Below are 139,905 nucleotides of genomic sequence, written 5' to 3' on the forward strand. Positions count from 1 at the left end.
CGGCTTGCTTTCCAGCCCAAGTCACCGAGAGGTCATCTTGGTGCTTAACACAACACATGGCGCTAAACTCATGATATTGCAGGAATCGCCAGAATAGACCTACATCTACAGTCGTCTGCGATATCAAGAGTTTGGCGCTAGGCGTTCTCTTAAGCACTACATTCACAGCGTCCAGCCCCTGAATCCTTACCCAAAGTCCCATGTCGCAAACGTCGACGCTTTCGTCACAACACGGTGCACGATTGAACTCTTCGAGTACGAATTGTAGATCTAGAGTGAATCTATCAGCCTATTGAGTATCGAGATTTCGGCGCCAGGTTTGGTCTTATGCACTAACGTGCCAGTAAGGTCTTTTCGCCGCCTGGCCTTTGGGCTTTCTGCCAAACTTCACCGCACCCAACTCCGACTTCAACTTCACGTTCAACGCGACGGTCCAGCACAACATTCCGACAGTGCATCGATGCAGTCGACCCTTAACAAGACAGCGACATTACACATTAACTAACAACAAGGCTGCTACTCACCGCGCGCGGCCACGATGCATAATTAAAGCGACCTCAAATGCGATAGACAGCCTTCGCATCTTACCGGACTTCGACCTGACGGATCTGCGACCAGAGTGGTCAATATGAGATGTCATCAATGAGGCGTCATCAATGAATCCTTAATATGACGGGCCTTCGATGACATATGACGGGGTTGCTGATGATATGAGAAGTCATTAATAAGGGCGAAGTTATTAATAAGGGCGGACATAGTTAGTAATATTGTCGGTGACCATCCCTATTAGGAAGGAGGTGTTATTAATAGTGCGTATATAGATGCCAAGCCGTCATATATGAGGACTCATCAATGAATTATGACGACCCCTTGCTACTAATAATATAAATTATGACGACCTATTTACTGATGAGTCGTTATATTGACCACTCTGTCTGCGACTTTGTTGAGGCGTAGGACGAGAAGCGCGCAATGGGCGTGGTCTGAGAGAAGCGCCGTGCCTCACGAGAACATTTGGGACGGGAGAGACGGGACAGGTTGGGATAGGAGAGGTTAGTTAAGACAAGCATAATTGTGACAACAAGAACAAGAATTGGAAGACGTGGACTGGGATGCGGAGGACTGGGACAATGGGGATTGGGTTAAGGAGATGGTGGAGCAGGAGGAAGGACCATGGCAGCCCGCGAGTTGGATGGATTGCGGACAGCACCGGAAGTGAAAGAAGTGCGGACGACAGCATGAGGAGCGGAAGAAGAGTTGTCGGTTGAAGGGCTCCCTGGCTTAGCGAGAACGACCGTGAGGGAAAGCTCATTCGCATCCTCTGTTCCGCTACTATGCTAACAGTCTGCGACTAAGCCACAGGATCTAGTATACTAGGAGGAAGCGACCTTGCAATAATACACAAAAGCCTCCCTCTAGGCCAGGACTTTACAGATAACACCTCTTGTTATGCGCCGACCGAGTTTTTAGACCTCCTGAGCAATTAGGCCACTTGTTAAGATCGAATCGTCCACGGCCTCATTCAAATGCCAGAATTCAACTTCAGTCATCTACGAGATTGCCAGCGGAAACCATTTTGAAGACAGGAGAAGGTCGCTCCTCTGCCTCGCTTAACGAACGCCGACGCCAGGGGCATGCTTAGAGGGCATGCTTGGAGCCGCCGCTTGTCACTTACTCGGAGCTGCTACTTGTAACTTACGGCAAGCGATTGCAGCCGCTTAAGTACAAAGATCACACTCCCAGCGATTCGAGCAACCACAACTGCAAGGAACACACTTCCCGTCCGATCGATGATCCACTATTCCGCGCCTGGAAGAAGATCCATTCCGTCTTCCACGAAGAAGGCATCAGGACCTCGGCACGTACAAGCTGTTTATAATCTCAATAATCTCACCGAGCATGCTACGACACGACAAGCAGCGACATGCTGTACGCAATAAACGCAAAGGTGGCACGCCGAATGCAAAGACCTTTGCCGCTCCGCCTCTTAAGTTCGGAGCATCAATTAAGCTGTTTATGATTGCAATCTGCAGGACCGAAAGTAGCGCGACGAATGCAGAAGATGGCTGCCGACGAAAGAGCAGTCGACATTTCGAACAGAAGGCACCGGCTGCTGTTCGATTAAACAGGTCGTAGTCTCCGATCAAAGGATTCCACGACTGCGATGATCGATTAACTTCGATGGTTGGACAGAATCGTGCCAGGCATGCCACGACATGACAAGCAGCGACATGCTGTACGCAATGAACGCGATGGTGGCACGACGAATGCACAAACTTGGCACGGCGGTGCTCGTCGTCTTGAAGGATCGCGTTATGGGCATTTTGGAGAGCAAATATCGTGTCCTGTTCCGTTGATGGTCCACTATCAAGCGCCTGGGGCAATACGCTGCAGAGATTCGACTACGATACCGGTCTCAGCTTACCTCTGCCCGAGCAATTCATCACCTTAATCGACTTGCGGCCGCCACCGAAAGTAGCGGATGCTTTTATGCCCTCTTACGGTCTCCCACGGTTTGCGTCAGAAGCAATCTATCTGCTAACACCAACGGACTGCGAACATTGCGAACTAGCTGTTCTGCAAGGTTTCGAGGAACGGGTTGACCTGCAATGCTGCCGTGTCTTCGAAAAGAGCGGATGTCGATGAGGCGAGCCTGGCCAGCCATTCACGATTTGATTAAAGGATACGACGAGACGTGCTCCGCCGGCCATTCACGATCTGATCAAAGGATACTACAATCAGGCGTCGGATGTGTACAGAGACAATCCCGAAGGCATGCCGATCATGCTTCTTATAGTCCTTAAACTGGGATCATTAGTAGCGGGCTCACTGGTGGCCTTGGTATGATAGTTTCATGCCTTCCTGTCATAGCAATGCCGCCTGCTCCGATTTGAACGAGGACGAACTTCCAGACCTCGCCGGAGACAATGGCCACATTCAGCCAGCGAAAGGTCAAAGCCGAGTGAGCCTTCACGAGGAATGACAACCACCGAAGCTTCTTCCTATCGAGATTCGTCACCGATCAACACGCCCACCTTTAGCCAGCGAAAGGTGCAAGCCGCGAGAGAGACCCTCTAATGCAGCGGATAATCGGACTATCACGATCTCCTCTCCAGACTTGGCGAGCTGATGACTGCTCAAGCTGGCGGCGGAACTCCTTGACGACATTTACGGAAGGAGGGAGTAGAATGGAGGAGGACCAGGAGAATAAGCATGCCGTCGGTTGGGTGTCCTTAATTCTAGCACTCGCATTGATAGCTTAGCAACGTTGCCGTTCTTCTTAAATTATTACTGTAGACTCATGGGAAAGGACACGATATTGTGAGCTGTATCAATGTCTGGCGGTTTAGACCATGTATCCGATTCAACCGTGAAGCGCACATCATTGTGATATTCACGAACTCGCGAATAACATCGAATCTACGAAACGTCTTCTTCCTCCTCTCCATTGATAGGGATTGAATACAGAGCTCAGAGCTCAGAGCTCGATCATTCGCGCAAGCTTGTCAATATGAACACTTCAAAACTTACCCCTTTATTATTCAGTACGCCGGCGTGGCCAAGTTAAGGCGCAGCCATCATATCTAATCCCCCACCTACCACTCGTAGGTTCTCTGCCACTCGCAGCCATCTGTTACTCACAGATTTGGGATCGTGGGAAATGGATGAGATCGCGGGTTCGGTTCCTGCCGCTGACAATTCTTTTTTGCAATTCCTTACCCTTCCGCGCGTGACGATTGCTGGCCAAATCATCGTCCTCGACAGAGCACGATTCTCGTCAAAGCGGCGCTGGTGTTTTTGCTTCATCCGTTGCTGGCAGGAGATTTAATACGTCGAGACTCTGATACCAGTATACCGTTTGAGCGCTGGTCCTCCAGCGAGCGGGCCGTGGTACCATGAAGAGTTTGTACGTGTCGAGGAGGTGCTGGTCAGGGTCAAGGAGAGATTGTACATGTCATCGTGACAGTCTTGTACCTTGGGAAATCGCATGACAAGATATTGGAGCGGACGATGTGGGAGACAGGATGTGCATGAGTCTATGATGGTCAGTGTTGACAGTCTCAGAATGACAAAGGCTTACTGCGTGTTAAAACAAGTATTGGCTGTCGTTCGTCTGCTGTGCATATGTAGCTGGCCATGAATATGCGCTGGCCGGCAATGATGTCTATGGTGGTGGTGATGGTTGGTCATATCGTGGCCCTCATATCGATACCCTTGTCTTTGGTCAGGAGCGGCTTCTCCCTTTCAGCGGCTTCTTCCAGTCAGCGGCTTCTTCCTTCAGCGGCTTCACCCTTCAGCTTTGCAATTTCTGCTTGCTGCTTGATGAGCACCTCGGCTACTCTTGGAGGCAGCGGCGGTGATGGCGTCGGTGAACAAAGTATCATGAATCATTGACACATCGCTGGCCGCTTCCATTCAGCGGTTTGTTCCTTCAGGTTTGTAATCTTAACTTGCTTCTTGATGAGCATCTCGGCTGCTGTTAGAGGTGGCGGTGCCGGGAGCGGTGGCGGCGGCATGGTGGCGGCGGCTGGCCATAGCTATGTTGTGGAGTGGCCCAAGGCTGCTGACCCTGTCCGTACTGCTGATGAGCCCACAGTGGTGGCGTGTGCGGAGGAGGGCCATTCCCACGACCATATCGCTGCTAAGCCGGTGGCGGCGGCGGTGCTTGTCCGTAGCCATATCGCGGTGCTCCTACATAGCCAGGTGCGGTAGCATGTGGAAGGTATGCGCTGCCTGGCGATGGTCTATGAGCCAGTGGCAGTGGGCGCGTTAGTGCGGGTCGACGATTGCCGATTTGCTGCGCTCTGAGCGGCTGCTGCGGTTGGGGTGCAGGAGGTGGTCTGGTATCGACGATGACCTTACCGACATTGCCGATACCACGCCCAGTACTGTCCAGATTCCTCATCATGCGCCTCTCCATCTGTCTGACCTGCCACTTGGTTGGATGTGGCCAGGCCCTACCCGTATCAACACGTACCATGGCCAGATGCATTTGCAGCAGGTGATAGGTAAGGGCTCCCTGGCGATAATCTCTAAAGAAAAGCCCCTGCGGGCGCCTGCTCTGGTCGATGGGTGTTGGTTGTTGGTTTGCTGCGCCCTGAGCGGCTGTTGGACTCTCAGTGGCTGTTGGATTCTCAGTGGCTGTTGGATTCTCAGTGGCTGTTGGATTCTCAGCGGCTGTTGCACTCTTTCCGACGGCGTCGAGGTTCCTCATCATGCGCTTCTCCATCTCCCTGCCGTGCCATTGGGGGTTGTCAGTGTGATCGGGCCGTACTTATCGCCGTGCTGCTGTCGAGTAGAGGTCGGCGGCGGCGGAGCATGGTCATGGCCGTAGCTAAAGCGAGGTCCAGCAAATGCGGTTGCAGCAGGCGGCGGCTCTGTGCTATTCATTCTCCGGGCAGATTCTCGTACGTGGGCCTATGGTTGTGGACGGTTGTCGGTCTGCTGCACCTTCAGCGGCTGCTGTATTCTCGATGGCTGCTGTGCCATGGATCAATGCTGGCGACGGTGGCATTCGGCGCCTTTGGGCTGCTGCGCCATGAGCGGCCGTGGGGCGTCCTCGATGCACGCGGAGATCGGGGTGCAGAAGGCAGTCTCCTGCCCGCGATGACTTTGCCGACGTTGCCGTTAACACACTCATTGTTTTCAAAATTCCTCATCATGCGCTTCTTCATAGCTTTCTTTCGCCGGAGGGCGGCCAGGCTTGGGAATGCGCTTGAGTGCATACGCGAGGTACGCCGCTTCTTCGTCGTGCTCTGTACATTGTGTGCATGGTTTGTTGATTTGTCTATCATAGACCCTACGCCTTGCTGGGTGAAGTGAAGTTGGTACACTACGACATCGGTCGTGCGCCTGGATCATGAAGCCAACGCGGTTGACAAGAAACGTCGGATCATTCGTTTCCAATCAACAGTTCGCTGAGTCCTTCCAATCTCGTCCTGGGTTTGGTAGGGTCGGGGAGCGCTGTATTGGCAAAGCGACAGTACGTAGACCTCGTAGCGACTGACTCAGATCCATGTGAGCTGTGATGGGTATTGATCCAGCATGAATACGAGTCCCGGGAAGTGGTTCTTCGTCAGTCTGTGTCCTGAATTTTCGTGGAGCTGCTGAGGTAGTGCTTGAGATGGCAGGACTGTAGCGGTACTTCGCGGATGACGAAGAACGAGATACAGCTGGTCCGGCCGCACTCCTTAGTTCCGTCCCTTTTCCCACGAGGAGACTACAACAACAAACGTACAAAGGCGGTCACCCGGCTGCCGTTTCAGAGAGGTCCGCTGAGGAGCTCGCCAGGGAAGATGACGAAGTTGTGCCCGACAATTGCTCTTGGAGTAGGCATCGGCCGCATCAGCGAAAGTCTCCGCAGACCCCTGTCCTTGCTCTGATCTCTCGGACGCGAGATAGTATGCATCGTGCGTGGAGCTATCGCCCGGTCAGGATGACAGGTATCGTATTGTCACCACGTCTCAAGTTGGTAGATAGCTGTGACATCGGGTTGGGTAGTGACTGCTTAACGGAAGTCTCACCACTCGCTGGCTGATGTGGCGCACGGGTGACGTTCGTGGTGGGAGTCGTGGTGGAACTGTTTTTGCATTACCATAGCGAAAAGGCCCTTCTCTTCTTCCCTCTGTGCGCTGATTGAATGCTGGCACCCAATTCTTGGCCTCGTTCCGTCCACGTGGTGTGAACTGTGTGGATGGTGATCACCGTGGAATCGTCCCGTTTGATGCTGGCGAAGATGGCTACGATGTCGTCGGGCGTAATAGCTGCGGAGCTGAAGGTGGCTTTTAGGAGGAGGCAAGAAAGAAAGAGAAGAGAGGAGGTCGTAGCTCACGGCAGACGCTCCAGACTCGCAGGTAGCAACGGTGCCACTCGAGAGGCGGATGGTGGGATAAAGAGCTGCGATAACCACAAGGTAATGATTCAAGTCGACGGTCCGAGTGGCGATGATGTCCGGATGTTCTAGTCTGGATTTCATGGAGAGAGACATGACTGCGGTCAGATTCTGTGTCGAGCGATCATTGAGCTGAAAGCAAACGCAAGAAAGCGAGGAAAGAAGGTCACAGCTTAGGACAGCAGCTTCATTTCATGAGGCGATCAACGGACCGATGCTCAGAAGAGTCCTTTACAAGACCAAGTCCGGAATGCGGCTTCCATGGAGGATGCTAGAAGCATGCATCGCACTTTCTCCGTCGTCACGGCTCTTCGTTCCACACGAGCTCATATCCTGGCGACCTGGGGCTCCAGTTGAGAGATCCCGGCAAATTCGAGGCCGACTTGAGTAATTGCGGAACACCATTCTCCTGAATGGCAGCACTCGTATCAGGAGACGCATCCTCTGCCGAACCTTCCCAGAAAAACCAGTAGAGAACATCTCTGCGGGAGTGCCGTTCTAGCTTCCCAGATGGAAGACGACTGGGAGAGCAGAAGCTTGCATGCAGCTTGAGAGGTGAGAGCACTGATGTCGGAAATTGGAGACCAGCGGCGGGGTTTCCACAATATGAAGGAGATTGCAAGACGTCTCGTCATTCCAGGCCCTCACGGCCTTTGATGACATGGCGGCGACGGCGGGGGAAGAGACGGAGGGAGAGGCCAGCGGGAGCTTGACGAAGATCTTGGGGAGGGCCGAAACGAACTCCGCGGCGGTCTGCGCCCGGAGGCAGCAGCGGGAGGATGGAGGGCGAGGTTCTGTCGGGTATGAAGGGTGAGAGTAGTGGTGAGGTGAATCGGGTAGCGACGCTCCTCGTATCTGTATCCTGCTTCAGCTTGAAGATCTGCTACTCTCGCTCTTGGATGTCTTCCTCCTGATCGGCGAACCTTTTCCAAGAAGCTTGGATGCTTTGCTTCTTCTTGTCGCGCCTGCAGCTCGTCGATGTGTTCCAATTCATCGTCCAGGTGACATGCAATGTCCCGGTGCTGCTCATTCGGTGAGCACAGGCTCCTTATCGGTGCGAGCCTATCGTTCATTGATGAATCGCATCCGCGCGTCCATTCAGGCTGTACTCTGCACTGTTCGAAGTCCAGAGTGGGTTCGGGGTTTCTGTTGCGAGTGCCAACTCCAGGTTCTCGTTCGAGAGGACCGCGAAATTCTCGGTACTTGTGTCATCCGCGTCCTCGCGCGGAAGTTGGGAGCTTGTGATATTCCACATGCTGTGTGCATGTTCCTGGACATCATTGTGACGTGCTGTACACGGCATGAGACACACCGGCGTAGCTGTGCAATGTCACTAATCAGTGAGTCATTGTTCATGAGTGTGTTGAGGGTGAAAGGTCCCGGAGATTGAGCAGGTAACTGTACCACCGCAAGGCATTTTTCTGCGCCATCGAGAAGCTCAAGACCGCGCTCCCGTGGAGATACTCTTTGCTCTGCAAGATGCAGAAAACACTGCATTCTTGGGAGGTCCGGCAGGTGATGCTTCAGCAAGAGTCTGCATGTATGCAGCTTGTGAGACAACGGTTCGCGTTCCTAAGAACAGTTGTATTCCACAGGTGGTGAAGTCGGCCATCATTTGGACAAGATCCTCCAGGTCATCGTCAGAGAACCGTTTCTGAACCGGCCATGATCTCGATCTCGATCTTGCTGTCGATGTTGGAGTGATGAAGCTGGAATGCCAAGTTGGCAACGTAGGAACGCTCGAAGAATTTAGCCTGACTCTTTCGTGCGAAATTTCGAAAGGGAATGGTCTTGGGATTCGATCAGGCATCGGAGGAGGGAGGAACAGAGAGGAGTCGTGAGCGACAGAAGAGAGATCAGCCGGTTGCTTTGTCCAGAGGTCAAAAGAAGCTTGATGGTTTTGAAGAACGTGATCGGAACAGCTTCCATGGTACTCCATTCCCGTACCAATACTCTATCAATGCTGCGACGTTGATGGTGCTGCAGAGACTAACTTTGTCGAGGCAAAATCGTGCAAAGACATCATCTGGTCAAGGAAATGACTGCGACATCATGCGACACATCTTGGTGGTGTTGTCATTTGATCGGACACCGCCTTCTTGGCCGTCTCCAAGGTTGAAGGCAAACTTGAACCTACTGCTACCGCTTCGACGCCAGCGTTAGTCGCAGGGCCGAGTTCGGACGTGGGCGTTGCAAGACATGTTGTTTCACGCATCGTGCAGTGGTGAGAGTCAGTATGAGCGCTTCATGACGTCCGTGCCGTGCTCGATGGCGCGGTCGTATTGAGGGTGCTTCGCATCAGTGAAGGTGCAGAGGGACGATCCCATGAGTGAAGATGATGTGTGCCCGGTCTTTAACGGGTCCAGAGAGTGAAACTGTTGAGGCCGGACGTTCCATTGATCAAAAGCACGTTGAGGGACACCAGACGACGTTGCTCTTTCCTCCATCGATCTTGCCCCGCAACCCTGACGCTCGACATTCGCGTGCCCCTTTGCTGGATGCCTTGGCATTGACGATCCTCAATCCATCACGACCTTCTCTGCCAGGTGCTCCCAACACGCCTCGAATGAGATCCACGGCTCCCGTGTTCTCGAATAGTTCGCGCTGTCCAGCATTCTCCTCGAACACTCCGCTGTCCAGCATTCTCCTCGAACACTCTCGTAAATGCGAATCTCTCAACTGCTCTCTTTCTTGTATCGCCCGTCGGAGACTTGATCGTGATGTGGGTTGGGGCTGAGAGGCCACCCGGCTCGACGTCCAGAAATCGCTCCTTGTCGATGGCAGCGGAAGGGCGGAGTCTTAAGAAGACATCAAACAGCGCGGTCGAGGGCTTGGGTTGCTCCATGGTTGCTGATGATCTGAGATGTGTTGCAAGGGAGCTGGTTCTCGAAATATACTACGCGGTCCGAAACCCATTTTCAAAAAAAAAAAAAAAGCGAGCCGGATTTGCCAAGACAGCAAGAACTTTCATTGGCCGCCTGCCGCCTGAAAGACGTGAAGCCTTGGAGTTGTCCTTCCAGGTGAAGGACGCTCGCAGTCTCCTCGTTCTCAAAGTGTAGCCATAATTGTGAGAATGGTCGCAACCATGCAACCCTGACCTTGCGCCGAGAGATGTGGCGCACCGGACACGGCCACCACCCTGCTTCGTGAGGCACCGGGAGCGATGTCTCGTCGGCGTCTCGTTGCGCGTGGGCGTTATTGAGGATGATGTGTGCTGTCCACTCAATGACCGCGAAGTAGATACCGCGACGGCTTATTGCAGGGAGGTGAGGTAAGTCACGCGTTGAAACAAGTCGCCCGTGGACTTTTCGCGTTCCTTAGTCGCACCGACGCGGTCGTATGGCACCGGAAGCTCAGCGGTGCCGTTGGGAGGTGCCTTTCAAGAACTCGCTGGGAAGACGACTTGTAATACCCCATTGTCAGCCGGGTCCATGCCGTCGTATGGCACCGGAAGCTCAAAGGTGCCCTCTGGGATGAACACAAAAAGACAGCGTATAAGAAACGGCGACTCCGACGTTGAGGTCGACACCTCTTCTCATCGGCGGCGACATGCGGTGTGGTATGCAATAAGTGAGCATTGCTTGTGGACGAAAAAGGAAACGACGGAAGGGAGTCTCTTGTCCGGGGGTGAAGACTGACGACGGACTGGATCCTTGTAGTCGTTGAGGAAGATGTCTCTCCACGACTAGAACAAGAACCATGCCATTGCTCAACTTTACCGCCATCCTGCATCACGCTGGGCGGTGGTATCTCTGAGCAGCTGGATGCGTGCTTGTTACCGCGGATTCCTGTCCGGAGCAGAAAGGAGCAGACAAGGGCAGACAAGAATCCGAATATGGAAGTTGTGATTTGATGTCCAAGAAATGCGCTGGCGAACCGTGCCTCGATAGTACATTTGAGATACTTCGGCCTTGTGATGTACCGTGGTCAGCAACGATTGACGCTGCTCGAATTGTATTGCAGTCGGCTTTAGTAGAAAATCTCGAGAAGCACGAGGTCGACGACAAAGGCTTGAGATTGTCATCGAGCAAAGTCCTGGGCCAGTGTTGAACTTGACGTCCAGCATTCGCTTTCGAGATAATCCTCGTATCTGACATATCCTTCAACGGATTGCAAGCCTGCCTCTCAAGTCCAACCTTTTTCATAGAGTAATTGGCTGCTGCTGCGATCAAGCGGCTTGGTCGACTTCGCACGATGGATAAACATTGCGGCAACAACACCTGTTTCGGCGATAAATGGAACGTGACGATAGTTGAGAATTGTGAACCCCAAATATACCAACGGATCGAGTGAAAGGATCACCGGAGGAGGCGTTCACGGGATGAAAGAAGTTTCGCACTGCACCAGAAATCAGATCGGATGTAATCGAGAGCTTCGAGAGGCCATCATGTCGAGTAAAGCAGCGCGACAACAGGAGTGACTTTGCAGAAAGATGAGACTCGTACCAATTTATCGCGCCAGAAGTTCTCCAAATTCTCCAAATTCTCCAAATGTACCACCAGGATCGCGATGCAATTCTCCTGTTCTTCGGACCAGTCGAGCGTTTTTATTCTTTCTCTTCATCACCGCACTTCAGTGGCTGCAGGATTGTGAACCAGTGGAATGTTGTGTTTGTCGGTCGATGCTGCCTTGACTTTCGTGACTGCGAGATTCTGCAGCGGGATGTTGTACTTTTCGGCGAGTACCGCGAGGTGGACGTGGATTGCGGGCGTGGATGAGGATGCAGACTCGTAGTCATTGCTCTCGTGGTCGAAGTTGTACGTGTATTCGACCAAGGCGATGATGACATCCTCGTGGTACTCGGACGGCTCGAGCGTCATTTCCGTCGCTTCCTGCACAGGGTATCAGCATAAGTACTCACGCCTGATCGGTTGTGATGCTCACCTTGGGATCTCTCGGGCACATTGCCTCGAGCATGTTCGGCCATCGGAGGTGATGGCGAAGTCACTTGTCATGTTGCTGTACCGCTGTTCGAGCGTGGACCATTCTTGGAGCGCGCCGAGCGTGAGAAATGCATGTCGACCGCTGAACAAGTTTGGTGGGCTGAAATGTCCGAGATGGTGAAGTTGTCTGTCAGGTGAAGTTGTCTGTCAGGGCCTCGGAAGTTTCGTTGTCAAATGGCGGTAGGACTTCGGCTTTGCCAAAATCGGGGAGTTTTTCTCCCTGATTTTGGCAAAGCCGACGAAGCGCCCCCAAAAACGCGGGCAAGTCCGGCTTAAGCCGAGCTTCAACTTCGCTGTCCGATTCCAGTCCATGTTGCCCGCGATCCGATCATTCTGTCAGTCATCATTCCGCCGGACCACAGTCGAGAAGCTACTACCTCAGCATAGCGCGATCATGCCCATCGAAGACGACCTTCCTCTCCAATCTTTTGGACACCTGCCACTGCTCCATCCACTCGCCATCTCGATACCAACTGCTCCTCCGCCAGCGTCCCAAGTCTCCGCAATCGAAAAACCATCGCTATGAAGCCACACTCCCACGAATTGACGACGAACTTCTCAGCTGGTCCGCGCTGGCAGAATCGTGAGTCTCTTACGGAGCGGGTGGAAGATTCTTTGCAGCAAAAGGAGGACACATCGCAGGAGCTGACGGCGAAGGAACTTGTCTCGCATCGCATCTATGCCCGGCCGACTGGTGCGACGCAAGGGATGTGAGGACGAAGTCCGGTCAGAGGAAACTGGAGCCGTCCATTGGACGAGTACACCAACACACTACCGGCAGTGCACCCGAGCTGAATCACACATGCCTCGCACTTCACCCATCTACGAATCTTTGGAATGCACCTAGATGGCGGCTCGGCGGGTTACACCCACGACCTGGACAAGTCTCTCCTGGCAGCTGCTTCGTCTTTACCTTCGATCCACATGCCCTCGAGGGTGCTGGAAACCACCTCATCACCAGCCTTCGGTGAAGGTCTCTGTGCATCGGCCGCTGCGGCATCTGAGTCTGCTTGCCAAACGAACTCTACGGTTCGGGAGCTCGAGTCGCCGTTGCTGTTGCAGCTCTTGCCAGGAGCGGAGCGGAGCGGAGATGGACCAAGGGATGATCAAGCCAGGTCGTCGCACAGACCGAGGAGGGTGTCTTGAAATCGCGTGCAGGCGGACGGTATAGTAAGGTGAGATTGACGGTGGAATTGACGGTGGGATGGACGGCGGGATGGAGCAGGAGGAGGGAGGGCTTGCCACTCGTATTCCACTGTGAGAGAACGACGATGTGATTGCCTCACACCATTCGTTGCTATGAGTGACCTTGATCAAGTCTCATGCAAATGTCTGCATCAGCGCATTCACTGCGTGGCATAACGGATCCACCTGCACGATCACATGGCCACCATCCTCAGCACTTGACTCGCATGGCGAACCCTAGCCAAGCATTTCCCGCAAAGGTACCGGATCAATCTCCCAGGCTGGAATCCATCAACCTCACAACACCTTTCCTTGTCCTGCACGCACTACACAACATCGACTCGGATCCACCACGGACGACGATGCCATGCCGCCGCCGTGATCGTGCACACTCAAAAGCGACTTACTCTTCACCGTGCCTTCATCGCCGACATCCAAACCCCGCACGTTTCAAGGCGACACGCAGATCAGCTTGAGGCTCTTGATGGTTTTCGGTCATCTCGTCGCGATGCAGCTCTTTGATGCATAGCGTTATCGCAACGGCACTCGCATGTGGCACTCGCTGCTCTCGCTCATCCCCCAATTTCTTCGGGAGTGGCTGCAAACGTCTGTCGATGTTCAAGCCTTCAACCACCTCACTGGACAGCTAGACCTCGCGCCAATCGCATGAGGCTCGACAGGAGCGCAGTTCGCGCGCAGCGAGCCCTGGCGGATGGTATCGGCGCCAGCAAGATCTGCTGAGCCAATGTCGGAGAAGGATGTTTGCTGCTGCTCGTTCGGCATGGGGAAAGATGCACAGAGTGGAAATCGGGATTCAGTGCAGGTCACGCACGATGTTGGTATGTTACTGGCAGCATCTACTGGACGAGCTACCATGGTCTGTCTATACCTCGCTCTCCGCCTCCATCCTCGCCCACCGTGACATACCACCGCGGTCTTTGCACCTTTCATCGCGCACAATCTGGTCAGGCAAGCGGTAAAATTCGAGACAGCATTTGTTGCAGGTAGGCACCCCACCGTTTACCGCTGCATTGTTTGCTGATCGACCCTCCGACCGTGACAAAACAGTGCCCCCCCTTTAAGCTCTCCGTGTGGATCGATCGTCCTTATCCGCCGAAGGGTAGACGGTGCATGGACGAATTGCAGCACGACTCGTTTCAGATCCTTCGGCCGCTCATTACCGCCGCATTGTTCTCTGATCGAGGCTTAAACACGAGAGCGGAGACCACCACCGAAGGCTTGCCCTTTTCAATTTCCCGACCTTGGTTGACTGTCCACATTTGCTAACGTGGGAGACGGTGCATTCTCGACAGGTGTCGGTCCGGTTCATCGGTGTCGCCACCACATTCTGCCGCTTGCAATCTCGTTGTCGGTCTACCACATGTGGATATTGGCAGGAATGATTGGTTTCAGCCAGTGGACTGGAATATAAACCCTCAGCAATTCCCATCATCCGCTTCCATCATCCCATCATCCCATCATCCCATCATCCCATCATCCCATCATCCCATCATCCCATCATCCCAGCATCCCGTCAACCTATCAACTCACTACTCCGTTCTCGCATCCTCCCAGCATTTTCCTGCTCCAGCCGGACGAAGCCATTCGAGCGTCAGTGCGTCTACAGCAATACCGACATCGTTGCCGTCATTGGTATTCCACTTCCTCGAAATCCTCTCTTCCTCGTACTTTGCTCTGACCTGCCTCCATTCGTAGGACTACAGTTCTGCACACTCTCCACGAAATCCTCCACCAGTGCTACTACGGTTTCCGCTCTTTCCCTCCGGAGGTCCTCCGAGCTACCTACCAGTTTCATCGGTTAGCCTCCTCCTTCAAACCTTCAATCGTGCTCGCCGCTAACCTTTCATTCCACAGAACTCCACGGCAGAACATTTGGATCCACCACTCCCCCTCTACGCCATATTCCACAGCTGTCGTCCATCAATTTGCCTTGACAAGCCCCAACCCTGTCTATCATACCTTCTCAGATTCCTCGCTCCTCCTGCGCCGCTTCAATCACTCCCTGCACGTTCGCATTACCTCCCACGACCTTTTGCCTCTCGCCTGAACCCTTTGGACTTCTATTAAGCTAGTCACTTACCATGTCGAGCTCCTTCGGATTTCCATCGACCAAGCTAGTCACCAACCCCGACGACAACGTCCATTGCGACAACGGAACCAACCCCAGCACCTATGCTGGCGCGGATTCCGGAGGCTCCTCGTTCTCGTTCTGCGGACCCAACCAGAACAACGCCGACAACCCGGTCCACCCGCCAGACCAAGTCGCTCCCGTGTCCCAGCTCACCATCCAGCGGTATCTTGGGCGATTTTTCCCCGATTCCGCGTCTCTCCTCGCCGGTATGGCCAAGGCAGGCCTTATTCTTTCGGGCTCCCGTGCCCTCGAGGTCTTCTTTCCGGGCTCTTGCGAGCTAGGCTCCGACTTGGACTTCTACACCGATCCCTCTGCACGCTGTGTTGGTGAAGCTATAAGAGTCCTTGAGGCTGCCGGCGTTGTCTTCGACCCCCCCTACCAGCCAGCGCTCGACATCGCGAACATGATTACCTTTCCTCCGATGGTCGACTACCGCTACACGGACAAAGAACAGCTTCGCCGGATCATCGCTCTTCCGCAGTGCCCTCACGTTGCGGTCGACGTCCTCGAGCAATTGCTCACCCACCTCGACGACGGGGATGAGTTTGGCACACTTTGTGTGCTAGACAGCGGTGTTCGGGTGCACCTAGTCAAGACCGAGGGATCTTCAGACTACGGCCACACCCCGTCGATGCAGATCATTACCGGTCACACGACCTTCGGCGGCACGGAGATCAAGACTCAGCTCATCTTCGCCGCGGGCAAGTCGGCTCTCAGCAACATCTTCTCGTTCTATGCAACCTGCGTCCAGGTGGCGATTACTGGAGTCGGCGCTGCCCATTTCTATTCGGGTCTGGGTCGCCGTGCGCTGTACTGGTCGAACAACACCCAGCACCAGAAGAGCGCCCAAGCCGCTATGCTGAAGTATGCACGCCGTGGATACACCTTTGAGTCCTCCCTTGGCCACGCGATGAGGGTCCAGCAACTCCACTCCTCTTCCGCCTCGACCCTCTTCAAGAGAACCCCTGACAGTACGCTGGTGCTCTTCAAGAGACTGCCGCTGTCCATCTCGCCGGAGTTGTATGCCGCTCGTCAAGCGTTCTTCAAGAGCATTACGTGGATGGAGCATAATGGCGAGACGATGTTGCTGTCGCAGCCGACCAAGGCCATGCGCGACGTCATGGCCGACGAGCGCCGCAAGAGAGTGGTGCTCCGCGCCAACGGCATTCGGGACGACAGCAACGTCCACATCGCATGCCTCCACTCTGTCTTTTTCAAGGCGCCCACCAACAACCACGAGCACGGTCCCAACCATCGCTACCCGGATGAGATCATCGGTTTCTAGAGCAGTCGGTGAGGAGGGCAGTCGGTGAGGAGGGCAGTCGGTGGAGAGGGCAATTCTCGCCGTGCTGGGCCGCGGTGTGGTTTCCATTTGTGCCAGGATATCTTCCTCTCTGATTCTTCTGGAGGGTTTCGCCGTGCTGGGGTAGTTTCCGATTGCGAGGTAGATCATTTGTGCAAGGCAGACCTTGGCAAGGACTGGCATATAGTGAATTTGTACTGATAGGACTGAATTTGATAGATGTTGGATGGAGACTTCATTTGGTCGACGAGCCTGAACACCCGTTGCTACCTTCTAGATGAATGTGTCCTCTTTGTTCTTTCCTGCTACGATTAGCGATCGCACCTTTGAAGTTAGACTCCGCCTCCTGCACGACTTTGACCTTCTTGATAATCTCCACCATTGCAATCGCTGCCATGTTCGAACACCTCCACTGCTTCGGCTATACATCATCGGTGCCTGGGATGGAATACTCGCCTTCTTCCCCCCCAAACCCCTCAAGTTCAGCCAACCTCCCAACCAACAGCCATCGCTTCGTTCTCGCCCATCACATCCTACCAGCCGTTCTCAAGCGTCCTCTCGCAAGTGCGCAAGAAAGATCCGGGCAGCGAACGCAAGGGTGGAACTTAAGCGCACAAGCAGAGGTATCGAGGGAACGACCTTGCCACGAGACGGAAGGCGAATGGCGAATGGTGAGGACATCAAGGTCACCATAGGTACCGGATCGCTCGTCATCACCACGAACACTTGGCCACCCGCTGCGCCAAACTCTCCACCGACATCATGGACGACCGGGAATATCTCGACCCGGATATCGACCCATTATCGGTGATCATACCGCGTCTGGGGGTCTATCCTCGTCGCACACAACGTCAGCTATCCGTCCCCAGCCAGGAAGCAACAGCTGGATGAGCTGTTCAGCTCGAGTGTCCCACCACAAGTTTACAATGATCCGGGCAGCAAATGCAAGGGTGAAGCGTAGAAGCAGAGGTATTGAGGACATCACGACGGGAAGAAAAGGTACTGGTGCACGCGACGAGTCTGACGACGATGGAATGGTCCACCCACGCCAGCGACCGGCCGGAACAGTCGCCAATCCACCGGGTCGCCAACAACTCATGAGCCCCAAGAATACGAGCCCGATCCTCGCAACAACCGACACAACACAGCTCGCGCCTCATTCGGTACCATGCATCCATCGGCGGAGTCTGGAAGGCAGGAGGATGAGCAGACATCATGCCACGAGACGACAATAGCTCCTTCTCCGAGAACGGTATGAAACTCCATCATCCGATACAGCATCCGATGCGGCCCTTCGATATGACACTGACGGTCCGCATAGGCAATGCTGAGTATCATCTACGCCGCTCTCGAGCCCAACGTTACCGACGACGCCCTCCCCAGGACGCCAAGGCGACGGCTGCGGTCCCCAGATGTCTCGGGGGAGTACAGTCGGAAAGAACACTCGGATACTGGGTGACTAAGCGAAATTTCACGCTAAGCCAAAAAAGGAAGTTTTCCGACCAAAAAGCAACACTAAAAAGATAAAGTCTTACTAACGCTAGTGGCCTTAGTAAAAGGGCTCTCCGGATCGCCTCGAACTAAGGACGCTAAAGGAGGTAGTTAATAGAAGGAGAAACGAACACTCGAGCCCCTTTACTAATCTACCCTTTCTACTACTAATAAATAAAGCAAAAGATAAAGTGTTAATATAGCTCTACTTCCGGGCTTTACGCTAAGCCCGATCGGGAACTTTTCTATAACTTCCTAACTAGGTAGGAGTAAAAAATTCGTCGCCGGAGCGGAAGAGTCCCCTACCCCTTAGGCGATAGCTACTAGCTCTCGAACTAAACGTTACTATAAGGGCTAGTAAATAGAGAAGTAGCCTTTGCTACTACTTAACTAAGAGGTATAGCTATATAATTAAAAGGAACGAAATAGTAATACTATATATAGCTATACTACTACTAAAAACCCTCTAACAATAATAATACTACGACAACCCGCCTCCTTAAGGGGCGGGGGCCGGCTCCTTACCCTTACTATACTAGTAGTAGTGCCGCCGACGACGAGAACAACGATAAGGAGTAGAATCGCTTAATTATAGGTCTACGGTAGACGGTAGGGCTCCTAGCTATATATATATTATTACTACTACTACTACTATACTCTAATAACAATAATACTATAATAACCCGCCTCCTTAAGGGGCGGGTACTAGCTCCTTACCCTTACTATACCGGTAGTAGTACCGCCGCCCCTTCGACGAGAACGACGAGAAAGTTAAAGGAGTTCTTAGCGCTCTAATTAGCCGAGCGTTTAACCCCGGATTTAGCGTTTCTAGCTTCCGTACGAGTCGTTTACGCGAGTAATAGATCTATAGCCTCGTACTAGTAGCTACGCTTAAGATATATACCGTCTTCCGAGGGCGACGGATTAGTCTACCTCTACTAGTTACTAGGGGGGTCGACGATATAGGGGTAGTCTTAATAGGAGCCGGTGTAGATTCCTTACTAAGATTAGTAGTAGCTACGCCCTTACCGCCTACCGGCGCTATACTAATGCTACCCTACCCTCTACCCCTCGCTCTACTAGCCCTTCTACTAGCCCTTCTACCGGCTCTCGCTCTACGAGCCCTTCTACCCCTTATTGTTACCGTTGCCGTTACTATTACTACCGCTACTAACGCTTTAGGCTCCCTTGCCCTCTACTCTACGGCTAGTATTACTTCCTACGTTTAAGCCGCCGTTCGCTCTACTTATTAAGTAGTAGTCGCCGTTATCTCGGCGCTCGTTTAAAGCCGGCTACTAGCGTTATTGTTACCCTTACGAGCCTTACGGACGTTATATTTATTCCTTAGAGCCTCGAATAGACGAGCTTACGGTAGGCTAGTAACGTTCGCTCTAAACTAAGTAGTAGGTAATCGACTTACTATAAACGCCTCGACATCGTCTATAAAGTAAGAGCCGTCTAATTTATACGCACCCTCGGTAAAGGCTAGTATACGTATAAACGCTACTTTAACTCGGTCTACGGCATTAATACGCTCTAGTAGCTATAGACTCTTAAACTCTATATTATATATAGGGAGCTACTCCGGCTTCTATTTAATGCGGCCGAGAGCTCTATTACGAGCAAACTAGCGTAAATAGTAGATACTAGTAGGAATAGTAATCCTCTTAATAGTAGCCTTTAGTAATATATAACTATAAGGGGTACTAAACTACTCGACTTTACTATAGTCCGTATAGTAATTACGGATCGGATATAGCACCTTATTATCCTCGCTACGGCTAAGGTTTATATAGTCGACATTGCGCTTAATCTTAAGGGCGGTATACTAGCTCTTAAGGAGTTGCTCTACTAGCTATACCGTTACCTCCCCTATAAGCTCTACGAAGTAGCCTTAGTTATTAGCGGCAATAGCTTAAAGGGGTGTACCGGCGAGCGTATTAAATTCTAGTAGCTCTAGCTCGTTAAACACCTTATTAATATAGATAGTAATGCCCTTAACGTACTACTTTAGGTTAAACGTTAGATTCGTATAGCCCTTTATACTACGATTGCTAACCTCTATACGCTACGTTAAGCTAGTACCGAGGTTTAGTAGATGCTTAATATAGTACGTTAATAGCCGCTCCTTTACGTCTAACGATATAGTCTAGAAGTAGATCTTGTCGTCGATCGTAAATAGTACGAGCATCTGCTCTACGATCTCGTTAGCACCTTCTATAGTCTCTAACTTTAGCTATAGCTAGACGAGCCTAGTAAGGGTCTCCTTCTCCTCTCTTATATAGCTAGGCTTACGCGCACGGGCTAGTAGTAGTGCTGTTTCTGCTGCTTCTAGCACTTCTGCGGCTTAAGTAGAGGATTCGGTAGTATTAGCTAGGCCGGCGTAGCCTAGTTGTAAGTCTATAGCTATAGTTACTATTACTTAGAGTCGAGCCTTCGTAGCTACCGCTACGGCGGTAGCTCTACGTTTAGTACTAAGGTTAATGCGCTCGGTAATATTAGCGGCGGCGTACTATTAGTAATATTGCTAGATTACTATACTAAATAGTATATCCGGAATAGCGGCGGTTAGCCCCTTACCGTAGTTAGAGATAATAACCTTTAGCATTCGTACACCCTTAAGGTAGTTGTTAGCAACAATAGTAAGCATAAAGTGCTAGCTCTCGGCGCTTTCGCTCTTTATTAAACTATATACTATAGGAAACCCCCTTCTAGTATTAGCAACGCTAGTTATTATACTAAGGAGCAGATTACTACGCTCTATATTAAAGGTAGCGTCTACTTATATAGAGAAGTCTAGTAAGAAGCGCCTTACGAATACCTCTTACCTTAGTATCTAATATACTACTTGCTCGAGTAACGCCCTTAACGCTATACTAGTCTATAGCTTATGTTTATATAACTAGCGGGCTTTATAGTAGAAGCCTAGCTCGACTAGTATACTAAGTAGGGTGTTAATAACCGTCTCTAAATCGCTGCTGCCCTACTTCGTAACTCTGTTCGTAAGGTTGTAATACTTCTTATAATTAAGCTATAGATCCTTCGTAGAGAGCTAGCGATAAGCGGTCTTATAGGACTCGCCGGTAAGTCGTAGTTAAGCGGCTAATACGAGGCCCTCGTAGTAGCTAGGCAATCGCCCTTAGTATACTATATAGACTATTAGTAAGGGGGCGACTTTATAGTAATAGCTAAGGTAGTAGATAGTAAGAATCTACCTCTTAACTTCCGCGTCTTACCTTATATGCTTAAAGGATAACCGATAAGACTACTTATAATAGCGAGCGCGAATATACTTCGTAGCGCGAGCTCGTAGGTAGCGGTATTCGTCGTCGCTATCGTTTATAGCTTCCTTAAACTCCCTATTATTACGTATAGCGTCGCCGTAGTAGATATAGTAATATAGCTTACGTTACGCTATACTTAAGGTATAGACGACTACGAAGCCTATTATAAAGGCATAGTCTTAGAGGCGTAAGTAGTAGTGTTCGGCATCCTTATATATCTTACCGTTACGTAGATACTCGAAGTAGCTAGGGTCTATAGCCTATACGAACGACTCGACCCTCTTACGCTACTCTTAAGTAAGTAATATTGTTTGTTTGTTTGTTTGTTCCATTTACGTCCTATAGGAGTCTATGACTATGTAGGACGGCTGTCTCGCGACAGCAGTCTATCTATGTACAATCGTTGTTCTCTCGTATCTCTTGACCTTAGGGAAAGACCCGTGCCTAGGATAGTAGCCAGCTAGTATCGAAGGACTTTAAAGAAAGACAAATAAGGAAAAGTGAAAGGGGTGTAGGCTAGACGGTCTCGTCTTCGCCTCTTGCTAGGTGCTAGGACCTAGAAGCAATCTTTGTATCCGAGAGAAAGGTAGTAAGGTGTTTCCGGAGTTCCTTATCTTCTACTATTTCTAGTAGAGATTGTGCTTGTCGTAGCGGTAGTAGCCTAAATACATCGTAGATAGGGCAGCTACATACGAGGTATTCTGCTGTTTCTCGTCGTCCGCAAGGGCAGTCTAGCGACGGCCGAACAGACTGCACCTTCACGCGGTGGCCGTCGTAAGTACCTTCCTCGGAAGGGAAACTAAGACAGTCTGGAAGAAACCTCCTCGAAAACCTCTCGAAATCCGCCCGAAATCCTTCTCGAAATCCGCCTCGAAATCTTTCTCGAAATCCTTCTCGAAATCCTCCTCGAAATCTACCTCGAAACTTAAGCTACAGAACAACAGCATGATTCGAACGCCCTCTACGCTACAAACGCTACAAACAAGAAGAAGAAGAAGAAGAAGAAGTAGTCCACTCTGCCCTATACGTGTACCTCCTCGAAATCCGAACCGAAATCGCATGTCCCTTCTCTAGAGACTTCGTCGCCCTCGAAGGAAGCATACATGCACTTTAAAGAGCTGGAATAGTCGGTAGAATCCACAACTCTGCGATCAACCTGCGTAGCTGTATGCGTTTAGAAGCGATGCAGTTCCACAAAGGCATATTGAGGACAAGAGAAGACAGCGAGTTAGACAGCTGCTTTACATTCGAATTTTGCATTCGAATTTGCAGCGTATGTGTGTGCGAAGCGGAAGGATCCGCTGAAAATTCTGCAAAAAGCTTAGCGCGAAAATTCTACAGCCCCGGCTGCAGACAACGACATAGCGGAAGGATCCGCTGAAAATTCTACAAAAGCTTGGCGCGAAAATTCTGCAGCCCTGGCTGTAGATAACGACACTCGTTTGATTTCCTTTGTCTTGCGCTGTTTTGAAGTCCTTCGGCAGATTCTGCTTATAGGTCCTGCCTTAGGCACGGGGTTTTCCCTAAGGTCAAAGAATACCGAAAGAATTTGATTGTAAATAGATCTACTGCCTTGCTTGCAAGGCCGTCCTACATAGTCTTAGACTCCGAAAGGACGTAAATGGAACAAACAAACAAACAACAAACAAACAAACAAACAAGGGCAGTCTAGCGTCGTTACGTGTCTAAAGCGATAGAGATAGGACTTTAGGTATCCGTGTCCTACTAGGATAGTATAGAAGGCACTAGTTAAAGCGCGTCTTCCTCCTATTCTATGTTTTCCTAGCGAGCTCTATAGAAATCGACTAAGGTAGCTATTTGTATTCCTAGGTACCTTATTAATCTCCCGTTGTCTTGCTATTTCGTATCGGGTTTTCTAGACGCTAAAGAGATCGTCTTTTGCGTAGTTAGCCCTCTTGTGTTCTACGAAATGCTTGTATTGTCGGAGTCGATAATAGAGTAGTTGTATCTATGTTCTCTGTCGTTTTTGCGGAAGTATCTCTCTCGAGTCCTCGTGTCGGACTTCTCGCGTATCCGAAGGCGCGCTTTAGATAGCGAGTCTTACGGGGTGGTTTTCGGGTAGCTTTGCTACGCGTAGAGAGTATAAAATTGACTGTCTCTCTAGGCGTAGATCCGGGGGGAAGAGATTTGACTCTACTTTAGACGGGACGTTTAGGGCGGTACGGAAAACGCCTAGGATCTTTCTACAAGCTTTACTTTATAGAGATACTAGAGGTTTTATGCTCTTTTTCGACCTCTACTAAACCAGGGCCCCGTAGTCTGCTATTGTAGTAACGTAGGCTAGGTAGATCTTTCTTAACGATATAGAAGATAGACCGCGTTCGGTATTTGCTAGTCTTTCTAATCGATAGAATGCCGCTTGTGCTTGTGCCGATCTTATTGTAATATGCTCCTTAAAGGTAAGACCGGCGTCTAGCCAAATCCTAAGCTACCTTATCGCTTTCTTTACTAGGCGAATAATATCGCCGTTTGGAAGAATTACCGGGCAATCGGACCCTTTCCCTTTCGAGAAGTGTACTAGGTCTGTCTTTGCTAGGTCGAAAGCAATCGAGTTCTTCTTTCCTAGGTCTATTAGCCTTCTTGCCTTACGTTCTAGTACCTTAGAGTTCTTCTTAAGGGACGTAGACGAGGTAGATAGTCTAATATCGTCGACGTAGGAACTAGGAGTAACTCCTTATAGCGAGAAGAATATGTCGCGCGTATAGATAAGAAAGAGGATAGGAGACATCGGGCTGCCTTACGGAACGCCGATCTCTACGTCCTGGAATTCCTATATCTGTCCGTCGAATGCTATTCGTAGGCGTCTATTGCTTATAAACGACTAAACCTAACGTATAAGGCTATGCGGAAGCCTTAACTAGATTATTATTCTTAATAGTCGGTTCTTTGCAACGTAGTCGTATACTCCTCTTACGTCGAGGAAGATAACCGAAGTCTTCTTTTTCTTTCTTCGATTCTCCTCGATTTCGTTCGTTAAGAGAAGTACCGTATCGATAGCCGATTTCTTCTTCCGCCCTCCTAACTGCGAGTTATGTAGAAGGGGCTTCGTCTCTGCAATAATCCCTAGGCGTTTTGCGAGTATTCTCTCGCTAATCTTGCCGAGACAGTTTAGGAGAGAGATAACTTGGTAGGCCTTAGGGACCGAATAGTCTAGTTTTCCCGGCTTTGCTAGAACTACGCCTGTCGCAACTTTCTAGCATTGGGGGTAGTGTCCTTCGTCGAGTAGCCTACCGTATATACGTAGAAAGGTAATAGGGATAGCGCCGTACGCTTTACTAATAATAGCTTGCGTAATACCGTCTAGGCCCGGCGTTTTTCCTTTTACTATCTTCGTACTATAGGCGGCAGCGAGTTCCTCTTCGGTTAGCGTAGTCCAGCCCTAATCCCCGGCTGTATACGCTTCCTAACGGCTAGGTAGAGGTTCCTCGGCAGGAGGGCGCGGAAATAAGGCTTCGGAGAAGGCCTTACATTTCCCCTCGAAAGAATCTTCGTTGTTTATCGTAGGTATCTGTCTTCGGCTGCTATTCCTAGTATAGGACATAGCTTTAAAGATAGATTTCGAGTCTTCTTTTTCGAGGAAAGCGTTCTAGTAGTTCTTCTTAGCTGTTTTGATAGCTTGGAAGTACTCGTTTCTCGCTTTCGTATACGCCTCTTTCTCGTCTAGCGTCGGTGTACGTCCGTAGGTAAAGGTCTGTCTATATGTTCTAGACATTGTACGGCGTAGCGTGCGTAGCTCTCTATTCCACTAAGGTTTTGCGTAGGCGTGTACTACTTTCTCTGGGATTGCTCCCCGCATCGATTCGGTAATATACGAGGTAAAGGAGTCTACGATGTCGTCGAGGGAGTTCGTATAGTTAATAGACGTCGCCTTGCTTATTAGGAGATCTGTAAACAGTTCCTAATCCGCGGAAGCTATATCTAGAACTACTTTCTTCTGTTAGGCTCGATCTTGCGCGCTAATAAGGTCTATAGATATAGCCTTATAGTCTGAGCCTGTCGGAATCGTTCTCTAGTCGATTTCTTTCGTAGATAAGGATCCTCTTGTAAACGTAAGGTCTAGGACCGACTCTGCGTCTAGGTGCGGCCTATAGAAGGTCCCGATACCTATCGTATTACGTAGAGTAAAGCCCTAGTCTTCTATCTACTCTATAAATTCGCGGGCACTAGTAGTATCCTTTCCCCTCGGATCCTAGGACGGGTGTCTAAGGTTAAAGTCTCCTACTAGTAGAGTGTTTAGAAGGAACATATTGCGTAGAGAGTAGAGGCTTCTCTCTGTCGTTCGTCGGTTTTGCGGGTTCTCGGTATCCCGAAGGTCCTTCTCGTTATAGAGATTAACTATCTAGATCTTGTTGCCCTTCTTGTCTAAAATAACAAAGGAAAGTATGTCGCTGTCGTCTAATAAAATAGGAGAGATATTAACGTTAAGTCTTATGCTAATATATAGCATTGTTCTTAGCCGGATCGTCGAATCCGTAGTCGTTAGGAATAGCTGGTTATACTCCCGGTGTGCGATAGATCTTGTCTCTTTGTAGCCTGTTATCGGGTCTTCTATAGTCTACGGTTCCTAGACTAGTAGAAGGTCGGCTTTCTGCTTAACCGCGACGTCTAAGGTAGACTCTGTAGCCTCGATAGATCGGTTAAGATTAACATAGAAAATCCGTAGAGAGTGTTCTAACATGTAGAACGTTCTAGGGGCCTCCCTTTCTGTTATATACGATCCTTCGCCTTCTCGACTCTTAGGCTGTCCGCGCCTACGTATAGACGGTTTTAAATAGCCCTTTTTGCCTCCTCCTCGGTAGCAAAACCTATTAGAACTGTCGCCCTAGTAAGAGTCCTTCTTCTCTCTTCGTTTATTAGCCAAATCGGGGTGCCTGCGAGTTTAAGACCTCTATTAAAGGTCTTAATTTCTCGTTAAATGTCCTGTAGGCCTGTTAGCGTGTTAAAGTTCGCGGTCGAGACGCCGTAGACTACGACCTTGTGCTAGAGAGAGTCCTCTATTACCTGTGCCCCGCCTACGATATTAGTAACCTTAGTAAGGCTATCGATCGTTCGTTAGCGGGCTTTCTCTGTTGCAAAGTTTAGGACAATGTTACCCCGAACTAATTTCTTTATCGCAAGGACAGCTAGCTCTTAGTCTTCGCCTTTAAGAGCATCGTTAATTTTGTCTCGGGTTGCGATCTAGTCGAGTTCCTTCTCTTTATCCTTTAGTACAAGGATAAGAGGCATCGGTTCTGCTTGTTCTTTCGGCTTGCTAGCCCTCCGGGAGACGGTCGTCTAACGTTGTTGTTGTTGTTGTTGTTGTTATTATGTTGTCTTTGTTGTCGAGGAGGTAGAGGTAGAGGTATCGGATCCGCTATCTCCCTTAATAACGTCTGCGAAAGTAGGCTTCTTCGCCTGTGCTGCTAGTTTCTTTATTGTCGTTTCTAGGTTCGAGACTTGCTTTGCGAGGATTTGGGACGTTATCCTAAAGTCTGTACGCTCGGTAAAGTGCCGAAAGACTTTAAGAAGGTCGAGAACCTAGGTTTGTTCTTCTAGAAACCCGCCTAGATCCCCCGCCGCTTCGACTAGTAGCTGTCGGGCTTGTAGGATCTTCTCGTTCGCGGGCGTGCGAGAGAGTGTTTGTTTCTTTCCAAGAGAAGGGCTACGAGTCGGGGAGCTACTAAATTCGAAGGGGTTTTGCCTTTTCCTAGGTAGGAAAGGAATGCCGGTTCTGTTTAGTAGTTCCTTTAGCAACGGCAGGGTTTTAAGAGACTTAAACGTAACTTCCTCGTCCCCTCTAGCTGTAGCTTTTAGAGTCTAAGGGGCTGAGCTTGCGTCTGTTATTTCCGTCTCGGTAGACATTGTCTTGTTGTTGTTTGTTATTTAAAAAGAGGCTTAGCAGTCTTACGCCGAGAGGGCTGCTTATTCGTCTCTATTTCCAATCGCGTTCGGGTCCTAGCCTACTTGCGACACTAGGGCACTCTTCTCCCTACTATATAAGAGTATAGGAGAAGGTATACTTTAAAGAGGAGAGAAGAGATATATAAATATACCTCTGCTTCTAGGAAGTACTCTAGCCTGCAGTAACGTGCGTCTTTATAGCAGGCTTTAGAGGCGTTCTGCGGGTAGCCGTAGTAGGTTCGGGACAACCTTTGTCTCTAGGGAAAGGTAGGCCTATACTCTATATAGAGTATCTAGCTATATAGCTAGTACTACTACTCTAATCCCTAGAGGTGCAAATTCGTCCTTACTAAACTACACTGCTCCTTTAGCTTCCTCTCTCGGCGGCGTAGGACAACAGGTAACTCTAGTGTGGAGAGAACTAAGTGTATGTGTATGTTTGTGTTTGTGTATCCTAGGAACACTGCTCTTGTTTAGCCTTTGGCTCTTTCAAAATTCGACCAAATCAGGCGTTTGATAGCTAGAATAAAAGCTCTCGTCGAGGGCTTTTAAACGGGCTACACGGCGTCCGAATCGGCGGCGTATTGGTTTTGTTGTGGTGTGTTGAAGTGTTGTAGTGTGGTACAGGTTGTGAACCTTCCTTGTGCAATGCCCTAAACAGGGAATATTTCGAGTGTGGGGGAGGTGAGGTCGGAATAAGGTTTCGGAGGTCGGGGCCAAATCCCGGAGTTTAGGGTCAAAATTTGCACCCTAAAGGGGGCAACAAGGTGAATCTTTAAACTCTAGTAGCGGCGTAGGTTTTAAGGGCAGCGGGGTGAATGCGGGTTCGTTGGAACGGCCTTGATAAGGGCTTTCGAATGGTGCGTGTTTGGTGATAATCGGGTTAATATTGGGTGTGCAATGGAAGTGCGGATGTCGATGATTGTAAGTAAGTAATAGATAAGGTTGCTAAGTAGCCCTTAGAAATAGAGGTAGCTATAGTATAGTTATAACGTCCGGTATAAACACCTTACTCGTCTTATTGCTCTTATAGATTGCTTACTATAGAGCCTATACTATAGATACTAGATGCTCCGGTAGTCGTAAGGGCGGTAGTAGAGCTAGTAAGTCGCTTAGTAAGTTAATAGCATTAGAGGCTCTACTACCGTAATTACGTAGAGCCGGTAGAGCGCTCGGTAGTAGACCTATAAGGACGCTAGTAGATAGCGTATCGCCGAGGAAGTCCTTACTAAGTAAGTCGTTAAGGTAGTCGTCCTAAGTAGTACGTAGTATACTATAGTTACGGTAGAAGTCCGATAGGGAAGGTAAATCTACTATAGATAAGTCGCTAATATCGTCTATTTTAGTAGTTAAGGGCTAAAAACTAGCGGTAAATTTAGTAGAGTTATAGTAGGCTTAAAATACGGCCGATTTAGATAATTCCTTTTTTAACGTAAAGCTCGTAATACGCTCTATAGGTCCTAATATCGCTTTGCTTAATGTCGATAGTGTAGTAATGCATTAAGTAGTGTGCAAAGGTAGAAGAGCGGTAAGATAAAGTCGGATTTCCAAGTCTTGGCATGTATACGAGCTATACGAGTTTATCCGAGTGTTCTTTCCGACTGTACTCCCCCGAGACATTTGGCTGCGGTCCCTTGCTCGTCCTCCAACAGCGATAGCATTACGCCCTTGACTTCCGACGTTTGCATCTCAGGGAGGCCTCTTTCCAGCGGGATGCTGCCGGTCGACCAAAAGAGGGTCAGGGAGAGAAAGATACGCTCCCAAGACGGTGAAGAACATACCTTGTACTAAGTCATTGATCAAAATCAAAAAACCAAAGTTGACGGCGTCTGTAGCTACATCTCGCTTGCAGCGACACCCGCACTCGCAGCATAGTCTAATCGCAGACTCGTCTACGCCTACTGACCACTTCGAGAAGCTGTCGCCGCGCGATACCTTCTTGCGACGCTTTCCAGAGCAACAACCAGAGCTGGCAAGAGTGTAGTCTGGAGGTCGAGGGTCGAGAGGTACATTGTCGCCAAGGTGCGTTGAGGCACGACCAAGAGCGAACGGAAGAGCCGCTGACAGGATGACAGCTTGGGCATCCCATTCCTCGAGACATCCGCCAAGAACGCTAACAACGTTGAGCGGGCTTCCTTCACCATGGCTCGCCAAACCAAGGAGCGCATGGGCAACACCACGGTCAACAACAAGCCCACAGTCCAGGTCGGTCAGGGATCGAACGTGCAGTTCGGAAGCGCCGGCGGCATCTGTCAAGCGGGAATTTCGAGCAACGTTATCAGGTCCTGGTTGGGTTGGATCGGTACGGCGTTTGCCAGAGCTTGAGGACAAGAAAGCTCTCCGAGAGCGTACATGAGTCCAATCTGCTGTTTCCTGTGGGTATACTACAATGCATCGTGACGCAACGGATTTCAGCTATCTCATCTCCCCGTCAACTTCTAAATATCATCACCACCGCCATAGCCTTCAGTGCCATCAGACTCCTCAGCCTCCACCATCCAACTCAACTTCGTTGCGGAATACTTCGACGCTTGTCAGCCATCGTCAGCGCAGTCGATCCATTGCTGCAGCGTGTCCTTCCTTGACGCTCTCCATCACATCATCCACCTCTTGTCCACAATTCTCTTCATCCCGGTCGGTGGACTCGCGTCCAATTGTGCTCTTTCCGCAGCGGTTCTTGTCCCGGCTCTGCGCTCCGAGCGGCCGATCATGGGCGCTGGGGCAGTGGCTCATGGCGAATCTTCACCCTCAATGGCATGCATGTCGGCAATATGGCAACGGGTGATGTATCCAGTCCCGGTCGATCGCGCGGCGTCGTAGTCGGGAGATATCACCGTCAAGGTGTATATTGTAGCGGGACGGGACATTCACTCCGACGACTGAGGTGAGGTTCAAGACTCAAGACCCCTCTTTGCTGCATTGCCGAGGCTGAAGGGAAGCCCAAGCCAAGCCACGCCGCGTGAGTGGAGATCAGCACCCCGGGCACGCTTGCTTTGCATCCACTGCCACCACCACCACACCACCCCCTTTACATCCCATTCACCGACACACCTCTCTCAACCAACCCCCCCGCTTCCCGCTTCCGGACAACAACATCAACAACACCACTCCCTCCCCACCAACAACCGTCATGCTCCGATCCTCTTCGCCTGCACAGAAAACAGGTCTACCTACACTCCCCTTCCGCAACATGTCTCACTCCTATACTCACTCCGGCGGGATCCCTCTTCGCCAGCCATGAGCGGGCGACTCTCCCTTTTCCTTCGTCTTCTTCCTCCTCCTCCACCTCCTCCTCCTACCATCATGGCACCCGTTCCTCCGCGACCGTCAACGCCGACAACTCCCTCCGCCCACCGCCGCGTCGCTATCTGGTCACCCGGTCGCATTACAAAGCGCCAGCATCAAACCCCCGTCTCCGCCGTGGCCTTCCACATGGCATCGCCTGGATCTCCACCCCGCCCGCGCGGTGGCCACCACCGAATCCCTCCCCCGTGTCCATCACCCCTCGTCGAAGCGGTCATGAAACGCCTGGACCTCCACTACGGAAAATGCGTCTCCAAATCCACGACCAAGCAAGAGACGAGATGCACGCGACTGTTGGGCACCCGACCCAATACCCACTACCTCGTCAGTGCCCTGGTCGCCGTCATGCAGCAGCCGACTATCATTCCCGCCCATGTCGTCCACGCATATCTAATGTTGCTGGGCGTCGCGAGCTGCAAGGACCACGCCCTCGGGCAACACGTCGATCACGGGTGGTTCATGTCCCATCTGCTGCAGGACATCTGGGCCATTCATGAGTGTATTCGTTTGTGTGGGGTGAGTAATTGCATTTTTGCGACTGCCTCTCATGGTGGACACCCGTGGCTGACTTTTCCCAGATCGATGCGCCGGAGGAAAATCCCAGCTCCCTTCTCCGTCCGATGGAACCCCTGCCTGCTGTGACTATCGATTTACTCCCCATTCATGAAATTATGGTGCAGCATTGGCTGGCACTGGCTCAGATCATGCCGAAACCATTACCCTACTTCTCGTCCGCCGCCGAGCAGCATGAGCAAGAGCATGAGCATGAGCAAGAGCAAGAGCAAGAGTACAAACAATCGCCAAAAACGGGCATTCTCACAGACATTCTCAAGAATGGGGAGGTCGCGCTGCCCGCTACGCCTGCAAACCATGGCCATCTGGAGGAGCCACTCTGGACCGGTGTCGTGCAGAGTCATCATGCAGCTGCTCCATCCAACCTCAATTCAACCCTCAGCCTCGACTTTGATGACTGGGAGAGCTTCCTCGGTCCCGCGCCACCACCGACTCCGATGCAGGAACTCAATGCCCTTTACGAGGCGTGGAAGTAGAGGATAGGTGTGAGAAAAGAGGGTATTGGGGTGGTCTTGTTGGCGAGGACGATAACTCCGGGCGTGGGCAGGACGATGCAGAATTGCATGGCGAGGCGCATCACTTGACAGTGTTCGGCGAGGTTGGTCGGGAATGTGGAAAAGGTAATTTCAGTCGTCGGACAGTTAGGTCAAGGACATGTCCAGATCGTCGAGTTCGGGGAGGCTGCTGGCTCGCACAAAGTACTCCTTGAGACTGGCAAGAAAGGGGGCGCCATGGACATATATTACGCAGAGACGGGAATGCAAAAAGACCAGTTGGAAAAAAGCAAGGCATCACTGTCGACTCCTTTCCGGCTACCTAGCTGCCATCTTTTTTCTCTTCCCGCAAAGACTCATAAAGACTCCGATCACACCCGCTTCATCGTGACATGAGCGCGGTATCAACGTCTGTTCTTCGAGCAAGTTGAACCATCATCTCTGCCTTGTTTCTCTGGCCACTCGAGCAAGTGACCGCTTGCCGGATCCTCCCCAAAAACCCCGACAATCCTCTCCATCAATCCTCTTCATCAATCCTCTCCATCAATCCTCTTTATCAATCCTCTCCATCAATCCTCTTCATCAATCCTCTCCATCAATCCTCTTCATCAATCCTCTCCATTAATCCTCTCCATCAATCCTCTCCATTAATCCTCTCCATCAATCCTCTCCATTAATCCTCTCCATCAATCCTCTCCATCAATCCTCTCCATCAATCCTCTCCATCAATCCTCTCCATCAATCCTCCCCATCAATCCTCTCCATCAATCCTCCCCATCAATCCTCTCCATCAATCCTCTCCATCAATCCTCTCCATCAATCCTCTCCATTAATCCTCCCCATCAATCCTCTCCATCAATCCTCCCCATCACTCCTCCGCTTCCTCCTCCTCCTCCTCCTCCTCCTCCACCTCCAGCAGCGACTGATCCGCCACGCTCTTCCTCCTCATCCGCGGACTGAACGAACAAGGCCCCTTCCCGGGCTTATGGCGACACCTGGCGCACGTATCGCCGGGGTGAAAGATCTGCGCCTTGCCCTCGGCGCTGTACACCCAGCATTCCCACCCGTCCCTCTGGCAGCGCGTGCACCTCTCCCCGTCGCCCTTTTGCTCGCCGAGCGTCGTCTCCATGATGCGGCCGATGTGCGAGGCGGTCGTGCTGCCTTCGGGAGGGCCGCTACGACTGGCGAGTCTGTTGCTCGAGTCTGCGGTGGGGGTGGTTAGTATACATTTGGGACTGAAGAAAAAGAGAGAGAGAGAGAGAGAGAGAGAGAGAGAGAGAGAGAGAGAGAGAGGGCGGGGGGCAATAGAAGGAATGCTTGCTTCCTTGCTTACCAGGTAGGGTCGACCACCATTTCCCTGAGATTTGACACGTGTAGTCGGAGTGTGCGCCTCCGGCGAGCGTCCACCTGTGGCGAATGCGCTCGAATCCGGTGGCTTTCTGAGCGTTGAGAAATGTCTGTCTGCCGTCGGAGGTGTCACTGTTATTGTCGGATAGCGATTCTGGAGGATGTAACTCGTCGGTGGGGAACATGGTTGATTGTGACTTTGTGCCTGGCGACGGTTTAGTTCGGCGAGATGCACGGCGACCGTCGTCGGCTGGAGTGTGCGATGAGGAGCGGTCAGGCCGGTGCCGATCAGTTATGCGTGGTCGTTTGATCGGGAGAGATGAGGGTAAGTCGACCGACTGCGACGGCGACGGTGAGAAGCGGTGACGCCGGTGCCGCTCAGTCATGCGTGGTCGGTTGATCGAGAGAGATGAGGGTAAGTCGACCGACTGCGACGGCGACGGTGAGAAGCGGTGACGCCGGTGCCGCTCAGTCATGCGTGGTCGGTTGATCGAGAGAGACGAGGGTGATTCGACCGACTGTTCGTCTGCGTTGACAGCTTCGTCATCGTCGAGCAATACCGGACTTTGGCCAAAACCCCCACCCGAATCGACTGATGGCGCGCGAACAGGCGGAACAATCTGCGCTTCACGCCCGCGCGCAGAGATGTTCCTTGTGGAGGGTTGTAGGATGGGGTTGGCGATGTGAGGGGGGCGAACCCGTTGACTGGGACCCTCGTCGTCGTCGTCGTCGTCGTGGATGCTACATTGCTGTTAACAAGGTTCTAGAGTTGGAGGCTGGAGCACGCACTTCTCGTTCAACTCGACCGATGTCGCCCGATGACCACGTGGCAGGGGAGCGTCTTGGATCTCGTCAACACTCGAGAGACGTTCATCCGCGTCACCAACGGTGATGGCAGAGCGCGAAGAGTAAGCCGTCCCAGCACGGAGCGCTTGGCTACGAGGATGAAGGTTAGCAATGGTGAATGAGGACAAGCTCATCTCCAAGACTCATACCTGGAGCTGCCATCGGAGCTGGATTCCCATGCTCCAGGCATACGACTGCCACGCGGGCGTCGTTGCGCGTCCGGGTATGATGGAGGGAGACCGGAGGAGGTGCTCCGAATTAGCTCGGTCTCGATGTGGGAAGTGCTGGACGTTCTTCTCTTTCGCTTCTTTCGGGTTGCTCGGTCTTCTCGTTGGTGGGGTTCGGTCATGGCTCGCTCGGGCGGGATATTTCGTAGGACTTTCAGATTCCTGGGTCTGCGTCGTGGGATGGCTTGCGGGCCAGAAAGGAGGTGACGAAAGGAGGTGTTTTGTAGGCGAGTGATGAATGTAAGATTGCTTGATCGTTTGCACGCACCTTGACCGGCATGTCTCCGAAGTATCTTACCAGGTCTCTGCATCTGTTTGCCGCACAGACTTGCTTGAAACACACAAACGGCAAGCGTCGTAAAGACTTGCAGCTTCCCGAAGATTGCTCCGAATTGACTCGGTCCTGGTTTGATATTGCAATTTGGGTAAAGCTCACGTTGGTCTGATTTGATTCAATCGACTTTGGGAAAGCCATTCCTGTCTCGGGTGGTGAGGGCATTGATGTGGCTTGGCTTCGGTTCTCCGGAGAATTTGATTCGGTTGGGTGAGGTGGTAGGAAGTGAAGGTTTGGAAATCGTCATGTTACCCAGTGACTATGGAACTACCTCATCCTCTCGAGTTCATTCATGTGGTAAGAATGCCTCACCCATGCCATGCCATCCACTATGCTCCTCCTCCCTTGAATCATTCACATGGTGAGAAAGTCGTCGTGACTGGCAGCGCAGCGGTCATGCCGAAGAAACGGTCCAAATCCAGCTGGGCCTAGGTCTGATAATTGTGCGGGTCGGAGATTGATTCGAGATGAGTGGCCGCAGTGAGGTATGGTGAGCGTGGTGAGTGTTGGTGAGTATGGTGAGTGTTGGTGAGCGTGGTGAGCGTGGTGAGTGTGGTGAGTATGGTGAGTGTGGTGAGTGTTGGTGAGTGTTGGTGAGTGTGGGTGAGTGTGGCGTGGTGAGTGTGGTGAGCGTGGTGAGGGTCAGTAAGGTGTAAGATCGTGAAGGTGTGAGATCGTGAAAGTGTGAGATCGTGAAGGTGTGAGATCGTGAAAGTGTGAGATCGTGAAGGTGTGAGATCATGAAGGTGTGAGATCATGAAGGTGTGAGATCATGAAGGCGTAAGATCGTGAAGGTGTGAGATCATGAAGGCGTAAGATCATGAAGGTGTGAGATCGTGAAGGGTGAGATCGTGAAGGTGTGAGATGGTGAAGGTGTGAGATCGAAAGGCGTTCGGCTTCAGAAAAAAGTTCGGCTTCAAAGTTCAAGGTACGAGGGTGATAACCTCAAGGGTCCGCAAGCCGAACAAGCACGGCCGGCAGCAAGAGGGAGACGCAAGAGGTTTAGGTATGGTCAGTAGTGGTGGGTGAGCGGGATGTGAAGTGTTCGTGTTGAAGTGTTCCTGTTGAAGTGTTCCTGTTGAAATGGCGGTGTCGAAGTGTTCATGTCGAAGTGTCGGGTGTGAAGTGTCGGTTGTCAAGTGTCGGTTGTCAAGTGTCGGTTGTCAAGTGTCGGTTGTCAAGTGTCGGTTGTCGCTTTCCAGACCAAGCTCTTTGCATGCCTCAGGCACAATAGACCATGTTCCGCTTTCATCCGACTCTGCTGTTTCAACCTTCAACCTCTCTTCTGCTGTCACCCGGTTCTTCCCTTCCCTTCCCGTCGAGTCCTTTTCCTTGCTCGACGCCTCCTCACAATACCAGAGGTACTACCTTACATCTCGGTCGCTTCCTTTCTTTGCTCCTGCATCTTCTCTGCAATGCACGCTTAGATTGACGGAATATCACCTACCTCATCCTCCATCTTGTTACAGTACCGAACAACGCAAATGATCGCACACACGTCGTCCTCACCCTACCCCGCATTACAAGAGCCTAAAGGTATCTTATTCATCAACCATTACCGAGAGTCCTCCAACTCCGAGACACCATCCTCCTCGTCGAAAAAATCCCTCGACACCATCACCACCGCTCTCATCAAGCTCTGCAACGACCACGAAACCACCCCAATGGCCACCCGCAGCAACCTCCAACAAGCGGTCCCCATCTCCTTCGGCTTCAAAATGTATCTTCCGAGCCACGATTTCTTCCATTTCCAACTTGCGCGCGGTGGAATGTTGGACTGTACGGCACGGGCGTCAGAGGGCAGGTGTGCATGAAGAGGAGGCGGAGGGGCAGCAAGCAATGGTCGACGACAAGCTTTGGTCGGCGATACGAGGCGGAAGACTGAAAGCAGGATAATGCTGTGGACTGCATCGTGGATTGGTCCGGTGCAAGCAATGGCAACACCGATGCGATTCAGGTATGTGGAGAGCATGCGGACAAGGCCAAGGGTGTTACCCGACTGACGAGGTCATCGCCTGACCAGGAACTTTCCAGGTACGACGCATTCGAGTCGGCTTTCCTTTGACTCGGACTGAACATGCAGGTCAGATTGTCATACGTCGACGACGAAGAATCCCGGAGCTACTGCAATCGTTCTCCCTCGGCTACACCCACCCTGGCAACTATATCCTCTCACTTATCAAGGACCCCTTCACCTCCAACTCTGTCCTCCCTCGTCTTCCGCACACGATTGCAGGAATGCACCGCCTCCCAAGCGAGCAGCGCACCCCATGGCATCCCATACCGCCTCAAAGCGCAGCGACCTCGGGTTGTGCCACCGTCCACGCAAGCTCCTGCTTCCCAACGGCAAGTGATCCCTCGAGGACGTCAAGATGCTCCCCCGCTGCGAAACTGAGCGCGGACGTACGCCTCCAAGGAGCGCAGGGAGACGTAACAAGGGTTGGATGAGGAGGACCTGTCATGTGCAGCTCGCAAGACTGCGTGGACCCGGGAGCGACGAGGAGCGCAAGGCCGCCGAGGACGACCACGGCTTCTCCACCTCCCTCTCCGAGACCGGTACGAATGCGCATCACCCAGCGTCACCACCTTGATCAGACACTCCCGAGGTCACATCTCACGCAGGCAATGGCAAGTACGTGCCGCGCACCATCTACGCCGATCTCGAGCCCCAACGTCGATGAGGTCTGCACTTACCGCAACCTGTTCTATCCCGGATTGATCATCACTACCGACCGGCAAGGAGGAATGTCTTGCGGACATCACACCGTCGGCAATATAGCGATTGATCACTCGGCCCCCATCGAATTCAGCTGGCTCGCAACTTCCGGCCGATCAGGTGCTGCAGGATGGAGAAGGGTCGATTAACATCCGGGAACGCATATCTATACTGATTCCGAGCAGGCGGTTTGGTTGGGGAGAGCCATGACCTCGATGAAATGGCAAAGACATGGTGGTTTGGAGCGGATCATTCCCAGGTCAGAATGTCCTGGATTTTGGCGGGCTGCAGGGTGAGACTGGAACCGTAAGGTCCATGTTGTCCAATACCACCACCGCCATGGCCGAGGCGTGGTCCGCTCTGTCCTACGAGTTCGACCTCGTGTGTAATGCAAGCGCTGATTGTGTACACTCGTGCGTCGGTGAGGTCATGGAGGATGGTGGAGTTCTCCGCGGCTCGCGAGGACTTGGGCTACGCTCGAGCACGATTGCGCAGCCGCCGCTGACGAGGGTGGTGAGACTGAAGCTCTCGAAGAAGCCTTCCTACCACCGCGAGGTCAAGGATACCCCCGCTAGAAAAGTGGTTGGAGCAACAAACGCATCACTCGCCGAGAGAGATGGTACGCGAGCGGTGTCCTAGTAGGACGTCATCTGGACAGTATCATCTCTCTCCACGGAAACGCGACGCAGATCGGGCGCCCGTTGGCAAAGTGAGGCATAATGTAGAGCATCTCAAGTGAGCATGGTGATACTGACAATCTTCACGGCATTCTCCGCCAAAATCCAGTCACAATTCACCTCCCCAAGACGCGAATCGAACGACACGATGGGACCTGCCTGCAGACGACAAGGTCGAGTTTTGGCACGGCGAGTCCGCTTGCGTCATCCGCTGCGCAACCCGCAACGGAACCCTACAAAAAGGTCACCTGCCAGCATATCTATACCCAGACGGACAATCAGCACTCCAGACGATCAGAACTCCACTCCAGACCGAGTACATGAGCGATCGACACTCTTTACTTACACACCAACCGAACTATCCACCACTACTCCATACTCACCACGACTCCCTCGATCCTCGAGATAACTTCTCCGCCCCTGAGCCACCGACCAGACTTATCGCCTCGACGCCTCTCTCACAGCCGAAGATTGGTCTCGACTTCTCTGGCCTCAACAAGCTAGAGCATATCTGGCACTGCCAACAAGTCCCTCGCCGCCCACTTCCAGCTCTTCTTCGAATCCAGAGAGGACAGACTCTACCTCTAGGAGAATTACTGTACTATCCAACTGCAAAGCGCAGCCGGGGATCGACTCTCCAAATACGAGACCGAGCGCTTCCGCGACGGCAAGGATCAAGCGGCCACAAAGACCACCGTGAGCGTTAGCCGTCAATTTCGCCCGACAAACCTTCAATCAAGATACCAAACACCTCACACTTCCCCAAGATGCAGTCTCGAGCTGCGGCGCACAAGCACTGGGGAGAGACAGCCGAAGCAACAATAGCCAGCAGCGAGTGCGCAGCGGGTAGGACAGAGGTCAAGCGGGTTCCGACCACCAGGCCAGCCTTCACTGTCCACCTGTTTGGCAATGCGGCACTCAAGATCATTCATCCTCCTGCGAAGCCGACTTTCTCTTCCATGAATGCCGGCCCGCAATATCAGGCCTTCGTCCCTCCACGGAATGCCGTTGATCGCCAGCTCCGCCAGCTTGCGCACCTCGCTCGGCTTGAGAGCGTGCGGCTGGGTGCGGAGGAGGTGGTCCGCCGGGAAGCGCGCAAAGTCTTGTAAGACACCCACGCCGGACAGCCGCACTTATTATTAACAGGAGTCTTAGTTACCGCTCCAACATATTTATCTTCAAGATCTATGTCTACAATGACATCTCAATGGTCAAATTCAAGAAAAGCATCGAGGATATCCGTGTCCGACACTCGAAGGTACAACTGTCGATCGAGGATCCAACGCCGAGCTGGGACAACTTGATGCTATGGCTTGAGCACCTGCACTACCGACGGCACCGATACGCCCCCAGCCGTTCCGGTCCGAGGAGTCCGGAGTAGCACATCGTGGAAGGACTTTTCGATACGAGAACGGCTTTGCCGGAGGTCGAGTGGAAGAAGATGAAGGAAGTTTTGGAGCTCATAAGGCCGGCTCTGGTCGCCTTAGACGCCGCCTCCGCGGAGATGGTGGTGCCGTTGGCGGCGGAGGGGGTGGCGGAGTTGGTGCGGCATTTGTTGAGAGCACGGGCGGAGCCGTAGGACTTGGCGGCGGTGGTGGGAGCCTTGGGAGGAGGGGAGAGGCGGGCGGCGGCCTGGGCGGCGTTGTGGGAGGTGAGGAAGTTGTTCCAGACGGAGAGGCGGGAGGCGGCGTCGAGGTCCTTGTACTCTAGCTGGATGCTTGACCAAGGCGAAAAACGACAGCGATAGAGAGCGTTTCGACCCAGATGCGGGAATTCGGCCGAAGCAGCAACAACCGACGACGAGTACGCAACAGTCAGGGCAGACTTTGAGCGGATTCAGATTGCCAGGACAGCCCCCCGGCGCCGCGAGCGACACAATCCAACTCACTAGCAGCCTCTTTCGGGTCGATGAAGTGTGAGGAATCAACGTATGTGTGATATCATCATCTATGGTATTGGTGATCATCGGAGGATGATCGGTGTGAAAGCGTAAACCTTGCAGAAGAGACTCTCGTAGGTCAGCTAGAGTGTCAGACATCACAAGTAGGCAAATGGTGTGGAGTATATTGGTTCGAAATGGTGATGGGGTGGAAGTGCGAGCGGGTTGAAATCTTCGATATGCGAAGAGGGACGAGAGATAATGGACGACTATTTTAAAAGGGAGTTTCGTGAGATCACATTCATGAGCAGACGGGATTACCAAATCGACCCAACCGCGAATCTCGAAGCGAACGCGGACTCTCTTTGACAACCTCGCATCGATTCCGAGCACACAAGTCCCCGGCGCATTTTCCAACTTCACCGCTGCCCAACGTCCAACTTCAACCCCTCCAACTTCTTGATCGCCAGCTTGGTCTTGGCCCTCTGATCCAATTCGTCTCCTCCTTCATCTCCTGCACGCGAGCGTGGTGGCCGAGAGCTTGTCCTCGCGGCACTCGTGCTCATTAATCGACGTCTGCTGGACTCGGCCCGTCGGGATGGAGTCGGTGACAGTTGACCCGAGCCGGATGGTGATGGTGATCGACGACGGTGTATGGATCGCGCGACCGGCGTGGTGGACCGCTTCGACGAAGAAGAAGGCTTGACTGGTTCCGGAGAAGGAGAGGAAGAGGAAGAAGAAGAAGAAGAGGAAGAAGAGGAAGAAGAGGAGATTTCTCGGGACTGGATTGGCGGTGGTGGTGGTGGAAGAGCATACCTCGACGGTGGAGAAGACAAAGGCCGAGTGTGTTGTTTCTTCGCCGCAGGCGGCGATGACGAAGGACGTCCCGAGTTCGGTCGCAGCAGTCGGAACGGGCTCCGGGACGACGACGGCGTGGCCGGCGGCGAAGCCGACGACGAACTCGAGTAGTCGGCCACGAACAGATCGGGAGAGGAGCGGTGTGTAAGCATTTCGAGTCGTCGGTTGGTCTCCACGTCGTCCGAGTGTCGTCGATCGCGGAGGATCGGCTGGATGTCTCCCCAGTGCGTCTCCACGAAGCTCAGATTGGACTCGGTGTAAAAGGTGCGCAGCGCGGCCTCGGCCAGGTCGTGCACGAGATCCTCGCGCTCCTCCGTCGAGATGCCGTGGCGTGATTCCCGGGGCAGCTTCCACAACTTCGCGAGCGTGTCGCCGCCGCCGATCAGGGCTTTGATGGCCCGCGGGCGGGGACGACCGCAGTCGAAGAAATCTCGAATGTTCTTGACATCCGGGCGCCCGTCCTTCAGACCGGAGGCGATCACAGCGACTTGGAGCCGGGTCAGCGTGCCGAGGAGCTCTTCCGCGCGGACGTCGGCGTAGGGCACTTGGTTGAATTCCTGCGTTTCGCCGGATTCCCGAGGTCAGCATTCCGCACGACGTGTTGAAGGCATGTATGCGTGGAGGAAGGAATCGGGATGGGAAGGGTTCAACGAACGAATTCCTTGTAGTGTCGCCCCATGACAGTTCGTCGTGGCGTGCTAGATTGCGTGAGCGCGACGGCGAGAAAACAAAAGAGTGTCCCGGGGGTATGCGAGGTGCGTGTGATTGCGATGCGATGCGATGCGAGGAAGACCACAGAAGTTGGAAAAAAAAAAGATGGTTGCGAAATGTGTCCCGCATGCAAAGCAGCATTTGTTACACGACGGGTTTTGCGCATCGCCCTCAGCTCCAGATGCGCCCCGGCCACCTCTTGAAATACCGCCCCTGCAGCAGGGGGAAGCAATGTTGTGTCACTTATCATTACCCGCTTCCTGCTCGAGCCCGTCTCGGCGCGGGTCACACAACAGCAACAGCAGCGGCAGCATTTTTTCCGCCTTCTGTCGTCGTTTCCGTGTCGGTTGCCAAGAGACGTGGGTCGGGCATTGGATGTAACTGGCGGCGGAGAGTTCCACGTTGGACTCGTGGAAGACGCTGGACGGTACAGAGTGCAAAAGACAACGGTTTGAATTCCGTGAGGGCCCTCCCCACACGTCTGTCGGTGCTTCTACGCCCGCTTGCTTGCTCTCGATGGCTCTAGCGATCTCATCAGACCCCCGGACCGATTTGTTTTTCCCCCTGAGAAGAGAATTTGCCCTCGCCGGACATCCACACACTGCTTTGCCCGACTACCCGCCTCTCCTGAACTCTCCAACCCATACGCATCCGAGTTACCATCGCTCTCCCCCTCGCTGAAGATCTCGTCTAGCGTAACACCTGCTTCCGTCAGCCAAAATATCCCCGCACACCGCCCGCCAATGATTCCTTGCAAGGCCCACATATTCAGCACGCACATGCCGAACTTGCTCCACAGCATCCCGTCGACTCGCTCTCCAACGAGGCACTCCTCAGCAGCGCAATCATCTCGTCGACGCACTCCCGCGACACGACGTTGACACCCGCCGCCGCGATCGACTTCTTTCCGCTTCCCTTCTTCACCTGCTTCTTCTGGAAGTGTCCCTCCTCCTTGAGCAGGCCTATGCTCTTCTCGATCAGCACGGCCCGGGACAAGTGGATGGTGGTGGTATTCAAGTACGGGCCACGGACTAACCTTGGTATACGAGAACCCTTCACCGATTGCTGGACCACAAGCCCCGCTCGAGGCTCTGCATAGTCACGAGCCCTGTCTCGTCCCCTCTTCATCGCCAAGCCCTCGCAGTGAAACCACTGCACGCGACAAAGACTCCAACTCCAAGAACCCCGGGCCACTCACAACCGCTTCGGCTCGATCCGGTTCCATTAAGCCTGCAGTAATGGTCCCAGCCCCCAGATATTCCCTACACCAAGACAGACGGGTCAAGTGGGATGCGCGCGTTGGCGCCTCGCCGTGCCACTTGTTGGACCGTACGCGAATCCCGGTCTTGGGTGGCCGGGAAGCGACGAATCGCCAGCGAAGCGCTCGTTTCAAGTTGGGTGGTTCCAGGGCGGCAACAGGCGGGAAACAAAGGCCACAAGGCCACAAGGTGTACCTTACTGTTTGGGAGCTTGGCGTCGCTTGTGATTAGGAATGTTCCTGCACAATGCATGGTGTGTTTGATGCACACAAGTGCCCACGGTGCACAAGGCCCCGCTCTGGTTTTGTGCAGTTTCCTGATTGGGTTTGGTGCAATTTCCCGATTGGGTCCTTACGGAAATTTAGAAGGTTCGAAAGCCAAATCTTTGTTTGAACGTCCACGCTTGTTTCCGTGGGAGTGGAGTCGTACCACTGAAACCCGATCCCGGTCCCATCCAATCCAATCGAGACGGCCGTGTGATCAGTCCGCCGCATATGCATGCGTGCATCTCCTTGAGCACTCATCCGGTGGAGACAGGTACAACGCTAAAGCCCCTGCTCCGGTCGCCCATATGGTGAAAATCCCATGTTTTGAAGGATTGGACCAATCCAACCCCTGCCAGAGACCTGATCTGACAAGGAGCTTATTATCCTTGGAGGTCACTCTCACGCCAAGGATGAGCCGTAAACCCTTCAAGGGGATAAGCTGATGCTGATCGGTACAGTAGCACCACACTCGTTATTTGCGACTTGTCCGTTCGCCGCAGCTTTGTTCTCCTGCTTCCACTGCACAGTTCGAGCCAACGAAGCGAGACAGTAGTGCGTGGAAGAGTGGGGGAGTTGGGCATCCGCGCCATCCGGTTCCGAATCTACAGGGCGCTGACTGCGAAACATCCTTCGGGTTCGGGAAGTGCATGCGAGATTGTCAGGAAAGTCAACACGGCTGCCGACTGTCGTGGTACACGCCACGGCGGCAGGATGCGACGCGATGCAAGTCGTGGCGTGGGCCCACTCGTGTTGGGCGTTTGCGGACGAACAGTCACTTGCGTGGAGTACATACTAGCACAGTGAGAGAACGGTCGACTTACCAATGTCACCAGCACTTTGACACCAACATCACCTTGCAAGATCTGCGGTCATGCCCAGCAAAGACAAGAACAAGCGTCAGATGGTATGACTGTCCAACACCTTACTTCCTCCATCCATGTCTCCACGCTGACCCGATCCACAGAATGAGCACCTGATCCGCGACGTCAACAACTTCAACGCTCTCCAGCTCGACCTCAACCAAGATGAAATTCTCATGATTCGCAACACCATTCTCGAAGCAGCCAAAGCAGAGAGACGTCGGGAGGATGAGGAGAAATTGAGGCAGAAGTCACCGTCAGAGGTTGCCAAAGCGAGAAGGAAGATGGAGAAGAATCGGGAGGCCGAGGACGAATGGTCTTTGGCGAACAAGGCGTTTCCAAATGGTGTTCCGCAGAGGTGGGCCGTTACAGCAATGCTCCCAGTCGTGGAGGTCATGTTCAACATGCCACCATCTGACGACGATAATGATCGTCGACAGCTGGCGAGGAAGTTGGCCAAAGTCATCCTCAGCTCCTTCGACAGATGTGCCAATTGGAGCACCATTGAGCACCTCCGTGATGAGATGGCGCAGTCCCACGAGGAGAAGACGGAGCAAGTCAGCGACGAAGACGTTGAAATGAACGATGCGGTGCCATACGACCAGAACGAGCCTCCGACATCCAGATACGCCGTCCCCAGGCCCAGCCACCTTGTCGGACCCGCACCACCACTGCCCGATGCCGGAAAGACCAGACACTCCCGCAAGACTTCGCGCGCAGATGCTGCCCTTCCATCTGACAACACCATTGCCGCCTTCATCAACAAGCAGAGCAAAGGCAAGGAACCCGCTCATCCAACCTTGGAGTCGCCCTTCCACGCCGTCTCCTCTCCTTCCGCTGTACGCCAGGCTAAGAAGCCGACTTCTCGTGAGGAGGAAGCGGTTCCTGAGACTCCGCCGCAGAAGGCGGGCAAGAAGCGCCAGAAGAAGAAGGGCAAGAAGCAAGAGATCAAGAAGGAGAAGAGTGAGGGCTCGGACTTGTGATTGTCCAGCAGGAAGATTTGGTGTGAAGGAAGCGGATGGAATACAGCAGCTAGCAAGACTGGTCGAGAGTTGCATGGAATGCAGCTGGCGTATGGCCGGAATACACGGATTCTGTTGATGGAGACTTCCGTCAAGATTGAACGTTCCGTCAGGCAGCGCAGTGACCTTTCCCTTGTATAGCCAGCGGTCGCTCCGGCCTCTCGTAGCACAGCTCCTCAAAACAACATTGCACTTGCACGGTCGATCCAGCTGACGGTCGCTTCGATCGTCGGACCAGGGAGTCTCTCTCATGGAATTCTTGTAATCTCATGGCTGTCCTCTTTTGTAGAATGTGTGGTCCCTCAACGATGAGATGTTCTTGAGTCAATCCTTGTGACACCAGTCATTCGCATTCCTGGAACACTTCGGGTCGCTGGCATGGATGAGGAGTAGTTTTCTCATCAAACCTTACCCACAAGACTCCAAGTCAAAGAGATTTTAGGGCGGGCGAGCCATTTTGAGAGTTTACCAACCTCGCCAGCTTGCAAAGCCAGCTTCTTCCCGCTGACCCTTTCGGTAGGTATACTCGCCATTGGAGAAGTTTCATCGATGAAGGAAGCCGTTTCAAGCATTTTGCGAGAGTGAAAAAGACGATGTCGAGGTATGGAACTGTCGGGGACTACGGTAGTCGAAATTGACAGCCGGGTCACAATGTCCTCCTGATTATTCATGCCCCACTCAGACCTGGACCAAGATCTGTTGTGGATCATTAGACTGACTATTAGTGAAGTGCACGTAACTAGTGCTAAGGCATTCCTACACACAGATAGCTAAAGTAAGAATCTTATACTTAAGATTCTCTCTGCATAATAATATATACCTGCTAATTAGAGGTCTTCTTTTACTTAGCTTAAGTCTAATTACAACAGGTTATAAGCCCGGCGTAACTACTGCATACTTAAGGAAGAATTATCTGTTCTAAGCGCAGCTACTAGAACCTTACTATACACTATTTAGACAGTTAACTAGCGAGCCGAGAAAGAGCTAGTTATAATAATAGCTATAATGCAGGCTAATAAGTTTAAGACTGCGAAGGAGAATAAAGTCCTAAGAAAGGGAAGTAACTTCTTAGACTAGTTAAGGATGCTTAAAGCAGCCCTTATAGACAAGGAGGTATTAGGCTATGTCTTTTATAACATTCCCTAGTGCCCTGCCTAACTAAAGCTAGGAATTAAAGTTAGATATCCCTCTCTACTAACTAAGGAGAGTACTACTTTATCCTCCTAGGCTCTAACTCCTTCCTAAAAAGAAGGAGGGGACACTCTAGTAATAGAACCTATTCTAACTAGTAGACTAAGACTAACTCCTCTCTAAGTCTAGCATAAGTATAACCTAATTATATATAGGATTATTAGTAAAAGGATTAACTAATCTCTAAGGCCTAACTTTAGGGATATAGAGAAGATAGCTAAGGAACTATATAATACTATTATAGCTACCTACAGGCCTGTTATAACTATAAACATTTATAATAGCCTAAGGATTCTTAGAATTAGTAATATTAAGATCTAAGAAACAAATACTTAGAAGTACTATAAGGACTTCTAGAAGTAGTATTATAAGTACATCTCTATAATAGAATAATACTTTAGGTCTAAGAACATTCTAGTCTTAAAGCTTACCTTTAGTAATAAGCAGATTAGGCTATTCTTTATCTAGGGCCTCTACTATCTAGAATACCTAAGAAGCTAGAGACAATCCTATTATATTAAGAATATAATTCTTAAAGAGCTAATTACCTTAGTAATTAAGGAACCTCCTTTACAGATATAGAGGATAGTAGGAGGATTTAGGGGTACTATAGTAGATAATAATTAGTATACTAAGTATACCTATTATATCTATATAAATACAAATTGCTTTAAGAAGTACCCTAATAAGGCCCTAAAGTCCTAGGTATATAAAGGAAAAGGAGAATCTAATAAGGACAAGAAGAAGTCCTAAGATAAAAGCAAGAGATATAATAAGAAAGGAGGAAAAGGTATTATAGCAATTAAGCCTATCTCCTCTTTTAATATAAGCTTAGGCTCTAATTTAGACAGCTTATTTGTAGGAGCAGCAATTGCTGCCGCTAGAATACAAAGGAGTAATACTATTATCTAGGATTCTAGTATATTATACTACTTCTTTAATAATAAGTCCTAGTTCTTAGACCTTAAACCCCTAGAAACCCTAATTAGGTTCTCTTAAGCTATTAGATAAAGTATAATTATATACTTAGGAAGTGTAAGGATTATAATAAAGTATAAGGGGAATAAGTTAAATATTACCTTACAAGATGTATTATACTTTCCTAACTCTAATTACAACCTTATCTTAGTAGAGACTCTTTAGCTAAAGTATAAGGTCTACCTAGACAGGCTATCTTTATACATTCTAAGGAATAATAAGAAGATAGGCAAGGTTTAGTTTACTTATAATATTCTAATCCTTTAGAATGCAATTATCTCTCTCCCTAAGAGGAGTACTAAAGTTGCTTCTATAACTAATAGGAATATGTCCTATCTAGCCTTTGCTATACCTAAGGCTAATATAACAAGATAGCACTAGAGACTAGGCTATATAGGGAACAAGATTCTTAATGTAACAAAGGCTTAAGTCTAAGGACTTAAGCAGATTAATATATTTATACTTAAGTACTATAAGCTATACAAGCTTGCAAGGTTATAGAGAGTAGTATTAAGAACTCTAAGACTAATACCTTAATCCTTATTAGATAAGGTCTATATTAATATTATAGGACTAATCTTTCTACTAGACATTTTTAAATATAAGTACATCCTTATAATTACTAATGCAAAGTTAAGAAGGAGATAGGCTATCTTCTATAAGCTTAAATTACAAGCTATATAAATTATTAAGAAATAGACTACTAAGACATTTAACTAGTATAAAAAGATAGTTAAGATCTAGTTCTTAGATAGAGGAGGAGAGTTTAATAATAATAATCTAATTACATTTGTAGAGAATAAGGGACTAAGATAGGATTTCTTAGCTCCCTATACTCCTAAGTAGAATAGAATTGCAGAATTATCTAACAAGGTTATCCTTAATAAGGCAAGAGTAATAATAATTAACTCTAGCCTACCTCTCCCTCTTTAGAGTTTTGTAGTTATATATATAATCTTCCTTACTAATAGGCTAGTATACCTATTAACTAACAAGATTCCTCTTTAGGAATTTAATTAAGATCTTAATGCTAGAACTTTATATATTAATCTAATAAAGGTTAGGAGATTTAGATATAGAGCATATCTATATAATTAGGAGAGACCTAATTTATAGAAGTTCTATCCTAGAGCAGAGAAATACTAGAATCTAGGATTCTAAGAGAACACTTTAACTAACTATATAGTTTAGAAGTTTAAACTATCTGCCCTTGCTAGGTTTTAGTATAAGATTATAACCTCTCCTTATATAACATATAATAAGGATAAGGTATATAGCATAATACCTACTACCCTAGACTTCTAGGGGGAGAGTTTCCTATAATTAATACAACCTATTACTATAGAATAGGAAGTCTATGCTATCTATACTAAGGATTAAGATTAGGGCTAGGATGCCTAAGGGCAAGATACCTAACCTCTTACTACTTCTTATCTTTAAGAAGTAGAGAATATGTTTAATACTATATAGAGAGAGAGAAACTAAGCCTCCCTTTTAATATCTTAGGGGGAGCAAATATTAGGTTAGGACATATAGTCCTAGGATAACTAATATAAGCAGTCTAAGCCTAATTAGCTAAAGGCTATTAAGTATAAAGAAGCCTCCTAGCTAGCTTAGGGGGAGTATATTTCTAAGGAAACAGGAAGTCCTAAGGGATTCTAAGGAAGTCCTAAGGGATTCTAGGAGTAGGCTAATACCTTATTAATATAGCTATAATATTAAGTATTAGCAGAGAATTGCCCTAAAAGGGAAGACCTCTAAGATTATATTATAACTCCCTTCCTAGATATTTATATTATAGGAAAGAGGAAAGTAGGAAGAAGCCCTAAGAGACCTAAGAAATTAGGTAATAAAGTAAGTCCTAAAAGCTTAGGCATATTTAGACTCTTAAGAAGTAGAAGATTAGTTATAAGAAAAGACTATAGCAAGATCTAGAAGATAGGACTTAAAGTAACAAATCCTAATCTATCTAATCCTAAGATAGTTAAGGAAGCTCTCTCTAGATCTAACTATAAGGAATAGGAGAAAGCTATTATTAAGGAAGCTAAGTTACTTAAGTCTATAGGATGCCTTAAATAGAAACTTATTAGCACCCTCCCTAAGGGGAGAGTCCCTCTTATAGGGAAATAGGTCTTTAAGATTAAGGTGCTCTTAAATAGAACTATAAAGAAGTATAAGGCTAGATAGACAGCTAGGGGATTTACATAAAGGAAGGGACTTAACTATATTAATACCTTTACTCTTACCCTAAGAGCTGCAATAGGGAGAATACTTCTGTCCCTCTTAGTTAACTTTAGCTAGAAGAGGAGATAAGTTAATATTAAGACTGCATTTCTAAATCTAAACCTAGATAAGCAGATCTTTATTAAGCTACTAGAGGGAGCTTATCTCTTTAAGAAAGATGCTTACAAGTATATTATATATATTAAGAAAGGACTATATAGGCTTAAGCAGGTAGCTGCTCTCTAGTACTATAATGCTATAAACACTCTCTAAAAGCTTAGTCTAATAAGAACTGTTAGCGATACTTATCTCTTTTAAGGGAAAGGCATCCTTATTCTCTTTTATATAGATAACTTCTAGATCTTTAGATAGTTAGACTATAAGATTAACAAGCTAATTAAGGGATTAGAGCAGAAGTACATAATTAAGGTTGTTAATACTAATATCTTTCTTAGACTTTACCTAAAGGAAGGGAAAGATAGCTCTATGTTTGTCTCTTAGGAATACTATTCTAAAGACAAACTTTAAGGATATAGTCTTAGTAATGCAAAGAGTGTTAAGTACCCCCTTAACACCCTCCTTAAACCCCTCTAGGATAAGGGAACAAAGGAGGACTATAATCTCTTTAATAAGATTATTAGGGAACTACAACATCTGTTAAACTATACTAGACTAGATATTAGTTTTACTATTAACTATTATATAAGGTTCCTTTAGAACCTAGGACCTTTGTATATTTAGGTAGCTAAACATATCTAGAGATATATTACAGGTACAATTAACAAGTGCCTTATATATAGGAAAACTAAGGAGCAAATTTAGATTAAAGTATTCTTAGACTCTAACTTTGCTAGTAATCCTAGTATATCTAGGTCTACCTTAGGAATACTCTTTAAAATTGTAGGAGGCCTAGTTATCTAAAGATTTTAACTATAGAAAGAAGTAGTACTATTTAGCACTAAGGCAGAGTACCTCTCTCTTACTAAGGCAACAAGAGAAGTAAATTAGGTAAGGAATCTTATTAATAAGCTCTAGCCCTTTACCTAGGCTAAAAGCATTTCTACTATCCTTATTAAAGTAGACAATTAATTAGCTATTAGCCTTATAGAAAACTATACTAACTCTAAAAGATTAAGATATATCTCTCTTAAGAACTATTACTGTAGAGAATAATATAATAAGGGGAGTATTAAGGTAGAGTTTGTAAGGACAGATATATAGCTTGCAGACTATCTAACAAAACTAAAATCCCTAAACACTATCCTCTAATATATAGATCTATAAATCTAGCAAAAAGATACTTATATATCTATATTAGGCAGCTAATATAGATACATAAGAGAGGCTAATACAGGAATTAAACCTATAACCTTCTAATTTGTAGTTAGAAATTATACTACTAGACTAACTAGCCCTTAATAAGAAGAGGGAAATTGCTCTTAAATTTATGCCTTAATACCTATATTCCTACCTAAGAAGGATTCCCTCCCTAGAATTATACTATTTTATTTGTTACAAAATTAAGAAGTATAATACTTAGAATACTTATTTTATTCTTATCTATATAAAGGAAAGGAGGTAACTATATACCTCTACAAAAGCATCTAAAAAACTATAAGAAAAACACCTAGCTAAAGGAAAACTTTTCTATAAAAACCTAAAAGTATTAGAGCATATTCTAGAACCTGCAGCCTACCCCCCTAAAACTACTATTAAAAGACTAAGCTAATTCCCCTAGAATCTTAACTTAAAGCCTAGGAGAATGTTAGTTTCTATTAGGGAAGAAGGGATTTTAAGGAGAATATATATAGGATGCTATACTACTAACTACTACTTTATCTCTGCCTTATTAGAGCTTAATATTTAGCTAAGAGGAGTCTAGTTATAGCATAATACAAATCCCTAAGGATTAGGAGTTGTTAGACTAGGGTAGTTTTCTACTAGGAAGGCCTACTCCCTTAGGTTATATAGCTCCTCTATTACTATATTAATAAGGTCTGTAGTAAGAAGATCCTTATTAAGCTTAGCTATAAACCTATTAAAGCAAGCTATAAAAGAGAAGGGACCCTAAGCCCTAACATTTATTCTATTATAGTATTTATTTATCTCTCCTCTAATAAATTAATATATAGTCTAATATGCTATAGAACTATCTTTATAGATCTATAGGAGATCTCTACTACTAATAGCTTTTACTTTATCGATAACTTACTAGAAGGTCTTCCTAAGGATAGAGAAAGCTGCTCTTCTTCTAGAAGCTATAGCTAGTAATATAGATTATATTATTAATAGCTATAAGGGATAGATAATAGATTAGCTAATAAATTAGCTAAATAGATAAGAGGTATAGATTATAAAGTAGAGGAATAAAAAAGCTAAAAGAAGATGCTTTTTAACAAGCTAAAGCCGAGCATTAGCTACGTAGTAGGTAAATACCTACTATATTTAGGTAATAGACAGCTCGTAATAATGCAGCTGCTAATAGGGGAGTGTTGTAGATTATTAGACTAACTATTAGTAAAGTGCACGTAACTAGTGCTAAGGCATTCCTACACATAGATAGCTAAAGTAAGAATCTTACACTTAAGATTCTCTCTGCATAATAATATATACCTGCCAATTAGAGGTCTTCTTCTACTTAGCTTAAGTCCAATTACAACAAGATCAACACTCAAGATCAGCAGGCACTTCCTACTGTCCCATCCGGCGAGCGACACGACAAATCCATCACTCCGACTGATCCATCCACTCGCCCTCAGTCCCGGCATCTCGATTCCAGATCTTATCTCGACTCCAATCAACCCTTTCCTCCTCCTCTGCTCGGGCCGACAATGACCCAACCACAGCACTCGCCCGAGCAATTTCCATCAAACAAGCCCCGAAGTCACCCTCCGCGAATGCCGCCCGTGATTTGTCCAGTGCGTGGTCGAATCGAACCCTGGCGAGGGAAAATGGATCCATCGCGAGTGCATGATGGTGGATATCGCTTTCCAACACGGCTGCTCGCTTCGGCTCCGGGGCATGAGCTGGCACTTCCTCCTCCGTGTCCTCGGCGGATATGACGAAGTGGTCTGATCTTGCATCCGACGGATTGGATATCGACGTTGAGGACCGTGTGGAGTCGGTCGAAAGCGAGCGTCGGCTGGGGGTGGGCAGACGACTGCTCGTCCTGCGCCGGTCGGTGCATATCTCCTGTTGCACAACACGCTTCTCGCGATGTTTGGTCTTTCTGACAAACAACTCATCGTCGCTGGAACTCACAATGCTCTCAGTCTCATCGGCGTAGGTGAGAAATGCCGGCGAGTTTGTCGTAACTCGTCGAGGTCTGGTCCCGGCCGAGGATGATGCCTGCGAACGACCAATACCTACCGCTCGTTCACCATCCCTCTTCCGCTGCCCGTTGTTTCCCTTCCTCAGCGCCATGCTCTTCTCGACGAGAGCCTTCACGCCCAAACGCTTCACATCGATGTCTCCGACGTTTTTCCGGATCCACTTGATCAGATTGGTTTTGCTCTTGGCTTCGTCTTCGTCGTGCGGCCATTGGAGGAGATCGTACAGGGAGTTAAGCTGTGAGGGATGGAACTCGGTGAGAGAGCATATGGCGCTCTGCTCGGAGGTTAGTTGAACGGATTTCTCGTAGGAAGCTTGGCAATGTAAACGAACGCTGTGGATGAAACCAACGATTGTTGGCGCTGCGAGCACATAGTCTCGTCGTTTCGATGGCATTGTGCTCGGCGAATGAAGGAGAAGATGGCCGCGTAATGGAGAGAAAGTGAAGTCGGCAGGTGTGCCAAACGCGAGATTGACTAATCAGGTTGGGGAATCGGGATAGATCTTACTACCCCAGGCTCCGAAGGATTTGGAGCCCCCACGCCTACCCGGGAGTAGGACGGTGCAGTTCAGGTTGGATACTGGTTTGCATCGGACAGACAGACCCTGGTGCCGAGACTGTAGGTTACATGGCTTGCTCTTCTGCCAACATGTGGAGGATTTGAATGTCGATGACCCGATCTTCGGCACCCGTGGATGACCCTCTTCGGACCGCCTCCGTGTGGAAACAGTGGGCATTTGCGGTTGAGGTTGAGGTTCAGTCAATCTGGGGTCATGTTGGACCTACTGGGCATCTTGCTTTCGGTATGGCTGCTGTCAGAGAAGCTGTCGAAAGTCGTCCAACATTGATCGATGGCAAGGATGGAGTCGTCAGTACTATAAGACTGTCCATCTCGCTGCTCTCGACTGTCATCGCTGGCCATCAACCGAAGTGATCACCTTGAGGTGTACTCCGGTCTCATCAGGCCTCCGAAAGTTGCGAATTTCCCTCTCAAGTTCATTCGAAGGCACGATTGCGATTTGGCTTTGAATGTCGTTTGCCATCCAAGTTGACTTTGGACAGCATTTCGCAACTCTGGCGAGCGTCGAGAACGACGATTGTGTTTCGTCTACAGAACTCACCATACAATCTCACCTTCAGACAGTTATCATGAAAAAGAATACGCATGTATGAGCATCCCATACGCGACATCATATCGACCACTCTGAACTTCCTCATCTGTATTGTGTCGGTCCAAAATACAAGACGGCTACCATGACCAATCCCCCACGCTGAAAACCATGCTCACGCGTTCCAGACTGTCGGTCAGCGACCGGCTCATCTCCTGCGCCCGGCTCATCTCCTGCATCTTAATCCTTCCATGCCCAAAAGACTTGGGGCACAGTGCGCAAGTCTTGTGCTCCAATGCATCTTGTACCCTGAGGTTCAGCGATTCCTGGCACTGCAGTTTCCTCCTGCGATGGTGTGGAAGGCTGACGGTCAACACCTCTTGAAAGCCGGCCACTGTTGCCCATCGTCGACAGCGTTGCTCTTCGACTTATTGAACAAGACCATCATCCTCTTCGCTGGGATCTTCTATTTGCAGTTGATCGAAGTGTAGCGTCAAACGGGAGTGCTCATGATCAGGTTGATCAGATTGCATCGGACTTCCTGGCTGAAAGGAGCTTCCGGAACCCGTGCTACTGATGTTGGACGTTGGAGACTGGCCGAAGTGCTGTGGTATCGATCCATCGGCTCGACGTCTTCGCTTGGAGACCCTCCCAGTTCTCCCGGTCCGTCCACCGGGAGGGTGCTGGGCAGACCGATCTCGCGTTCCTCTCTGCGTAGGGCTCTTCAGGGCGTCCGCGAGCAACATCTCTCTCTCACGACGCCCTTGTTCTTCCTCCTTCTGTCTGCTCTTCTTCTTCTCTTCCAACAGATACTCTAGGGCAACGTTTATGTCTTCGGCGATTTTGTTCTTCGCGGCAATTGCACACGTGGAGTTGCGCCCAGTCTGGATTCTTTGTTCCAGCTCCTGGCGTATAGATATTGGGAGGTCCTGGTACAGCTCTGGACGTAGGACTGTAGTGGCTTGATGCTGCACATGCTGTTTGGTCTTGATGTGGGGCGTTTGCAGTTTGAGGAGTTGACAGAGGCTGTTCATGCGTTCCATTTGGTCGACGCGAGGCATTGCAAGAACTAGTGCGAGGGTGGACCAGTCCGAAGATAGGTTCAAAAAGGAATCCAGGTGCTAATGGAGGTGTCTACCGAAAGAGAGGATAGGCGTAATGGATGGAAGAAGGTGGGCATCGATAAATCGTGCGGAGGTATCCGGCGCCGCCTCTGCCGCTACGCTCCATTAGGGAATTATTACAGGGTTCCGGCTGAGGCAATAGATGCGTAGCGCTGCCCTCTTCCAGTTTAGCCCCGGGACCTAGACAATGCAGGGTCTACTGTGACCCGCAGAACCTGTGCTGCATCCTGCACCTCCGCTTTCCTCAGATCCGAGTGAGATTTCGATTATGCAACTCTTCTCCCAAAAATTCCTCCCGGCGCGCTACAAGTGTCCCAATGCCAACATGGTCCACGGTTTCGATGCAAGAAACGCGCACGGCTGCGCCAACAATCAGCGCCATCTTGATCTTCCCCTACGAGGCGTGAGTTTCTCCGAATCATCTCTGCAGCAAATGATCCAAAAAGCGATCAACACCATTGAAACCTGAGCAGACCATGAACGGGTCGACGGCTGTGAGCGCGACCCATGCCGATCACTTGCCAGACGATGCCTCGGCGTACGTATCACCTTCACGCTCGAATTCCGGGCGCATCAACACCACACAAAGGACCAACGCGGAAGTGAATCGGGCTTGCTGGAAAAAGATGGACATGCGTCAAAGGATGACCAACGATGGTCGGAAGGAGGGGTGCGGAATCACAAGGGCCAAGCTGGCGCGAAAGATGACAATACCACCCGGCGGCTGCATGAAGGCGGATCTCGCAGACAAGGCCCAAATTCAGGTTTGAGCAAGATGCAGACAGGCCGCGCGGACGGGCCCAGTAGGGAGATGTCGCGGACACGGGTGTGGAGTGAGATCGCAGGCCTGGCCAAGCAGCGGCCACGGCACCGACAAGCCTGCTAACACGGCCATCGCTACGTTGAGCTATCCTCCAGGACCGGAGGCCTCGGCGCTGGAGCAGACAGCCTCACCAGTCACGACGGCTACTATCATCGCATGCATGCTCCGGCAAGTCAAAGCAATCCTTCAGCGATGAGGTAGTGTGATGTGTTCGATATGTTGATAGAATCCGGCTTGATCCGGCCAATGCGATACCTCTGCCTTTCTCCCTTTCACGCTCCCTCTCCCTTATGTCCGGTCTCCCTCCCTCCACAATTCCAAGCCTTGCCCTTGACCTTCCAACATGACACGGCGTCGGCGGTAGGATTTCCTGTTTCAAACACGCCTATCGTCTGCTCTTCTCCCGCAGCGGCCTTCCTGACATGGTAGCAGTGTGTATCTAGAGGTTATCGTCGTCCTCGGGCTCGGTCTTGATCGTAACGCTGGAGTGACTTTGCTTCTCTGCTTTCCTGGACGGCGCATTTTCGCTACAAGGCTGGGCTCGGCGTAGTTGACGGATGGTCGCGCTCGGCGAGAGGGACGAGCACCGCCATCGGGATTCGGAGGGAGGAGGTGTATCGCAGGTCGTGGATCGCTTTTGGCGGAAGACTCGGAAGGAGTGGGTGAGAAGAGGAGAGAGGCAGCTGGTGTCTTTGGTGGGAGATCAGACACCGAGGCCTGGATACAGGGATGTCGACGATTGAAGGAGCGTCTTCTTGCATCGAAGGCTGAGGGCTCGCAGACATTCGCCGTCCGCGAGAAGAGGGCCTGTCCTTGCTAGTCGGTGGCAATCGTGGAGCAGGCTGCTTCTTCAAGTCGTCCTTAAGAAGCTTCGCTTCCCTCGACTTAGCCTTTCTAGGTGACATATTGACACTCTCTTGTCGCCCAAGACTTTCCTTGCTGGCTTGATCGACGAAGGGCTTCGCTTTGGAGACCTTCTCAACCACGCCTGGGATTTCTTCTCCTTCCAACCCGTTTTGATCCGCTGCAGGTCCCGTCTACGGCTGAACGTGAAGTCCTCTTGAGATGGTGGCCGCTACGACTCAGTCAGTCCACCACCTCCTGTGCATACCACCATGTGACAACTCCAAGGCCGGTCGAGTTCACTCACCTGGTGCTCGATTCTCTTCATCACTCCTCCCCAGCTGATGTTCCTCTCTCCTCGTCTTCTTCTTCTGCTCGCTGTAAAAGTACGACTTGGGAAACATCGTATCCATTGCTCCATGTGATCCTGACGTCGATATGTTCTGCTTGCCGAGCTGCCGTGTTGTTGCTGTGCTGCCGTGCAAAATCGTGCTTCGCTGTTGAACGCTCCGTGATATTGCCTAGGTGGTGCTGGTTGTTAATCTTCCTCTACTACGGGCAATAAAGTTGAGAAGTGGAGGGCCTGCCTGACAACAGCCCATCGCGACCAACAGCGTGGATTGAAGGAGCCGCAATCCCGTCAAAGTCGAAGTCGCCACCTCACTAACGGCGGTGGTCACCAGTGGTCAGTCGAGGAGTAAGAACGAACAGCCCGTATTACATGCCCAGAAGTAATAAGCTGATTTACCCAATCACCTCACCTGCAACGAGTAACATCGGGGCGAGATGATGATGACGAGCCAAAAGAAGTAGTAGGAAGAAAAACGATTGTTGTGAATGTCCGAATACAGTTCGCAAACCAGAGACTCGCGGGCGGGTTCGTCTCTCATCTCTCCCTACTTCCCACCACTCCATCCGTCTTCTCGTATTATTGCCATCGCCGAATACATCACCATTTCCCTTGTATACTGCCACCACCACCATCACTGTCCATCACCTTCAGTCCGCTACTCTGCCCTCCTCTCCCACTCGACACCGATATCCTACCTCTCCTCCCCGCCCTTCCACCAAACCACCTCTTCCTTCGGAGAGTCAAACGCACTCGTGCCCTCCCAATTCCCTTTTCCCATCAATCCGCGGACAGATAATATCGCGTGCGTCATAGCGGAGTGGAGGAGGTTCGTGTCCGAAGCTGGCCGGAGAAGAGGAAGACAGTCGTCGTGGTGAAAGGATTGAGGAAGAGGTTGGAGGTGAGGTCGAGAGGAAGCCTTGATGCCCTGCCCGGTTTTCCAGAATGCCGAATGCGCCGCCATGAGGTAAAGTACCGCAACACTCGGATTTTTCTTCCCCAAACAGCCAGATCCACCTTTCAATTCGAGTGCCAGCGATTGCCATGATACAAATCCAAGCGCTCGAGTCCGCACGCAACTTGGACTGCGACCGAGTTGGCCGCCGAGGAGGATGATGCCTCATGTGCCTCTTGTCGGGAGCGGTGGTGGTGGTGGCGGCGGCGACGACGATGATGCTGAGGACGCTGCGGCGGCGGTGGTGCTTCGTTGGCCTTGGCCTTGGCCTTGGCCTTGGCCCTCGGACGTCGTGGGTCTTTCTTTTCCTCCTCCTCCTCTTCCTCCTCCTCCTCCTCTTCCTCCTCCTCCTCCTCCTCCTCCTCCTCGTCGTCGTCGTCGTCCCTCCCGGCAGTAGGAATCCTCTCCCTCTTCCCAGCCGGACTCTTCTCTCTCCGACCACGACCACGCACCACCATCACCATTGTCTTTTCCTTCCTCCTCCTCTCCTTGTTGTCATTATCCGTATCCGTCGAGCTTTCACTGCTACTGCGAGACCCTCCTCTCTCCCCCGGCAGCAACCATGTCCTCGGCGACGACCCTTTGTCTTCTTCGTCTTCTTCGTGGCATCGTCCGATACGTTCGTCGCGCGTTTGCTGCGCCGACAGTTCTTCTCTCAAGACTCGAAATGCGGTCGGTGCCCAACTTTCTGACGACTCGTTCATCGCTGGAGGTAAGCCATTGGGTCCCATTTCTTGATTGAGAGAATGATCACAATGGTATGTCAAGCGCAGATGCAGGTATTAACAGACTGTCGCAAATGTCCTGCTTCAAGCAGTTCAGAGTAGGTACCACAACATAATCCACCCCCCACCCCGCGCTCCAAGGTCCGCGGGAAGTTGCATCTCAACAAGATTGCTCGCGTCTTGCAGCGGTGCTCCTCAAAATGGACCGATTTTTCTCTTCCCTCATCTTCACCCTTCCTGTTCCTCTCTCTTGAACAATTACTTCTTCCATCTTCTACCAATCACTCTCTCCTCCAACCATCAAAGATGCCACGCCCTCACCGCAACTACACCGAATTCGTTCGTCTTCACCCCAACAACATCCGCCTTCACACAGCCCGCCGTGCTAATCATACCAAACACCAGAACTTCAACGAACTCAAGTTCGATCATGTCCGCGCCGATGATCGCCTGCCTCATCTCTGGCTATACCAAGCCGCCATAGTCGCCGCCACCCTCCTATCCTCTAGCCCATCCTCTACCTCAACCTCCGTCCTCCGCGACGCCTTCGACCACGGCGTCCCAAAGCCGTGGGCCATAACCGCAATGACCACGCCTTCCTCCTTCACCTCTGGCGGCGGCCACAACGGCTACGGCATCGAGGCCCTCTTCGACATCCCCTCTCCCAAGAACAACATCTCCTCCGACGACCGGGCCGAGTTTATCAGCGACCTCGCCGAAGCTACTCTGCGCACCTTCAACAGCAAAACCATCTTGAACTTGCTCGACCATCACTACGACGAAGTCATGGAAATCGTCGACCGGTTCGAGTACCGTCGGGGATCGATCTATCAACAACCAGGCGAGTTGGCGAAGGATGCAGATGTGGAAGCTATGGAGGAGGAACTCCAGGCTGTGCTGGCGATCTCCAAGTCACGGCGTCGGCGTCGGTCTACCTCCAGCAAGCGGAACGCTTCCTCCCGGCGTCAGTCTCCCTCCCCAACCTCACGCGCAACGACTCCCTCACGCGCAACGACTCCCTCACGCGCAACGACTCCCTCACGCGCAGCAACTCCCTCCCGCTCGACCCAACGTCGCTCGGATCGGGAGTCAAGCGCGAGAGCGCGACCGGCGTCGAGAGGTGGAGCACGACGTGCTACTCGCAGCCCCGGCAGTGACAGCAGTGGCAGTGATGACGAGCGAGACCGTCCGAGCTCACGCGGTAGGACTCAGACGAAGTTGGCGTTAGCGGCGCTCAGGAAGCAGTTGGAGCAGCTCAAGACGGGAGTGTAGATCTGATCAATTGCAGGCAAGAGGCGTTGGTAGATCCTAGACGAGGAGTTTCAGTGTTCATCTACGAGAGGAGGTGTTGTGTGCGTGTGTGTGCTTTTTCACTTGAGACCCTTCTCTGGGGATCTTTGTTCCCTTTGGGACAGTTGTTCGTCTGTCATGGTCAGCGGCTAGATTGGCGAAGAGTGGCAAAGGTGTGTTTTGGTCGATAGAGATTAGAAAAAAAAAAATTGTTCTGCCTTGCACGATCTTCGACCCAGATTCTTGATTCCTCCGCGGAGGAATCCAGTTGGTCAAGTTCGCTCCGCGTTTCCCTCAGACCGCTTCTTCAAGAGCGTGCTTCCTCAAGAGCCGACAACAAACACACTTAACAAGCCATCATGCCGCCAATATTTACGAGGTGGTACCTGCTTTGATCATCGTGGCGGTGTTGATGTATATGAAGTTGGTTGGAGAGTGGTTGGTCCCGGCGCTAGTCAAAATTTGGGAGTAAAAACGCCTGGAATTTGGCAGCCGCCTCGAATTTGGCAGCCGGCCTGAGGCACCAACCAACTTACCAACCAACTCACCGCATGGAACCCATCATGACCGATACCAAACTGTCGAGTGTCACCACACGATCAAGTGATGAGTGTGCCCATGAGGATAACCGTGGATGCCATCGACCCGAGACGAGAACACCAAGAATACCGCCATCTCGAAGACTGACTTCCAACCCTACAATCTTCCCAGAGCACGCCTGCATAGCTGCTGCCAACGCCTGCAAAAGCTGCAACACGCCGTGAGCGCCTACGACGATTACGACAACGCCTCCGCCAGGCCCGGACCACCGATCAACGTCGCCGAACGCCCGACGAGAGTAACACCAGTGCTGCACAGATCGATGGTGCACTCATCGACCCGATGCGATCATCCTCGAATTGAATAAGGAGGAGATTCTCGCGGACAAGGCAGCTACAAGGCGAAGGATGCGCGGACGAGGAGATAGCGTGGCCTGTTGGACGCATGCCGCGCAAGCTCAACATATCTTCAATTGTCGTTCCCGACCAGCAAGCACCACACCGATCTCAACCTGGACCTCATCTCCGAACTCATCCCGACCTCACCCTCCACCGGCTATACACTCCTGTTACCCTGTCCAGTAGCAGACCCATCCCAGCGTGCCACGTCCCAGTTACGATGCGCCAACGCCAACGCTAGCATTCCCTCTCCGACGGTCATAACTTCTGGACTTGGTTCGAACCCATACTGGGCATCGTCGCAGGCATGAAGTCTCTTACCTCGCAAATACTACGTATGCGCTCGTTTGCTACCAGGCTGCATCACCACCTTCTCTCACTGGAACAGATCGACGGACATCTTCTAGCCATCTCACATTACAAGAGCATGGAGCTGCCGCCAAGGGAGTGGTCAGCAGTAAGACATTCATGAACAAGAGGAAAGACGGGAGGATGATGAAGGCGCAGTGGGGCTGGATCTGGACAAGCTGATCGAGATTTTCAAGCAGAAAGAATCAATGCTGGGTTGATTGGCATGGACGAGAACAAACGCATTCATGTGCAGTGCTTGCATTCGCAAGACGGCCGCCAGCCACCAGATCTGCTGCTATACCCCATCTCTGCCACGCGATCGAGAAAATGGAGAGAAGAAGAGGCACACTCATGACTGTGCCGATCAGAAAACTGCCGGTGACGATGACAAGGTACATCATGCAGCCACTCGCGGGATTGATGCCGAACACGCGCAAAAAGGCATATGGCATGGTCGCAAGATGAGTGAAGCCAAGCAAGCCTCCGCCGGAGCCAACAATAACCGCCGAGCCCCTGCCACTAAGACCACTACGACCACCACTGCTCCGCGCTCGAACTTCGCTGGTTGGTTCCAGCCGGTTACTACCTCGCAGGGCGGTGATGCCATGGACCTCCACGCGACCGGTCCACGAGGCCTACTTACTGAAGCCGAGAAGAAGAGACGCAAGGACAACAACCTCTGCAACTACTGTGCGTCTGACAAGCACTTCCGCGCTAAGTGCCCTGTTGCACCGGCCAACATCATGCGTATGGCGGCTATGGACGACCCCGCTAGTGAGCCTGGTGGAGTCCGAATCACCGAGCTGGCGGAAAACGAGTAAACCTCAGGCATAGTCGCGCTCGAGGGCAGGCTCCAACACCAGCTCCATCACCATCTCCTTTTGTTCATCAGCATTACAGCGTTCAGCCCTGCATCAAGGTACTCATTATTACCTACAGCATCCGAATTCACAGCATCCTCACGATTCATGACCTTCCACCACTGCGACCGCCGAGCCCACCAATCCAGCAAATCATCGAATACCTCGACATCTACAACCACTCCAGCTAACGACGAGCAACACCAACCGCAACTCAACCCTCCGCATCAGTTCTGCTGCATTGAAGAAGCAGCTTGTGTCTGACGAGGATCATTTGGTCCTACCGTGTACACTATCTTCTTCATCTGTAGCCCTCGAATATGAATGCATGGTTGACTGCGGCTGCACGGGTTTGGACAGTGACTATGCGCACATTCACGGTTTCACGATTGAAGCCTTTCCTCATCCTCGATCCCTCGAATCCTTCGATGGCACCGCCGTCGCTGATGTCACGCATGTGGCCAAGGCGACGATGTCTAACCATGGCCATAAGGAACGCATCTTCTTCTTCCTGGCCAAGCGATCGACATCATCTCGGCTTTCAACCGATTCCGTATCGCTGAAGGTGACGAGTGGAAGACAGCCCTCAAGACTCGACATAGCTTGTACGAGTACTTGATCATGCCCGTCGGGCTTACCAATGCCCCGTCCTCGTTCCAGAACTACCTTAACGACATCTTGACCTCTCACCTCGACGTGTCCTGCACGGCTAATCTGGATGATGTCCTTCTCTACTCAGAGTCACGCTCCGAGCACAACGCGCATGTGCGGAAGGTGCTGAGGCACTGCGCGCGGCAGGGTTGCGAGCTGACATCAAGAAATCAGAGTTTGAAGTTACCTTAGTCAAATACCTTGGGCTCGTTGTTCACCACCGGCATCCGCATGGATCCTGAGAAGGCGGACACTGTGCAACACTGGCCCACGCCTCGTAACGTGAAGGATGTTCAGGCCTTTATCGGCTTCGCCAACTTCTACCGACGCTTCATCAGGAACTTCTCACGCATCGCTCTACCGCTTACTAAGCAAACCAAGAAGAAGCGCTGACACCCCCGAGCCACGTACGGACCATTCGTGTGGTCTCCCGAAGCCCAGCAATCCTTTAATTCCCTTGAGCTCGCGTTCACTACCGATCCAGTCCTCGCGCTCTATGACCCTGCCCTTCCAATCATGGTTGAGACCGATGCCTCCGACCACGTCGTCGCTAGCGTTATGTCACAGCTCCGTCCGGACGAAGTCCATAGTAGGGTGTGGCGCCCTACTTCAGCAGCAAGATGTCACCAGCTAAGTGCAGTTACGAGATCTACGACAAGGAGCTGATGGCCATTATTAAGTGCTTCGAATTATGGCGACCTGAGCTTGAAGGTCGGCAAACTAATAAGCCCGCTCGCGTAATTACCAACCATCGCAATCTGGAATACTACATGTCTACCAAGCTCTTAAATCGACGTCAAACCCGTTAGAGCGAGTTCCTTAGTCGCTTCATCTTCGAGATCACATATCGCCCTGACGTGCAAGACACTAAACCAGACTCGCTGACACGGCGTTCAGCTAACCTTTCTATCGACTGACAATGATCCGCTCATCCTCTTATAACAGCATATTATGCTGAAGCCGCACAACGTCAACCAAGCCCTCCGATCCCTTTGTGTCTACAGCTGCCGCACTGTAACCAAGATCATCGATCCTGAACAACTGCGAGTTGCAGCCACCATTGCCTCCAAGAGCAACGAGCTCACCGACCTCGACGCGCTGCGAGCGTCCATCACCGACCACACCAAACTTGATGCTGGCGTAAAAGAGCTGAAGGACCATATTGCTCCGTGCCAGTTAAGGCCTCCGAGCTCCGGATATTACTATTGGACTGCCAGTTCGATGACGATGGCGCTCTACTTCTGGTGGCCAACTATGCGTGTTGATGTCGAGCGCTACGTAGCTCACTACCACACCTGTGTCCGCGCCAAACCCTCTCGTCAGTCCAAGGCTGGGCTGCTCAAGCCCTTGCCCTTGCCAACGACTACGTCACCGGACTGCCAACGAGCTTGCGAGGATTCGACTTCGACGCCATCATGGTCGTCGTCGACCGCATCACCAAGATGCGTCACTTCATCCCTATGGTCAATTGCGGGGATCAGGAGGAGCTGGACGCTCACCACATCGCCTACGCCTTCCTCGACCATGCCTGGGAACTCCATGCGTTACCAAGCACCATAACATCCGACCGCGGACCACAATTTGTATCATCGTTCTGGCGCTCCCTCTGCAACAGATTGAAGACTCACATGCTGTTCGGTCTCCTCCGCGAATTTGCAAGCCGCGTATATGCGGCTATATCTGGCTGTCTCATGCTCACTGCTACACCCTCCACGGCGAGAGGTGCGGGCACGTGAACGGCTGCGTAAAAAGCCCGACATGTCGCGAAGGTCTTGCCGAGGTCACAGTCGCCGGGCTGCTGCAAGTCGTCGACAGTCCAACTTTCGTCCGTCTGGCTAGGAAGTCGAGCGGGTTCACAATGGCTGCCAGATCAATGGTTTCTCGAGACAAAGTCGCTAACAAGACCAAAGCCTTCGCGCATGAGCTCGAGCCTTCGCCACCTCCGGAGACGTTCGTGAAGACTTCGACGGGAAGAACGCCACACTTATCACAACTACAACATACCGGTTCATTGATAGAGAGAAGAGACTGACAAAGTGATCACACGATCAATTCGACAGATGCCTTGCGGCAATCAGCGACACCACCGAGCATTGAAGTGCATACTTTCCACGACCCTCTTCGTCTTCGCAACGATCGCAATTGAAGCACCCGGCTCACACGCTCTTCTGTACGCCACTCTCAAATCATTCTGTCCGACTTCCGTGCCGCTACCGTCGTCGATCAAAGCGAAACGGTGATTCATGCAGCGCACAGCTGACCGCTGGTCATTTGAGAAATGACTCGAAGCAACAGCAAATCACTCAGAACCCAGCGGGACGAAGGTACTCGTGGCGCTGCACGTGCGGCTCAAAATCCGCCCCAGCGCCTCCAACGTCTTCGACATGTTGGACGTCGACCGGTATCTAGAGAATCGTTCGCGTCTCCCTCTCGGCAATTCCGGTCTCGGTCAACGAGGCAAACAGCACATCTACCACGAATCCTCATCTCACATTCCCAGATTATCAAGACTCCCGAGCTGTCCGGCTTACACCTCAACTTCTGCAAGTTCTCAGGATGAGTACATTCCAACGGGCGATCTATCAAACACATGATTCTCTCCGAGCCGACTTCCTTCATCACTGCGAGGTAAGCCCAGGAAACCGACACGACTTTCCCGCGCAGTGATGAAGATAACCCCACGCACCCGGATATGCTCATCACATCACGAGGGAAAAGACAGGCTAACCGCTTTGTTCGAGGCTCAAAAACCTGACCATGCGGTGTACCTGCGGACTTGAACATTGCGACCCAACAAGCACAGCGCCTACCATCCGAGCCGACTTTCCTCATCAGTACGACCACGTCGAGGAATCCGACACAACGTTTCTTCAGTCCTCAGTGATTCGAAGCAGATCCAAAAAGTCAGCGGCTCAATCTTGGACCGTGCAGTGCAGAAGCACCCTCTGCGGACCGACACATCGCGACCAACCCATCGAAAGACTTTTCAAAAGTACGTTACGTGGTGGAAAGACATGGGAATGTTTCTGAAATGGTCCTCACAGCAACAGATCCGCCCTCACCGGCGTTTCATCCGTCCTCGGTTCCGGAAGGACTTCGGGGGAGGACATGGATCTCCGACCCCTTGGCGTTTGATAAGGGTTGAGGCGAGTGGGGAGGGGAGGAGAATCATGGTGCGACTTGCTTGCGTTGTTTCGTCTGCGGGAGATTGGAGGGTTTCTTCTCCCCCGTAGCACCGTGGAAACAGGGCAAGTACGGGCGGCGGAATGATCGATAATGGAGTTCGAGGTCGCGATCCGGGTTGCAGGGGATTTCCGGCGGAGGGAGTGGTCAATAAGCTAGGTACATGTGCATCGTGTTATTAATGGATGTCATCAATGAAGCCTTGATATGACGAGCCTCTAGTAATAAAAGATGACTCCTCAACTCGTTGAGTAGTCCTCATCTCACTAGGCAAGCAAGCAGATCGATCTTTGATAATTCAAGCACAATTCTACTCTACTTGCCAAAGGCCAACGTCTCTCTCAGTCCTCCCCAACTGCGCCACGGCATCCATGCGTGTCCGCCGTCTCAATCCCACGCCCAAGCTGACGTCTACGCCTCCCGGCCTCCCTCTCGCTCCGCAGCAGGTGGCCCCAAGCCACGACGCCGGGACATCGAGCGCCGTCGAGTCTCGCTCCCGCCCACCGCCACACCGCTTCCTTAACCTTCCAATACGGCGCTAGGAGTCCCTTGGGGCCGTCGCCGCCCTGTCCATCACGACGTACAGCCGGCACGCCGTCGTCCTCGTCGCCGACGTCCTCCCTCTCCTCCGCTCGGCTCCAGCCCTGCAGCGACTCGCGACACTCGCTCCTCCCCGCTTGCGACACCCCCTGCAGTTCGTGCACGAGTACGTCCAGCCGCGGGAGGACGGTCCGCGTGATCATCAAGAAGTACTCCGCCTTGTTCCCCACCTCGTTCAACCTCTGGCGACCAAGGGCCGTGTGATGCGCCATGATTTGGTCGTAAGTGTTGAGGAAGCCGAGAGCGTCCGACGCGGCGCGGGAGTGGGCGTGGGCGTGGGCTTGAAAGGCGGTGAGGGCGGCGAGGCGGGCGTGGGCGGCGATGGTGTTGGCGCGGAGGGACAAGAGACGGCGACGGTGGTCGGGGTGCCAGCGAGAGGGGAGCTCGGCGACTTGGCGGAGGTAGAAGACGATGGAGGAGGAGGAGGCGGTGGGAGGGGCGTCGGGTTGTGCGGACGGGTGCGAGAGTTCCTTGGACAGCGTCTGCCAGGGGAAGTCATTCCAGGCCGTGGCGACGTCGAGCACATGAGGGCGTAGAAAGGTGGTGATGTTTTTGATCGTGGCCTCGATCTCGTAGGCGGTCTGCAGCGGGGTGGGGGCTGGGAAGAAGTATAGCCAGGAGCAGAGTCGACGGAGGGCACTGGGGTCGCTGCGGATGCCCTCTCGGGACTCCCAGTCGGTCGAGAGGATGTGCTGTGTCGTTGGGGTGGTCTCCGCGATCGCTGTGTCGAGGCGAAGCAGTTTAAGAAGGTACTGGTCCGTCCAGTCCACGAGATCTTGGGGTGCGGAAAAGCGTCGGTCGGGAGACAGGCGTGAGTACCACGTGTGCCAGCCTAGGTGGTCGGGACATGTCTTCTGCAGGTGCCAGATGCAGACGACATCGGAGGTGGGCCTCGAATTTTCCACGGTGACGATGTTGGCGATGCGGGTCCAGCTGCAGGGGCCATCGTCGGCAAGTAGGACAACGGAGAGGAGGATGACAGGACAGAGAATGTGGAGGGCGGGGAGCAGACTGAGGAACAGCAGGGCGCCGATGATGATGGAGTTCATCGCATGAGTTGATGATGAGCGGCAAGACGCCAGTTGAGGTCAGATCCGGTCTTTCTTCTTCTTCTTCTTCTTCGTCTTCTTCTTCTTCGTCTTCTTCTTCGTTCTTCTTCTTCGGTTCCTTTGTTCTTTGTTCCTTGTCATTTCACGCCCGCGTCCTCGTCATTTCGATTACATTCCAGCCGGTTTCAGGGCATCTCTGCATCTCAAAGCGGACGGATCGGCGAACGGAACATCACAAAAATTTGAAGGGACGATTGAGATGGGAGTCTTTCTTGAACGAGGAGATTGTAGGAAGAAGCAGGATCTGGGTTCTTTGCTGAGTTACAGCTTCCTTCCTCTCTCTCTCTCTCTCTCTCTCCCCCCCTCCCAAGCGATCAATCCAAGGTCGCCCGCCTCGGGATCCCAACTGGATGGATGAAACGATGGCGCCAAGTCGGGTATCAGCAGTCCGGCCCGTATCTCGACAACCATCAGACCCGAATTGTACAGACGACCAACTGGTGTGGATGGAGAGCATCGAGAATCGAGGATATTGGATATTCATGATAGCTGTGTGCAAGACAGAATGTAGAGATGGACAGTATGTTGTTTTGAGTTGGTGGATTGGTTGGAACCAAAAAGAACTCCATCACCTGTGATTGTCATGTCCCAAATCCCACCTTGCCTTGCCTGCCCTCACACTGGGCCGCCGACTTTTGCCGCTTCGTCCTCCCTCCATAGCACGCCGAGTCTGCCGCGGTGGAGACTCCCTCCCTCGTTTGTGCCGGAGAAGTCCTTGCGGACTCGTGCCGTGTTGTGTTGTGTTGTCCTTGCCACCGCACGCACGCAGACTGCGCCGCTGTTGGCCCTGCATAGTATCCATCTACTTGCTCGTTTTGCCACGGAGTTGGGTGCTGAGGAGGTGGAAGCTCATCTTATTGTCGGGAGGAGTGAACTTCGGTGGGCATGGTGGTGGTGGTGGTAATAGAAGCGGAGGAAGGAGAATGGATTGGTAGATTCCATTTCTAGTTCTAAGGTACCCAAGGAGTATGATGACAAAGCAGACTGCGGAGGACGGAGGGTCATGCCCTGTGCCTGTATCTGTTGTGATTGGACTTAAGCTAAGTAGAAGAAGACCTCTAATTAGCAGGTATATATTGTTATGCAGAGAGAATCTTAAGTATGAGATTCTTACTTTAGCTATCTATATGTGGGAATGCCTTAGCACTAGTTACGTGCACTTTACTAATAGTTAGTCTAATAATCTATAACACTCCCCTATTAGCAGCTGCATTATTACAAGCTGTCTGTTACCTAAATATAGTAGGTATTTACCTACTACGTAGCTAATGCTCGGCTTTAGCTTGTTAAAAAGCATCTTCTTCTAGCTTTTTTATTCCTCTACTTTATAATCTATACCTCTTATCTATTTAGCTAATTTATTAGCTAATCTATTATCTATCCCTTATAGCTATTAATAATATAATCTATATTACTAGCTATAGCTTCTAGAAGAAGAGCAGCTTTCTTTGTTTATAGGAAAACCTTTTAGTAAGTTATCGATAAAGCAAGAGCTATTAGTAGTAGAGATCTCCTATAGATCTACAAAGATAGTTCTATAGCATATTAGACTATATATTAACTTATTAGAGGAGAGATAAATAGACACTATAATAGAGTAAATGTTAGGGCTTAGGGTCCCTTCTCTTTTATAGCTTACTTTAATAACTTTATAGCTAAGCTTAATAAGGATCTCCTTACTATAGACCTTATTAATATAGTAATAGAGGAGCTGTATAACCTAAGGGAGTAGGCCTTCCTAGTAGAAAACTACCCTAGTCTAATAACTCCTAATCCTTAGGGATTTGTATTATACTATAACTAGACTCTTCTTAGCTAAATATTAAGCTCTAATAAGGTAGAGATAAAGTAGTAGTTAGTAGTATAGCATCCTATATATATTCTCCTTAAAATCCCTTCTTCCCTAATAGAAACTAATATTCTCCTAGGCTTTAAGTTAAGATTCTAGGGGAATTAGCTTAGTCTTTTAATAGTAGTTTTAGGGGGGCAGGCTATAGGTTCTAGGATATACTCTAATACTTTTAGGTTTCTATAGAAAAGTTTTCCTTTAGCTAGGTGTTTTTCTTATAGTTTCTTAGATGCTTTTATAGAGGTATATAGTTACCTCCTTTCCTTTATATAAATAAGAATAAAATAAGTGTTCTAAGTATTATGCTTCTTAGTTTTGTAATAAATAAAATAGTGTAATTCTAGGGAGGGAATCCTTCTTAGGTAGGAATGCAGGTATTAAGGCATAAATTTAAGAGCAATTTCCCTCTTCTTATTAAGGGCTAGTTAGTCTAGTAGTATAATTTCTAACTACAAATTAGAAGGTTATAGGTTTAATTCCTGTATTAGCCTCTCTTATATGTCTATATTAGCTGCCTAACATAGACATATAAGTATCTTTTTGCTAGATTTATAGATCTATATATTAGAGGATAGTATTTAGGGATTTTGGTTTTGTTAGATAGTCTGCAAGCTACATGTCTGTCCTTACAAACTCTACCTTAATACTCCCCTTATTATATTACTCTCTATAGTAATAGTTCCTAAGAGAGACATATCTTAATCTTTTAGAGTTAGTATAGTTTTCTATAAGGCTAATAGCTAATTAATTGTCTACTTTAATAAGGATAGTAGAAATGCTTTTAGCCTAGGTAAAGGGCTAGAGCTTATTAATAAGATTCCTTACCTAATTTACTTCTCTTGTTGCCTTAGTAAGAGAGAGGTACTCTGCCTTAGTGCTAGATAGTACTACTTCTTTCTATAGTTAAGATCTCTAAATAACTAGGCCTCCTGCAATTTTAAAGAGCATTCCTAAGGTAGACCTAGATATACTAGGATTACTAGTAAAGTTAGAGTCTAAGAATGCTTTAATCTGAATTTACTCCTTAGTTTTCCTATATATAAGGCACTTGTTAATTATGCCTGTAATATATCTCTAGATATATTTAGCTACTTAAATATATAAAGGTCCTAGGTTCTAAAGGAACTTTGCATAGTAGTTAATAGCAAAACTAATATCTAGTCTAGTATAGTTTAACAGATGTTGCAGTTCCCTAATAATCTTGTTAAAGAGATTATAGTCCTCCTTTGTTCCCTTATCCTAGAGGGGTTTAAGGAGGGTATTAAGGGGGTACTTAACACTCTTTGCATTGCTAAGACTATATCCTTAAAGTTTGTCTCTAGAATAGTATTCCTAAGAGACAGATATAGAGCTATCTTTCCCTTCCTTTAGGTAAAGTCTAAGAAAGACATTAGTATTAACAACCTTAATTATGTACTTCTGCTCTAATCCCTTAATTAGCTTGTTAATCTTATAGTTTAACTATCTAAAGATCTAGAAGTTATCTATATAAAGGAGAATAAGGATGCCTTTTCCTTAAAAGAGGCAAGTATTACTAACAGTTCTTAACAGACTAAGCTTTTAGAGAGTGTCTATAGCATCGTAATGCTAGAGAGCAGCTGCCTACTTAAGCCTATATAGTCCTTTCTTAATATATATAATGTACTTATAGGCATCTTTCTTAAAGAAATAAGCTCCCTCTAGTAGCTTAATAAAGATCTGCTTATCTAGGTTTAGATTTAGGAATGCAGTCTTAATATTAACTTGTCTCCTCTTCTAGCTAAAGTTAACTAAGAGGGACAGAAGTATTCTCCTTATTACAGCTCTTAGGGTAGGAGCAAAGGTATTAATATAGTTAAGTCCCTTCCTTTATATAAATCCCCTAGCTATCTATCTAGCCTTATACTTCTCTATAGTTCTATCTAGGAGTACCTTAATCTTAAAGACCTATTTCCTTATAAGAGGGACTCTCCCCTTAGGAAGGGTGCTAATAAGTTTCTATTTAAGGCATTCTGTAGACTTAAGTAACTTAGCTTCCTTAATAATAGCTTTCTCCTATTCCTTATAGTTAGATCTAGAGAGAGCTTCCTTAACTATCTTAGGATTAGATAGATTAGGATTTGTTACTTTAAGTCCTATCTTCTAGATCTTGCTATAGTCTTTTCTTATAACTAATCTTCTACTTCTTAAGAGTCTAAATGTGCCTAAGCTTTTAGGACTTACTTTATTACTTAATTTCTTAAATCTCTTAGGGCTTCTCCCTACTTTCCTCTTTCCTATAATATAAATATCTAGGAAGGGAGTTATAGTATAATCTTAGAGGTCTTCCCTTTTAGGGCAATTCTCTGCTAATACTTAATATTGTAGCTGTGTTAATAAGGCATTAGCCTGCTCCTAGAATCCCTTAGGACTTCCTTAGAATCCCTTAGGACTTCCTATTTCCTTAGAAACATGCTCCTCCTAAGCTAGCTAGGAGGCTTCTTTATACTTAGTAGCCTTTAGCTAATTAGGCTTAGACTACTTATATTAGTTATTCTAGGACTGTATATCTTAACCTAATATTTGCTCCCCCTAAGATGTTAAAAGGGAGGCTTAGTTTCTCTCTCTCTGTATAGTATTAAATATGTTCTCTACTTCTTAAAGATAAGAAGTAGTAAGAGGTTAGGTATCTTGCCCTTAGGCATCCTAGCCCTAATCTTAATCCTTAGTATAGATAGTATAGACTTCCTATTCTATAGTAATAGGTTGTATTAGTTATAGGAAACTCTCCCCTTAGAAGTCTAGGGTAGTAGGTATTATACTATATACCTTATTCTTATTATATGTTATATAAGGAGAGGTTACAATCTTATGCTAAAACCTAGTAAGGGTAGATAGTTTAAACTTCTAAACTATATAGTTAGTTAAAGTGTTCTCCTAGAATCCTAGATTCTAGTATTTCTCTACTCTAGGATAGAACTTTTATAAATTAGGTCTCCCCTAATTATATAGATATACTCTGCATCTAAATCTCCTAACCTTTATTAGATTAATATATAGAGTTCTAGTATTAAGATCTTAATTAAATTCCTAAAGAGGAATCTTGTTAGTTAATAGGTATACTAGCCTGTCGGTAAGGAAGATTATATATATAACTACAAAACTCTAGAGAGGGAGAGGTAGGCTAGAGTTAATTATTATTGCTCTTGCCTTATTAAGGATAACCTTATTAGATAATCCTGCAATTCTATTCTACTTAGGAGTATAGGGAGCTAAGAAATCCTATCTTAGTCCCTTATTTTCTGCAAATGTAATTAGATTATTATTGTTAAACTCTCCTCCTCTATCTAAGAACTAGATCTTAATTATCTTTTTATACTAGTTAAATGTCTTAGTAGTCTATTTCTTAATAATTTGTGCAGCTTGTAATTTAAGCTTATAGAAGATAGCCTATCTCCTTCTTAACTTTGTGTTAGTAATTATAAGGATGTACTTGCATCTAAAGATATCTAGTAGAAAGATTAGTCCTATAATATTAATATAGACCTTATCTAATAAGGATTAAGGTATTAGTCTTAGAGTTCTTAATACTACTCTCTATAACCTTATAAGCTTATATAGCTTATAGTGCTTAAGTGTAGATATGTTAATCTGCTTAAGTCCTTAGACTTAAGCCTTTATTATACTAAGAATCTTGTTCCCTATATAGCCTAGTCTCTAATACTATCTTGTTATATTAGCCTTAGGTATAGCAAAGGCTAGATAGGACATGTTCCTGTTAGTTGTAAAAGCAACTTTAGTACTCCCCTTAGAGAGAGAGACAGTTATATTCTAAAGGATTAGAACATTATAAGTAGACTAAACCTTACCTATCTTCTTATTATTCCTTAGAATGCATAAAGATAGCCTATCTAGGTAGACCTTATACTTTAGCTAGAGAGTCTCTACTAAGATAAGGTTGTAATTAGAGTTAGGAGAGTATAACACATCTTGCAAGGTAATGTTTAACTTATTCCCCTTATACTTTATTATAATCCTTATACTTCCTAAGTATGTAACTATGCTTTATCTAATAGCTTAAGAGAACCTAATTAGGGTTTCTAGGGGTTTAAGGTCTAAGAACTAGGACTTGTTATTAAAGAAGTAGTATAATATACTAGAATCCTAGATAGTAGTATTACTCCTTTGTATTCTAGCGGTAGCAATTGCTACTCCTGCAAATAAGCTGTCTAAATTAGAGCCTAAGCCTATATTAGAAGAGGAGATAGGCTTAATTACTATAGCACCCTTTCCTCCCTTCTTATTATATCTCTTGCTCTTATCTTAGGACTTCTTCTTGTCCTTATTAGATCCTCCTTTTCCTCTATATACCTAGGACTTTAGGGCCTTATTAGGGTACTTCTTAAAGTAATCTGTATTTATGTAGATATAATAGGTACACTTAGTATACTAATTATTATCTACTGCAATACCCCTAAATCCTCCTACTATCCTCTATATCTGTAGAGGAGATTCCTTAATTAATAAGGTAATTAGCTCTTTAAGAGTTATGTTCTTAATATAATAGGATTGTCTCTAGCTTCTTAAGTATTCTAGATAGTAGAGGCCCTAGATAAAGAACAGCCTAATCTGCTTATTACTAAAGGTAAGCTTTAAGACTAGAATGTTCTTAGACCTAGAGTATTATTCTGTTGCAGAGATGTACTTGTAATGCTACTTCTAGAAGTCCTTATAGTACTTCTAAGTATTTGTTCCTTAGATCTTAATGTTACTAATTCTAAGAATCCTTAGGCTATTATAAATATTTATAATTATAATAGGCCTGTAGGTAGCTGCAATAGTATTATATAGTTCCTTAGCTATCTTCTCTATATCCCTAAAGTTAGGCCTTAGAGATTAGTTAATCCTTTTGCTAATAATCCTATATATAATTAGGTTATACTTATACTAGACTTAGAGAGGAGTTAGTCTTAGTCTACTAGTTAGAATAGGTTTTGTTACTAGAGTGTCCCCTCCTTCTTTTTAGGAAGGAGTTAGAGCCTAGGAGGATAAAGCAGTACTCTCCTTAGTTAGTAGAGAGGGATATCTAACTTTAATTCCTAGCTTTAGTTAGGCAGGGCACTAGGGAATGTTATAAAAGACATAGCCTAACACCTCCTTATCTATAAGGGCTGCTTTAAGCATCCTTAACTAGTCTAAGAAGTTATTTCCCTTTCTTAGGACTTTATTCTCCTTCGTAGTCTTAAACTTATTAGCCTATATTGCGGCTATTGTTGTAACTAGCTCTTTCTCGGCTCGCTAGTTAACTGTCTAAATAGTATATAGTAAGGTTCTAGTAGCTGCGCTTAAAACAGACAATTCTTCCTTAAGTGTGTAGTAGTTACGCCGGGCTTATAACCTGTTATAATTAGACTTAAGCTAAGTAGAAGAAGACCTCTAATTAGCAGGTATATATTGTTATGCAGAGAGAATCTTAAGTGTAAGATTCTTACTTTAGCTATCTGTGTGTGGGAATGCCTTAGCACTAGTCACGTGCACTTCACTAATGGTTAGTCTGATGATCCACAACAGTATCGGCATCGACGACGTTGATGAGAGGTATGTCATGCCCGACAGCTTCTCGATCGCGAGCTTCGGATCCTCTCTAAGCTGCCACAAGGTCTCTTCTCGCATCCTCCATAGCGGTCTTCGTCTTTGTGTGCTCGTATGCCGTCAAGCTGAATTCTGCCCGATTCCCGCTCAAGGTAATCGACACAGTGTCTCGGATGTGCTGATCCATGCGGCGCAGAAACGACAGAATTTCATCGACTGCGGCGCTGTCGAGCTTTGTGCTGGTGTTGGGGAGGGAGCCTCCAGGTATGCGATTGTATCTTCCTGGCATGTCGTCAAAATCGCTTACAATGATTCCGACAGGCTTGAGCGCGGGCTTGGCGTGTTTGTCGCCAACATTGATGGCGGCCATGCCCGCGGTGACCTCTTCCACGTTCTAATACGGCCCATCGCTGCTGCTGTCTTCGGACTCCTCCTCAGACGAACACATGTTGTAATCCGAGAAGTCGTTGTGGCTGGACATTGTCGCTGGTTTGTAAAGAGTCACTTTCCTTTCGAAGATGGATAGCAAGTGGGAGTGGACTTGCTTCACCAACATATCAGGCCGTGGCAGGGCCTTGGTCGAGTGGTCGCAGGGTCGATGACGAGCACTCCATTCAATGGACTGGGCAGAAGAGACCCGGCTCTGCCCAGGATCCGGGCTCAGCATCGCCAATGAGGCGTACGGGCAGTGTGGACTGACGGACGAGTCGTTGGAGAAACTTCACGAGGCCATGGATCAGCTCGAAGAATTCCGCAGTGCAACTTCACTACAAGGCGAGCTACTCATCATGGTGGCTTTGGCCACGATTGCTCTGTACGAGAAGGGACTCAGAAGCGACATGCCTTGATGTACTTGATGTACCTACGATTCAACTTTGCTTCGACATAGAACACACCCGCGCGGTCGGAGACCGCCGTGGTGGCTGTAGCTTCATCGTCTGGGCTGTCGTTGTACTGGGTGAATAGGAAGTCGTGAGCGCAGGAGAAGACGAAGCGCGGTCAAAGCCCAAGACTTGACAGCATGACGGAGTTCAAACTATCATGGCGTGATAGAGCGGATCTCAAGACCGGAGACAGTGAGCTCAGCGACCTGCTCTGCCACGGTCGCGATTTCGCAAAATGGACAGCAAAGACCCATGCCACGCTGAGAAGGCTGGGCCTTGCTAGCTTTGTGTCATCACCGGAGACTACCAGACGACACAGAACGGACCAAGCAACAGCGAAGGCCGCCATCCTTACTCGCGTTGATCCCTCCGTCGCGTCGAGCATCCGGAGCGACGCGGCGCGTGCCGCCAGATGGTCTTGATGTGAATTCTGAGGTCGAGGTGAGGGTGGTGAGATCGAGGTGAGGGTGGTGGCCGAGGGGTGTTGGACAGGTGGTGCAGTCTGCGGTGTGGGTGTGACATTTCTTTCTGTCGAAGATGCGGTAGGTGTGATTGTTGGCAGGATCCTTGGTGTCGGCATAATGGAGGTGACGGCGCCGTCGCAGTCTTTGGTGATAGTGGAGACCACGTAGACTTGTGGAGGGATGGGAATGCTGGCGGAGTCCTCGTCGTCTTCCTCTGCACTGCCATTGGCGCTCTCGTCGGTAGCGATGGACTGCATGTCTTCATCCTCAGCCTCTTCTTCATCGGCAAAACTATCGTTAGGTAGCAGGAAGGGGAACTTCAGCATGAGCCAAGACCACCACAACACTGTCGGCGTCTGTGTATTCTTCTCGCCGGAGATACGCAAGGTATGAGTGCTGGTGGGATTCTTGGTGATGGAATAGGTCATCGCTATGAGGATGAATGAGGTAAGGACGCCGTCCCTGTCTTTGGTGGTGGCGGTGACCACGTAGACTCGTGAAGGAAGAAGGAATCGACCACGAATGAATCGTATGCTTTCATAGAAACCTGTGTAGTTCTGCCGAGTCCAGAAGTATGAGCAAAAGGGCGGCCGTTTCTCCCGTTAGATGTCTAGATCACGAGTTCCGGAGAACGCCCACCATCTCGTGATCCATCTCCTCTTCGTGATCGCCGCGCAACCGCGTCTGGCCACGGGTTTCTGAAGCTCCTACACCAGACATCTTTGGCTTCATGTAACAGTTTCATACCCCATGTGGCTTTGCTCCTTCTGCCGCTCGTCTTCAACTCTATTGCACATCCTACAACAGATATGCCCATTCCAAGTCATTGGCAAGAAGCCCCGCGTTTGTACGAGTTTGAGGGATGGGCCAGGAAGTGTCAAGCAATACGCGTGTCGCAAGCAATACGATATCTGACCCGCCTGATGGTGTGAGATCCTGAACAGGGATGGCACTGTCCTTCCATCCTCGCTTGGAGGACAAGATGGCGGTATCCACGAGGATGAAGAGGGCAACCCTCTAGAGAGAGATACATGCCTGTGCTGGGCCTTCGGACTCATGAGCGTTCCCTGCTCAGCTTGGTACGAGCTTGACGACCTTGTATGGCTACCTCTAGTCTTCAGAGGCACTCGCTTCGGCGGAATCTCCGCTGCAGGCGGATCGTCAGGTCGATGAAGTTGGACGCCGTAGCAGCCGCTTCTCCAGTGTTCGGTTCAGCTTTGATCCTCCTCTGTCCGTCATTGCCACTTGTGCGGTTATGTACGTCAACCCTTTCCTTTCGACTCTGGTCTCCGCAAGATGGCAGTATCCACAAGGACGAAGAGGGCAAAGACGTCATCCACGAATTGTCAGTATCGCATCAACGGATGCAACCATGCTCACGACTGGCGTGATTACCGCACACCTATGAGGACGTTGCGCTCGGTGTCCATCAGCTCGTAGGTGTAGCGCGCCACCCTGCGCTGAGCGGGCGCGGCTGTCGCGCGGTCGAGGTGTTCGGCTCTTGCGTGTCTTGCTCGCGCTCTTGCGCTTCTTGAGCTCCATGTCGTGATCGTAACTTGGCTCATCCTCGCCAATCATCTCTTCATTCGTTTCATCCCCTGCTCCATGTCCTCCACCCCTCTGGCCATCTCCTCAATAATGTCTGCTGGCACTAGCATGTAACATCGACCTCTGGTGAGGATCTCGAAGGCGGGACTGATCATGTTGATAAAAAGATGTCAGCGACGTCGAGAAGACATTGTTTCTCTTCATCTTCTCAGTCAACGGAAGAAGTACACCAGCATTCTTCAAGCTTGGCTACGTTCAATGCTCAACATCATCTACAGCCCTAGTAACGACTCGATGGCGACAGTGAATGTAGAGAGCATGGCTATACCACTGGCTGCATAGCTTATGCATTGTGGGAGAGAAATGCCGAGCTGGAGGTCGAGATCACTCTGCTCTGTCACACTCAGTATGGGATCGGCAATGCGACAATCGCGCCGGATTTGTGCTGTTCCAGGGCCTCGTTCGACGCAGGCGGGACCTATCACTCGACTAATCTCGACCAAAACAGTCCCGCTCCTTCCGATCATGGCGGATGGCAAGGCATTCGGATGCCATACGAGGACCAGCTGGTGGCAAGCAGTACCATATTTAGCATGTCTGTTGTAGTTGCATTTGCTCACAACTGCTCGGTGGACAAGATGGCAGTGTCCACAAGGACGAGAAAGACGACGATGTTGACTGACGGTGGCATTGTTCGTGTAGTTGCTGGTGAAGGTGGTGCAGATGCAGACAAAACGGGAGATAATGGCGCTGATGAATCTGGTGGTGGCCATGGTGACAGCGTCGTAGTAGTTGTAGCTTCATCGTCTGAGCTCGTAAAGGCTTAAAGAAAAGCTCCTGCTGAGTTGATTTGCAAGGCTGCGCGTGACTTTTGGAGGCAAACAGCAAACCGGACTTCCGCCGATTCTTACAGCCGCAGCCGCCGTAGGCGTGGGCTTGAAGGCAAAGAGCAGTCGGAACAACTTCCGCCGATTCTTACAGTCTGTCGCAGGATTCGCAAGGAGGCGCTGCCGGTGTTCTTCTCTATGGCACGCTTCAGTGAGTCTTGCCTCGATGCAATGCCGGACAACAGCATTCCGGAACTGCGGACCAGACTCATGAGCTTGAACGGCAGCTTGCCTGCTGGAATGTTGCAGCACATCCGGCTGTTCGAGGCTTCCGCACAGCGCCTGTCGTTCGGAGGCACAGATCTCAACTTCTGCGCAGTGTCCATACTCGCCACCGCGAATAATGCGGGTGGGGAGTGTGGACCAAGAAATGAGCCGTACGAAGAACTTCACAAGGGCATGGATCAACTCGGGAAGTACGCCGGCGTGCAGCGCGACCTCACGTGGAGAAATCCCTCGTCGTAGCTTGAGACGCGAATTTTACCACGAGATGAATCTCTGTGGGAGGGCAGCTAGGCGGACAGCTCGAGGATTCTGCCATAGAGTGAAGTGCCTCGGTGACGCGGAGGAGTTCGGTCGTGAACCACATGGCGAGCATTCCGTCCATACCGCCTCCACTGCCGGAGTCCAGGCGCGCAAGGTGACGTTGGTAAATGAAGTGGCGCCACCTTGAAGCAGCGAGTCGGACGAAGGTAGGCCGGCCAAGGGAATCAGGGCAAGGGAGTCAGTTGAAGGAGGCAGCTGAGAGGAGTCAGGTAGAGGAAAGATGGCATGGAGAGGTGAGGTGAGGTGAGATGAAAGAGAAAGTCAGAGGTCTTAAACGAACCACAGCCATGGTTATGGGTCGAACTAGATCAGCACCACCGTTGGATATTGCTAGAGTGTGTGAGCTGTTCATCATCTATAGCCCGCGCGTACAGGCCGCGTGCTCCAACTCCACCGTGTTAGCACTTGACAGGATGCTTTCATTCTCCTTGCAGGCTCGCGGGGTAATGCTCACGGCGTTCTTGGTCGTTGCCGTTGCGGAGGAGCTCGAATTCGTATTTGGAGAGTCGATCTCCGGCTACGCTTTGCAGTTGGACGGTGAAGCGAGCCTCTGGGCGTCGGAGAAGAATTGGAGGTGAGTAGCGGGGGATTCATCGACGGTAGTAGTGCCAAATATGCTTCTAGAAAAGTCGTAGTAGGGGCGAGGAGTTTGGTCAGTGGCGCACGGGCAGACGGCGCCAGGTTAGAGAGAAGTTGTCTCGAGGGTCGAGGGAGTCGTGGTAGGTATGGAGTAGTGGTGGATGGTTCGGTTGGTGTGTAAGTAGTATTGCCGCGATCGCCGACGCACTCGGTCTGGACTGCTGGTCGTCTCTACCGCCAGAGACAGTGCTATGGACATCATAACGACGAGAGAAGATGTCGATTGAGAATGGACAGCGTCAGTACCCGGCAAATTCGCACACACGGGCCATGGTGCTCAAACTTCGATGCGACGACGCCAACCTGGACGGACGAAAGACGACATTGTCGGCAGTGAAGTCGAACGGTGCGCAAGTTCCGGACCTGAGGTTGTAGTGTGATCTTCGTGCTGTCGTTCAAGCGGCCAAGGGTGCCCTCTCCTTCCAGGCCTGGACCTCAGCCTCCAGATTTGCAATCCTGATATCCGAGATCATCTCCTCCTTGGCCTTCTTCGTCCGGTATTTGCGACGTCCAACTTTTACTGCATGCTTGACCGCCGCAGAGTCGATCTCGTCCGAGCCTGAAGATTCAAGAGTTGATGCCGTCGGAATGTTAAGCAAAGCTGGAACAGAGAGTGAGTCCTGTCCGCATTAAACAAGCTCGCAGGTATGTTTCGACGTGGGAAAGGTCGGCTCTGGCAAGTTCAACTCCATTAAAGTCGAGCAGCTGATCCGTGAGCTCGACACTCTCCATCAAGGGCCAGCGCGTCTTTGTTACGTGTTTCACAAAGACGCGACGGCGTGTTGGAGGGTCACCGGTTTGTCGCGTCTACGTCTTTGCATCCATAACACAAGATTGGAACCAGGCACGGTCTGCGTAGTGTGGCTTCTTCTCTCACTTGATGTGGTTCTTCTTCTTTTGTTCGTTGTTGGGGGTAGGATCTCTCCTCTCACTCGCCCTGCTTCTTCTCTGACTCAATGTGGTTCTTCTTCTTCTGCTCGTTGGTGAGAGTCACGGCACTTCTTCTCCCACTCGATGTGTTCCCTTTTCTCCTGTTCGTCTTCTCCCCGAATGAGTGTCCTTGTTCTTATCATGGTCGGAGACATCGACCTGCGTCACGGCGCTTCTCCGCTGACTCGATGTGGTTTTTCTTCTTTTGCTCGTTGGTGAGCCGTGCCTTGTTTGAACTCGCCAAATACCGAGGTGGCGGAGGTATAGTGGACGTCGAAAGCCGCATGCCGCGTGTCGAGCCAGCGGAGGCAGGTCGACTGGATGGCGGCTGGTGTAGAGGCATACCCTGTCGTCTGTGATGCCGTTGCGTGTGGTTCAAGTTATCTCCGGCAGACGATGGAGTAGATGGTCTATATCACCGCGAGACTTGCGCCATGGATCCCGATTCGGTAATGGTCGTCGATGTTCTTGCACTGCCGAAGAGTAAATTATGGGGTTGACCTCGAAAATGACATGGAAGAGCTTGATCCTGCTTGCGGAGGCTGGTCTGGAGCTGCTCGGAGAACCAGCCTTCCAGTCTGCTCGCCGTCCAATGCGCTCTCGTGTTCGGCCCGTCCTGTAGATCCAGCTCCCTGCCACAACTTAAAGTCTTCCAGAGAGGTTTGGAGCACAGAGTGTTCGTCCAAGAAGCTCCCAACGATGCAGTCACGGCCGCTTTCTGCCTCCACACAGCCATGACTTCATCTTCCTTCTCGTCGTCGACATTTGCAGAAGCTGCTAAAGTCTGATGCCTTTGGAAGAGGAAGGATAGCGCCAGCAATACGATGTCCCCTCCGACGACGACCCAGTTATTTATGCGCGCTTCGTAGATACACTTCAGATTTATGGATCTTCCTTCCAAGCTCCGGGTCAAGATTCATGCTCTGATCCCACAAATGATGGTCACTCGGGGGGCGTGGCACGTTGCTGAGATCGCAGTCGGCGTTGCTGATGGCGTGGAAGTCGACCGCACAGTCGTCAATGGAGCAAAGGTCGAAGCAATGCGAGACGTGTCAACCCCAGCGTCTTCGTGACCATGAGTCCAGACGACTTGGCAGAAGAACGTTCGCTCCCGATCTCTGTTGACGACCGTGTCGACGGCTTGCTTCCTCCTCGGCCGTGGATATGTTGGTGCCCATGATATTTGAAACCCTCAACATCTCCTTCCGACCTTGTCGCTTGCTCACCATCTTCCGGTGTTTTCGAAGTGTTCGGTGCGTCGCCGTCCAGAATAAGTAATTGCTGCCGCAGTATCCACGATGACCAGTGTGTGAAGCGTGACAATTCATAGGGCGCTTATGGGTGGAGGCAGAGGCGCGACTCTCCAGACTGACAACGACGCAGCTAGCAACCACTGTTGTTGCATGTCTTTCAACCGTCTGAGCGCGAGTGAGACCACATCTACCTTGTGTTGATTTCGCAGACATAATCTCAACGATTCGGCACGTAGTTGGGAGGTGGAATGTCGACGAAGGCTCTTATAGCATTTGTATCTTGTTCGCGTATTGTATTTGTTTCTTATCGGTACATCCCTCGTTTTGTGCACCAACTCTTGCGATTTTCCCTGTCCAGGCTCGCCACGCACCAGACAAGGCATCGTATCTGCAAGGCTGTTACGCCGGAGCAGGCTCCAGCTGTTAAAGGATTCGAGGACTGTGCGGCTCGATGCTCGTAGTAGGCAGCAGATTTGATCGCGATTGTGGGATGTCGGAGGTTTGTATGGCGTCAGGTCGAAGCTTGGGAAGCTGGAGACGAATGGCGGTTGTTTCGAGGCGGGTTGCGTGACATCGATGCATTGATGGTCTGTCTTTGTTAAAGTTAGCTTATCTTACCTTACCTCGCAGGCATCTTTGTTGGAGTCAGCTCTTTATACTCTGGTGATCGTCCGTGTGTCGCCACATACTCAACCGCCTCGAGTTCATGGGCCACTTCGGACTTCTCGTTACTTGCTCTGGGCCTGTCTCAGGACGAGACAAGCGCACCTTCACCGACGTCGGCTTGCGGTGAAAGGATTCCGCTGTTACCAAGGACAGCAGGCCAAGGCATCGACGTGGAGTGGAGTGAATGGATGTGAACGTGAGTGAGGATCACAGACGAAATGACGGGAAAGCTGAAAGCGATTCCAGAAGCGCGTTTTAGCGCGATCCAGATCGCGTCACCCCGCAGTCTCGCGACAAAGTCCCAAAAACACCACATGTCAACAATGACAACGATTCAATACATGCCCTTCTTCGACACACAAGCATCCTCGCCGCGCATTCGAGACGCCAATGAGCGCCATCGCCTCCCACGCACCGCCTCCCACGCTCGATACAGCACGCCGACCTTTACATACATTCACTGCCACGCCCATCAGCATGCCACGGCCAAACTTCCCGACGACGACTGCTTCGGATACCAGAGCATTCCAGTCCCAGCGTACCACAAGCGAAACCCACACCCGATGCTGCATCGTCAACTGCACGTTCTTCGATCTTTCCTCCACTACTCTTCTCTTACACTATCCTCCGACGACATGGCCAGCGACCACGCGAGTCAAGCCTCGATCCAGAGCTCATGCCCGATGAGTGCAAGCAGGAAAATGCGAGTATGGCATGCGCTCTCTGTAGGAGTTCTGCGGCACAAACGGCACTGTGGGCCACGGGCTGTCGTTTCCTCGGGCGTGGAACTGAGACAAGGGCGGGAGAGCCAGCGTAACGGTTGGTGTCGGACAGGAGAGGCTCGATACTTCCGACAGGTGATGAAGCTGGATGTGTTCGGCGAAGCGATAGATATGGTCAGGAAGAAGAAGCCGAAAAATGAACACAACAAGAAGACGACGACGCGGAAGGAGGTGGAAGAGGATGTGAACATCCAGGACAAAACGAATGACTTCTTGATCTCGAGGACAACGATGCGAGTCATGTGCACGCCGAGCGTGCAAAGAGAGCCGATCGAACCGAGAGCAGATAGTAGAAGTAGCAGAGCACGGGTCACAAGCACAGGATCGTCAGCAATGGATTCGGCGCGCCACGCATGAAAGCTTTTGCGAATGTACATACATTTATGTGAGTTGGTCCACGTTTCAGAGATGCTGCGACGATGGATGTGAGCTTCGGTCAGTGGCTGGCGGATCGCTGTCGTCTGCTTCGTCGTCGGCACCGGTGTGCTCATCGTCTTTGTTGTTGGAGTGTGCTGCATGCAAGGTCCTGATCAGCGCTTGACCTGACCCTTCTCCGTAGTCTCCGTCGGGATGTCCAAAGTTTGGCACTCGATTCAGGTGAAGGTATTTCTCGGCTGCAGAGTTTGCCTCTTCGACACTCTCATGCGTGTCCTGTCCGAAGTTTGGCACTCGATTAAAACGAAGGTATTTCTTGGCTGCAGAGTTTGCCTCTTGGACATCATGCGTGTCCTCGCACTGCCAACAGAAGTTGAGGAAATGTTGGAGGTTGGATTTGGCGAGTCCCTTCAGCTTCGAAGCCTGCGGAGGGTCTATCAGTCTGCGTCGTAATCCGACCCTCTCTCGTGTAACGCTGTTGAAATGCGCTTCTCTGGAGTAGAAATGGACCACCATGACGCGAATTGGCTCACGACCTCTGGTAAAGACGTCCATCTGGCGCTGCGGTGGACACGACCACCTTGATCTGAGGTGCACGGGGTTCCTGGCGGAGTCCGCATAGGATGGTTGCTCATTCGAGACAGCGATGCTCCATGTTGAAAGCTTCGAGTCATGCCAGCTTGGGTATCTTGCGGTGTGGGCGAGCAAAGTTGTTGAGGGTAGTCTTGTCGCAGAGGGCGCATAGTCCAATCTGTCCATTCCCAGCGGTGGTTGGCTCTGCATCTGGTGTTGAAAGCTTCGAGTCGTCGACAATCTGCGAGGTAAGTCGCCGAATCGACAAGATATACATCGCGATGATCGCTCCATGTGAAGAATGCGGTCGTACGCGTCCCTTGAGAGTCGTGGTGAGGATTCCGTTGGTGAATTTCCCTGCCGACGCCGTTCCCTCTATGGGCTATCTTACTGCTCCTGTCAACAGGAGAACACGCAGTCGCCAATGCTCTTGTCTTTGATGGACATTGGATGAGCAACCGGACCATGGGCTGTCGTGTAGGTCGATAGATTGGCCAGCGCAGAAGCCATTGATCCAAAACCATGCCAACGCAGCGATCCAAGACCTCGTTCTACACGGAGTTGCCAAAATATCCCCTGCTTTCACAATCAGAGTCATGCTTGTGGCCCTCCGACCTCCGATAGGTCAGAGGTGTGGTAGATACACCCAGTCCGACCATGAGTCTCTTTTGTCCCGTCATCTCGTCCGCTTCGCTCGGTGAATCTGCGCGTTCGCGTTTGCCGCGTGAATCTTCTGGAAGAGGCGGTGGTGCGGTATCTTATGCTTGCTGTTGGAACTGTGTCGCCAACCTGGTCTCGGATCTTGTGAGCTCTCGGTCTGTTAAGAGAAGGATGCTTGTGGACGTGGGACTCTTGCCAATGGATGTGACAAGATTGTCTCGACGTAAGCGAGGAGGTACTCCGCCAGTAAAGGGATATGTGGGCGTAGAAGGTAGAGGCAACTCATCGAGAGTGTTCGTGATGGTGACTGTATGTATGTATAAGAAGAACAGGTCACTTACCAGCAGACCACGTCGATCTCTCGTCGCGCTGTTTGGCGATGCCGCGCGTTATGGGTCCGAAGAACGGGATAAAAGTATTCACCGTGAATATTATAGGGCTCCTGACCGTGAAGCGCGACCACCTGAGCGAAAGGGACAGGAAGTCCATGACCTTCTCCAGCCACTGGATCTGCTGCCGCCAGAGCAATAGCTCTGGAGCTCTTCATTACTCTGTCGAGCATCTTCCAGTCCGCGTTGCTGGCGGCGCCAATGTGGTGGGACATACGAGCGTTTCTCCTGGTTGGTCGGCTCGATGGTCGGTTTCTGCCCTTGTATTCCGGAACAGTGGTGACTATTCCTAGCGCGGACGGTCCCAAGTAAGTTGTCTAGAGATCCTGACGACGGTGGGAAGGCTCTCCACTTTCGCGCTGTTCTTCCAAGTAATCGGAATGAGTTTCAGCAACCGTGGAAAACGCCATCCAGAACTCATCATCGCCATTGGCCATTCGCTCTTCCGCCAATCTCTTCTTTGGCGCATAAGCGCGCCGTAGTATGCTTCTCGTCCTGAGGGTGATCAAGTGACATGGCTTCGTCCGCGGGAGGAGAAGATGCCTCGTAGATGTCTTTGAGGACGTCTTCCGTTTGAAATGCGACTCACTCTCGGGCAGAGCCTTGGACACCGTTCAAGTAAGGGATGATAGCTGGATTGTGTTCTTCGGGGATGCTTTGGATGTTGAATAGGTTTGTGAGGAGGTGGTTCTGGTTGTTCTTCTTGAATCACCACTCGGCGCGGTCGGTGAAGTATTGCTGCAGGTATGCGACGTAAGGTAGACTGAGATTTTCTTCGAATTTGTGCTGGGTGAGTCTTCTTCGTGTGCTCCTCGCGGCATTCGGTTCGAAAATCGTGGCCCATTGGACTTCTTTGGTTTCTTGGCCTCGTTTGTGAGTTTCGAATAAGAGACCCGGCCGCCGGATCGTGGTCAGATGTTCCAAATGCCCCACGTTTCATCATCCTTCCTCTCCAGGTCTGCTTTCTGCTCGTTGCCCGCACATTCCGTCTTGCTCGAACCACCTGTACACAGGCTTGTTTGTCCACTTTGTCACCATCCGCCCTCGCCAGACATACCAATCTCGACAGCGGACATAGCCACGGTCGCGCTCTTCATGTCGCCATCGTCAGAGAGATCATCGTCGCCGCTGTCTTCCGTTTGGATCAGTCATCCAAGCTCGGGACATAGAGGTTGGCCTTCATCCCATTGTCCCGCTCCCGATTCGATCAGAAAACTTGTACACAGGTTTGTTTCTCCATCCTTCAGGGCGCGTCGCCTCTGATAAGTAACATCCCAGAGCTGCGAACCAGACTTCGAGTTCGACCCTGGGCCTACCATTTCCATGGCGGTCACATTGCGTGATGTGGAGCTTCGAGTGTGCTCGGGAGGCGTCTGCAAGTAGCATAGGTTCCCATGCCGTGGGAGCTTTCGCCTTGCGCTGGTGACGTGGACGCGAACCTCAAATGACGCGAGTTTGGTGGTATTGCTTCCCACACGAGCGCGATTCTCTCTCGATCTGCACTGGGTTTAAAGATAGCGATCTCTTATTTGCACCTGTTGAGCGTCATCTCCGCGGGAGGAATGTTCTCCAGGATTTCCACGTTATCTTTCGCTGTTGACAGGAACACTATCACTCTTGCGGTGCCCACCGCGGTCTTCATCTCTCTGACCTTGGCTTCAGTTAAGCTATCTGCAACATCCTCCTCGTTCAACGTGATCGGTGCAGTATCTTGGATGTGCTAATCCACACGGTCCAGGATGGATAGAGCTTGGTCGACCGCAGCTCGCGTATTGCCCAGCCCAACTGATTCGGAATGGGCATATCTGTCGCACGACGAGCAATGGGGTTGGAGATGATCGGTATTGACCGGTGGTCTGGAATCCTCCACGAAGTGGGATTGTTGTAGAAGCAGCCATTTCCAGGACAGTGCGGACAGATGTTAGCGCAAGAGACCGAGCTGAAGCTGCTTCTCGCACCGACAGAGGCTGGTCGGGTGCAACTGTGCTAATTGCGCTATCTCTAGACTGAAGGAATCTCAACGATCGCCGAATGTGGACATCGTCACGAATGCGCTTGCTCGGAGACGAGTTGAAGTCAGGGTGACGCCGCTTCTTGTCTCTATTAGCGCTCTTAGTATTGCTGGGTGCACTGCGATCGGCAGATCGAAAATCCCGGAGTTCGCGTTCGATCTGTCTTCTTTCGAAGTTCGTTCGTGGAGGATGTTTCGCGTTCCTTGGTCTGTCTGGTTTCGTAGAAGCCGTCATAAGAGACCGTGCTGAAGCTGGCGGTCTGTCTTGGGTGCTTGCCGAGGGATGCGGGACTGTCCATGGAGTGCTCGGGCCCTGAATGGCAGGACTCGACGCATGATACGCTCTGGCCCATCCTTCAAATTCACAGAAGTGGAGCTGGAAAGCATTGACTTGGTATGTGCATGTCTGTCGCAGGATGTGCTTTGAGGTTGGGGATGGTCTGTATTGGGCCGCAGCGTTGAGTGCGGGAAGTGGAACCACTGTATGAGCAGTCAATTTCCAGACAGCACGGAGTGATGTTGACCGGCATGGCCGAGCTGAACCAGCAGTGATGTTCGTGCCCGAAGGCCGATTGACTGACGCAGACGCACGAATGGTGGTCCGAGAGCTCTTATGCGAGATCCTACACAGGGGAGGATCGCAGCTGCGCGTGTTTTGGGCCATGTTAAGATCAGAAGGACGATGTCAGAATGTAGCCGAAGTGCGTGAGACCACTGCAGGGTCCGCCATGTCCAGGAGAGAACGTTCAGATCTTGGTGCGAGCGGTCGAGCTGAAGGGACATTGGTTGGCGCAGACGGAGACCGATCGACTGAAGCAGGCGCACGATGTACAGATTGAGATTGCTCGAGCGAAGGCCGATCGACTGAAGCAGGCGCACGATGTGCAGATTGAGATTGCTCGGGTGAGAACTCGGGGAGGCGTAGATTGCAGCTGCGCTTACCTGTAGGCTCGTCGAGATTTGGTAGCTATACGTTCAAGGCTTTCGGCAGCCCATTGAATGATGAGATCGGTAGCAACAGAAGTGGTTGCCATTGATGTGGACTCCGAGGGAGGCGACGAGCCAAGGTACGAGCTCTTGATTCGTAAGTGCTTGCAGTAGACCTATGCTGACAAAGGAAGTGGTTTACCAGACACTCGATCAGTTCTCTTCTTGGTCATGGTAGCATTGTTCGACGGCAATTGCAATTGGATCGTTTTGGCCTCCCGTGGCGGCGGTGGAGGCCCTATAAGACCCATCGCTAGAGGAAAAAGACTATGGCTCGCGACTTTGCTCGTCTGGCCTCCGCAACGATGCACCTTGATTGGATTCGTCGAAATTATACCAATGGTCCCATGCCATTGTCGCCATTGCGCTGATACTGCGCTGGTCTCAGGTCGGTTGGAGTCTGGCCGTCACGAGTTGGAGTAGATTGCGATGTAGCGAGAGCCGCGACGAGATTTGAGGGCTGACAATGTATCACCAGAGGAGGCGTATAGCGGACCCGAGAAGTGAGAGTTGACCGATGAAGAAGGTGTACGGAACTTGTTATTGAGCGGTGGAAAATGCGCTTCTTAGGGCGGTAAACCGGAGGAGGTGGAGATCTTGGGCTGGGTTTGATCAGTGAGGAGAGAGCACTGAATGTTGATATGCTCGTGGTGTGGAGTTTGTGTCGCTGTTGCCGTGGCCATCGAGCATGTCGGGTAGTTCGCCAACCCTGACCGGGATGGGGCGGCAGCAAGAGGCGGATACCTCGGCCGCAGAGATTGTTGTGTCGTTGGTGATATATAGCGGGAAGATAACGGCTCCATGAGGTAGGATATTCCGTCTTCCGCCACGATTAGGATGTAGGCTTCGACCAGGGCGTTCGAGAACAGACCATCGGCGCCAATCGTCAGGGAAGCGATGTATGTGGAATCCATCTTAGGGAGATACGTGCCATCGAAGACCTTGGTAGCGGTGTCGGTCACAGTGTCAAGGACATCCTTCGCGCCGTTGGTAATGCCGTTGACGATATTGCTGCTTCCTCGTGGACATTTTGGATGTTTTCTTCTCATTCTTCTGTCTCTTTATCGTCGAGGAGACTATAGGCAACCGGATCTGAACCAACCGGATCGAGCATCCTGTCTGTGCCCGCGACGGCTGGCCCTGCAGCTGATGGCCCACTCGAGCTATCGTGGGTGCAAGGGGTGAAGTGTAGTGGTCGTTCCTCAATGACAGGCCAGAGGTCTTGCGTCGGCGGTTCGTTGCTCCCGCTCTACTGCGAAGGGTCCTTGGGGAGTGGAGCGAAGGTCGTGGTCCTAGCTGGCTTGCTGAGCGTGAGTTCTCATTTCATCTCTGTTGCTGGTCCAATGGAGGATAAGAAATCGGTATTGTGGGCGACAAGGCGTGCATGAACAGAATTCTTATCAGACTTCGGTCTGCGTCAACGCCTTCATCCTGTTGTCCTCATTCGTGTCGGCCGATTGTCGTTCGCCTCTTCTTCAGACTCATTGCCAGCGTTGATTGGTCCATTCATGAGAGGAAGAGCTCGTCTTCGTAGCCCTCGGTCAACTTCTTGGTGATGAAGCTCCACTTCTTCTGTGCCAGGAAGAGCTCCTCCTCGTAGCCCTCGATAAACTTGTCGGTGATGAAGCCGCACTTCCCATGCCAGGAAGAGCTTCCTCATCTTCGTAGCCCCCAATCAACTTGTTAGTGATGAAGTTCCACTTCTTCTGTGACACGTTTGACACGTTGATGCGTGAGCGTCACCATGGACTCCTCGTAGATGCCGAAGTCGAAACCCCTCACCGAGTGCAACATGCAAAACTCCAGACCTGCATAGAAATCTCGCGGAAGTTGTCGCTACCGCGGCCGCTCTCGGCGAGGACTTGGTAAAGGCGCATTGATGTAGTGGCGGGCACGTGCGGCTTGATTGGTGAAAGACGAGTGTTGATCATGACCTGCTGCCGCTGCTCTTTCTGCGCGACTAGATCTGATTTTGACTGCAGGAGGTCGTAGATTTCGCCGCGCCAAGCAGCAAAGTTGCCCGTCGAGAGACATAGCATCTTGGGAGACGGTGTTTCGGATGCCACGGCGATGAGTAATGGACGTTGGTGGATGGCGCGGAGACGGTGTTTACGTGTTTCTGACCGGTCGTTCAATCTCAATCGGATGGCGTGGAGCCAGGCGGCGTGGAGCGTGTCCTCGTTGTCGTGATTCACATCATGTCATTTCTCTGCTCAGCTTCCACTTGGGCTCTCAGCGAGCGAGCGAGCACGTTATGTCCACATAGGAGCTGACACAGCTTTGTGATGCGCTCGTGCGTGTTGGACGGTGACTTTTTGGCGTTTTGGCGTTCTTGCCGGCCACCTTCGCGGGGCTGGAGGTGGGATTCGCTGGGTGAAGCTGGCGGACGCTGGCTGGGCGGTGTGACCCTAAGCACGAGACAGGATGTGCTTAATCCGGTGAGAACTCGATTAAAGTTGTGTGTTGATGAAAAGGTGATAAAGTGCAGCGGATCAACGAAGAGCGCCCGTGCGAATTATCGAAGCACTGATGCGTTCCATCCAGTCGGTTATTAGGTAGTCAGCTCTTGCCTGTATCGAGAAGCATGCCACGGTGATGCATACATTCTCGACGAAACGTCAGTATTTGCTGTCCATGGTTCAAAGTTGCGACTGTGACAAAGTATCGCCGATCTGCTCAAAGTTCCGCTTATAGTGTCCGCTTATGGAAGCGTGTCCGAGGCACTGGGGCAGGAGGCGGCAGGAGAAGTTGGCGCAGAATTGGAGGATGTCCTTGGGGTTGTGCTTGAGGATGTCGCGGTTGAGCTCGTTGGTATAGCCGCAGGGCAGCGACGTTTCGATGCGTGTTCTCCGTCGTGAGGGATGGCAGGTCCAACGTTGCACGGTTGATGGTAGCCGTGATGGCGCAAGAGGAAGATGGTCGGTGACAAAATCCTACACCTCCAGGATCGCGAAGAACAACATCACAGAGCTCGACCCAACATCGTGCACCACGATGACACTGCAGACTGGAGACATTGCGCGGCGACTTGCAGCAATGAGCAGCCATAATGTGAGGTTAATCGAACTTTGTGGCCTCTAGCGGTGGCCGAAACGCCGCAAAACTTCAATTATTTAGAGACTGCGATCCTCAGGGTCGGATCGTTGCCTCGATCGCGGTGGGGTCGATGTCCACAGTCGAGACCGTATTCGATATGGGTGTGATTCAGAGGTATGTGAGGTAGTTGTTGATGTCGGGAGAGTTGTTGATGTCGAATTGTTGATGTCCAGGGAGTTGTTGATGTCGAGAGAGTTGTTGATGTCGAGAGAGTTGTTGATGTCGAGAGAGTTGTTGATGTCGAGAGAGTTGTTGATGTCGAGAGAGTTGTTGATGTCGAGAGAGTCTTGATCTGGCGCGATACCTGGTTCACGATTCGTTTGGACGCGAAATCTTGACCGCTCAGCAGATCTCGTAGGACTTGTGCGAGCTGTGCGAGCTGTCGTGAGAATAACTCTGACGCCATGCGAGGCCGCGAGGGATTGACCAAGAGAGGTCGATTTGAATAGAGGATGTTGGAGTTGAAACGCTGTGTATCATGCGGTGAAGTACGTGAAGGAAGGTCATCTGACGGAAAGGTCTGTCAGCGTGGGCATTCAACATGCCGCTGAATGCGAGAGTCCCGTCGTTTGCGCTGGCGGTCTCGAACCTTCCCCGGTCATGGTCGGCTTGTTCGGTTGCGCGCACTCCCCAACCGCCCTTCGCTTCATACCACTGCCGTCGGCTGGATTGCCACTGCCCACCATTTCCAGTGCGAGGCGCCTCGATGCGCTCCGTTGCTGCAGTTGGCGGCGGTGGTGGTAGTGGTCGAGGTGATCGAGGTTTCATGGCGGGATATTGAGAGGAAACAAATGATGAAACCGGCGGATAGACGGCACAGGACGGTAGTGGCGAAGTTCGTGGACACAGGCGGATTCGACGTGGGTAAGCTTACCGATAACGCCATCCACACGCGTTGGTAGATGGAAGGCGAGCGGTGTAAGTGCGTCCCGCATTCTTCTTCGCCAGCTTGGTTGACGATGCTGCTCTGACGCTGGCTATGGACAGGAACGTTGTCACCGCGGAGCATCGCCCTCATGCCGTAGATCTTGGGTCGGAGCTCGCATGGGAGATCAATGACCTTGAAAGGCCGAGACTGCACCTCAGAATGCTCGGGGATCCTCGATATCATGCCTCGGTCCACCCTGGTGTAAACCAAAGCTTTGGCTTTTGAAGTTTCTCCTGCGTGCGTGAAAGGTGATTGCTCCACCTGCTGGTGTGTAGCGTGGGTACTCGTGTACGAGTAGCAAATTGTCCGTCTGATCTTTCCACTCCTCGAAGTCACGGCGAACATAGAGCACACCGCTCATCTCGAACTGTCTGCTCTTCACTTTTGCGCTGAACGGCAATGTATGTGCCGCCATAGCTCCAGGTATTGGCCTTCTGCTGTGATCGCCGCTGACTTGGATGCAGATTACCTTCCCAAAGTTGTGTATAGTGTCGACTCTATGAATGCTCTGAAGTAGTTGCTGTCCGACTCCGCTGAGCCCAGTGCGAAGATTCTCACCGACGAGCCTGACACGCCTCTGCTCCAAGTCGAAGCTGAACATCCAGTCGATGTTGTAGCGAGGGTCGAGCTGCTCGTGGCAACATCACTCTGCCTCTCCTCTAATTGCTCAAGGACGTCGAGCCGACAAGGGCGGTCCTGTATTAGATCGCTCTGGAGATGACGGTGTTGCCCCAAGCGATGTATTCCCCTGCATTCGGCGCGCAAGTATACCAGAACATGTTGTATTGTCATCCCTCCCCGCCGAGCACCAAAGAAGAAGAACCACATCGAATCAGAGAAGAAGCGCCGTGATGACCCCGATGGATAAGACTCCAACATCACGCCGCTCCCGCCCTGCAAGAGACCAGAAATGGCACGAAGCAAGACACGCCCTCGTTGATGGCGTTGATGTTCAAGATCGGGCATTAGTCAATGTCCGCCGCTTCGACGCAAGTTTGCCATGGGGAGTCCACAGCAAGCCGGGACGGAAGGAGAGGAAAAGGAAACACATGGAAACATTCCATTATGTTGCGAACAGGAAGAAACAGGCAAGCAAAGCTTCAACCCATTTCAGCGAATGTTCTCGGAAGCTGAGTCGCCTCAGACTTTGGATTCACGACCATGCCTATCTTCACACGTCGCCTTGCCGTCTCCGACCACGGGGCCCCGCTGGTCAATACTCAGTCCAACGGCCGTCTTCTTCTCACCGCACACAATCGTGCATGCGTCAGATGTAAAGACGTCAAGTCACCGGCACACTTCCGCAATGCGTCAGGCCAATGTCGCTTCGGTGGGAAGTGTTGGAGTTGTCGTGGTATTCATGCTGACGGGGAAGGGTACTGCCGGATGTGAAGGAAATCATGGAGGTGCTCTGCAAATACGTGCCGGGTCCAACCGCAGAACAGAAGCGCCAGGCCGCCGCAGATGGCGCGTCATCAGCCAGGAAAGCGCCTCGCCAACGCTGCGACAACCACACCGAAGCCCGCGCGGCTCGGAAAGCTACCAGCGAGCAAACCGCATCGATCGTCGTAATGGACGTGAGCCCAGTCCGACTCCACCATTTGAAACCTTTCTGTCTGCGAAACACAATCCTCCTCCTCGCCTGTTCTTCACCTGCATCGAGTGTGATACGCCGAGAGATATAGGATGGGAGTTGCCAGTTCGGAGTTCTCTTTGCCGTTGGTGTCAGGGAAGAATGGCAATGGCGACTGGCGAGGACATGGAGAGCGAGATGAAGTGGTGCAAGATTGGAGGTTTCAAACAGAGAGAATGCACTTCTTTCGAGAGGATAACGGGGATGAGAGGAAGGATGGTTGCCATGGATGTGCTCCGCAATCTGTACCGGGATCTCCGACTGGCGAGTATTATCGTAGACTGGCGGACTTGGGAGGGATAAGGATCCAGCGGGGTTCAGTCGTGTTGGCAGAGGCGTAGTATCGTCGTAGAAGCAGAGGAAGTTCTTCCGGAGATGGTGCGGAGGATCTTGCAGCAGAATTCTGACGAGAGCTGTTTCAGGAGTTTGTGGACCAGATAGAGATGTGGGAATTGATGGCACGTCTCGTAATCGTAAGTGCGTTGACCGTTGGCATTTCGACGGTAGGTTAACGTGGCGCCAAGTTTGCGCCCAATGCCAATGTAAGGGCCTGAGGGCGTTCCGGTTGGAATTTCAGACGTGTGCAGTGAGGGACCTTGTAGCAAGGTCTCGTGTGTCGTTCCCGGCAGCAGTCGTGTCGAAGGCTGAGTGCTCGACTACACCACAAATCACACGAGAATCTTCTTGAAGTGTTCGTAGAGGAGTCCGCGAGAGTCGAAAGATTCCGCCGTACAGCGGACACTCAAGGAGGATGACACAGCAGCACATGATGCCGTCCGAACCGACAAGCCAGAAGACGACAAGCCAGACGATCAGAAGCAAACAGTGTTGTCACGATTGACTCTCGGGAGTCAGAACGAGGCCGCAGCGCCATGTTAATGTCAGCATCTCCATTGCCAGCTTGAAAGCCTGGACCACGACAAGCTTGGCTGCTAGTACCAGCATCTCCATTCCAACGCCGAGGGTGGGACCAGGGAGATCGTGCCGGTGTGAGGAGCTCTTGTTCGGCATCTCCATCCTTGACTTGAAAGCCTGGACCACGACACGCTCGACTGCACGGGTTGCGATACGACCCACAAGCCTGGATGACGGCAAGCTGCAGTCTGTTCGAAGCCCCCGGACTGGGTTGGGTGGGTTTTGGTAAGATTATGTTCGAGTACGAGTTTGCGGTGTGACGTTTCAGTGCTTGAGAATTGATCAACAAGTGAAGCGGTTTGAAGGACGGCTGGTTTCCCGGTCGAGTGTGAAACCCTTGGGAAGATGCGCTCGACATAGACACATGAGGTCATCTCATCCTTGAGTTTTCGATTGAGACAAAGCAGATTGCTGGTCATGTTGTGTTTGGGCTTCCGCGTCGGATCCCTCTTAACCTTATCGCCTTCCTGGTAGACTGGCTGGATGACGACGTCCTTGGCCGGTAGCAACTCGACCAAAGATGGCGCGGCGCATTGTCGGTGTCCGGAGTCTCCTGCTACAGCAGCCCAAGTCTGACGCGACTCCTTCCTGGCTGGATACATGCCACTTTGACACAATGTGCAGATGTCTCCCGCTCCTTCCGCGCCACACGTGGAGGCGTGTAGCGTGTGGTTTTGACCTCTTCTCTTGCTCCCGTGCTTGTATTCCGGTTGACACCTCTGCCACTTCCACCGAGCCACTTCCACCGAGAAACCCGCCGTTGAGCTAGTCGTAGATTTATCACACCAGAGGCTGCGAAATCGAGTCGAGTGGAAGGTCGGGTGCGTGAGAGACAGGAATCGGTGTCGTTGTTGCTCGAGGATCAGGCCGGTGCGTTTTGCCGAAGATGTGGGAAGGTGTGCGCAGATCGGAGGCGAGGGAGTATGTTATTGGTGTGAGGGTCGTTGAGTGTTTGGGATGAGAGCTGGAGAGGTTTCGACGGATGTGGATGCTAGTGGTGAAGCTCGGACGAGATTGAGATTGTTCTCCTATCACATTCCAGTGAGTCTCGCATTCCTCGCTATTGCTATCCACATACCCCAACGACGTCGGACAGAAACTCTTCCGGTGTCCGAATGCGCCACAGTCTGTTCATCCTCTCCGTTAGAGACGGCAGGCAAGGGAGCTTCAACAGGACTCGAGACTACTGCGAATTCATCGCTCTCTCCGCCAATCTGTTGTCCACCCTCGTGTATCACGTCGCCTTCGTCCACTTATGCCTTTAGTCATCAACTGCAGGAGGGTATGGAGACCACTCGATCCGAGAACTCGATCTCAACGCCTCAATCTCTCGGCCATGTTCCTCGGGAGTATTTTGTTCCTGGCATCTTCCTCTTCGTCGTCAAGACTGACCTCTCAGTAGCTGGTGAGTGCCTTGTCTTTGTATCGACATCGCTGCTCAGGATGCAGGACCTCGGCGGAAGTGAGTGTCGTGGGTGTTGCGCGATCGCTGCTCGGGTTTCGGAGGCAGCGTGGGGGGAAGCGTGGGATCCATGGACGGATGAAGGCTGAGGCGGTTGTGCGTGTACCGGAGTCAAGAAAAGTCTGCGCCCGTATAAGAGCGTGCTTGTCAGAAAAGGGAATGTCGCCGTCGGACATGAGAGTTTGGAAGTTGAGAACACAGAAGTCCTCGTCTGTGTGTTTCCCTGTAATGTGTCCGTCAGTCTTGGTGTGCGCGGGCATGTCAGGTGGTTGACCAACCTTTGGGTCTTCCTCCATGAACTATGAAGTGGCGAGTCTACGGAGGTCTTCGTATGCTTTCTCGACAATCTCGAAAGTGTTGTGGCATTGTTCGAATGATTGAGGTTGAGGCTCTTCAACAAGAAGAGCTCGAGTCCTGCCGCGCTGGGCAGCGGGTCCTTCTTCAAGCGGTCCACGACGAAGATGGCGATTTCTCGTCGAGTGAGCAGCGAGCTGTCGATTTTTATGATGCAGCGTCAGTTTTTTTGTGTGTCAAGAGTTATGGCGGCTCACCTACCACCGTCGCGCATGGCGCTGGCCTTGTACGAGAGTCGTGATGCAATGCTGAGTTCGAGATGGCGCCACTGCTCATCGCTGAGGGCGGGGGGTTGCTGTGGGCTGCCGGCTCTCTGCCATGTTGATTGTACGTGGGTTGTTGTCGTGCTGTTGATGAGGTGTGGTGGAGGTGGTGTAGGTGTGGTGGTTGTTGGAAGGTGGAAGTTGGAAGTGAAGCGAAAGTTTGTGGAAAGGTAAGCCCGTCGTCAGTTGCTGCCTGGGGTTACGTACTAGTAGGCGAATCGCGGAACAAGGCAGGTTTGCCGAGGTCAAGATGTGGAGCCGATGTCCCTCCTCGACTCCACACCTTCCTGCATACGACACACGAGGAGTCGAGGACACGATGCGATGCCGACTTGGCTGACCCTCACTGTGTCCTCATTCCGACAGCGACACTGCAGTGTTGTCATATGTCTTCCTTCCATCCACGTCAATACCATCACAGCGAGAGAGACGAAGAGGAGAGCAAAAGAGGAAGAATCACATTGAAGCTCAGCCCAGCGAGAGCAGCACCTTGCTGTCGAAGACTCAGATGAGAGCGCAGTCACTCGGTAACCACTGGTGTGAAGCCATTCGGCCAGCAGGCTGCACAGACTAGCAGAGTATTGGGTAATGAAGCGCTGACGCAACTCGATTAGTGTTCATCGATATCTACGGTTTCAACAAAACACTCGCAATGCAATGCGATCCTCAAGATTACTGACTCCATCCGGCATCCAGGTCTAGAGCGGGAGTCCGTGGACGGTTTTGAGCGCGGAGTTAGACATTGGTGATTGCAGGCGAACGGGACTGTATTTCAACTCGAAGGTGTAGAAGCTGAACCCGAATTCGTGGACCAGCCACAGCAATAGCGCGGGAACGTAACAATTTAAACAGTTCAACTCTACATCGACTTGGCCAACCAAGACCGCACTCTCCGGCCTCGATTGAATATTACCCGCCATGCGCAGGCCCACAAGATGTACTGCAGGCGGCACCACCGTCGATATATCAAGTTCTCATTCACATCCGTGGACGAAAGGCTGCGACATGAGATTGCAGTCCGTAATTACCATGAGAATGCAGTCCGTAGTTACCATGCTTTGAGGTCTTCATTCCGTCGCCTGGTCTGCACAACCTAAGCGTCTCCTTCTAGGATACACCAACGAAAGCACTCGTTTCTATCCTCTCGACTTCAGACCATAGCATATCGATCCGCGACATGTCCACAATTATTGGGAAGCGCTTCTCGTCTTCTTTCGACTTGTTGCCGCTCCTTCGCTGCCGGGTCTCGAGCATGCATGCACTGACAATAGACTGTTCCAAACCGGAACCGCACGCCTCGCCAGGACTCGTTGCTATTTGGTTACGGCCGAGCACAGAGGCCCGTCCTCCAGCACAACATTCTTGATGGCCTCGAGGTAACGGTCCAGCTTTGCGGCCTCGCCACCATTTGCACTCCTAGATCATCACAAGTCCATGGTAGGACTTGTACACCTCAGGGACTTTGCTGACCGGTTTTGCAGTGCATTGAAGTCGACATTTGGGACTTTTGAACACACCATTCCATTCAGCAAGACCACGCGATTCAGAAACTGCTATTGTCTCGTCTGAATTCAGACGTCTCATTTTGACGTGAAACCCATGAAATATTGATGAGAATTTGATGGAGCGGGAACTCCCGCACGTCATGTGACAAAGGCGACGACGATAGCCTGGACGATATTCGATATGCGACGACGATAGCCTGGACGATATTCGATATTCTGAAGAGGCAGATCGATAGAGAAGGACGTTGCGAGTCGACTGGTTAATGTTTCAAGACGGGAAGACGTCTGGTGGTGGAATTGAGTCGACTCTCATATGTGGTTACCACCATTGTACATGTACTCTGACTCTTCCAACCTTCCCGTTGCTTCCCGTCTATCGTTCCATGTCCCCTCATCTGGTGTCCTCTCCTTCAAGAGATCTCATCTGCTCCGTCATCTTCCTCCACCACCTCAGGGCATATCCTCTCCAGCACCACCTCCATCTTCCCGTCCGGCCGCACCTCCACCATCTTGTTAGCCCTCTTTGTTCCAGAGCGGCTTGGCCTCGCGGTACGCAGCGATGGACTGTGCTGATCGGATACGTGTCAGCTAAACATCGCCAGGCGACAACCCATGGCATGCATACCCTGCAGGCCTTGAGCGCGGCCCTGTTCATACGCCAACCAGATAATGAACAACCCAAGAACCACACCGCCGATGGCGCGTATCGACGGCCACATGGTCGGAGGCTGCGGCTGCTGCTGCGACTGCGCTTTGGCTTTCCTCGGTGGCATGACGAATGGATCTTGGCGGGGAGGCCAGGGAGACCGAATTGATGGCTTCTCTGCGGATGACAATTAGCCCACGATGAGGGATGAAAATGTGCGTACAAAGGTCGCAAGCTCACGTCGGATGTTGGCTGTACCAATGGATGGATGGATGGACGGATGGATGGATGGATGGATGGATGGATGGATGGATGGATGGATGGATGGATGGATTGCTGGCTTGCTTGCTGGCTTGCTTGCCGATGAAGCAACGAGAAGGACGACGCTCCAAATCGAAACGCCGGCAGAGAGCAACTTGAACAGCAATATTTTCAACGACAAAGAACTGCCCCAGGCAGCGGTCAAAGGCGATGTGGGCGGCCGCTAGGACGTTGCATGTGCAAGTTTCAGATCAGACTAATGATATGCAGGTGCCCGAAGATTGGAAGCTCGGCCTCGTTCACTCGAATTTCCAGTCGCCTCACGACCGCTTCATCCACACTGTCTGGGCCCACCGAGGCTGTCTCTGCTCCTGTTCGACGCCATGTCTCGCTCGATGCTGTTCAAAAAGCACCGTTCAGCGACAGACGATTCACTTCCGCAAGACACAATCATGCAATGGCTTGGGATGTTTCGCCGTCTCTCTACTACAAGACCACGCTCGATCGCAGCGGTTCTTTACGGCTCTTCAAACTCACACGCACGCACGCACTCCACCTCGACACCAACATCACATTTCGCTCCCGTCATACGGAAGCATTGCCTACACAGGAGAACGCTCTGATCATGCAACCAGTACAGCTACGACAACGACCACGAGCACGGGCGACGAGTGCAACTACCGTTTCCGAACTGCAGGCATCGCGTAGCTCTCCTGGCTCGAGGGACTTGCTGGACAAGGACCAATCGACGGACACCGATGACACTCAATCGACGGACACCGATGGCACCCAATCGACAACGTACGATGCGATCAAAAGATGGCGTATCGCTAGTGCGTTTATCGACGCAGATGTGGCGCCGCTGCCCCCGTCTCCCGTCCCCAGCAACAACTTGACCAGCTCCGACTCGCAATCTCAACGTGGCTTCTACTCCATCAAACCGATTCTCCGATGGATCGCCTACCTCTGCATCTGCCTCTGCCTCGTTCTGGGCGTGTACCTACTCTGGCCATCCCGTCCCAGCGACAAGCCTCCACCGGCCCACCCAACTTTGAACTCCTACCCAACTTCGAAATTCCACTCCGAGTTCGTCCGCACCAGAGAAGCGTTTAAAGAATTCAGCTCCATCGGCTTCAACGCCGTCCACGAACTCAACCTCCAGCGAGCCCTGTTCTGCGCCCCGACTATGCCCGCCGGCATCTGCAACGCCTTCGTAGCGGCCATTCGCGACCTTGAAGCCCTCTTCGACCAAACCGGGGAGGTCGACACCAAGATCCTCAAGACCATGCACAGCGACGTCGAATTCATCCAAGATATCCACACCATCTCCCCCGTCGCCGACCTCCTCGCCGACGAACAACGCCGCTACGTGGACCACCGCGCTAGCTGGGCCATTGTCGCATCCGATTGTAAAGCCGTCGTGAACTCCACTACCGACACCGGCGTCCGCCTCAAAGAGTTTCAAAACCAGCTCGACGAAAAGCTCGACCTCCACCTCCTCAACTGCTTCCCCGGACCCTTCGGTCAATACTACGACCGCATCAAAACCTACCTCCCCGGCCACCATCCCAAGGACTACTGCAGCCCGGATCTCGTCCGAGCGATCCTCGCCCTCTCCCGGGTCGTCAAATCCCTGCCGCTCATACAGGACACTTACACCAGCGTCGCGGAGCTGTACAGCGAGGTGCGTGAAAACTACATGTTTCTCCATTCGCCGACGGCGAGAGACATGAGACGTTCGATTGTGGACGCGTGGCTTGTAGCTATGACAAGCGTCCACAGCGCGGTGCAGAAGTGTGTGGAGGAGTCGCGGAAGTAGAAGCGGGCGGTGTCGGTGGGGTTGGCAGGAGGAGGAAGAGGAGCAGGCGTGGGAGGAGGATCAGGGAATGTATCTATTGCAACACTTTCGGGTAAAGGGGAGATCCCATCACCGATCGCAAGTGGTGCATTCAATCACGCCGACCGTCTTTGTTGAGGGCCCCCTTGTAGGTAGTATTAGCAATCCCAACAGCATCTTTTACTCCCAATCCATCGTCCACTTCGAATGCCTACTTCTTCTTCGCCGAGTGACCACCTTAGCTAAAACAACCCAGTTACATAGTGGGACCAATAAAGCCAGTCTCAGACCAGCGAAAGGAGCTCCTTCTTCTCCGTTACTAGGTAGGCGGTGATCAAAGCCCGGTGGAGATGGTGTTGATCCACACAGGCGTGACATGTGAGCCTCAGCAACAAAAATGCTTACAGTCAAAGTTCGAACCACGGGACTCGTCGATCGTAGAACGAGCTACAGAATGGAGGTTTCGAGCGAGAATTTAATGCACTGCGGGCTCTATCTCATGTGGATCAGAACCACCATACAGAGTGTTTTCTCTCGTCGTCGTTACGTACAATAGCAGCACGTAAGCGGGGAGGTTTTGAGTTATAGCTAGCTCCGATAGACTCTAATCTAGCCCCGAAAGTAGTATAGATAGGATGTACGGACTAACGAGAGAACACTCTATATAGGGTCTAAGCTAGTTTTATATACTTTAGCCCTCTAAGCGCTATAAACCGACCGAAATCGACACCTTTTATACGATATCTTACTCTACTAACTAAGTAACATTCTAATCTATAGTAAGTCCTTATAAAATACGCTAATATATATATATATATACTAACTTTAATAGCGCTAGCCCTCTTACTCGTCGTACCTTAACGCGGTCCTCGCTTTCCCTCTAAGCGTATTTTGCCCCGAAAGCTACTATCTATTTCCTAACGACAACGACTATATAATACTAGTATCCTATAGCGACCCCTAATATATGCGCGGCCCTTACTACTATCGATCCTAACGTCCGCCGACTATCTCTATATTCCTCCGCTATAGTTAATAGCTCTTATTACTACCTCGACCTAGGAACTACTAACCCTAAAGGAACACTCCTATCCCGCCCTAGGATACGTACCCCTTATTCCTCTTAACTAGGACGTACTAGCGAGTAGACCCGAATCGCTAGATACTTTAAGTTAGTAGTTAAGAAGTATTATAAGTAGTTAAAATAGTATCTATAGGGCAACTTCTATAACCCTTCCTTATAACTACTACTACTACTAGTAGAAGAGTAGGATAACCCTCTTAGGGTAGAAGAGATAGTAGATATTAGGATATATATTACCGCGGTACCGGAGATAATATTAGTTAAGCTCTATATCCTTGTCGCCTATATAAGGAAGCCTAGATACTATACTTTTTACTATTAAGTAATTAAAGTAGGTCTTACTTAGATACTAGCTACTTTAAATCCGACTACGCTACCCCGAAAGCCTTATTACGAGTAGGTTAATATACTCTATTCTTTAATTTTCGCGTCTTAGGATATACTATTTATAGCCCGTACCGGTATTAGTAAAAGCCTCGTATTCTAAGTATTTACTATACTTACTAGTAGTATTACCTTCTAGGTAGAGCCTATTAGTAAGCTTAGTAAAGAGTAGCATCTAGATATTACTCGTATTACCCCCGACCTACTAAAGTCCTACTTAATTATAGCTACTACGAAGCGTAATAACCCTAACCTATTCTCTAATATAGAGGCTAGTAAGTATAACTATATCGTACTTAGGCCTAAATAAGCGGTTTCTAATAACTTTAAGGCTATACTTTAGAATAACTATATCTATAGCTAGATCGGCTTAGTATCTATCGACGAGATATATCTATTATACTCGTAGGGCGAGTCCTTCCGGCTATAGTTTCTTTAGCTAGGCTAGCTAAGATAGCTTATTTCCCCTAATACCCGGTAGTTCGGTTATACTAGTACTTTAATAAAGAAGGCTTAGAACTATATAATTACTAATAGAGGTTTCCGCCCTTTTAGGGCTAGCGTACGGTAGACTTAGCTATATAGGAGTTCGATTAACCGTACCGACTATATCTATATCTTTAAGCTAATTATCTATAGTAAGGCTTCTAAGTTTGCCTAGTTATACTCTACTATTACTAGGTATAAGGCTAATAGTATAGCGACGCCGTAGGGTATCCTACGTACAATTATCTTTATAGATAGTCGTATCGAAGTTATAGTATTAATAAACTATATCTGTACGTAGCTAGTTACTATAACTTCTACCTCCCCTAAAGGAGACTAATACGTCTAGGACTCTACCGGTAGCCCTCGTTATATCGTTAATATAGTATAGATATATTTATCTAGTATATCCGCCTATAACTAGACCCTTCGGTATAAGGTATTCTATACGGATAATTCTACTATTCGAATCCTCGTAGCTACTACCGCGCTATATATAGATATTAATATCCTACGTATATACCGTATTATCTAGTAGAAGATACTACTAGAGTACTATATTATAAACCTTCGCTAGCGATTTAGTTAGAGTAGGCGAGATCTATAGGTAGGGTATTATATATAGTACTATAGTTTCTTTCCTACGTAGGTATTTAATATAGAAGGGTAGCGGAGACTAGAAGATCTAGCGCTAGAAAGTATCCCGAAAAGTAAGTATAGAACGTATTAGTAGCGACGCGGGCTAGTCGCTTACTACTACGACGAGTATACTACGCCGCTAGTAGAGGGTAATAGTAGCGACAATAATAGTAATAATTCTAACCCCGAAACCGACGCTAGCGACTATAACTATAGGGGTAGCTAGCCTACTTTACCGGTACTATCGTAGTAAATATTACTTATTCCTAAGCCTCCGCGCTTCTTTAATAAGAGCTAAACTAAATCGAGGGTATATATAGACCCCGACCTATATACTATTATTAACGCTCCGTATAGGCGAGTAGTATAGAATAACCTCTTATCAGAGAATAAGTATATTAAACGTCTATCCTTAGTACCGGTAGAAGTATATTATAATCGGGCTTATAATCCTTCTTTAGTAGCTAATAACTCTATATACTAGCTATTTATAGACGAGATTAGGAAGCTTAAGGGGAGAGGAGCGATTATATTAAGCTTACTTATAACCTAGAGCGAGCGTATTATCGATTATATATACCCTATATAGGTTCGCTAGTTTACGATACTACCTTCTATATTCCTCCCTAAAAGGCTAGCTTAGGGTATATATATTAAGTTTAACCTCTATAATAGAGCTAACGTTTACGATAATAGTAACTATAAAAAATAGATATTTAAGCTCGCTCTACTTAACTAGCGAATCGGATCGGCGCTATAGCTATAGTTAGAGTAGGACGAGTAGTAGAGAGATCTAGTAACTTCCGAGCTATATCGAGGCTCCGAGCTTCTCCTTTAGGGCTTACGCGAAGTAGTTCTATTAGTATATATCGAATATAGCGCCGAGTTAGCGCGTAAGACTACTATTAGGAAGTAGAAACGCGATAAGCGGATAGCTACTACTACTTAAAAGGTATTACTTAATAGTATACCTAAGTCTAAATATAGGATAGTTCTTATCCGAGAGCGGTATATAGAGGTTAAGCGTACTATATAGTAGGCATTAACTATAAAGATAACTCTAATTCCTTAGCGCGTTAAACTATCGCTACTTCGCTAGCTATATAGTAAGAGCCGGTTAGGTATTAAGGTACTACTCGGTAATAGTCCTAAAGCCGAGTTACCGCTAGTCGGTACTAGGTTATATCTAGCTATAATCGATAAGAATATAGCGAAGCGCGCGAAGGATAGGGATCCGCTTACTTTTTAGGTAGTTACTAGTACGATTAATATAGCTAACTAACTAGATAACTACCTCGGCTTAAGTTTTAACTTAGGCTACGGTAGTAAGGCGAGTAGTATACTATCCTCGCTACTAGTTTCTAGTTAGACGAGAGTAAACTCTACTCCTACTACTACTACTACTACTACTACTACTACTACTACTTACCTCTAGGTAGTAGAGTCTCTAGCTAAAGATAGCTTTAGGTACGGGCTACTTAATAGCGACGACGATAGGGTTCGACGGAACTAACGACTAATACGTAGGAATTACTAGCTAACTCCGAAGGGGGCGAACCTATATAGTTATTTGCTAGGTAGATCTAGCCCTTTAGTAAGGTAATACTAATTCTTATAATAATATTCTCTTTTAGGGCTAGTAATATACTTTCGGGGCTACCTATTATATATACTTCGATATAAATTCCTTTCCTAGCTAATATATATTAGCTTAGTAAGAACTTACTAGTATTTAGGGACTACTACCGGTAAACTTACTAATATTTAGGTACTACTACTAGTAGACTTACTAATATTTAGGTACTACTACTAGTAGAGTAGTGTCGTCTACTACCTCCGCTATAATATACTCCCCTTTATCTAGCCTCTATATTAGTAAGGACTTACTAGTATTTAGGGCTATTAGGGTTATTATCGCCTAGAGCCTCTACTATAATATGTTCTATCTTATCTAACATCCCTACTAGTAAGGACTTACTAGTATTTAGGGCTATCGGAGTTATTATTATTATCTACTACCGCTACTATAATATACTCCCTCTTATCTAATATCTCTACTAGTAAGGACTTACTAGTATTTAGAGTAATTAGAGAGTTAAGGGTACTTTCTTCGAGAATCTAGAGTAGATATAGATATATATATACTCTATAGTCGCTATTGTTACTATTATCGTCGTCGTCGTCGTTATAAACTCTTATCTTCTTAGGCGTTACTAGCCGGCCCTTATCCTATCCTCGTAGTCCCTTAGCTTCTTAGGCGTACGACCTTTATATATAACCGGACTAAGGAGTCTAATAGGCGGGTATATAGCCCTTCGGGGCGGTATTAACTATATAAATTATATATATTAAGTCCTTAACGAGGAGATTTAATATTAATATTAACTACTAGACTATATATAGTATACTATATCGGGAAAGCCGGGCGTCGATCCGATACTAACGTTTTCTACTATTATATATAAGAGGGAAATGCCTATATATTTTACTACTATATATCGCCTACTAGCTAATATAGGGCATTCCTATATTATAGAATACCTTCCCCTTATAGTATTAGTACGAGAAGCTATTACTATAAGTATACTAGATAACCTACCCCCTTACTAACTCTAGAGCCTATAAGGTAAATATATAGTAGTATATATATTTCTATATAATATCGTCGTCTTCCGCTAATAATACGCTATATATATACGCTATATAATTATAGTATTATCGTATATAGGTAATCTAATATATATATATCCGTATATACTAGTATATATAAATTCGTAGGTAAATAATCGCCGCCCTCCTTCCCTTAATTATACTAGTAACAACGAGCTACTAGTAGTTTATAAATAACTATACCTCTTCCTTCTCCTTCCCTTCTTCCTTCTCTTCTATATCTTCCTCGATATCTACTTCCTTCCTCGTCTATCCTATTCTTTACTCTTCTTTATCCTTCTTTAACTTTACTAATACTATCTACTACTAGCGCTAGCGCTATAGTACTATCTAATAATAAGTCCGATAAGGATAAGGAGAAGAAGAAGGACGAGAAGAATAACCGGTATAGACTATAAAGTAGGATAGAGTCCTCCTTATAAGGTATAATTAGTAACCCCTTTACTATACCTAGTCCTACTTACTACTAGTACTATAAGCGTAGTATATAGGATAGGGAAGAAGAGCGTAGTATAAGGTAGTAATATACTAGTATAGCTATAGAGAATATAAGGGATATACTATATAGGTTCGGCCTATCGTTAAGGCTACTAATATACTTATCGACGTACTAATCGCTAGATAATACTAAGCGTATACTCGTAGAGCGTAAGCGCGAGCGTATTCGTAGTTAGAGTAAGTTACTCCGATAGTATCTAGCGCTACTCTAATACTAATATTCTTTCTCTTATAGCTCCTTCTATTACCTATTTAGTAGCTCCTTTACTTAGTAACCCTTTTAGTAACCCTTTCTCCCTAATAGGTAATATCCCTAAGGTTCTAACTACCCTACGTACGGATACTTATCTACTATCTACTCCTACTCGGTCCGTACCTCCTTAATCTATATCTCCTCTATCGATATCTATATCGCTAGCTACCTCCCCTTCTACTATAGCTACTCCTAATATACCTAATATTAGTAGCCTTAATCTTACTAGTATAGGCTTTAATCGCCTACGCTATACTTTCGTAAGTATACCTTACGCTCCGCCTTAGCTCGCTCCTAGCCGACCTCCGTAACTATATATAACCTTTCGGTACCTAGAGAGGATAGTTATCTTCGTAGGAATCGATTCTAGGAATACTATATACGATCTATATAAAAGGTATAGTTAAGAATAGAGTAGTAGTATAAATTACTTTAGAACAGACTCGATTTAATACTCTCTTAGAAGGAGGGGATTCTATATATCCTTATACCTCGAGTTCCTCCTTTGCCTCTTTATAGGCCGTATAGATTATATAGGCGCAATCTAGCTTAAATAAGCTTAAAAGGCCTTAGTAGGGGTATATATACTACTAAGGTAGGGGATTAGATACCGATTATCGGTATTCGGCGGAGGTAGATATAATATAGCCCCTCTCCTTACGTAGAGCGTCGCGCTCTAAACGGTCCTACCTCGAGTAAATTCTTTTTAGTATTTACTAAGTTTAATAGCCTAGAGCCTTAATTAGGGTCTAGCGCGGCTTTAAAACCTAGGCTCGGATCCCTCGAATTCTTCTCTTCTTTAACAACCTTATATAGACTTAGTAAGTGTGCCTTAACCCTATCCGATAGCTAAACAGGTCTAAAAGTGCCCCCCTAAGGGGCATTTATAGCCTATATAGTACTAACGTAGCGTTTAGTTCCCTTCTAGCCCTATTTTCTACCGGACGACCGCGAATTCTATCGAACGACTACTATTTTTACTAAGCGACCCTATCCGAGACCGAACGAGCCTATTATAGGGTAGCCTACCTCTATCGCGACCTAACGTAAGTAATTCGCTACTAATAGTATCTTTAAGGGCAATCCGTACGTTAACTACCTTAATAAGCCCTTAAATAAGGCCGATTTAGCCTAGTTCTACCTCTTTACGCGCGAATCGCTAGATAAGTAGGTAGAAGATAATAAGGACGAATATTACTTAAAGTGCTATAATTACTCTAACCGTAATTATTTCTAGGTATATATATAGGGACGAAAAAGGGGGCGTTCGGGGGCTAATAAGGCTAAAAGATACTAGAATTAGTTAAAGGTAATATTACGAAGGCTAATACGCTCCGTAAGGCCGCTATTACCGCCGATAGTACCGAAGTAATAGCTATAGCGGCTTATTCGGCCTATAAGGCGATCTACGTACGTATCTAGGGGTATATATAGTTAGTTCGCGCCTATTTAGCTCTATTAACCCCCTTTTAGGCGCTTTAACTCCTTTACTAGTACTAATAGCCTCTATCTATACCGAGGTAAGGCCGAATTCGACTAGAAGGGACCGCTTATACTCGGAAAGTATAAGAAGATACTAGCTAAGAAGGCTATAAAGCGAAAGAGGGAACTTATAAGTATTTAGGTCTATTATCGCCTAAAAGTGCCCTACTAACCCTAATAGGGTAAAGACGTACCTAGCACCCCCTATAAGCGACTTATTCTCGCCTAAGAGACTACTAAAGACTACCTAAGGTATCGTATTCGGGCCCTTTCGGCCGCTCTTAATACTATCTATATCCGTACGAGCGCTAAGAAGAGCTTAAAGGCCTCTATTATAGAGGGAGTACTCTGTCCGACCGAGTACGACCTCTCTAGGGACCTTAAGCCGGATAAATAAGTATATAAGCGCCTTTTTATGTTTCTTTTATCTCTTTTAGCCTCTTTTAGGCCTATTTTAGGACTAATAGGCGCGGTAACGCCTAGGTTGTTTCTCTTTACTACGATTTAGCGACTTACGGATCGGATAGAATTAAAATAACTTTACTATACTCGATTGTCCCTCGTTATATAATAATATCGTCCTTAGGGGCCCGTTTAGCCCCTAATTTCCCCCCCTAGGATTTCGCTAGGTTCGTAAAATTCTCTAAGGTAGAGAAAATCTTTAGGTAACTAGGAACCGGACTAAGGAGTCTATAGAGTATTAACTAGTGCCTTTTAGGCCCTAATAGTAACTAATAACGCGTTCGTATATCTATAGTACTTAACTACGTACTAGTCTACCGCCTTTAGTACCTCCTATACTTCTATTAAATGCTCTTATCGCTATAGGGCTAATATAAGTCGTAGGTTCCTAAGTATTCTTAGACGCGGGCTAACCCTTCTACGCGATCCTATATATCTATCTACCGTATTGTTTTTTACGCTTTAGGATCTTATCTACGACGTAAACGTTAGGATCCTCTAATCGGATCTCCTTTAGGCTACTCTAGGCCCGTTCGGTAATTTTAGTAGGCTTTTCCTTCTCTAGTAGGGAGATATAGAACGTAGGATAGATATTTATCGTTTCCGGTAGTTCTAGCGTATACGCGACGTCGTTTACGACTCGCTTAATCCTATATAGTCCGATATACTTATAATCGAGCTTTTCCGACGGCCGGATAGACTTAAAATATCGAGTAGAAAGGTATATACGGTCGCTAACCTTATATGTTTTCGTAGTTTTACGAGCATTATAGTATTATACGTATCTCTTCTATAACGTAGCTAGCCTTTTATATAGCGTTTTCTATAGACCGATTACTCTATACGCTATTTCTACCGTACTAGGGGCTTTGCCCTCTAATTAGAGTAGGTCGGGCTATCTAGCGGTAATTAGATCGCGGACGTTATATACTTAGAATAGTGTTACCCCTATTATTATATAAACGCTATTGTTGTACGAGAATTCGGCTACTAATAGTATCTATGCCTAGTCGTCCTATTCGTAGTTATAGTATACTCGTAGGTATTACTCTAGCGTTTAGTTCTAACGCTCCGTCTAACTATCTGTTTAGGGGTAATATATAGTACTTAGGCCCCTCTAGACCCTAAGGTAGTAGTAAAGCGTGCTCTAGAACTTAGATATAAGGATTAGTCCTCTATCTAATATAATTAACTTAGGAGTTCCGTAAAGGCGGAAGATTTCTCTTAGAAAGACCTCCGTAAGGGTTTCGGAATTAATATCTTTCCGTATAGGAATATAGTAGGCTATTTTAGACTATCTATCTATAACAACGAGGATTAAGTTATATATATACCCTATAAACTTACTTAGGGGCAGATCGGTAATAAAATCTAACGTTAGGTCCTCCTAGGGCCCGTTTAGTAGAGTTTCTATATAGAGTTCTCTATATAGGCTATGTCGCTATAGCTTTGCCCTATTATATACCTAGTAGCTATTTATATAGTCCTTAATATATTTTCTTATATCTAGCTAGTAGGACGACTATTATAATAGCTTTAGGGTCCGTTTAAAACTAAAGTAGCTAGTTAGGGGGTCGTTATAATACTAGCGGAGCGCTACTAGGCGGACTAGGCCTATAGGTATATATAGTTTCCGCTCGTAGAAGAGGAATTTGCCCTATATAGCCTACCTTTAGGTCTATTCCGGCGGCTCCGGGTTATTTATAGCTAGTTCGACTATTAATGCTATAGGGTTATGTTTTAGGCCCCTATATATTATATTAATTAGCGTAGAGTCTAATAATTCTTCTATTATAGTACTCGCTAATATATACGTTTTACTATAGTAGGTCCTAGTAAACTATAGATAGTAGGTTATAACTACTATTATAGACCGAACGGGGCTAGATTTAGCTACTATTCCCTTAGATAGACCTAGTTAGTACCGAAGGGTATCTAATGCGGGAGTACTGTCGCTTTCGTTAATCTACCGTCCCGAGTAGTCCCTATCTTCTAAGTCTAGGCGCCTACTTACTCCGTCCGCGGTAGTATTAAGCGACCCTAGGTTATACGTTATACGGAAGTCGACGTTTAATAGTTGCTCTACCTATCTTACCTATCTTTAGCTTAGTTGCTTAGTCGTTATAAACTATTTTAGGTTATAGTAGTCGGTTAAGACCTTAATTTAGTACGAAGCGCCCTTAACGTAGTATCTCTAGTACTTAAAGGCCTTAACTATAGCGAGAAGCTCTTAATTATATATATTATAGTTCCTCTCGGCCGCGTTTATCTTACTAGAGAAGAAGGCTACTAGGTACTAGTACATTTTACCTTCCGTTTCGTATAGTTAGGATAGTACTACCCTAACGGCGAACCCGGAGGTATCTATTATAACGCGGATAGGTAGTTTTAGGTCGAAATGCCGTAGGATAGGCGCTTTAATAAACCTAGTCTTTAACTACTAGAATACTTATACCGCGTTAGGTAGGAGTTCGAGGCGGACTAATTCCTCCTTTCTCTATCGGTATCTACCTTTAGTACTATTCGGGCCTCTTTTTATTAAGCGGTTTAGTAGGCTAGCTATACGGGAGAATCCCTTAATAAACTAGTAGTAGTAGTTCGTAAATCCGATAAAGATACGAATATCCCTAACTAAGGCCGGAAGGGGCTAGTTAGCAATAGCTTAGATCCTTTCTACCTCTATTTTAACTCTATTTAGGGTTACTACGAACCTAAGGTAGCCGACTTACCGCTTAAAGAACTTATATTTTAATAGTTTAGCGAAGAGTCGGTATCTTCTAAGTCTCTTAAGGACTATCCTAACGTATTCCCTATAGCTTTCGGCGTCTTATAAGTATATTAAGATATCGTCGAGGTATACTATAATATAGTAGTTTAGTAGGCCCCGGAGGGCGTAATTTATATAGCCCTAGAATACTACTAGAGCGTTAGTTAGCCTAAATAGGACTATAGTATACTCGAAGTAGCTATACCTCGTCCGAAAGGTAGTTTTCTACTAGTCGCTCTCCTTAATTCGGATATAATAGTACGTATCTCGTATATCTAGCTTTATAAAGAACTTTACTAACGCTAACTAGTCTAGTAATTCCTAGACGAGGGGTAGGGCGTATCTATTCTTAATAGTAACGGTATTAAGGGCCCTATAGTCGACGTAGAGGCGTAGACCCCTATCCTTTTTCTTTATAAAGAGGATGCCTACTACCGCTAGGGAGGTCGAGGGGCGAATCTACCCCTTCTCTAGGCTATTAGCGAGGTAGTTACGTAGAGTCTCTAGTTCTATTATAGAAAGGTTATATAATAGGCCGTATAGGGCCTTCTTACCTTCTTCGAGGTTAATACTAAGCTTATTTAGCCCTGTCTCGGGGAGAAGGGACTCGTTCCCTTTTACGAAAACGTCCGTAAAATCCGAGAATTCGCTTAGGAGTTCCGGTTCTTTTAGCGCGTTATCTATATATTAAGCGGTAAGAGCCTAAACGCGCTCCGAAGGGATACTAGAGGCGTCCTTTTAGAACTCTTTAGGCGAGACGAGCCTAACTAGCTTCTATTATCTACCCTTTGTTCGTTTCTAGGTAATACTTTTACGGATAAAGTTTACTCTCGGGTTCTAATATTCTAGCTAAGGTATACCGAGGACTAGTTAGAACCTATAGATTCTTCCGACTATAAAGGTTTCTATATATCCTCTCGTATATCCTTAAGTATCCGTTACTTTAAATAGGACGCGGCATTCTCCCTAAATAGCTAACCTCTAGCCGTTTAATACTACGTATTAGGCTATTTGCCCTAACTTAGGGCTTAGGCCTAGCTCTTTAGCTACTATATTATCTATAAAGTTACTTTACGCCCTATAATTAAGTAGTGCTTAGAGAGTCTTAGTCCTATCGGGACCCTATATTTCTACTTTAAGGCGTATAAGCCCTTCCCCTATAGTTCGGGTAATTCCCTCTAGCTCGGTAGCCTTTCTCTAGGCCTCTAAGTACTAGACTTAACCCGTAGTAATTAGAGGAGATCTACTACGGGCTCTCCCTTTTCCCGACTAGTCCTTATTAGGGCATTCTTAGCGCTAGTAGCTCTCTTTACTATATATCTAGTAGGCGGTAGACGATTTCTTATTAGTAGCCGCCTTTAGGGGGGATTTAGGCCTTCTCGGCCTACTCGCGGGCTTATTATTTTTGTTTAGGTGCCTACTATTAGTTTCGTCGACGGAAGTCTTTACTAAACGCTTTTTATTAAATTCCTATATCTGTCGGTACGATATATTAGCTCGTTCCTTAGTATCTACGAGGGTTATAAGGGTAACTTAGCCCTATTCGAGCCTATTTCTAACTACCGGGATAAGAGCTCCCTTAAATTCGTAGATTATCCTAAGGATGTCGGTATAACCGATCTTATCCTACTATTCCTTTAGGTAGTTTATTAGCTCGGTTAGGGTCCTATTACCCTATTTAGCCTCTTTAATATTGTCTATAGCTCTTTAGGTACGTTCGTCCTTTATACCTATAGAATCTAGTATTATAAGCTATATATCGTTCTATATTAGCCGGACAAGTACCTTATCGAGTAGATAACGCTTCTAGTACTACTTTTAGGGTCTTACTATCTATTCTTTAGCGAATTCTATCTTTTCCTCGTTAGTAGCTATACTAGCCTAGTTAATTACTCGGTTAATATCTTCCTACTACTATTCCTAGTCGGCGTAGTTCTTTCCCTTAAAGATATAGGGATTCCGGGCCTTTAAGAGAGCGTTCTTAGGGATAGATAGCCGAATCGAGACATCGGGTAGGATAGTAGGGATAGACCCGTCCTATACCTAGGCGATATAGTCCCTTATAGCCCTATTACGTACCTAGAGGAGGCTAAGCTAGAGGAGGCGCTCTTATCTAGTAGTAGCGGCCTCTTCCTTACGGATTTGTTTATTAATATTATCTTCTTCTCCCTCGGGTAGAATGTCTTCTTCCTATAGAGGGTTCTCTAGTTCTTCCTCGCCTACGTTAGCGGCATCCTAGTGCCTAATAGGTTCTTCCGGGTCTTTAGGCCCGCCTTCGGTGTCTTCGTCGTCGCTAACGGTAGTCTAAGTAGAGGTTTCTATAGTATCCGGGTCGTTAGCGGGTTCGTTTATATAGCGACGGGTACTTTTGCTCCCGGATAGGCCGGAACGAGACGAAGTTATCTTAGAAGTAATTCGTCGTACTATAGGGTAGATCGAATTATATATAAAAGGTATAGTTAAGAATAGAGTAGTAGTATAAATTACTTTAGAATAGACTCGATTCGATACTCTCTCGGAAGAAGGGGATTCTATATATCCTTATACCTCGAGTTCCTCCTTCGCCTCTTTATAGGCTATATAGATTATATAGGCGCAATCTAGCTTAAATAAGCTTAAAAGGCCTTAGTAGGGGTGTATATACTACTAAGGTAGGGGATTAGATACCGATTATCGGTATTCGGCGGAGGTAGATATAACAATCTAATTCGAGGATACTACGACCCTATAACAACTAGTTAGAACCCTCGTATCCCTAATATACCTAGTAAACCGACTTCTTTAGGGCCTATTCGGACTAATAGTAAGTATAGTAGTAGTAGCTCTAAGATATTAGTGCTTAGAGTTCGGTTATTCGACGCTATTAAGGGCGCGGTACTTAGTAGTAGTAGTAGTAGCTTCCTTCCGGATGCTTTACTTTCTCTAGGCTTACTAGTAGGCTTACCTAGGATAGTTAGGAGGGGATATAGTCGTACTACTAGTAGCTCGTAGATATAGTAACTTAGTAGTAACTACGGTAATATGTCCTAAAGCGGTTCTAGTAGTATAATGCCCCGAAGCGGTTCTAGTAGTATAATATACTATAACTCGGATAATTTAATAACCCTCTCTATTATATCTATAGACATTGACTCGGTTCTAACTAATAATATTAACTACCGCCTTAACGATATACTAGAGGGCCTCTAGTATATTCCGGAAGTCTAGGCTAAGGATAGTACGATCTATATAGAGTGCCTAAAGCTTATCTACGATAGGAATGCGCTACTATACCCTAAGAAGTTCGCCTATAGTAATACGTTCGGTAGTAATAGTAGTACCCTAAAGTAGAAGGGCTATAATAACTATAGCTAGAAAACCGGATACTATAAGTAATGTACCTTAGTTACTAAGACGTAGGGCTTAGGTAGGTTCTAGAATAGTAGTACTACCGTCTTTAACTATATATATATAATATACTCGAAGTCCTCCGCCTATATACTCTCTATACCTATAAGAAGAGGGTAAAGGCGAGGACTAACGGTACGAGTAAGGAGAAGATCGCTAAGCTAGACGAGGAGCGGGAGAAGCTCCTAATTACTTAGAAGGAGTACGTATATAAGATATATAAGACTATTAGCTAGTAGTCTTCCTCTAAGAAGACTAAGAGTACTACTAACTATAAGATATAGGAGGATTAACTATAATAGGTCCGCAATAATAATAGCTAGATAGAGCATAAAATACTAATCTAGCTTAGCTAGTAGTCGTTCTTCGCTAATAGTACCGCTAACGCTATACTATACGAGCTACCGCTAACTAACGTCGTTATAGACCGCGCTATAGAGATTAGTATATATAATTTCCTACTTCGTAATAATATATAGAAAGTGCGCCTTTAGTACTATAGGCGCTAGGCTCCGGGTCGCTATAGTAGAAGTAACGGTAGAGGTAGTAGAGGCGGTAGAGGCGGTAGAGGTAGTAGAAACGCTAGTAGTAGCTCTAGTAAGAAGGACTTTAGTAAGAAGGACTCTAATAAGAAGAATACGAGTAAGAAGGATATAAGTAAGAAGGATAATAGTAAGAAGGAGTAGCTATCGGCTAGTAAGAAGTAGTAGCTATCCGAGTTATTCGGTAAGAAGGGTAGTAGTAGTAGTAGTAGGAAGAAGGACGATAGCGGCGGTAGTAGCGGGAAGAAGGGTAATTAATAGTATCCTTAGTAGTAGAACGAGCGCGGATTATTAGTTTTAGCGAGATAGTTATACTAGTTTAGCCCTAATAGATACTATATTAGCCCTAATAGCTAGAATTAGCTTTTAATAGATAGGGCTAGCGTTATTTAGATTAAGACTATATTACTAACGAGTACTACTAAAAGCGTTAATTTAGACCGAGAACGAGTATAGCAATAGCTCTAATAGAGATTAATTTAAACGAAATACGTAAATATAGGTCCTATCGTCTAGTATAGCTTAGGATTAAGTAGTAGGACCTCCCTATCGTCCGTACTACCCTTACTAATATTATAAGAGGCTAGTAGATTAACCTCTAGCCTATCTATATTATAGTATAGGGTAACTTTAGGTACTATAGCGACCCGTATATACTGCCGCTCGACGTATTTAGTATTAAACTTATCGATCTAAGCTCTAATTAAGTTACGCCTATTAGTATATAGATTACGGATACTCGTCTTATCGACGGTACTATAGGTAGTAAAGCCTACTTTTAGGGGAGCTATAAACCCCCTAAGGAGCTTCTATACTAGACCCTATATATTATAGCTAGTTTGTTTGTTTGTTTGTTTGTTTGTTTGTTCCATTTACGTCCTGTAGGAGTCTATAACTATGTAGGACGGCTGTCTCGCGACAGCAGTCTATCTATGTACAATCGTTGTTCTCTCGTATCTCTTAACCTTAGGGAAAGACCCGTGCCTAGGATAGTAGCCAGCTAGTATCGAAGGACTTTAAAGAAAGACAAATAAGGAAAAGTAAAAGGAGTGTAGGCTAGACGGTCTCGTCTTCGCCTCTTGCTAGGTGCTAGGACCTAGAAGTAATCTTTGTATCCGAGAGAAAGGTAGTAAGGTGTTTCCGGAGTTCCTTATCTTCTACTATTTCTAGTAGAGATTGTGCTTGTCGTAGCGGTAGTAGCCTAAATACATCGTAGATAGGGCAGCTATATACGAGGTGTTCTGCTGTTTCTCGTCGTCCGCAAGGGCAGTCTAGCGTCGTTACGTGTCTAAAGCGATAGAGATAGGACTTTAGGTATCCGTGTCCTAATAGGATAGTATAGAAGGCACTAGTTAAAGCGCGTCTTCCTCCTATTCTATGTTTTCCTAGCGAGCTCTATAGAAATCGACTAAGGTAGCTATTTGTATTCCTAGGTACCTTATTAATCTCCCGTTGTCTTACTATTTCGTATCGGGTTTTCCAGACGCTAAAGAGATCGTCTTTTGCGTAGTTAGCCCTCTCGTGTTCTACGAAATGCTTGTATTGTCGGAGTCGATAACAGAGTAGTTGTATCTGTATTCTCTGTCGTTTTTGCGGAAGTATCTCTCTCGAGTCCTCGTGTCGGACTTCTCGCGTATCCGAAGGCGCGCTTTAGATAGCGAGTCTTATAGGGTAGTTTTCGGGTAGCTTTGCTGCGCGTAGAGAGTATAAAATTAACTATCTCTCTAGGCGTAGATCCGGGGGGAAGAGATTTGACTCTACTTCGGATAGGACGTTTAGGGCAGTACGGAAAACGCCTAGGATCTTTCTACAAGCTTTACTTTATAGAGATACTAAAGGTTTTATACTCTTTTTCGACCGCTACTAAACCGGGGCCCTATAGTCTGCTATTATAGTAACGCAGGCTAGGTAGATCTTTCTTAACGATATAGAAGATAGACCGCGTTCGGTATTTGCTAGTCTTTCTAATCGATAGAATGCCGCTTATGCTTATGCCGATCTTATTACAATATGCTCCTTAAAGGTAAGACCGGCGTCTAGCTAAATCCTAAGCTACCTTATCGCTTTCTTTGCCGGGCGAACAATATCGCCGTTTAGAAGAATTACCGGGCAATCGGACCCTTTCCCTTTTAAGAAGTATACTAGGTCTATCTTTGCTAGGTCGAAAGCAATCGAGTTCTTCTTTCCTAGGTCTATTAGCCTTCTTGCCTTACGTTCTAGTACCTTAGAGTTCTTCTTAAGGGACGTAGACGAGGTAGATAGTCTAATGTCGTCGACGTAGGAACTAGGAGTAACTCCTTATAGCGAGAAGAATATGTCGCGCGTATAGATAAGAAAGAGGATAGGAGACATCGGGCTGCCTTGCGGAACGCCGATCTCTACGTCCTGGAATTCCTATATCTATCCGTCGAATGCTATTCGTAAGCGTCTATTGCTTATAAACGACTAAACCTAATGTATAAGGCTGTGCGGAAGCCTTAACTAGATTATTATTCTTAACAGTCGGTTCTTTGCAACGTAGTCGTATGCTCCTCTTACGTCGAGGAAGATAACCGAAGTCTTCTTTTTCTTTCTTCGATTCTCCTCGATTTCGTTCGTTAAGAGAAGCACCGTATTAATAGCCGATTTCTTCTTTCGCCCTCCTAACTGCGAGTCGTGTAGAAGGGGCTTCGTCTCTGCGATAATCCCTAGGCGTTTTGCGAGTATTCTCTCGCTAATCTTGCCGAGGCAGTTTAGGAGAGAGATAACTCGGTAGGCCTTAGGGACCGAATAGTCTAGTTTTCCCGGCTTTGCTAGAACTACGCCTGTCGCAACTTTCCAGCATCGGGGGTAGTGTCCTTCGTCGAGTAGCCTACTGTATATACATAGAAAGGTAATAGGAATAGCGCCGTACGCTTTACTAATAATAGCTTGCGTAATACCGTCTAGGCCCGGCGTTTTTCCTTTTACTATCTTCGTGCTACAGGCGGCAGCGAGTTCCTCTTCGGTTAGCGTAGTCTAGCCCTAATCCCCGGCTATATACGCTTCCTAACGGCTAGGTAGAGGTTCCTCGGCAGGAGGGCGCGGAAATAAGGCTTCGGAGAAGGCCTTACATTTCCCCTCGAAAGAATCTTCGTTGTTTATCGTAGGTATCTATCTTCGGCTGCTATTCCTAGTATAGGACATAGCTTTAAAGATAGATTTCGAGTCTTCTTTTTCGAGGAAAGCGTTCTAGTAGTTCTTCTTAGCTGTTTTAATAGCTTAGAAGTACTCGTTTCTCGCTTTCGTATACGCCTCTTTCTCGTCTAGCGTCGGCGTACGTCCGTAGGTAAAGGTCTGTCTATATGTTCTAGACATTGTACAGCGTAGCGTGCGTAGCTCTCTATTCTACTAAGGTTTTGCGCAGGCGTGTACTACTTTCTCTAGGATTGCTCCCCGCATCGATTCGGTAATACACGAGGTAAAGGAGTCTGCGATGTCGTCGAGGGAGTTCGTATAGTTAATAGACGTCGCCTTGCTTATTAGGAGATCTGTAAACAGTTCCTAATCCGCGGAAGCTATATCTAGAACTACTTTCTTCTGTTAGGCTCGATCTTGCGCGCTAATAAGGTCTATAGATATAGCCTTATAGTCTAAGCCTGTCGGAATCGTTCTCCAGTCGATTTCTTTCGTAGATAAGGATCCTCTTGTAAACGTAAGGTCTAGGACCGACTCTGCGTCTAGGTGCGGCCTATAGAAGGTCCCGACACCTATCGTATTACGTAGAGTAAAGCCCTAGTCTTCTATCTACTCTATAAATTCGCGGGCACTAGTAGTATCCTTTCCCCTCGGATCCTAGGACGGGTGTCTAAGGTTAAAGTCTCCTACTAGTAGAGTGTTTGGAAGGAACGTGTTGCGTAGAGAGTAGAGGCTTCTCTCTATTATTCGTCGGTTTTGCGGGTTCTCGGTATCCTAAAGGTCCTTCTTGTTGTAGAGATTAACTATCTAGATCTTATTGCCCTTCTTGTCTGAAATAACAAAGGAAAGTATGTCGCTGTCGTCTAATAAAATAGGAGAGATATTAACGTTAAGTCTTATACTAATATATAGTATTGTTCTTAGCCGGATCGTCGAATCCGTAGTCGTTAGGAATAGCTAGTTGTACTCCCGGTGTGCGATAGATCTTGTCTCTTTGTAGCCTGTTATCGGGTCTTCTATAGTCTACGGTTCCTAGACTAGTAGAAGGTCGGCTTTCTGCTTAACCGCGACGTCTAAGGTAGACTCTATAGCCTCGATAGATCGGTTAAGATTAACGTAGAAGATCCGTAGAGAGTGTTCTAACATGTAGAACGTTCTAGGGGCCTCCCTTTCTGTTATATACGATCCTTCGCCTTCTCGACTCTTAGGCTGTCCGCGCCTATGTATAGACAGTTTTAAATAGCCCTTTTTGCCTCCTCCTCGGTAGCAAAACCTACTAGAACTGTCGCCCTAGTAAGAGTCCTTCTTCTCTCTTCGTTTATTAGCCAAATCGGGGTGCCTGCGAGTTTAAGACCTCTATTAAAGGTCTTAATTTCTCGTTAAATGTCCTATAGGCCCGTTAGCGTGTTAAAGTTCGCGGTCGAGACGCCGTAGACTACGACCTTATGCTAGAGAGAGTCCTCTATTACCTGTGCCTCGCCTACGATATCGGTAACCTTAGTAAGGCTATCGATCGTTCGTTAGCGGGCTTTCTCTGTTACAAAGTTTAGGATAATGTTACCCCGAAATAATTTCTTTATCGCAAGGACAGCTAGCTCTTAGTCTTCGCCTTTAAGAGCGTCGTTAATTTTGTCTCGGGTTGCGATCTAGTCGAGTTCCTTCTCTTTATCCTTTGGTACAAGGATAAGAGGCATCGGTTCTGCTTGTTCTTTCGGCTTGCTAGCCCTCCAGGAGACTGTCGTCCACTGTTGTTGTTATGTTGTCTTTATTGTCGAGGAGGTAGAGGTAGAGGTAGCGGATCCGCTATCTCCCTTAACAACGTCTGCGAAAGTAGGCTTCTTCGCCTGTGCTGCTAGTTTCTTTATTGTCGTTTCTAGGTTCGAGACTTGCTTTGCGAGGATTTGGGACGTTGTCCTAAAGTCTGTACGCTCGGTAAAGTGCCGAAAGACTTCGAGAAGGTTAAGAACCCGGGTTTGTTCTTCTAGAAACCCGCCTAGATCCCCCGCTGCTTCGACTAGTAGCTGTCGGGCTTGTAGGATCTTCTCGTTCGCGGGCGTGCGAGAGAGTGTTTGTTTCTTTCCGAGAGAAGGGCTACGAGTTGGGGAGCTACTAAATTCGAAGGGGTTTTGCCTTTTCCTAGGTAGGAAAGGAATGCCGGTTCTTTTTAGTAGTTCCTTCGGCGACGGCAGGGTTTTAAGAGACTTAAACGTAACTTCCTCGTCCCCTCTAGCCGTAGCTTTTAGAGTCTAAGGGGTACCTGCGTCTGTTATTTCCGTCTCGGTAGACATTGTCTTGTTGTTGTTGTTTGTTGTTTGAAAAGAGGCTTAGCAGTCTTACGCCGAGAGGGCTGCTTGTTCGTCTCTATTTCTAATCGCGTTCGGGTCCTAGCCTACTTGCGACACTAGGGCACTCTTCTCCCTACTATACAAAGTAGGAGAAGGTATACTTTAAAGAGGAGAGAAGAAATATATAAATATACCTCTGCTTCTAGGAAGTACTCTAGCCTATAGTAACGTGCGTCTTTATAGTAGGCTTTAGAGGCGTTCTGCGGGTAGCCGTAGCAGGTTCGGGACAACCTTTGTCTCTAGGGAAAGGTAGGCCTATACTCTATATAGAGTATCTAGCTATATAGCTAGTACTACTACTCTAATCCCTAGAGGTGCAAATTCGTCCTTACTAAACTACACTGCTCCTTTAGCTTCCTCTCTCGGCAGCGTAGGACAACAGGTAACTCTAGTGTAAAGAGAACTAAGTATATATATATGTTTGTGTTTATGTATCCTAGGAACACTGCTCTTGTTTGGCCTGTAGCTCTTTCAAAATTCGACTAAATTAGGCGTTTGATAGCTAGAATAAAAGCTCTCGTCGAGGGCTTTCAAACGGGCTACACGGCGTCCGAATCGGCGGCGTATTAGTTGTGTTGTAGTGTGTTAAAGTGTTGTAGTATAGGTTGTAAACCTTCCTTGTGCAATGCCCTAAACAGGGAATATTTCGAGTGTAGGGGAGGTAAGGTCGGAATAAGGTTTCGGAGGTGGGGGCCAAATCCCGGAGTTTAAATTTGCACCCTAAAGGGGGCAACAAGGTGAATCTTTAAACTCCAGTAGCGGCGTAGGTTTTGAGGGCAGCGTGGTGAATGCGGGTTCGTTAGAACGGCCTTGATAAGGGCTTTCGAATGGTGCGTGTTTGGTGATGATCGGGTCAATATTGGGTGTGCAATGGAAGTGCGGATGTCGATGGGGGGCGGAATTTAAGACCTATTATAGCTAGTATCCTTATATAAATACCCTTCTAAATTCTTTATACCGAACTCCTCTTTAAGGGATATATACTACTTCGTAGTAGCTTTTATAGAGAGAGCGACTTTAATAAATATAGCGTCGACGTCGCATATCGAGTTCTTATAGGCCTTTATCTTATTCTAATACCGCCTATTCTTAAGCTCTAGTAGCTCGTCTACTACGAGCCCTTTACTATACCGACTAGCTATATTTACGAAGCTATAAGCTAATAACGCCTATTAAAGTACTAGGGCCGAGTTTAAGAGGAGCTACCGGAAGTATAGTATCTCTCTACTATAATTACTCTAGCTAGCCCTAAAGAATATAATAGCTAGTTACTTAAGACACTAGTCGACGTATCTAATATCTATACGGCGGGTAGCCTAATAGAGCGTTATCTAAAGCTCGGTAATATATATACGTCGGATTAATATAAGTATAGTAGCGCTATAGATATTCGTATTATTAGGGGTAGCTTTAGGGCTAGGCTAGTTACTTTCGGGGCTAAATCGTACTAGGTCTAGATCCTTTCCTTATACTACCTATACCTCTAGTACTAGTATCTACTAGTATATATCGGATAGAATAGATACGTATCTCCTAGGCGAGAGGTATTATTAAGCCTCTCGTACGACGTTAATATTAGTAAGTCTAGTATAGTTACTCCTATACGAGCTAATTAACCTCCTATGCCGTATAGCTAATATAAATAGCTACATAATGTAAGCCTAATAGCCCTAGAGTACTACCGGCCGTAGCTTCTAGTACGGTAACTTCTTCTTAGGTAGGTTAGTTACCCCGAACTAGTTAATATTACTTTAGACGGAGTATAGGTTAGCTATACTACTAGGCTAGTACGACTAAAAGAGCTTACTAATAGTAAAGTAGAGGTTTATAGTAGTATAGAAGAAGGAAGAGGGCCTAATAAGCTATTCGCGGCGGTCGAAGGTACGGTTTGCCTCTCGTAACTCCGACTTAATACTACGGATATATATAGTAGTTAACTAATCCCTATATATAAGCTATAAGCGGTTACGGAATACCGGATCGTCTACTACGAACTTAAACTTATTAATCTAGATGTCCTCGTATACTACGGTAGTACTATCGATAGTATCCTTATTCTAGAAGATTGCCCTAATAGGGTAGTATCTATATCTATTAGATAGAAGCTTACTAATCCTAGGCTACTTCGTCTGTTCGTAGACGAAGTCGTTACTACTTAGGTACTTAATATTAACCCCGAACTACGCTATTATAGTAGAATATATATAATATATAGATAGTCGGTAGGCGTACTTATTATAGGAGGAGAGCGGTAGAGAGTTAAATATATCCTTTAGTTTTAAACCTATATAGGGCGTAAATATATCCTATATAAGACCGCCCTTAGGGATATAGTCGCTCTTAATTATTAATATAGTAGTAAGGTTCCTTATAATGTCCCTAGTCGATACGGAAGAGTCTCGAACCCTATCTATAAAGATTATATTATTATATATAACGAATATATTTAAAAGGTAAGAAAGACGGATAAGTTCTTACTAAACCGGTTAGCGTAGAAATAGGATATACTATAAGAGGTAACTATACCTTCTATCTTCTAGTATAATTATAGAGGTCCTAGTTAATAGTAGAATAGCTAGATATAAAGCCCTATCCCGCGAGTATATCTAGTACCCTATAGTTAAGGCTATTAAGGGTAAGGTAATTACCTATAATACGAGTAAGCTAGTTAGACTTATTACGATACTACTATAGTAGGTAGAATCGACTACTACTAACCTAAGGTACTAAGAGGTAAGTGCATAAGTGCCTTAAGGGCGCGGTATCGAGCGTAGAATTATATTAAGAAATAAGTAGTAGCTATAAAGTGCATTAAGTGCTACCGACGACCGGTAATATTGTTGTTAGATCCTTAAAAAAAGGAAGAATCCGACTACTATACATCGCTAAGACCTAAAACTACGCTATACCGTAAACTATGTTTAGTACTATTTGCCCTACAATATTTTCCTCCCCTACTTATTATATGTCTATACTATAGACATAATAAGTACTACTTAATAGCGACTAAGTTCCTTAATGTCGTCGTTACGAAGATCTAGCTTATTAAGCTAGTTCTTAGCGAGCTAGTCCTCTTCCTTACTACCGAACTATAGGTATTACTAGTAAACCTACTCTATAGTTAGCGCGTATCCGTCGGCAACGCGACCGGAGGTACTAAAAATAGGTAGATCCTTAGTGTTAGTCTTAGCCGAGGGGTTGCGAGCCTTACTCTCCTCGACTATATTACCCTTAGTATTAATAGTTACCTTTAAACCCTTACTATTATTACGGTCGTTAATTTCCTAGGCTATTTCCTTAACCTATAGCTTGCTCTTATTCTTAGCTAGTGCGGCTATACGCTCGGTACGCTCCGTATCGCTCGCGCTTACCTTCTCGTACTTACTACCGCCGAAGTAGCTATTGTTAAATCTAAAGGCTTCTTACTCTTACGGACGGACGTAGTCGGCTATAGTAAGGAAGACGCGAGCGACTAATGTAGCGCGAGTCTTAGTAACGTACTCCTTACGGTAGAATTTAGACTTAGAGAAGAGAGCATCTTAGTTAGCCTTAACACCGGCATCGAGGTAGGTAGCGGCACCGAGAATAGCGTTTAATAGAGCACTCTACGTACGGATAACTACCGAGGTAGGGAAGGGCGTAGTCGGTGTGCCGTAGTTGTTAGGCTTACTAGACGGAGTCTTAAACCTAGGCATACGTACGGAGTAGGAATAGGCTAGCTCGGCGACGGTACTAGCTAAGGCATTCTCGATAGTACTACCGGGCTTTCCGGCGACAAACTATAGTAGAGTAGTTATGCGTAGCTTAGTTACTAGTCCGGTAGATCTATACGGAAGTAGTAGATAAGAGATGCGAGCAACACCGGCCTTTACTAGCTAAAGATGCTAGTTAGTCTTAAATTCCCGAAGATCCTCCGTAGTAATTATCTTATCGGTAATTATTAGAACTATTATATTACGTAGACTAAGCTTAAAGCGAGCATCCTTCGTAGTAGCCTCCTTATCTATACCCTTAGCGACTTTAGAGTCGATAAGTGCCTACGTACGCTCCTCTATATTAGTATACTACTTCTTCTAGTATAGGTGCATACCGGGGATAATTAGGGTATAGTTCTCCTTATCTTTATCGGTAAGGGAAACTAAACCTTAAATTATTATTACTATTAACTTATTACCCTCGAGTATGTCGATAGGGTTATAATCTATATACTTAAAAGTAGTAAACGCCCCCGGAAGTATAAGCTTAGCGTAGTACGGGTATAAGTAGAGGTTTATTACCTTGTCTAGTCGAAGAAGGTAGTATAATGCGTAGTACACTAGGTCTTAGCGCATACTCTACTACATTAGCGAGTAGAAGTAGTTGCGCAACTAGCTAATGTTGTTAGTACCAGGAGGTATAAGGAAATAATAGTAATATATCTTAAACTCGCTCTTAAAGATATATAGAAGGTCGAAGTTCTTCTACTAGCCGAAGATATTAATAGCGATCGTGCCGTCTAGCTAGAACTAATCGTAGACTCCGGGTAGTATAGCTTTAGCGGCTATAGAGAAATCGTTGTTTATTATATAAACCTCGAACACTAATTTGTTAGGGATCTTACGGTATATAAGGTAGGCGTCGCGGGGATAAGGGGACCGAGCAAACTTCTTAATATTAGCGTAGGTATTATTAGTTAATAAGAAAGCCGTAATGCGATTACCGGGGTTGTTCGCGTAGTCGATAATGCGCTATATAGCGGTATCGTAGCTAAGTACGTTAACGTAATATCTAGCCTTTCTAAGAAGCTAATACTAATGCGCGAAGTAGATATAGTAACCGTCGCTTAGGTAGGTAGTAGTAAGAGCTATAACCGTATTAACTTTAGTACGAGTAGCTACGGTAATTATAGCCTTGTCCTTAAGGCGAGTAAGCTTCTTAATTTTTTCGATAACCGCCTTTAAGGCGGCTTTCCGAACAGTGCTATCCGAAAGGTTAGTAGTTATAGATACATTCGGGCGGAAGTATATATAGTTATCCTTAATTCTAGCCTTTATAGCCGTAGTCTTAATACCGCGGTTACGACGACCTAGCTTGTCCTTAAAGTCGTCGTTGCTAGTATTATCCGTATTATCTTCCTTAGCGTTATCGCCGCGCGTAGCTATAAGCGTAGTAGTAGTAGTACGGGTACCTACGCGTAGCCGTATACTCGGCCGAGTACTCGCCGTATCCTTACTAAGAGGACGCGCTTCTTAGTTATCGATATCTTAGAGGGCCTCGGCTAAGAGCTCGTCTTCCTTAACTTGTCGTACCGCGCTAGTATCGAACTTATTCGTAAATTTAGCGCTAGAGCGCGTACGGCCGCGGTTAGGTAATAAAGTACGAGTAGGCTTAGGGCTATTAACCGGGCTCTTAGGGTAGTCGATAGTAAGGGCGGCAGTAGGGTAGAATCTAATAAGCGCACCTTATATATTAATGCGGTATTAAGAGTAGAAGAGTAGGTTCGCCTTTATCTTATTACTACGGTTATTAATAGCCTTTTCTAATTCTTCTAATTCCGAGCGCGTAATTACGCGCATAGTAGTGTCCGGATCGTTCTTAACATTCTAAACTACTAGCTTAACATCGCTAATAGTAATTTCGGTCGTACGGGTAGTGCTGGTCTTACTAATGTTAGTAATTATAGTACGAGTAAGCGCGTTAATTGTTTACTCTACTTTCTTCGAGGAGTTAATAAGTACGCTTATGTGCTTATTAAAGTCGTTAGAGCGTACTTTATTAATTATAAAGTACGGATGTACGACTATGCTCGGGGCATCCTCGATTTAAAGATTTATACTTAGCGTACGGCGATACTAGTCGTTACGCTTTACCGAGTCGCGAGAAATCTAAAGATTAGCGGAGTAGTTCTTAACTTTACTATCGAGCAGATTAAAGCGATTAACCTCGACTAGGTAGTAGACTACTAGCTCCTTATCGAATAGTATACGTATGTTGTTAGTAGTTGTCTTTATAGCTACGCCGAAAGCCTTAAGCTTCTTAGCTATATCTACGTAGAACTAGAGTGCTTCTTCCTTATCGAAGTTAGCTACGTAGGTACGAATTTTATTAATACTACTAAAGGTATTACTGTTATATTAGATAGGGGTAAGTAGCGCGCCTTATAGTATAAGCGCGAGCGCCTACAAAGTCGAGTCGGCTATCGATACCGGTTATAAAGGGGGGTAGTAAACGAGGATGTTAATAAGGGGGTTATAGTCGTAAAAAGTAACTCGAGAAAATGTATAAGAACTACCGGTAAGAGAAAATAAGGCTAGCCGGCTACTCCCGATTAAGGCGGAAAGTAGTAGTTAATATATACCTACTATAAGTGTCGATATTAAGTGCGAGTAGTTGCGCTTTAGTACGCATATTAAAGAGCGTAGTTAGTTTAATAGTTCGCTATTTCTAGATAGTCGAGCTAGTGCTAGCTACTACCTTAATGCGGCTGTTTTCCCTCGATTACTCCCGGGGGTAGCCCGGGGTAATACCGGGACGGGATAGCGGGGACGGCGGTAGTAGCCGCGATATAACAATACTAGTCGTAGCGATAGTTGTTAGTAAATTCTAGATGTTTATAAACCTTCTATTAGAGGTAAATTGTTTCTAATTGTTAGAAACCGCTTATAATTGTTCCGGAAGCACTTAGTATAGATATAAATAACGAGGTCGAGCAAATAACGCCGCGTACTCTTCCCCCCCCCTAAAGGCTATTATACGAAGCGCTCGTACTACGATACGTCTAGTAAGGCTAGGTTAGGTAGTCGTACCTACGGGGACGGTAGTAGACTATCGTCTTCGTCGCTTAGATTATGCCCTTCTTTAAGCTCGTCCTCTAGAAGTATAGTAGATCCGACTTCCGGTAGTAATACGCGTATAGAATCCTACTTAGGTATAGGGCGGAGCATTCGGCGCGGAAAGGTCGTAGTAAGAACGGCGCTAGTAAATTCCTTAATCTTATACGTCGACGTAGCTTCTAGGTATAAGTATATACGATATAGTCCCTTCTATCGGAACGATAGCTTTTCCGTAGTTAACTTTCTTTCTCCGCGGCGTATAAGAATAGTAGTACTAAGAGGGATTAGTATATCGTCGGTATTATAGGTATTATCCTAGTATTCCTTAGTAAGCTCTCGAAGCCGTAGGCTACGAAGGCGGGCTTCCTTAATGTCTGTTTCCCTTATAAGGATCTACTCGGTACGTAGGGCGATAAGATCTTCTTCCGTACGAATGTTGTTCTAAGCCGTAGTATTCTAAGTCTAAAACTTAAGCTCTACCGGAAGGATAACATTAAAGGAATACTAGAGTTTAGAAGGTATATAGCCGGTAGTTCTTCGAATAGTAGATCGATTAGCCTATAGCGCGGTATAGAAATACCGGCGCTATCCTTTTATAGTTCCGTTTATATACTTAGCGAGAACATCGAGTATATTCGGGTGCCCTCGCTCTACTATTCTATTTCCTTAAGGGTAATAGGGCGATACGCGACTAAGTCGTACGTCTATTTATACGAGTAGAGTAAGCACCTTACCGAAGTTCTTACGGCTACTATTAAGCCGGATTAATTTTATAATACTATACCTATAAAAGAGTATCTCGTATATAAAGCTAGCAATTATAGTAGAGCTAATACCGTTCGTACTAATAAGCTTACTTTTGTTTATAATGCGCGCCTCTAGGAAGCCGCTAACTAGCTCCCTTACTATAATAATGCTTATAGTTAAGTCGACATTTATAGTATTAATCGCCTAGATCGTACTAGGCTCCGGATTAGGTATATATAGTAGAGTATTCGCGTAGTTACCCGTACTACGTAGGTTATACTACGGGCACCCTTTAATATATCGTAATACGTCCTTATATATGCCCTTCTAGAAGTACCTACTAGAGAGCTTATAGAACACTACTTCGCGACCGCGGTAACTAGCATCCGGGAAATTATAGTAGTATAAAAGTATAGTCTTACGCTTATCCTTATTATCGATTACTCGAGCTAGTAGCGTATTAATACGCTTTTAGTAGTATAGAATCCTATCGCGAATAAGATACCGCCTTAACTTCTTCTTAAGGGCATAGAACTCCGTTAGATCTACCGAGGGCGGTCGTAAAAGTATAGCTAGGTAGTACGTAATCTTCTAGTAGAATTCGGATAGCTCGCCTTCTATAATGTCCTTAATGTTAGTATTGCCGGTATGCACCTATACCTAAAAGAAGTTATAGTTAATTATATTATCCGGGTTTATATTATATTCCTTGTCCGCGGCATTAGACGGAGTCTAAGGTTTCCGTAAAAGGCTATTAGCGGCGCTATACTTTCGGCTAGGCATATACTTAACCGTAAAGTCGAAGAGCCGAATCTAAGCAATCTATCGAGCCGTAACTAAGGTCGGAAGATCGTTCGCCGGTATATTAAGTTAGTAAACTAGCGTGTTCGCATCTACTTCTAGTACGAAGTAAACACCGAATATATATACTTTAAGCTTCTTAAGAGCATAGAGTACACTACGACACTCTCGCTTACTAGCATCGTATTTAGCTTCTTCCTTAGTCTATAAACTACTTTTAAATCGAACCGGATGCCTACGGCGGTCGTTACCCTTTACTACCTATATAAGTACTACTCCCTAGCTAAGACTAGATGTATCTACTACTACGATTATAGTCCCTCCGTTAACGTAATCGATTATAATAAGGGCTAGTGCCGTAATAAGTACCTCCTTAAGCTAATCTATCGTATACTGTTCGAGTAGCGTCTAGACGAAGATACTACCCGGCTTAGCTACTACGTAGATAGGGCGAGACAGAATAGCGAAGTCCGGAATCTAGATTCGGAAATATACTACAACTCTAATAAATAAGTAGGCTTCGGTAGTATCTATAGGTAGTCCCTACTCGGTAATCTTAATAACCTTAGCGGTATCCGGGTAGCGACTAGCCGAGTCGTAGACGTAGCTAACAATGTTTATACTAGTCGAGAACTAGAATGTCTTACTTAGATTAATAGTTAGCCCTACTCTTTCTATGTCCGTAAGAACCCCGTTAAGGTTCTAAATATACTCGAGTACGAATCGACGAATGCTAGGTTTAGCCTCTTTATTATTATACCGAGACCGAGGGCCTTTAATACTAATATTATCTAGATACGGTCGAGCCGCGTAGAACATATAATCCTTAAGAACTCGGTATATAATTCGCTAAAACTATACTACCGAGTTCGTAGCTCCTATTAGGATGCTAGTCTAGCGGAAGTAGCCGATCGGCGTATCGAATCTAGTTAAATCTCGGTCTCGTTCGTCTAGTAGGATTTAGTCGTAGCTAGAGAAAAGGTTAATTAGTATTATAACTTAAAGGCCCGTAAAGTCTATAGAAAATCTATTAGTGTCCGGGGGCATATATACGTCTTTAAGAGTAACTCGGTTAATTTCTATTACTATATTAATAAGCCGGTACTACTTTTGTCCTTTCTCGTTAAGATCCTTCTTACTAACTAAGAACTAAGGATTCTTATATACTCTATAGTAGGGTTCGAGGGTTCCGCGATCTAGTCGCTTCTTAATTATCTTAGATACTATATCTCGAAGGCTATAAGTAATATAGAAGTCCTTTAATTACTAGGGAACATAAGGCATAGTTCGTATTCGTTATAGCGGTGCGACCGAGGGTTTAAGGCGGCCGTATTTAGAGAAATCGAAGGAAAGTGTAGCCTCCCTATTATATAGGCATTCTATAAAAAGCTTACGCTCTTTATTAAATAGCTCTATCCTAATGTTTAGTGTCTTAATTCTTTCCGGTGTTAATCTCGTCCCCCTCTTAAGCTCGGAGAACTTCTAAATTAGGTATTTGTTATCCTACTAGCGATCCGACCGCGGTAAGGATGCTTCGAACTTAAGGCTAGCTTCTTTCTAATTCCCTACCTTATTAGTAACGCTCTTCGTATTATAAACTAAAGCTTCTACTAGCTTAACTTTGTCCGCTTTCCTCTTATATAGTATATAGTAGTAGACAGAAAATTCGGAAAACTACGAATTCCTCCCCCCGTATAGCGATCTCTTTCTTTCTTCGTAGTAGCGGAGGTAGTAAGCGGTAGCCGCGAGCTCGAGTAGCTTATTATATTTATTGTCGATACTATTAAGTTCGAATAGAAGGGAGCTAGGGCTTAGTATCGATATAAGGTAAGGTTAAACATCGCGATATTAGCTAGTTTCGGGGATAAGTAAATTCGCTAAGTTTTCTTCCGAAGTTTCCCCGGCCTAATCCTAGGGGTAACCTAAGGCGCTAAGATTTTTAGGAGCGGCCGAACTTTCGGGACAGCCCGCTTTATTTCGACCTCGTCTACTAAATACGGATTCTCGACCCGAAGTCCTTTTTATACTTAACTCTTCCGGAAATACGTACTAGATCGCTCGAAGTAGGACCTCTAATAGACTACTAAGTAGCGAGGAGGTAGTTAGCGGCTTAACTCGGCTTTTCCTAAAGTGCTAGTAGGTATAAGGACTCGGTGCGTTAGACCGTATAGTTAAACTCTAATAAAATTAATCGTACGACCGTTTATAGCCGTAATCGTGCCCTACTAAGATCTATTATCGTAGTTAGTTAAAGTTAGGCGGACCCGACGATACTACGGTCGCCTAAGAAGAGTCGGTATATCCGAGTCTATAACTAAGAAGGGAACGTAAACCGTAATACCGTAGCCCGACACCCGTATACTAGTAGATAGGCTAAGGAAAGGTAGAATACTAGAAGCCGTCTTTATTAAGACTTTAATTCCTATACCGATCGGGACGCCGGTACGGCGAGCTACCGCAGTAGACATAATATTAGACTCGGAGCCTTTATTAATTACCGCGGTAGGCTCTCTATAATTAAAATCGCCGATTATAGCCGAGACTCTTAGCGACGGTATAGTTATATAATCGTAGTCGTTAAATATAAACCGGGCTTTAGCTAGGTCTTCGTATAGGTCGGAAAGAGGTATTATACCCTCTTCTATAAGGTCGGCTCGAAACGCTATCGTTATAAATTACGGTATACCGGAGCGGACTTCTACGGTAAAGCTATTCCTTAGTATCTCTTCGACCTTATTATCCCCTTAAACGGAGTTTAGCTTTACTACGTTATCGGATAGTAGTAGACCTACCGGCCCGCCTCTTAGCTTATCTATAAATACCGGAGTGTTTTATATACGACCGAAGAGCTTCTACGATATTAACTTAGAGAGTCTAAGAAGCTCGCTAAATAGAAGGAATACCGGAGCCTTCTATATCCGCTTAACTAGCACTTCGTTACTATCTAACCTGTCGCGGATATAGTTGTCTACTCGCTAAGTTTTAGGAGGGGTCCTTCTCTTCTTAGCTAGCTCCTTTAGAGGGTTTACTAGCCTAACTTCGGTATCCGAGTCTACGTCTTCTATATAGTCTTTAGTAGCTAGTTAGCGCTAAGAATCTCGCTCGATAGATTCCACCGGCGGTTCTAAGAAGCGAACGGATAATAGCGAGTTCGTTCCTTAGATCGTTTAGCTATTAGTAGGTAGTATAGACTAAGAACGAACTATATCTACGGTATAAGACTTTAGGGTCTTAATCTTAGCCGTAGACTAGTCTACGATAACTCGCTCTTTTAGTACGCGGTAGTTTTTATTATATAGTTTTAAGATACTACCGACTACTAGATTTGCCTTCTTAGGAACTACCGCGGCATTTACCGGAACCTCGGTATTATAAACCGGCACTAGAATAGGGCACCTATCTTCTTTAATATAGAGGATGTTATTAAAGTAGGAGCTCGAAGTCTGTCCTTAGCGGCTACTAACCGGGGTTATATTAGAGCTAGTCGTAGGCGCGGGCACCGGGGGTGCTAAAGAAACCGCATCCGGATCTAGCTTAGAAGGGCGACTATACTTAAGTATTCTAATAGGCTTCTAGCCGAGTTTACGAGTACTAGTAATCGGACCGCTAATCTAGCTTATATTACGAGAGCTCTAAGATCTCTCTACGGTAGGGAAGTTAAAGGATACTAGCTAAGGAATCCTTATATTATATACGTCTTCTAGCTTCGGTAGTATTAGCTAGAGTCTCGGCTACTAATTAATCCCTCGGAATTGTAGTAGTCTCTTATTCGGATTACCGGGTTTTCTAGTATACTAGTAGTAGGCGGCATCTTAGTGCGCCTAACCCTAGTTAAGAAGGAAGTTTATAAAATAGTAGTTACGGGCTATATAACTAGGCATTCTATAGTTAAGGCACCGACCTTAGCGCATAAGTTCGTTACGGTTAGTTCCGGCTCTACTACTTCTATACCTATTCGCGCTAGCACTTCCTATACTATTACGACGGGGTGCTAGAGGGCTAAGCTAAGGGGGTAGTAAACCGGCGTTCGTATATATATAACTCTAGAAACTAGGGTCTTCTATAGGGGCGCGGTAAGTAGGTACGTTAATCGGAGGATTTACGGGCACTTAAGGCTACTATATAGAATAAGTCTAAGATCGAAAGATCTTAAGATCCCGTATACGTCGATTAAGCTTATTAATCGCGGTACTCGGTTTATGCTCTTATTGCCGCTATAGACTAAATAGGGAATGCGAGCTACGCTCTACTATTAGTACCGGCTTCTATATTTCTTATGCCCTAATAAGACTAGCCGTAACGCTGTCTTCTATATCGCCGCTAAGTTCCTTAAATCTAGCTTTACCCTTAATCTTAGTAAAAACTACCTTATAGATAGTACTAAAGTTAGTATACGTAGTAGGATTACGAAGGTTAATACCGAGGCGACTATAAATAGAGCGAGAAACTCGGGCTAGGAGTCCCTTAAAGAACATCTTTATGCGAGAGACATTATCGAGCTAGTTTAGTTATAGATATCTAGCAATCGCTTTAAAGTGTCTATAGAATATAAGAAGCTCCTCGTTACTAGTAGTCTCGTAACGACTAGATTGTCGAGCTACTAGCTGTTCGAGAAACGACCGGTCCTTAGTTCTAGCCGTAGAGTTAAACTAGCGCTAAGTAAGAAGCGCCTCTATCTTAAACGTAGACTAGTCGCTATTAGTAAAGGCGTCGAATAACTTAAACTACGAACGTAGCGTAGGGACATAGTACTTAATAGTCTTACGGATCTTCTTACGATCCGGTAGTTTAGATAGGTCGTAGTAGTCCTTAAAGAGGTCTTCGACATTCTCGAAGAAGGTAGTTATATCGGTACTATTAAAGAGGGGAGCGTCGGTACTTCCGGGCATTAGTATTAAAGGGGCAAGACGAACGAATAGTACTACGGTATTACGTCTTCCGGTAGCTATAGGCTTACGTATATAGTCGGCTATATTACTACTCTCGAAGGTAACCTCTAGCCTATCGGTAGAGTCCGAGAGTATAACGTCGCCCTTCGGTTTACGTATAACCTAGTTAGGGCTAGTCCCTTTAGTAAGCTTAGTCGAATCTAGACTGTCTTAGCTAGGTATAGTCGGATTAGTACCTTAAGAAGACTCCGAGCTATCCTTACTTAAGGAAGGGCTAGCTTTAGCACGAGCGGTAGAAGAAGCCGTAGCCTTAGTAGGGTTGTTAGTATTACCTAAAGATATAGCGATTAGTATCGGTAAGGTTTAAAATAAGAGGGGGGTATAAACTACGAAATAAGGGAGCTAAGGTATCGTTAACTAATTAGTATAGAAGGCGATAATTCCTCGAAATGTTAGGCATATATAAGGAGGTATTTAAGTACGAATGCTCGGTTCTATAAGATTCTTTAATATAGTCGGTACGTTCCCTACTCGGAGGGTAATCTATAAACCGTAATATTAAGAGCCGGCTCTAAATAGCGATATCCTTACTAAGTTAGGCCCTTAGACTACTTAATCCTTAATAGTAAACGAGGTATTATAGATCGAGTAGTAATCTTACTAGTAAAATGTATAGCGATAAGCGATCGCCGGAAAGTGTCGGAGGAATGTAGGAATCGACGATTATAGTCGCCGGTTCCTTAGAGAAGAAGTATTATATCGATCGCGAGGTATCTAGTTTTTAGGGTTTTTAGTATACCTACGCTCTAGGTATCTAGTAATTCTAGTTAGATTTTATCTAGTTTCTTCGTATCTTCGAGGTATACTATTAATCCGTAATTCCTATAATTCTTAAGCCGTATATAAACTACGCTACGAGTAGACGTTTATTTAGGTTTTCTAGTAATAGTAACAATATATAAACCGTACTATAGATTCGGTACGTATTTAGGTTTCCTTAATTCCTTAATCTCGAGTAGACTATACTACGTACGAGTATACGTCCGTCTATACCTTATAATTTATAGTAATACACTATAGTACGAGCGGGTGTACGTACACCGTCTTTAAATTAGAGGTGTCCTTAAGCCTTAACTTTAAATAAACTATAATTCGAACGACTATACGTTTAGTAACCGTAACCTTAAACATTAAGAGATTACCTCGTACTCTATATTAGCGTACTATAGTACGAGCGGGTATATATACGCCGTCTTTAGAGCAGAGGTAAACTATAAGCCTTATATAAACTATACTACGAGCGGGTGTACGTTTAGGTTTCCTTAAGCCTTAAATAAGCTATAATACGAGTAACTATGCGCCTAGTATTCTTAAATGTACTATGTTTCTAGTAACCTTATATAAGCTATACTATAGATTCGGTATACGCTTAGGTTTCCTTAATTTAAGTGCTTCTACTTCGCCCTATTAATAGCCTATAGTACGAACAAGTGTACGACTACCGTGTTACGGCTTAATAAAAGAGAGACGTAATTAAGGTAATTCTAATAACTCGGTGAATAGACAAGTTTACATATAATGCTATAGAGAGAGTCTAAGAAGGACTCGAAGATATATAGAAACAGTTACGGCCTTAGGCATCCACCTCGGAGGTAGGTGCGGAGACCGGCCGTAACATACCGTCTTCGGTACGAGTAAAGCTTCTATATACCGCGTATCTTTCTTAGTACTATATATCCGAGTCCTTAAGGGGTGCGTCCGTAGATCCGAGTTTTCCTATAACTATTATATATAATATAGACGACTTATGTACTTACCGAGTATGCCCTTTCCTTCGTATAAAGGAGCCGTAAAGAGTCTTATATCGTCTACTAGAAAATGTAGTAGGTAGAATCGACTACTACTAACCTAAGGCACTAAGAGGTAAGTTTATAAGTGCCTTAAGGGCGCGGTATCGAGCGTAGAATTATATTAAGAAATAAGTAGTAGCTATAAAGTGCATTAAGTACTACCGACGACCGGTAATGTTATTATTAGATCCTTAAAAAAAGGAAGAATCCGACTACTATACATCGCTAAGACCTAAAACTACGCTATACCGTAAACTATATTTAGTACTATTTGCCCTACAACACTACGAATAGAGAACGTTTGTACTAAATATAAAGATCCGGTAATCTAGTTCCCTCTCGTAGCGCTCTATACTCTTATAAGAGCTACGAGGGTTATAGAGTAGCTCTAATAGTAGTTTATACTATATCGGGGCGAGGCGCCGTATTAAAGCGTATACTTCTATAAAGGCGTAGGGCTATATATACTAATATATCTCGTCGTCCTCGCTATCCGACTACTCTAAATATCTCTATTACTACTAGCTAGACCGGACTATTCTAATTAACTACCCTCTATTTACCCTAAAGCTATATCCGTCTACTCCGAAGTAATACCTACTACTATAGATATTACCCTCTAAGTACTAGAGCTAGCTTCCGGTAGTATATTCTTATCCTCTTTACTACCGTCCTCTATATACGGCTAGATATATATACTATAACTACCCTTACTAGCTCCTTATATATACTACCCTAAAGGAGTAGACTCCCTACCTTTAGCCTAGCTTAAGGGCTTAAGGCTACTAAACCTTCTAAGTATAGGAATATATTTTATTAATATATTAAGCTCCTTCTTAATTACGCCCTTTCTCTAGAGCCTTTTAAACCGCCGACCTACGACTCGAATCCTCTCTTCGATTAATAATAACTATACCTTCGTAGCCTTCCGGCTATTCTTTATAATCTAAGACTCGACAAACTTAGGTACTAATAAGTAGTAGTTATATAACCGACAGAGAACGTTATTACGCTTACTATCGTCCCTAAGCTTCCGCCGCCGACGGGTAGTAAAGGACTAGAGGGTTTTATTAGGGTCCGGTATTTCGCTCTTAGGGGATAATAATTAGAATAAGGCCGCTAAGGAAGATAGACTTAAAGTCTCGTTAGAAGATATAGGAGTTATATTAAAGATAGAGCGGAAGTTAGAGTTAGTATATATAGTAAGCTTACTACTAGGGTAAGGCGTACTAGGTCGACTAGACGTATTTAGTATAGTTTTTAGTCGGTTTTAGGAGTAAAAAGTATATAAATATATAGAAACCGGTCTATAGAAGGGCTAGAGGGGATTATACTATAGGATATTTAATACCGGAGGAAGTAGAACGAGTCTTATATTTCCTTACCTAAAAGATAACGATATCCTTATTGTTTGTTTGTTTGTTTGTTTTGTTTGTTTGTTCCATTTACGTCCTTTCGGAGTCCAAGACTATGTAGGACGGCCTTGCGCGCAAGGCAGTAGATCTATTTACAATCAAATTCTTTCGGTATTCTTTAACCTTAGGGGAAACCCCCGTGCCTAAGGTAGAATCTGCAAAGCAGAATCTACCGAAGGACTTCAAAAGCAGCGCAAAACAAAGGAAATCCAACGAGTGTCGTGCAGCCGGGGCTGCAGAATTTTCGCGCCAAGCTTTTTGCAGAATTTTCAGCGGATCCTTCCGCTTCGCACGCACGCTGCAAATTCGAATGCAAAAGCAGTGCAAAATGCCGTGCAAAAGCAGTGCAAAATGCTGTGCAAAAGCAGTGCAAAATGCCGTACAAAAGCAGCTGTCTAACCCGCTGCCTTCTCTTGTCCTTAATACGCCTTTGTAGAACTATATGCCGCTTCTAAACGCATATAGCTACGCAGGTTGATCGTAGAGTTGTGGATTCCACCGACTGTTCCAGCTCTTTAAAGTGCTTCGGTTCGGATTTCGAGGAGGTGCGCGTATAGGGCAGAGTAGACTGCTTCTCCTTCTTCTTCTTCTTCTTCTCGTTTGTAGCGTAGAGGGCTGTTCGTTCGAATCGTGCCGTTGTTCTGTTGTAGCTTGTGTTTCGATAGGAGGCGTACCTCTAGGTCGTGTTGTTGTTGTAAGGGAAGAGGGATCGACGGCCTCTCCAATCCTTCGGAGGAAACTTAGCTCTGCAACGACGGTATCGTCGCAGGTTCGTAGCCGGCACCACGTACAGGTGTTCCTCGTCGCCGACCAACGATATCCTTATATAAGAGTATAGAAACTAGCTTAGACCCTCTAGGTACTTTCCTCTTCCTATTACTCCTATTAGCTAGAATTATTATAGATCCCTTAGATATAAATAATCTTACCCTAAAAGGGAAAAGGTTTACCCCGAAGGGGTCTAGTATAGAAGCCTATCGCTAAAGGCGACAGGCTTGCCTATTACGTGCGGAGCACATTCGAGCCTAAGGCGAGAATATAAGTGCCTAGAGCGGTTCTAATCCACATGAGATAGTGCGGGCTCGTGGTTATGTGTTTCTTCCCCATGTACGCGTGTGTGCGTATTTTCTAGTACGACCGCAGTTGAAAACGTGACCTGGTCGGGCAGGATGCATTCAAAACGTTAATGGGAGCGGAAGATTTCAGCGATCGGAACGCCAGTGGAAATGAGTGACGAGAGAGAGCGACATCTACCGGGCTGCGAAACGGAGACGGGTTGTGTCAGTCTTTGTTCTGTTTACCCGGGTCGATGCGACGTCGGGTATTCCGGCCAAAGATTCGTCAGACCGTCGGGGGAGTCGAAATTTTACTACTACAGCAAGGCTTTCTGCCTTCCGCCCCGGGATCTGGTGCATTCGGGGAAAGGAGGGCCAAGATATGGGAGATCGGAGGAGATGGGAGATTTGCTGGCGCGGCCAGTGGCGGCGGGCATGTCTTGTTGCTGCTTATTATTGGTGTGTGGCTACGAACGGTCTCACATGGAAAAAGGACCTTTTATTTCCGAGTCGTCGCAGATGTGGGAGATGGTGGCGGCGAGCAAGACTTACGATTCCGACATTGCTAAGAAAGGGAGGCTGAGACGGGAGGAAGGGGAAAATTGGGAGACAACCAAACCTCCTCGCTGTACGCCTACTCACCTCTCTCGCTGTTTCCCTCAAAGACTACCACGTGGACATTGATTTTCCTCGCGTCCGCCTTTCGTCAGGCTGCCAACGTCCACCAAAACAAGGCGCAAGACCCAACAGAAGAGGCGCAAACGATGCCAACCGACACCTCAACCCCAACGCTCACCCCAGCCCAACTGGAAGAACACCTCCACCTCCGAATCCAACGCCTGGAGGTAGAAGCCACCAGCTACCACGACATCCTCTGCGAGCGCGACGCCTCAATCCAAAGCCTGCAAGACCAGCTCCAACGCGTCCGGGACGAGAATGCCACGCTCCGCACCCGGAACGCGACGTTGTCGCGCGACATGCACGGGTTGTTGTCGTCGTCGTCGTCGTCATCGCAGGGATCGGCGGGCGAGGGTTCATCGCCGCTGCTAGCGCGACCGGACGCGGATGGTTCGTCGCGGAAATTGGCCGTGGCGGAGGAGATTATTTCCGAGTCGCAGCAGAAGTATGACGA

The 139,905-nt window shown here is 48.0% G+C and overlaps 25 protein-coding genes across 25 annotated transcripts in view; 9 read left to right on the forward strand and 16 right to left on the reverse strand.

Moving 5' to 3' along the window:
* Window positions 1–9,419: 9,419 nt before the first annotated feature.
* MYCGRDRAFT_97543 (uncharacterized protein) lies at window positions 9,420–9,737 on the reverse strand (the record flags this gene model as incomplete). Its single annotated transcript, XM_003847455.1, has 1 exon — window positions 9,420–9,737. One exon carries the CDS (start codon window positions 9,735–9,737, stop codon window positions 9,420–9,422), a length of 318 nt encoding a protein of 105 aa, XP_003847503.1.
* A 1,581-nt stretch (window positions 9,738–11,318) lies between these two features.
* Window positions 11,319–11,934, reverse strand: MYCGRDRAFT_101925 (uncharacterized protein; the record flags this gene model as incomplete). Its single annotated transcript, XM_003847454.1, has 2 exons — window positions 11,319–11,724; window positions 11,777–11,934. 2 exons carry the CDS (start codon window positions 11,807–11,809, stop codon window positions 11,455–11,457), a joined length of 303 nt encoding a protein of 100 aa, XP_003847502.1.
* Window positions 11,935–15,122: 3,188 nt separating this feature from the next.
* On the forward strand, window positions 15,123–16,457 carry MYCGRDRAFT_111731 (uncharacterized protein; the record flags this gene model as incomplete). Its single annotated transcript, XM_003847352.1, has 1 exon — window positions 15,123–16,457. One exon carries the CDS (start codon window positions 15,123–15,125, stop codon window positions 16,455–16,457), a length of 1,335 nt encoding a protein of 444 aa, XP_003847400.1.
* Window positions 16,458–30,254: 13,797 nt separating this feature from the next.
* MYCGRDRAFT_111732 (uncharacterized protein) lies at window positions 30,255–31,503 on the forward strand (the record flags this gene model as incomplete). Its single annotated transcript, XM_003847353.1, has 2 exons — window positions 30,255–30,970; window positions 31,288–31,503. The coding sequence occupies 2 exons, from the start codon at window positions 30,389–30,391 to the stop codon at window positions 31,501–31,503; spliced, it is 798 nt and encodes a 265-aa protein (XP_003847401.1).
* Window positions 31,504–32,389: 886 nt separating this feature from the next.
* On the reverse strand, window positions 32,390–34,063 carry MYCGRDRAFT_97547 (uncharacterized protein; the record flags this gene model as incomplete). The annotated part of the gene is made up of 4 exons (XM_003847453.1): window positions 32,390–32,724; window positions 32,855–33,519; window positions 33,658–33,804; window positions 33,864–34,063. The coding sequence occupies 4 exons, from the start codon at window positions 34,061–34,063 to the stop codon at window positions 32,390–32,392; spliced, it is 1,347 nt and encodes a 448-aa protein (XP_003847501.1).
* A 3,267-nt stretch (window positions 34,064–37,330) lies between these two features.
* On the forward strand, window positions 37,331–38,777 carry MYCGRDRAFT_111733 (uncharacterized protein; the record flags this gene model as incomplete). The annotated part of the gene is made up of 4 exons (XM_003847354.1): window positions 37,331–37,610; window positions 37,798–37,984; window positions 38,286–38,364; window positions 38,442–38,777. 4 exons carry the CDS (start codon window positions 37,331–37,333, stop codon window positions 38,775–38,777), a joined length of 882 nt encoding a protein of 293 aa, XP_003847402.1.
* Window positions 38,778–38,994: 217 nt separating this feature from the next.
* On the reverse strand, window positions 38,995–42,627 carry MYCGRDRAFT_97549 (uncharacterized protein; the record flags this gene model as incomplete). Its single annotated transcript, XM_003847452.1, has 5 exons — window positions 38,995–39,378; window positions 39,557–39,615; window positions 40,509–40,892; window positions 41,896–42,078; window positions 42,576–42,627. The coding sequence occupies 5 exons, from the start codon at window positions 42,625–42,627 to the stop codon at window positions 38,995–38,997; spliced, it is 1,062 nt and encodes a 353-aa protein (XP_003847500.1).
* Window positions 42,628–43,512: 885 nt separating this feature from the next.
* On the forward strand, window positions 43,513–44,484 carry MYCGRDRAFT_97550 (uncharacterized protein; the record flags this gene model as incomplete). Its single annotated transcript, XM_003847355.1, has 2 exons — window positions 43,513–43,545; window positions 43,606–44,484. The coding sequence occupies 2 exons, from the start codon at window positions 43,513–43,515 to the stop codon at window positions 44,482–44,484; spliced, it is 912 nt and encodes a 303-aa protein (XP_003847403.1).
* Window positions 44,485–55,611: 11,127 nt separating this feature from the next.
* Window positions 55,612–56,247, reverse strand: MYCGRDRAFT_106583 (uncharacterized protein; the record flags this gene model as incomplete). The annotated part of the gene is made up of 1 exon (XM_003847451.1): window positions 55,612–56,247. One exon carries the CDS (start codon window positions 56,205–56,207, stop codon window positions 55,830–55,832), a length of 378 nt encoding a protein of 125 aa, XP_003847499.1.
* A 1,255-nt stretch (window positions 56,248–57,502) lies between these two features.
* Window positions 57,503–58,180, reverse strand: MYCGRDRAFT_111734 (uncharacterized protein; the record flags this gene model as incomplete). The annotated part of the gene is made up of 1 exon (XM_003847450.1): window positions 57,503–58,180. The coding sequence occupies one exon, from the start codon at window positions 58,178–58,180 to the stop codon at window positions 57,515–57,517; it is 666 nt and encodes a 221-aa protein (XP_003847498.1).
* Window positions 58,181–58,480: 300 nt separating this feature from the next.
* MYCGRDRAFT_97552 (uncharacterized protein) lies at window positions 58,481–59,446 on the forward strand (the record flags this gene model as incomplete). The annotated part of the gene is made up of 1 exon (XM_003847356.1): window positions 58,481–59,446. One exon carries the CDS (start codon window positions 58,481–58,483, stop codon window positions 59,444–59,446), a length of 966 nt encoding a protein of 321 aa, XP_003847404.1.
* Window positions 59,447–60,027: 581 nt separating this feature from the next.
* MYCGRDRAFT_97553 (uncharacterized protein) lies at window positions 60,028–60,933 on the forward strand (the record flags this gene model as incomplete). Its single annotated transcript, XM_003847357.1, has 3 exons — window positions 60,028–60,074; window positions 60,176–60,302; window positions 60,760–60,933. 3 exons carry the CDS (start codon window positions 60,028–60,030, stop codon window positions 60,931–60,933), a joined length of 348 nt encoding a protein of 115 aa, XP_003847405.1.
* Window positions 60,934–65,788: 4,855 nt separating this feature from the next.
* Window positions 65,789–67,096, reverse strand: MYCGRDRAFT_97554 (uncharacterized protein; the record flags this gene model as incomplete). Its single annotated transcript, XM_003847449.1, has 1 exon — window positions 65,789–67,096. The coding sequence occupies one exon, from the start codon at window positions 67,094–67,096 to the stop codon at window positions 65,789–65,791; it is 1,308 nt and encodes a 435-aa protein (XP_003847497.1).
* A 517-nt stretch (window positions 67,097–67,613) lies between these two features.
* Window positions 67,614–68,042, reverse strand: MYCGRDRAFT_106585 (uncharacterized protein; the record flags this gene model as incomplete). Its single annotated transcript, XM_003847448.1, has 1 exon — window positions 67,614–68,042. The coding sequence occupies one exon, from the start codon at window positions 67,956–67,958 to the stop codon at window positions 67,725–67,727; it is 234 nt and encodes a 77-aa protein (XP_003847496.1).
* A 7,341-nt stretch (window positions 68,043–75,383) lies between these two features.
* Window positions 75,384–77,481, reverse strand: MYCGRDRAFT_97555 (uncharacterized protein; the record flags this gene model as incomplete). The annotated part of the gene is made up of 3 exons (XM_003847447.1): window positions 75,384–75,509; window positions 75,795–76,460; window positions 77,284–77,481. The coding sequence occupies 3 exons, from the start codon at window positions 77,479–77,481 to the stop codon at window positions 75,384–75,386; spliced, it is 990 nt and encodes a 329-aa protein (XP_003847495.1).
* A 242-nt stretch (window positions 77,482–77,723) lies between these two features.
* Window positions 77,724–78,224, reverse strand: MYCGRDRAFT_97556 (uncharacterized protein; the record flags this gene model as incomplete). Its single annotated transcript, XM_003847446.1, has 2 exons — window positions 77,724–78,017; window positions 78,135–78,224. The coding sequence occupies 2 exons, from the start codon at window positions 78,222–78,224 to the stop codon at window positions 77,724–77,726; spliced, it is 384 nt and encodes a 127-aa protein (XP_003847494.1).
* Window positions 78,225–82,054: 3,830 nt separating this feature from the next.
* MYCGRDRAFT_106587 (uncharacterized protein) lies at window positions 82,055–82,545 on the reverse strand (the record flags this gene model as incomplete). The annotated part of the gene is made up of 1 exon (XM_003847445.1): window positions 82,055–82,545. One exon carries the CDS (start codon window positions 82,286–82,288, stop codon window positions 82,130–82,132), a length of 159 nt encoding a protein of 52 aa, XP_003847493.1.
* A 45-nt stretch (window positions 82,546–82,590) lies between these two features.
* On the forward strand, window positions 82,591–83,511 carry MYCGRDRAFT_97557 (uncharacterized protein; the record flags this gene model as incomplete). Its single annotated transcript, XM_003847358.1, has 1 exon — window positions 82,591–83,511. The coding sequence occupies one exon, from the start codon at window positions 82,591–82,593 to the stop codon at window positions 83,509–83,511; it is 921 nt and encodes a 306-aa protein (XP_003847406.1).
* A 904-nt stretch (window positions 83,512–84,415) lies between these two features.
* Window positions 84,416–85,261, reverse strand: MYCGRDRAFT_106588 (uncharacterized protein; the record flags this gene model as incomplete). The annotated part of the gene is made up of 1 exon (XM_003847444.1): window positions 84,416–85,261. The coding sequence occupies one exon, from the start codon at window positions 84,698–84,700 to the stop codon at window positions 84,485–84,487; it is 216 nt and encodes a 71-aa protein (XP_003847492.1).
* Window positions 85,262–85,468: 207 nt separating this feature from the next.
* On the reverse strand, window positions 85,469–86,537 carry MYCGRDRAFT_97558 (uncharacterized protein; the record flags this gene model as incomplete). Its single annotated transcript, XM_003847443.1, has 4 exons — window positions 85,469–85,646; window positions 85,741–85,753; window positions 86,209–86,283; window positions 86,468–86,537. 4 exons carry the CDS (start codon window positions 86,535–86,537, stop codon window positions 85,469–85,471), a joined length of 336 nt encoding a protein of 111 aa, XP_003847491.1.
* Window positions 86,538–89,655: 3,118 nt separating this feature from the next.
* MYCGRDRAFT_97559 (uncharacterized protein) lies at window positions 89,656–90,188 on the reverse strand (the record flags this gene model as incomplete). Its single annotated transcript, XM_003847442.1, has 2 exons — window positions 89,656–89,800; window positions 89,932–90,188. The coding sequence occupies 2 exons, from the start codon at window positions 90,186–90,188 to the stop codon at window positions 89,656–89,658; spliced, it is 402 nt and encodes a 133-aa protein (XP_003847490.1).
* Window positions 90,189–91,262: 1,074 nt separating this feature from the next.
* MYCGRDRAFT_97560 (uncharacterized protein) lies at window positions 91,263–92,774 on the reverse strand (the record flags this gene model as incomplete). Its single annotated transcript, XM_003847441.1, has 5 exons — window positions 91,263–91,549; window positions 91,835–91,964; window positions 92,120–92,369; window positions 92,528–92,642; window positions 92,732–92,774. 5 exons carry the CDS (start codon window positions 92,772–92,774, stop codon window positions 91,263–91,265), a joined length of 825 nt encoding a protein of 274 aa, XP_003847489.1.
* Window positions 92,775–96,116: 3,342 nt separating this feature from the next.
* On the reverse strand, window positions 96,117–96,646 carry MYCGRDRAFT_111735 (uncharacterized protein; the record flags this gene model as incomplete). The annotated part of the gene is made up of 2 exons (XM_003847440.1): window positions 96,117–96,406; window positions 96,462–96,646. Coding segments are annotated over 2 exons (306 nt in total), but the record flags the coding sequence as incomplete, so codon positions are not given.
* A 3,023-nt stretch (window positions 96,647–99,669) lies between these two features.
* MYCGRDRAFT_97562 (uncharacterized protein) lies at window positions 99,670–101,031 on the forward strand (the record flags this gene model as incomplete). The annotated part of the gene is made up of 1 exon (XM_003847359.1): window positions 99,670–101,031. The coding sequence occupies one exon, from the start codon at window positions 99,670–99,672 to the stop codon at window positions 101,029–101,031; it is 1,362 nt and encodes a 453-aa protein (XP_003847407.1).
* Window positions 101,032–139,269: 38,238 nt separating this feature from the next.
* MYCGRDRAFT_111736 (uncharacterized protein) overlaps window positions 139,270–139,905 on the forward strand; it is a gene marked incomplete at both ends in the record, with an annotated part of 2,398 nt that continues 1,762 nt past the window's right edge. Inside the window, one exon of the mRNA XM_003847360.1 lies at window positions 139,270–139,905. This exon is cut by the window's right edge and continues 759 nt beyond it. Within this exon, the coding sequence (XP_003847408.1) occupies window positions 139,538–139,905 (368 nt within the window).

The sequence above is a fragment of the Zymoseptoria tritici genome, chromosome 14, assembly GCF_000219625.1.
Source record: "Zymoseptoria tritici IPO323 chromosome 14, whole genome shotgun sequence".
Lineage (NCBI taxonomy): Eukaryota > Fungi > Ascomycota > Dothideomycetes > Mycosphaerellales > Mycosphaerellaceae > Zymoseptoria > Zymoseptoria tritici.